The sequence below is a fragment of the Tauraco erythrolophus genome, chromosome 3 (genome assembly GCF_009769465.1).
Source record: "Tauraco erythrolophus isolate bTauEry1 chromosome 3, bTauEry1.pri, whole genome shotgun sequence".
NCBI lineage: Eukaryota > Metazoa > Chordata > Aves > Musophagiformes > Musophagidae > Tauraco > Tauraco erythrolophus.
Genome location: NC_141467.1, coordinates 53,934,885 through 54,079,063, shown reverse-complemented (window position 1 = coordinate 54,079,063; position 144,179 = coordinate 53,934,885). Strand labels below are relative to the sequence as shown.

At 43.8% G+C, this 144,179-nt stretch overlaps 1 protein-coding gene across 1 annotated transcript; it reads left to right on the top strand.

The window, feature by feature from the left end:
* The first annotated feature begins 52,324 nt into the window (after positions 1-52,324).
* On the top strand, positions 52,325-123,343 carry KCTD1 (potassium channel tetramerization domain containing 1). The gene is made up of 5 exons (XM_086609240.1): positions 52,325-54,196; positions 87,509-87,687; positions 116,209-116,353; positions 118,809-119,114; positions 123,185-123,343. The coding sequence occupies exons 1-5, from the start codon at positions 52,325-52,327 to the stop codon at positions 123,341-123,343; spliced, it is 2,661 nt and encodes an 886-aa protein (XP_086465366.1).
* Positions 123,344-144,179: the final 20,836 nt, after the last annotated feature.

Below are 144,179 nucleotides of genomic sequence, written 5' to 3'. Positions count from 1 at the left end.
TACCTTCTTCCCCAGGTTGTCTTCCTCACTGGAGCAACAGAGCAGCTTCATGAAGTACCTTAACATCTTTAAAATACTTTGGGATCCTTAAACAGATGCACGAGAGAGAAGAGATAATTGTAATAAAAATTCCACGAGTAGCTGGGTGTGCCAACATCCTCTAGTCACCCTCAGAAAAAATGCCGTGGGAGAAACCATGCAAATCTCATTAAGTTCCACAAGGCCAAATGCAAGGTCCTGCACATGGGTCAGGGTAACTCCAAGCACAAGTACAGGCTGGGTGGAGAATGGATTGAGAGCAGCCCTGGGGAGAAGCACTTCGGAGTGCTGGTTGATGAGAAGCTCAACATGAGCCGGCGATGTGTGCTGGCAGCCCAGAAAGCCAACTGTATCCTGAGCTGTATCCAAAGAAACATGGCCAGCAGGTTGAAGAAGGTGATTCTGCTCCTCTACTCTGCTCTCGTGAGACCCCACATGGAATACTGCGTTCAGCTCTGGAGTCGCAACACAAGAAGCACATGAACCTGTTAGAGTGGGTCCAGAGGACAGCCACGAAGATGATCCAAGGGCTGGAGCACCTCTCCTAGGAAGACAGGCTGAAAGAATTGGGGCTGTTCAGCTTGGAGAAGAGAAGGCTCTGGGGACACATTCTAACAGCCTTCTAGTACCTAAAGAGGGTCTATAGGAAAGATGGAGAGGGATTCTTTGCAAGGGCATGTAGTGATAGGACAAGGGGCAATGGCTTTAACTGAAAGAGGGTTAAATCTACCGTCTTAGATTAGCTGTAAGGAAGAAATTCTTCACTCTGAGAGTGGTGAGGCACTGGAACAGGTTGCCCAGAGACATTGTGGATGCCCCATCCGTGGAATTGTTCAAGGTCAGGCTGGATGATGCTTTGAGCAACCTGATGTAGCGGAAGGTGTCCCTGCCTATGGCAGGGGGCCTGGAACTAGATGATCTTTAAGGTCCCTTCCAACTCAAATCATTCTCTGATTCTGTGATTCTATGGTTCTGAGAAAAGCAGCACCTCTCTGGCCAGCTTTCTCCAGCCCCTCTAGCATGCACACACACACACATACGCACAACTGGGAACTCCAAACCACAGCTGGACAAGCTATTTGTTGCGGGGGAGAAAACATAGTCTGTTGGCTCTTCAGCTAAAATTGGCAAGCAGGGAAATCTGCAGTTCAGCAGCCTAAAAACCAGCCTCTACACATGGTGGCACCTCTGGGAAAACCCCAGTGCTCAAGTGGGAGGTGAGATTCTCCAGACACTCCCAGCCTGGCTTGATATTCACATGGAGCAGGAATCTGAAGGTGAAATACTCCATGCTCTCTTTCTTCTTCCTCTGTCCCTCTCAAACAGGCGTATTTTGGCAGGCTGAGAGACAATCTGAGCTATCTAAGATGATGAATGATTAGTATCTATCCCTCTTTCAAGGATCTATGCTCTGTTTTATTGGGGCGAAGGGGGAAGAGATGTGTGGCTGGGACCTTTACAAGTGCCCTTTGCAGACTCCAGGGTGATTTCAAGGGCAGCTTATGGCATAGGATATTGACAACAGCAGAGCCCAGCTTGAACACCCACCCTTAACTCACTCTAATTTATATGCAGACCAAGCAGCGACATTATTGTTCAGCTGGGGGCATATTTAATTGCTGAATGTTCTGCAGATGTCTTGCAGGCTATATAGATAAAGGCATTTAAGTTGCTGACTTATAACAGCACATCTTTCTTCTTTTAACATAAAAATTCCTACCTTCTTTGATGGATGTGGAATTTTTAGGACTGAAATCCTGCGCTAGTCCTTTAGAATATTTTAGCGAATGTTAAACTCCCCAGCACTGCAAGGGAGCAGCTAAACCCTGATGCCTTTTCATCGGGGAAAAAAAATGAGCTTCATTACTGTAAAAGCAGTGCTTTCCCATGGTATGAAATCTAGGAAGGTCCATTATTGTTTCTTTAAACCCAGCAGCATGACTTGTCAGGCTCTAGCCAGACACCGAAGCGATTGCAGTTTATTTAAGTGCAAGCAGTCTGCTCTGTGCTGAATAAGATGTACAAGGAGTCGGGAGCCTTGCCCCAAGGAGACTGCAACCCAAGGGCAGTCGTGCAAGGCGTTGCTGGTGCCAAGGTCCGATACAGCTCTTCTTCACAGCAACGCTGGGAGGTGGCAAGCAATACAGGATCAGGCCCATGAACTTAAAGCTCTTGTCCATTGCTAGTTCATATCTTATACTTAAGGACTGAATAATACATATTGTCTCTCTTTTCATATTGGTTTTTTTTTTTTAATCCCTCCCAACTTTCAAGAATAATCAGATCTACAAATGAATGTCCTGTATATTTTTTTTAATGACACCTACAATGTCCTTTCTGGCTTGCACCACACCAGGACATCTCCGTTCTAGTGACATAGGTGTCTGACAATTTATCAGGGAGATAGCCATAAGTTAGGCAGAAAACTGGACTCCATTAAAAAAACATAAAAGCTGGGAGGAGGCAACTTGATGTGGCATGGCTCCTGGCAATGAGGAAGCATGAGTGCATACTGAAGCTTAGAAATAGAAAGTGATGTCCTCATAAAAATATGGCTTTAGGCTGGTGTGCCACTAGAAATTCTTCTGTCAGTTTAGAATATTTAGCTCTAAGGGATCTCTACTTTCAAATGGATCTTTTGATGCAAAATAGGCTGCACAGACGGAGATAGTGTTGAAGCAGGGAGATTCGCATTCGCTCTCAATTATGCTCGGTAAACTGGAGATTTCTAGAACCTTTTTGATCCCAAAGTATTGAGTGGGCAGGTGGGTTACCTTACCCATGCATTAGGTCTCCAGGCCCTTCTGACTGAAAACCGTTACCGATGCCTGGGCAGCTAAATAATACCGAAAGCTTCAACACTGCTGGTTATCAGGGGAACCTCTTTAGCCTAATTTGAAAGCTCAAAGCTTCAGGCAACTGAATTTTTTCGTTACAGGCTCTTTTGTGTGATGTTCCAATGCAGTATATCCAATCAATGATGCGATATCACGCACGGTACCATCCTGTGGATGTTTATTCCCCCCGTGTTTTGTATTTGACTTGTTAAACTGCAAGAAGAGTTTGGGGAACAAACGAAAAAAAAAAATAGAAACCAAACTCCTCAGCTCCCCTGCTGCAGAAATTTAAAACTAGCGAATGCACAAGCCCCAGTGCTCCAAGAGAAATGAAAAAGAGCGGAAAGTGAAAATATATACATATGTATACACATGAACAAAACATGAGCCACAGTCATGGCAATCTGGGCTCCAATGTGCCAAACAAAAGGGGTTATTCCTCCAAGCAATCTTTGTGCCGTAAAATTTAGGACACAACAAGGCTGGTTTATGATCATACTGTAGATTCCACTATAAACCTATACAGTCACAGTACAGTAAATTCCACTGGGCGATCAGGGCAGGCTGGTTTGGGGGATTTTTAATACTGTGTCTTCTAAAAGTAATATTAGAGATAGCCTGGATAGGGTGAGGGGGACAAGACTAACTATCAAGATACTCATTCTTCTTTTCTTCTGTAATTCCTCTCACACACACCCTTCGTAATTTAAGTTCATTTGGGGAAATTATAAGCATTGTGAGGATTCTTTCCACATTGTTTTTTTTAACACAAATAATAATGGGCCAGATCTTCAGATGAAAAATCAGCCCAGACCATTTCATTTACAGTATGTCTGTAAATAAAATTAAATCGATTTTATTTATTAGGATGCCAAAAATAAAAAGTAAGAGCAAGCTGCACGATGAATGATTCGTTTACAGAAGGTGCCAGATGCCTCCTGAGGTTTTGGCCCGGAAAAGCAGGAGCAGCTTATGGAAATTCCATTGTTTTATAACACTTGATTTAATTTGTTGTGAGCTACTTCATCCAGTCGAGTCCTAAAAAAGTAAAAGATGATTCGGGACTAAGAATTCAAGCAGAACTAGATTTAAGAAGATTTCAACTCAACTCAAACCAATGCTTATATAAACTACATTTTTCTGTGTTTATCAAATTTTATTTCCAGGCTGGTTTCTCTTGCCACTCTGTTCAGAAGCGAGCCATAAACCTGCATTTCTGCTGCTGTAGTCACTGGTCAGTGCAATAACTGTGACACTGGGAGCTTCTCCTTGTCATTTCACATAGTCAGTCTTAAATGAGAACCATTTTGAACCTTAAATCTGCAACGATGAGGCAAATGGGCAATCAAAAGTGGCAGGCATCTGGCAGGGGCAACCTGCCACAATGTACACTGAGCTGGTTTTTTACACCAGGAGAAGAATCCCTTCTTTTTCGGTTTGATCATACCAGTGCCGAGTGATAGCTGATGGTGCTGATAACCTTGTGCTGTCATTGACATGAGCCAGGCGTGAGGCTGTTCCATCCTGCAGGACTGTATCCTGCACTTGCCTTTACCCTTGAGCAATTACCAGGTAGCTAGATCTTACTTTTATTTCTTGCATCCTGAAAAATAAAATCATCGTACCTTTATTTATACATTTCCATGGAAGCGAAGTGTCTGTGGATGTACACTGGCCTGGAGTTCAGCTAATGCTGCTGTCCCTTTCACTGCATTAGCTCTCTGCCGTGGGAATCTTCACAGTGAGTTCACGATGATTTCGTTGATTCCTGGAAGACGTTGTCAGTGCAGCTCTGACAGGGAGGGAGTGAGAAATGAAGCGATGCTTACACATTCACACTGGGTGTTTTAATCTCATTTACAAGGGAAACATCCAAAATTAAAACTATCATTGACTTAGTAAACAAATTGCCGCTGAAGGCAGCTGGGCGTAATCAGATGAGACCACTTCTCTCTCTTAAAGACTTTGGCATTACAGTAACAAGCCTGGAGAAAAGAAGACTCCAAAGACATTTTCTAGCAGCCTTCCAGAGCTTAAAGGGGGTCTACAAGAAAGCTGGAGAGGAACTTTTTACAAGGACATGTAGTGATAGGACAAGGGGCAATGGTTTTAAACTGAAGGAGGGGAGATTTAGATTAGATATAAGGAAGAAATTTTTCACTCTGAGGGAGTTGAGGCACTGGAACAGGTTGCCCAGAGAAGTTGTGGATACCCTATCCCGGGAAGTGTTCAAGGTCAGGTTGGATGAGGCTTTGAGCAACCTGGTGTAGTGGAAGATGTCCCTGCACACGGCAGGGGGGTTGGAACTAGGTGGTAGGTGGTCTTTAAGGTCCTTCCAACTCAAACGATTCTATGATTCTATGAACAAATCGAAAGGCATAACTTTCAAGAGGTATTGATCAAATTCATCCAAGACAAGCAAGATTTTCTTTCTTTTCTGTCTTACTCTATATCCACAAGGTTCAGATCTGTTTGTCCACCTTTTGACTGTTTTCAGCTCATGTCATAAACAAGTGGAAGGTAAGCATAAAGAGGAAATGACTGCTGCTCAGGCTACTCAGTTAAATAATGAAAAAACAGCACTCTCTTGATAGGAAGCACAGCAGAAAAGCAAAAAAATTACATGATTCAGAAACAAGATGAGCCAGCTAACCTCCCATCCCAGGGAGGTGGAAATGATCAAAATGCCTGCCCAGTCTGCAGGGGATCTGAGGGCCTCCGAGTCCTGGAAATTGTGCCAACATCTGCCAAAATATGCCTAGGGCGGCACAGCCTTGCCTACCTTTAGGATTCCTCTCAAATCTGAAATGAAGCTCAGCAGAACCAAAACTAAATAAAACTGGAGGCTTTAGGCATTTGCCCTGCAAATGCACAGGGTATAACCAGGCACTAAGAAACTGGAAAAAAACAAAACAAAACAACAAAAAAAAAACAACAGGTAGGGACTGTGTTTATTTAAACATCGTAGCTAAGAGATCTATGAATCTATGTGTGTTACAAACCCCGTGCTCAAATGATGTAGCAAGTGACATTAGGAGGAATGTTTTCTATACAGTCAAAGGTAACTTGGTACAGAATTACCTACAAAATTCAATACAGCAGTGACAGCAACTATTTTACCTAGTCGCAGCTTATTTTGCCCGTTCATACATGACTGGTCGGGAGACACATTTTTCCAAAACCTTGTGATCCAGACATCCTGGAAAGACCAGCATGCCCACAAGCAAGAGTTTTTCATTTTGCTGCAGTTTATTTTCGCTTTGTGCTGGGGGAAAGTAACATGCATTTCTGTCAAGTCATATGGTTGCAAGTATGCTCAAATGAATGCTCATTCTAACAATAATGCCAGAAATAACATTTTTCCAAACAGCAAATTTTAATTGCTATCTTAATCTAGTGTAACAACAATATGGAGGCTTTAGGCCTCAGTTCATCAAAGCTTTTAAACATGTGTTTAAGTATCATTGCAATTAATGAGACTTAAGTCTCTGCCTAAGCATTTAAGTAGTTCAGTGACTTGATACAGGAAGGAACTGAGGAGTATATGTTCACTGATTAAGTCAGACCACTGATAATATTATTTCAGAAAATAGTGTCTGGATAAAAAATTCTGAGTGTAAAGTTTAAGAGTCCAAGGGAATTAGCAGGCTGAAGGGCAAAATAAAACTCTTAAAATAGAGGAATGAACTTGTCGCTATTATGAGCAGTCTCTGAAAGGCAGAGCTGATTGGCGTACTCCCATACAAAACAGAAACGTACTCCCATACAAAACAGAAACAGTAAAGAGTAATCAAATATCATCACACAGCAGGATCCAGCAAGTCGAACTAAGAAAACACTCTTTGAGAAGATGAGATCTTCTCCAAACTGTAGTCAGGAAACAGGTCACACCCTGTCACTAGAGACCCCATTGCATACAAGGATGGCTGCTGTCTGCAGTCACTCAGAAACACCTGATGGCTGAGCAGGGGGACGGGCACCTGCCCCTCACGAGAGCCTGTGGGTAGTCTGTGATCCAACCCAGTCATTTCAGAGTATGGCATTTAGATATCTTCCTGCAATTCCCTCCACAGTCTGCACAGCAGTCTTTGCTCTTTTCCTGTTTTTCTCTAAAAAATAAATTATTTTAGGACACTCAGTAGGAGAAAGCCACTCTGAATAGAGCACTGATTGTGTAGTTCCTCATTTAAAAATTAGGGAATGCAAAAGTAGGGGGTTCGTGCATAGCTTTGACTCTCTCTGTTGCTCACGGATAGATAGGGGTATGTATGAGTATATACACACATACAGATGTATGCAGAAGAATATTCAGTACTACTGCTCCTGTAAAGGAGTTCCCATAAAACCAGTCAATGTTTAAAACCTGAAAAGAATGTAACAAAACATATTTGTTACCGGTACTAAAAGTAATTTGAAATTGCAGTCTGTTTGTTTCCACAAGCTTACATTTTGGATCTGTGATATGATAGCCACAATAAAATTAATTTAGAGATCAAATAGAATAGAATAGAAATGTGAAGTACAAACCTGGGGTATTTAAATCTATAGAAACTTTGCTATTGACTTCAGTTTGACAAGGAGCACAGTTGGCATAAAAATTATTTTTTTCTTGGGACATACAAATCACTGAAGCGCACCAAGTAACTCTGAAAAATACGGAAAGATGCTGTGTGGTACACGTCTATTTACAAGTTCCTTGTTCCCTGAAGCGCTATGATTAAAAAAGCCAAGCATTCATTACAAGGAAGTTTGCAACTTAAATCTTCCAGTTAGCAAAGTTTTGCAACTAAATTAGTTAAGAATAGAAGATTTAAAACACATATGTAAAAAAAATCCTGCAGCTGAATAGTTAAGGCCATAGAGGGAAGTTGCTATATCAACTTTACTTGAGAAAGAGATTGTGCCTTTGTGATCTTACAACATCATTTGTCACTGAAAGCTGGCAAGCGTGCAAGTTCCTTTCACAAATGTAAGTCATCTGCACCAATATAGGATAGTTAAGATGATTTATTTGGATTTCCTTCAAGCTTTTGACAAGATTCCTTACTACAAAAATCCTGTAAAAGCTGTACAGTAGAAAAGTAGTGTTGTTCTCTGTTGTAAAAAGCGGACTAAGAGACAGGAACTCCTGAGTTCTCATTGTATTTCCTTTGATCTATATGCCCTGCGCATATTAAGTCTGACACTTATTCCTTCTGTGGCTTTGGGCAAGTCATATAATCTCTCTGCCTCGTTTTCCTATCTTGGAGGCTATTGCATGGATTAGTTAGTCAATGTTTGTAAAGCAGCTGAAAGAGTATTGACCCGATTCTCCCAGGGAAGCAGGGACACTCAGCTTCTTGGGAAGTTGTGACTGATAAATTCTGAGGCATGCTACAGAAAATAAATACCAGAAGAAAACTGAACCCAGCCTTGACACAGACTACACCCAGTTTAGTTCAGCTTGTTCCTGAAAAAGGCTGCACACACCAAGTTCCCTCCTACAGCTGTCAAAGGAGCCCAGGATCTCCCTAGGGGTGTTGGACATCCTTCAGGTTTGGGGCTGTAGCTGCTGGTGAGAAAGGAGGGAGAGTGGAGCGCTCCTGAAGGGACACTGAAACCTCGCTCAACAAGTGTTTGCACTGGTGAGCTGGCAGTGGAAAACAAACAGTGAGTGAGTGAGTGAGTGAGTGACACTTGCTGATGGTACTCATTGTCCCATGCGGTTGAAAAGGATCGTGAGAAGCCTGAGATTAATTCAAAAGCATTGGTGTATCCTGAATTTGGAGATGATTGATGATCAAATAAAATTTATCATGGATGAGCATAAGGTAATAAACATTGGCAAGGTTCCTTCTGTGACATCATTGATTTTGCTTTGGTTTAAGTGTGGCTTGAATTTGCTTCACAATCACAACCAGTATGTTTCTGCATCTATCTATATGATCGCACAGCGAAATAACTGAGAAAGGATTTCTCCCGTGCTAGCCATTGGTGTGGGTGGTTTAGATGACCATTGAGTCAAAAAGGCAAATTGAGAACATCCTTCTGTAAAACTAAGTGAGAAATCAAGAGAGAAAATCATAGAATCATAGAATCATAGAATCATAGAATCATAGAATCATAGAATCATAGAATCATAGAATCACAGAATGGTTAGGGTTGGAAGGGACCTCAAAGATCATCTAGTTCCAACCCCCCTGCCATGGGCAGGGAAACTCTCCACTACACCAGGTTGCCCAAAGCCTCATCCAAACTGGCCTTGAACACTTCCAGGGATGGGGCATCCACAACTTCTCTGAGAAACCTGTTCCACTGCCTCACCACCCTCAGAGTGAAAAATTTCTTCCTTATATCTAATCTAAATCTGCCCTCTTTCAGTTTAAATCCATTGTCCCTTGTCCTATCACTACACGCCCTTGTAAAAAGTCCCTCTCCAGCTTTCCTGTAGGCCCCCTTTAAGTACTGAAAGGCTGCTAGAAGATCACCCCAGAGCCTCTCTTCTCCAGGCTGAACAGCCCCAACTCGCAGCCTGTCCTCATAGCAGAGGTGCTCCAGCCCTCGGACCATCTTTGTGTCCCTCCTCTGGACCCGCTCCAGCAGCTCCATGTCCTTCTTGTGCTGGGGGACTGCAGAGCTGAACACAGTATTCCAGGTGGGGTCTCACAAGAGCAGAGTAGAGGGGCAGAATCACCTCCCTCGACCTGCTGGCCACGGTCCTTTTGATGCAGCCCAGGATATGGTTGGCTTTCTGGGCTGCAAGTGTATATTGCCAGCTCATGTTGAGTTTCTCATCCACCAGCACTCCCAAGTCCTTTTCCTCAGGGCTGCTCTCAATATCATGAGATCAATACCAAAAATATCATGGCCAAGCCAATGAGAAGTGGTAGCAAATCCCCGGGCAAAAGAGAAGGAATATTTTTTCAGTATTCAAGACCTTTCCTGATCATTTTGGATACCACTTTTCACTGTTGGCTGATGTCAGGAGGAAAGAGAGAGTGGCTGCTGCTACATTATCAAAACTCTCTGTTTTCTGCTAGGGAAGAAAAATGCAGGACACAGAGGAGTAAGCAAGTTTTGCCAGTGTGAGTGCATCTGCAGCAGCCATTTTTCACTTTGGAGTAGCTATTTGTGTGCACAAGTAGTGTGGTCACAGAGAGTGGAGAAAACAGTCTATTGCCTTGACACAGAGTCCTATTCCTTTCTTTGCACCAGCAACTATGCCAGCTACATCAAGCCACTGACTCTTTGTCAGCACTGTTTGCTATTATATCTGTCAGCGGAGTGTTCCTACCGTAGATGGGGCCTTGGCAGCAATGCCTCTTTCACGCCACCTTCCTCGAACTGTCTTTGAATTTATATTTGGTAAACATCCTGTCCTTTCTTTTCTAGGGGCCCCCCTTCAACATGTCACTCCATGGTTCAGATGCTCACAAGAAGACTGGAAGAAATACAACAACAAAGCCCAACGCAGGCTAGCAGGAGGTTGGCTGACAAGGTAGGACTTCTCTCAACATCTGTCTTATGCTGGTCGCGATGGAGAAAGGTTGCCTGGAGGTATATATGGGAGTATTGCCTTTGCAGGAACTAGCACAGTAATTTTCAGTGGTTGTGGCATGAGAAGGGTGAGTTTTGCCAGATGGGCGTTTTTCCCTGGCAGACATTTTCAGCCTCTGCCTTAGGAGATGACTGTGTCTGTTTTCACAGGCAGACAACTAAAATCCGCTTTAAACTTGTAGGTCACTTCATGTACCCCTGGCAGCTATGACAGGACCAGCAGGGCATGGATTAAAATATTGATGAACTTCTGGCAAGCCCCTGGTTTTGACCAGCAAATGAAGAAATAAGGATTGTGATGAGGCCACAAGATTTATACCCCTAACTGCCATCACTGCCCAAAAAACCTACTGTTGGCTATCACTGCTCAGTGTCTACAAGTTTCTTGTATGAAACAAGGTACTGGGACTTTACTAAAACATGAAAATTACCCTTATAACTGCAGCTGCCATACATACACTACATATGGCATAAAGAATGAAGCACATAGAAGCTTAACATTTATGCACCTTTCCTCCTCTGCATAAAGTCATCCATTAAGTATGGCCGGAGTAGCCCAGCTCCTGTAGTTCCTTGCAAACCTCGAAAATGACAATGATATAAAATCTGTATGAGGTGAAAAACTGCTGCTTTTCAGGAAGTAGTCAGGAGAAAAAAGTTGATTTAAAGGCATATTTCTCCAAATTATTCCAAACAGAAAAGTACAGCTGTTTTCCACAGATTCCTGTTTCTACAAAGAGAGCAAGGAGATGCTAGCAAGGTTAGTTTTTCAAAGCTCATGCATAGTATTGAATGCACAGGGTAATTTCTATCACACAGAAATATAACACAAACTGCAATACACAAAAACTGGAGATCACTCATTATGATCAGTATTTGTAGATCTAAAACCTTGGAACAGATGGTTTCTGAAGGGTGGATGTATATAAGAGCCCTATTCAAATTCTACAGTCTGCCCCTTTCTTTATCCAGATCAGCTGCTTGAGAATCCCAGACCAAGATATGCACTCCCAGATTTTGGGCTATTCAATACACAAATACAAATCCAGATTTCACAGACTGAGTTTCTCTTGCAGCTGTGTTTTGTATCCCTCTGAAATATTTCCTCAGTTGAATAGGACTGTTTATTGGGTAGAAATTCATACCTCAAATAACTAGCTGGATGCATCACCATATTATGCTACTATCTCACACTTTCTGGAAGAGTGTGTTTAGAAATAGAACTATATTGAGAGAGAGTACTGTACCATCAATGTCAACTTTCTCTCTGCAAACTCATGGTACAGTCAAGTAACACTTCTCAAAACCATGGTTTTAATGCTAAAAATCCAGGAGGGAAGGTGGTTGGTGTGATTTGTTATTTAACATCACCAAATACCTCTGCTTATTGTCTCTATGTATATAGGTGTGTTCAGGGAACAATTTTTACAGGTAGGAAAGCTGAGAGATTCTGACACCCAAAGCATGCGCAAAGAGATACAGTAACATAAATTTCTATGGTGCCCTGAAGGTACTTCCATTGTATTATAGGGCTTCTTGTGAGCGGTTTTAGTTCAGGCAGTAGAACCGTGAAGCAAAGCCAAGTGGTTCTGAACTAGATGAATGGAGAATGAGGCAGATTATACTACCTCCAGAAATCATGGATTTTGTTATAGAGTACTGGAATATAAAATAGGAAAAACAAGTTAATCAAATGCTTATTTTCCTCCTTACCAATCCCCACCACCAACATACACATGCATACACATATATGCACACTTTAGTCTCTTTTCCTCAGTGTAGTCTTTAATTAGAATGAGTTGAGCAGTTAAATTGGAACGATCTTAGAGCAATTTGTACAATCTCATGAGATACATTATCTCTTATGCCCTGAATTCTGCACGCTTTATTTGAGCGGTTAGACTGACTGAAGTTTCTTCCATGTTCAACCCTGCTAGTATTTTACATGATCCAGCCCAGAAAAGCTTACAGTGACCATAAGGGTGCGTTAATCTTTTTCTAAAGCATTCTGATTAATCCAAACAAAACATCTGGCTTGCAATGAGAGGAGAGGTTTCAAATGTGCATAGGGGAAATCCAGTCAAAGCAGTAGGTATCAGGAGCAGAGGTGAACTCTGATCCGCTCTCCACCTTCACAGGTTGTACAGAATTGATCCTTTCCTACCTGTTTTGCAGCAGACAAGACAGACTTTTCTGTGCAACAAATGTCTGAAGGCAGGAAAAAAAGCCAGTGTGGTACTATCCTGTTGTGCACTGAGCAAGCAGAGGGGCTGCTTCACAGGGGAAGGAATAACTGAGGACAGAAGAAGAAAGCAGAGAACATCAGAGAAACACAGAGAATTTCCCAAAGTTCATTGTAAATGCATATACACACAGGAGACAAGGACACCAAGATTCATGATTTCATTCCCACGTTCTCAAAGACAGTCTTCTAAACTCTCCTTATTTTTACCTTCCCACAAGTGTCATGATTCACCGGAGGTCAGAGCATCTTCAGCTCCCATTGCTGGCAGAGAGACTTAGGGACACTGAAGGCTTGCAAAATACGCCCATGGAACAGCCTCGAAAACCTGAAAAGAGTCTTTCTGTGAAACTGCTCTGTGGTCCTTCAATTGCCCATACAGTCTGTAAGCTCATCCATATCTTCACAAAGGACTTAGAAATTCCCAGGAGATTTTGGTACACCAAAAATTGATGTTTCTGGAGAAGAACCGAGTTCAATATGGGAGTTTTCATACTACTAATATAATTACATAATTGACCTTTGTCTCCCACTTCAGTGACACTGCTCCTCCTTGAATCAGCTGCCCACAGACTCTAGTCTTATTCTCCGAAGCGAATAACTATGTGAGCTTGGAGTTCAAGAGATTTTGGCACTGTGATGTGGAGAGAGACATCACCTCCTCATACAGTGACTGGCAGGCAGACCTGTCACATCTTGGCCACTGAGGGCAGAGATAAGAGATCCACATGGAAATTCATCACTACTTCTGTTTCCATATGCATTTGCATTGCCTAACGCAGAGCTAACCTCACAACTGGGAACTGTAGTGGGATATGGAAATACTTTTATTCAGCTTCTGGTTTTTAACTAAGAGCAAAAGGGCATAAAGTGGCAGAAGTGCTTGTTGCTGCATTAATTCTGCCACCTTCCTATAGTAGACCCATGACTCGGTCCCCTTTTATTCTCACCGAAGCAGAAGGGATGCTATTGCTTAAGCTACTTCACTGTTTGGTACGGTTTGCACTGTCCAATCCATTTCACAGTTAAATAACAAAATCTATTTCTTTAAATACTACATCAAAATGCGAGTGGTAATAAAGAAAAAATGCGTTATTTTTAACACTCCTTGGGGAAAACAAATCTGGAGAAACTGTGCTCATAAATCTCCCCTTTCAAATGCAATGTAAAATCGTTTCTATTTCTCTAACACGGAGAAAGAGCCAGTGACAAAATATCCAATGCAGGCAACTGTTGCTAGCGTTTATTTCCACACTTAACTGCTCTTCTTAATATTTTTGAAACAAGATTGCAACACACAAAAAGTCTATGGAACTGCAGGAGGCAACTTTCAAAAGAAGGTCAAACTGACACCAGGGCCTTCAACAGCCCCCGTACTTGTTTCCAGACGGGATTACAGCTAAATCAGAAATAATGCCCTTTAGCAAGCGGACACATATGATCTGCAGCCGTTGGAAAACCTGCCTCTTCAAAAGCTGCAATTTTCCAAACTATTAACATTGACAATGATACGGCAAATCTACTATAGTTTTCCAGAGGCCAATTATGAACAGGTGATGATTTGAGGAAAAATTCAGAAATCAAATATTGAGCTCAGTTTGAGCTCATTAAAGGCTGGTATTCAGCATCGGTAAAATATTCATAATGCACAAACACAATGTAGTTTTATGTAAACCTGTTTAAAAAAAAGATAACTTGAAGTAAAACAGAACAAAATTTGGTTCAATGTGTTCTCCTTTGTATGCAAATCACCTCCGAGCAGTTAATAAAGGTAAACCTCGCTAACTTATTTAGATATATGTGACAGCCCTTATGGGTTATATCGATCTCTTGTGAACCCTCCCGATGTCAAAATACATCCCTAGATCAGAGTACAGCCACACCAGTAATAAATTCGAGCCTCAGTTAAGGATACTGAAAGCTGTGAGAAGGAGGGACAAGCAAAGCCAGGCTCTTTGCTCTCCTCTCCTGGGAAAGTCCTATGGAGATGTTTAATTTGCATGTAAAAAGAGGTGCGGGTGGTACCTCAGTGTAGCAGTTAACATCGACTTCTTTCAGAATATCTCCATTTATTTGTGCGCGTTTGTATTTTTGACCACCATGTAGAGGGAAGGACCAGGCTGCAGCCCCACCATGCTATCAGAGTAGAAAAAACAAGAGGCAACACTATCTACCCAAAATGGTTCGCAGCTACCCCAGTGGGCGTTTGCCCTACCCCACGAATGTGATGTGAGACTTAAGCCCAGGATTATCCGACTCAGAGATGAAAGTTTTACCAAATGAGCCTTCTTGAGGTAATAAATACATTTTCTTACTTCTTAACAAAATACACCTTTTCTTATCTAGTGCTGACATCATTTGATAAACTCTTCGCTGCAGGTAAAATAACAGCACAGAGATATTTTTCAGATTTTTAAAGGATGCCACATTGCTATTTTTCTTCACCTTTCTCCGTAAGAGTCACTTGCAAGCTTAAAATTAAAATTTGTTCCTTTACTGATTTTTTTTTCTCTGTATTATGCAGGTCGCTAATGAGTGCCAGGCTGCTGGCATTGCTTTATTTATTTATTAGAGAAGAGCAGTGAAGCATTTAAGACAGTCACATACCAAAGAGTCATAAAATTTTTTGCAGTGACGCACTGTAAGACAGAAATAAAGTTAAGTCAAGACACACATCTACTGAACTTTGTACACTGATCATTTCATCTGGATGGCAAGCTTCGAAAATTTTCTTTACTGTGTTTTAATTGACAAGCCATGAGAATCTTGACGTTATTACACCAGCTTTAAGTACTTAAAAATGACTGTTGCTAAAGCTGCATAACATTAGTAAGGGTTGCAACGACCTTGTTCCACACAAACCCACTTGGAGAGGGCATAAATGATTGAGGGGAGTTTTTCCTCTTGTGTTCTACTAGTTTTTGGAAGGATATTAAAAATAAAATTTGAAGATGTAGCCATGTTGAGTGTTTCTTGGTCATGTGAGTGTGTGGTTACCTAAAGTTTTTCCTTTTCATTTCTATTCGCCATTCTCGGTTAATTACCCTAACGTATTTGCGCTCATTATGTCGCAATGACAAAGCATTCGCAAATGGTGCGATTCCAACCTGAGAAGTCCTACCACGTCACTATGCTGATCATTTAAAGAGAAGAGGACGGACAATAAAGAATGTATTGAGTTGGATGTGTTTTTAAGCAAGAGAATTAGTCATTCCCTAGGCTGCAGTAACTGCCTTAGGAGAAAAAGGCGATTGTTGTATTTTGCATTGCTTTCTTTAAAATGCTGAAAACGTATAATAAAAAGCTAATTGTAGGTATTCGCTGGACACGTCTGGTTCTATTCAGGGGCTTTATTGGGCAGTTTTGGCCTCACAGCCTGGTCTTTTTCATAAGAAATGTCAGCGAAGTCTCTGAATTAATGGACTGTGAAGTGCTTAGAAACATACCGTTTCACGAAAGTATTCTGCGAGAATGTGACACTAATGGGAGGTGACCCATGGGTTTATGACAAAACAGCCCACTCTACTAGCGACAACAAAAAATTAAGACAGCTTTTATACACAGTAGCTTTGCACAAAGCGATACAGAACGGAGCGGGAGGTGAAGAACGGTAGAATAAGGGAACCCTGATCAAGAATCAGATTTGTAAATTATTCGGTCATCCCCGGTTTTGGTTTCTTCAGGAGAAGGGAAGCCGCAAACTCCCGGCTGAAGAAAAGGGAAAAGGCAAGGCTTCATTTCAATGGGATAACTGGAGAAGGAAAGTTAGTAGCGTTTGCGAGCGATGTCACATGAACCTAAGTGACAAATTCCTGGATTTGCTTACATGTCTTTGTTTTCTCTTAATTTTGCTGCTTAAAAAAAAAAAAAAAAAAAAAAAAATGCAGTGCAACTCCTTCAATCTTTTTGCAATTCTGCATGGTTGAACATTCGAAATGAGTTTGTGTATCACCCCCAGGCATTGATTCAGGCTTGATTGGGGCAAAGCAGACTCCATGTGCTTATTTTTATACACGTCATTTGGGAAGTTATATAGCCAAGGGAACAGAAAATGTGTTGCTCCACTGCCAAATTATCACATATCCCTCGATCAAAACGGGAGGTGATCCTAATCAACAAGTTGTGCGACCTTAGTGCAATGGCAATGTCAGGTCAACTCGGGAAAGTGGAGAGACAGATCTAAATGCAAATAAAAAGAAAGAGAGAGACAGAAAGAAAGAAAGAAACAACCAACAATCCTTATAATTATCATCATCTGCTGCTTTTCCCTCTTCTGGCAAAGAAACACTCCATCCATTTGCAGAAATCGCCCGCGGAAACGTTACATCAAAACTAATCACAACGATTAAAATCAGCTTTTCTGTGCAAGAGGAGAGTAAAAAGCAAGTTGGAGGCTGGAATGAGACTGTTTTTTTCCACCAAAAAAAAAATCCGAAAAAAAAAAATACACGCGATATATATATCTATCTATATGCACGTTTAGAAGGAGATCAATTTTATGCCCGTGTGATCAGTTAATTTAATTTAACTTTTATTTCGGAGATTGATTCCGACTGGAGGTAGAGACATGAGCTAATTGTATCCTGATCCTTGCCTTGAGGGGTTTCAAAGCCCTGGAGCAACTATTCTCTGTATTTTGCTCTGTCTACCTTAGCCAAGCTATTGCATTTCTCTCTGGTGTAGCGAGGAGAGCAGACCGCTGCCGGGAGAGAGAAATATCGGAAGTGTGAGTTGGGGGGGGGGGAAAGGGGAGAAAGAGGGGAAAAAAAAAAAAAAAAGAAAAAAAGAAAGGGGAAAAAAAAAAAAAAAAAAAAAAAGAGGGACACTTTGGCGGCTCCGATGTTCCAGGTAAGGGCTGCTCGGGATTGTTGTTTGCAGCGGAGGGTGCGGAGGGACTCGGGCGCCGCTCGCTTCCACGCATGTGCCGGGCGCTCGCACCCCGCGCGGGGACGCGGCGCGGCCGCCTCGCCCGCCGCGCTCCCCCGCGCAACCCGCGCCCCCGCGCAGCGCCCGCCGCGGGGAGGCGGGGAGGGAGGGAGAGAGGGAGGGAGGGAAGGAAGGAGGGAGAGAGGGAGGGAGGGGGCCGCGCGGCGGGCGGGGGGGGGGGGGGCTCCTCCTTTCCCCACCGCCTCTCCACGGGGGGACTCAGGGGGTGATGTGTGCGGGGGGGGGGGGGTGGGATGGAGGGGATTTATTTAATTTAAATTGTGTATTTTCGCGCGGGGGGTGCGCGGCTGGCATTGTTCTCCGCCGGGCTGCAGGAGGGGGCCGCCATTGTGTATGTGTGTGCGAGGGAGAGCGGGAGGCACCTTCCCCCCACCCCACGCCACGCCACGCCACGCCACCCCTTCCGCCCCCGCGCCGCCGTCCCTGCGCCGCGCGCCCCCGCCGGAGCCCCCCGCGGCGCCCTTTGTTGCCGGGGCGGCGACGGGAAGGGCGGCCCCGCGGCCCTTCCCCCACACGGCCGGCGGGGCGAGGCGGCGGGGCCGCGGGGCAGCGGCCGCTCTTCCTCCGCGCCGCCTGTCTGCCCGCTGCCCCCCTCGGCGGGGGCTGAGGCGGCGGGACGGCGGCTGGTCCCCCGGGGCCGCCCGCGCTGGCCCGTCCCCCGGTGTTCGACGCCGTCCCGGAAGAAAGGGATCCGCGGCCGCCGTCTCAAAAACCTTAAAAAAAAAAAAAAAAAAAGCCGTTCGCCGCCTGTTTCCAATCAGCGAGATACAAGTTTATTCGAGCATGTCCTGCGGGCGCCGAGCGTGCTCGGGTTGTTCGGGCAAATTAAAAATGGGCGAAACGCTTCTGCCTTCTCGGCGGCGGGGGCTGCCGAGGGACCTCCGGCCCTTCCCGCCGGCTGGCGAGGGAGGGAAGCGGCAGAACCGCCCGGTGCACCTCAAGCATCGCTCGGTGTGCGGGCGGGGAGGGGACCGGCACCGGGCGGGTGCGGGCGCTTTGGGGCTGGTGGCTTGAGTTACATTATTTTTGTTCTCTGTCACAAGCGCGGTGGAAAGGCTGCGCCTGAAAGGCGACTTTCCAGCTTAATCTTCCCCCGAGGGCGGCTTGGCGGAGGCGGCCGGTGCCGGGGGCCGCGGCCGGGAACTGCGAGCGGGTGCAGCGGGGAAACTCCGGGCTGATCCGAGGAAGTTGGTTCCTTGTGCACGCCGTAGCCGAAAAAAAAAAAAAAAAAACAAGAAAGAAAAAAAGTGGGAGTTTCGTGGGTGCCGGTTGGGTTCAGTAGCGCCCGTGCGAGGATGCTCGCCCCGCGGGTCGGAGGGGCACTCTGCGAAACTTCCCCCCTCGCCTATTCAAAATGACTGCGGTGATTTTGGTGTATTAATTACGCCTGAAGCACTACACAAAATGTTGTAGCACACACTAGAGGTCCCTCTCAGAGCTGTCAGACGTTAGGGTGTTTTTCAGGTCGGGTTGTTCCTTTTTATTTACTTTTTTTCCCTCCCCAGTTTCACCGTTTGAACAATATTGACTATTGCTGCAACTCTCAGCGCAGCGTACATTATTCAAGTAAGGGTGAAGGAGGATTTGCGACGTTTCCTTTTGTGCCCTTGTTGTTTGGGCATCAGTGGGTCAGCTAATACACGCGTTCCTCCGCGCTCTAAAAAAAAACGAATCTAAACGGGGTTAACTTCCTGCTGTGATTTAAGAGTTTTGTTTGAAATATCCTCGCAGTTTGTCGTCGTTGGGGCCAAGTTCCAAATTTCGTACTCGCTTTTCTCGTGTGAATCCTGCCGTGGAAGTAAACAGCTTAAAACTTGAATAAGATTCCAGGCTGTGGCTCATGTTTTTTAAAAGAGAAATATGTACGCAAGCAAAAAGCCGAGTATTAAGGTTATAAAGAGTCAATCAAGGTGATGGAGGCGACTGAAAATGATTGATCCCCAGGAATTTTCATATCCAGACCATATTAGGAAACTAACAGTCCCCCCAATCTTCGTGTATGACGAGCAGTATTATCACCATTTTACAGATGGAGAAACTGAGAAATAAAAAGAAGGTCACTGACTTGCCTAAAGCCATATAGCAAATAAAAGATAGATCTGGAATCAACTAGGACAGATTTAGATCCTTTGCTGATTTGCACTGCTGTAGCCATTGATTTCAGTGGAATTCTTCTGGATTTAAGTCTGATTCGGACCTTAGGTATTGCTCTGTCCCTTAGAAATCACTGCCTTCATCTAAATTCCATTTTGAGCATGGCTGAATTATATGCAAGATTTTGGAGGGAATATTTGGTGTACATCTAATTTTTAAAAGACAAATTACTGTGGAACTTTAGGACTATGTTGACTCTTGATTATTATTTGTTTGTTTGTTTTACCTCCCATTCCAATTTCATCTTTCACATCAGCACATTTCCCTAGTTGGTTTTGGTTTTTGTTTTTTTTTTTTAAATGAACAATTTCCTCATGTCTAGTGCAGCTTTTGTTACTGGTTTCCAAGAAGCGTTTCTTACTAGATGTCTCTGAATGAAGCCTTCGGTTTTAGGTCAGAATAACCTGAGAAAAAATCATTTTGCATGAGGAAGACTTCCATTCGTTGTGGGTCTCACTCAGGCAGAAATGAAAAATTGCACGACCATCATATACAAAAAAGCCAGCCTTTACGCCACGTAGGGGAAAGGCTGTGTGTAGAAAACTTGTGCACATAGGCTCTTTATTAGATTATGATAAGTTTACATACAGAGAAAATGCGATGTGAAAGGAAATATTCACTGATCATAACAAATGTGAATACATTATTCAAAGTGGGGTCTCTCACAATTAACAAAATATCAAATCTGCCAGTCATAGTCAGACAGCATTTCACATGAGCCCAGCTGGGAAGGAATGGTAATTTCTGCTTTCTGTGTTCCAACTACTTTAGAAACATTTTCAGGATACCATAAAACAGACGCAGATGCACAGATTGTGATTATGGTGCCTTACTGTTCATTTATTAATGTGTGCTGGTGTATACAAACTGCCACCACGAAAGCATAAAGTTCCTGCTTTCGTGTAACTACTCATCAGCTGGATTGGGTGAACTGCTGATACTTCAGGGAGCTGGTAGTCCCTTAGTGTTGCTAACAGCCCTGCAATGAGGGTCTGAGCTCACATACTAATGTGTAGGGAAGCAGACGTAGAGCATGGTGTAATTAAGAATATTCCACCCCCCCACCCCCCCCACCCCCCCCACCCCCAATTTGAGCTTCCATGTCTCTGAAATAGAAAGCATTTAGGAGGGAATTAGCCCCAGAGAGTGTATGTGGTTTGTTTAAGACCATGTACTGACTCAGGCTGAGCCAAGTTTTAAATGCCAGAGCTTTAGCCCCCTTTCTCATGTTCTGTGCAGAAAACTACTGTGCCTCACTTGCAATATGTGTTCAACTCTTCTCTGGTACCAGAGGAAAAATAATGGCGATCAGAAGCAAATTTTAGCGGAGATGCCTGCTGTTACTTATTTTGGATCCTTTTACACTGCTGCAGCTAAGCCAAGTTGGATCTCCTTCCAGGAAACAAATTTAGTTAGTTGTTGTTTTTTTTCTGACAGAAACATAATTCTTACTTTAAATGGAATCTCTTTTGTTGGTCTGCATTGCACTTAATGTTTTCTTTTTACAGCCTGGGTAAAATTCATCTCTGGTATAGTGCCATAGACTTCTGTGTTGTTTCACAAAGAATTACTTTGCCTTCCTGTGTTAAAATACAGATTTCTGTTGTCCTGCTTTCCACAGAATACAACTTCTATTTTTTTTCAGTTTGAAGGAGAAAAATATAAAATGCACATCTTCATTTTTATTTTGTCCAACTTCACTACTTGTGCGGGTACCTCTTTTTCCACTACTTCTCTGGTAAATTTAGTTGAACATACATCTACATATGGAGAATGTCTGTAGGTGGAAGGAGGGAGAAACTACTATCTTCCTAGCTGATAATACCTTAAAAAAAATTTTAATGTCTGTGAAAGCCACTAGCACATTCCATATTGATGATGTATGTTGTAGCTTTAATAATCCTGGGTTCTCTAATGTGTAATTTAATCATGCTTTTGATCCAGAAGTCAAATAAACAACATCCCATATCCACTCAAACCAAAGCTGATGCTGTTGCGTGCTCAGTTGTCGTAAGCCCATGGTTATGAAATGAATGGCTCACCTGATAACCTTTTCCTGATAGTTCCTCATCTGGCTGGCTAGCCCCACCGGCAAGGGAAGTTACCGGTTTGATGTGGTTGGCAGGTTAGTGCAAACGCGGCTTTGCAGGTGGTTTATACGTAGCCGAAGTCTACGGGTGAGGGATACAAACCTTAGAAGTGCTTGTTGGGGCAAAGGACAGCTCATCTTGACAAATTATTTGATGGCTTTTACTCAACTGGTTTTCCTGGCCCAACGCACTCGTGAATGAAGATCAGCCTTTAAAAAAAAAAAAAAAAAAGTAACAGTGCACAGCAGGGTTGCTGCAAGATGATAGGGAAATGAGTTCTGTCTAACCCAGGTTAATGGCTCTTTCTGCTTCTGATTCTCAAATGAGACCTTTACAGTGTGGTCATTCCCCCTCAGCCAGCATTTATGACTCAGTTCCGCCTCAAGCCTCAGGTTCAGTACAGGCATCTATGGAGTTTCCCTTATTTTCACTTGTGTAATTCAGGAGGATTTGCAGGATAGCTAACATGCGGGGCTGTAACTGACAGTACGTAGGCTCAGGAGTGTTTATCCCAGTCCCTACTCTGTGTTGGTGGTTGCCTCCATCAAACAGGCAGCTGGTGTGGGGACAAAACTGTCTCCCACTGCTGTAGTAGGTTTTGCCAGAGCCCACCTGTCATAGCTTTTAGTTCTCACAGAAGAACTGTGATGCCACATTATGATTTGGTCAGGCAGAAATGATGAGAGGTTGTCTCAGGGGAGATATTCCCAGTAGACACAAGGAAACATTAATACTTCTGTGTAAGTCCCAGAATAATAACAATTTATCTAGAGCACGATGTGCAGCTCTGAGCATCCATCTTTGAGAAAGGTGAACTTAAGCTGGAACCGCAGCTCGAAGGATAATTGGAGGGGAATGGCATGTCTGCCTTGTGAAAGGAGATTCAAAGAGGCTTGAATGTCCATGTTAGCAAAGTGTAGTGTGCACAAAGATGTGACTATTCTATATAAATACACATAGGTAGTAAATCCCAGAGAGAAGAGAAGTAACTGTTCAAGCTAAAGGACAATAAACATGTATATGAACTGGTCCCGTTCAGGCAATAGTTTCCAAGAACAGTCTCTGATACAGTATCTAGAAGATTCAGCATTGAACGTGAGACCTTGAATTTGGTAGCACTCTGCTTTGGGCATGTCTTTAAAACCTGGGCCGCTTGGAGAATATTTACAAAAAAAGCACTTCCAGCCCTTTAGCTCAGTGACCTTACCTGCACAGTTCCAATGGGATATGGTTGACTGTTTTTTTCATCAACATTTCTGTCAGTGGAGAAAGGGTTTATTTTTTTTAAAGAAAAAATAAATTTCAATATATATTTTAAAAATCTGTCAAAAAGCAATTTGAAATTCTTTTACGAAACTGAAACAAGACCTTTCTCATATCTGAAAACCACTATTTAGTTTGAATTTTCATTAGATAGAAATTTGAAAAAGACTGACAGAAAAATGAAAAAAGTAACCTGAATTTTTTATAGAAAAAAAATCCTTAATATTGTGTTTTATTATCAGTGAAAATTTTACGTTAAGTGTTTGTCAGTGGGAAGAACTTCTGATTTGCCTTTTAGGTAGGGTACATCATTTCTTCTCTGTTCCAGCTGCAAAACTATTTCTTTTTCTATAGTTCTTCATTTTTTGCAAGTTAAATCTTTAATGCTTACAGTTTTCTTCTGATTTATTTAATGGCATTCACTTTACTTTCATCATATTCTATAAGAAGGAGAGGAGAGATTTAATGAAGAAACATGAACAAAGAGCCCTTTTCCCTTTTTCTCACCTTCTTACAAACACTAACTTAAAAACATCCTCTTCACCATCCGATCACCTGGCAAAAGCACTAGTTTGCTTGTAGACCCAGCTTATAAATCCTGGTGGGGAAGGACCGACCATCCCTCCTGCTGCAGCAGAGCACTGTAGGTATTCAACAAGTAATTAATAATACCTCCTGCTATCAGTGTTGCCAGAGGAACACCAGGAAGAGAGGAGAGGACTGGCAGACGTTGAGAACATATAAATAATGGTTGGAAACCAAAGTATCCAGGGGCTGCTAAAATAGCTCAAAGTTAAGGCAAAGTGCTCTTATGAAATAAAAACAACTTTATGGAAGAGGTGCTGTGCATATCACGTCTTACAAAGGGAATACGGGCCTGTCAGCATGATCCCACAGCCATCAAGGGAGGGAGGCAGGAGTGCTGTGGTCGCCCAGACCCAGAGGAAGGAATGAAATGAGGGTCTCTAACTAAAATGCTCATTCCAGTCCCTCTGAGATGTGCTGCTTTCTAAATAACCCAAGACTCACCTAGAGGTTTAGTTAGGATGTCCTAAGAGAGACTGATGATCCGTCCATGGGATCATCATTATTCAGGGACTGGTGCTGAATAATTCAGAGGATCATTATCATTTCTGTGACCTGTATGTACCCATTGTACCAAACACTTTTCCAAACACTGAAGAGAGATAATCCATTCACTAAGGACCGCTCACACAAGATAAACAGACCTTCCTAGCTTGCTGGTACCAGGCAAATTTGACACCATTTATCTATAACAACCTGTTTCGCTGTAAGTGGTCTGGCAAAAGGGGAAAGGGGTTAGACGGGCTTACCATCTGTGTCAGAGGGGGCCTTGTGGGTGATGACAAGGCAGCTGTACCAGCTGGTGACTGTAGGTGAAGGCATGAAGAACATTATACCAGAAAATGAGAAAAAGGCAGACTAGATCGACAGAGGATGACTGACACCCTGATTATCAAAGGGAGCTTACAGATACAGGGAAGTTAGGGAGAGCCTTGAAGACTGGTAAAAATCGGCAGATGCAGCGCTAATGGAGGGATTCGTAGAGACTCAAGAGCGAGAGCTGGACAGTTACGGCTGCATTCTGTGTAGACAAATGCTCTTGTGAGACCCCACCTGGAATACTGCATTCAGCTCTGGAGTCCCCAACACAAGAAGGACATGGAGCTGCTGGAGCGAGTCCAGAGCAGGGCCACGAGGATGCTCCGAGGGCTGGAGCACCTCTCCTATGAAGACAGGCTGAGAGAGTTGGGGCTGTTCAGCCTGGAGAAGAGAAGGCTTTGGGGTGATCTTAAAGCAGCCTTCCAGTACCTGAAGGGGGCCTACAAGAAAGCTGGAGAGAGGCTTTTCACAGAGGCGTGTAGTGATAGGACAAGAAGTAATGGCTTTAAACTGAAAGAGGGCAGATTTAGATGAGATATAAGGAAGAAATTCTTCTCTCTGAGGACGGTGAGGCACTGGAACAGGTTGCCCAGAGAACTTGTGGATGCCCCATCCCTTGGACTGTTCAAGGCCAGGTTGGATGAGGCTCTGAGCAACCTGGTGTAGTGGAGGGTGTCCCTGCCCATGGCAGGGGGGTTGGAACTAGATGATCTTTGAGGTCCCTTCCAACCCAAACCATTCTATGATTCTATGATTCTATGATTTACACTAGACGTACAAGAGATGATCATTGAAATCCAGGTGGGATCTTACGTGGATCTGCAGTTTGGCTCTGGAGGAAAAGGAAAAGGGAGGGAAAGATGCAGTGGAGTTTGGAAGTGGCTACAAATGTGAGCTGAGGGTAAAAGAACGAGACGGTGCAACCTGTTGTATCCTCCAGCTTTTCCTTACAGTGGTCACTGTGGTACAAAGACAGCTTGGGATTCCTGGAGGCAAAATGAGGACGTAATTTTTGCTATTAGCAGAAAACTGGATTTCTAAGGCTGTTGATGCTGTTCTGTGGAAGAGGCTTCCTGTAAAACACGTAGGCAGGAGTGTTCCTGGTTTGGGAACAGGAAGGTAGCTGCAGTTTTTGCTGGGCCTTATGCACTCAGGCAGACGAGACTTAATCAGGAATAAAGAGTTAGCTCTTTCTCAGGGAAAGAGGTGGTTCTTTTACGGGAAGACTGTGGCTTTGAAGAAGTATTTTATTTAGCTCAAAAATCTGTATTTATTACTGTCTATATGCAATCTTTGCTTTTTTCCTTAATCATCTTGAACAATTTACTTCAATGTCCTGCAACTGAGAGTTCCACAGGTTGCTCAGAGATAAGCTGGAGAGTGATATCTTTATCTATTTATAAGCTAATGCCTTTTAAAATTCCATTAGGTGCCCTCTTGTTTCATGAAGGGCATCTGATTTCTCCTTCACATCATTCATTATTTTATATACCTCAATTCTATCATCTTTTACTGTTTTCCTTTCTAAATGAAATAGTTCTGGTCTTAATCTTTTTGTTTAGAAACACCCCCACATGTCTCTAATCATTTCTGTTGCCTCTGGCTATCTAGTGTAGCTATCTAGCACTCCCATCATTGCGTCTGACTGGATCTTTTAAAGCTAGTTCCAAAGTCATCAGCGTGAAGGAGACTGAAGGATGGTCTTGTGGTTAAAGTACATCACCAAGAGTCCAAAGTTCTCCTTCCCGATCTTCCCTGTGACCTTGGGCTTAATCACTCAGCTGCAGAGATACAGAGTTTTGCTTTTGGTCCCAGGAAATGGTATCGGGGAATTTCAAGCAAAATATGTTAAGTGTTCCTCCACGCCTGGATGGAAATTATTATGGAAAGCACAGCCATATTAAACGTAGTATTTTGATTGTTTTTCCACAAGATAGCTGCATGTGTGTTGAAATTTGTAACTTCTCCCTAACTGTTTGACTCTATGGTGCTTGACTGTTTTCTATTTGTTACACTCCTCTGATACTGGGTTCCAAACAAATTCAATTAAGTCATTTCTCTTTGTTATTTTATGGTGAACTTCATATGGAAAGTATGAGTTACAAACGATTTGGGCCAAACAGGCACGCGGCTTTCATGTGTCCTTGGGGACTTGGAAAGCCAGCGCAGTCCTGCTGAAAGTGAAAACAGGATCAAATTCCGACCTTTTACATGTAGCACGTGACCCGCTCCTGGGAGGCACTGGGTACCTCTGATGCCCACTCACACTTCGCACATGCGGGATCAAGACTAAGGTATTGCTACCTGATCTTCAGTCTAAATGAACCAGTTATCCACAACCTGTCAAGACTCTCACAAGGAACGTTAAGACTCACCAATCTGGTTCCTTCCTCTGATGTTTTCGGCTGGACTTAGCTGTTACATATTTCTAGCACCTCTATCGCTCTCTAGAAGCCAGCTTCAGGTCTGGGGCACCTCACTGCCTCACTGCCATATGGTGCCTCGTCGTTTCTGGCACACAGGAGCCTGCAACATTGCAGCCGGGTCTGCGCTGCTGTCAGGGCCCCACGCTCCAAGGGATCTCACAAGCAAATGCATTCCAAAATGTCATCTCTTGCTGCAAAATGGTCATGTCTCAAGCACTGGGATAGGAGATCTCTGAGGTGTCTGAACTATAAAACCTACTTTTTTAAAAACATCTTGTGCCACAAAAGGTGCTAAAAGAATACACTTCTTTGGTAGGCTGCTACTCCAGCAGGCTCTAAAAAGCAAGCTACTTAGATATTTGTAGCATGAAACTAAGGATAACTAAATTCTGGTTTAAACTGCGTTTTTTGTCTGCTTGTAATCCTCCTAGACCTGTACCTCCTTTTTTGCCTTGATGCCCTTCTTTCCTTTTGTAAGCAGATAGTCAGCTACTGCTCCTGTGAATATCCCAGACGGCACTGCCTGCTCCTTTCACTGGCTGGCTCAAGCCTCTGTGCACATTCCCGCAAAAGTCCCAGGAAGTTTGATGCTCTTCTGGTCTCTTTGAAAAATGGCCAATCCTACAAGACTGTCCTGATAATCCCAATCATGTCAATAGGCCTGTTTGTGTGTTTAAGGATAGTACATAAGGATACTCAGGGGTGTTGGAGCATCAAGAATCTTTGCAGCTTTGAAAGGAAAAGGGTGGGTTGGCCTTTGGAGGGGCTTGGAGGGTTTTGTTTCCCTTATGCCTTAGAGGTTGCATCTTGTCAGAGCCTTCTGCTCACTAGCATTCTCATGACAAGTGAACATGCTCAAAGAAAACTTTCCTGTGAGAAATCAGTGGGCTTCATTAAATTTTCAAAGTTTAGAGCTGTGATCCGCTTTGCCCCTCTCCACGGGCAGCTGGCCCTGACAGAGTCTGATTGCTTATGTGAACATTTGATAAATCTCACTGTGGACTGCATTTGCTCTTTCACCCAAGCAGTTATCACACACATTTCCCTAACACTTTAAAGTTATGCCTGCCAAACATTTTCTGATGTAAAGTTAAAAGTCATCTATTGCTGAAGTGATTTTTCAGCCCTCGTGGGCATGTTTTTCTTTCTTTTTTTTTTTTTCCCTTTCTGTAGTTCAGATAGTTTCAAGCTCTTTTAAACAGGCTGCCGAGGGTCAGTTTCAAAATATATATGTATTTTTTAAATTTTCTGTGCCCTAAAAATATGTTGGTGCTATTCTTCTCTTTTATTCATCTCCTTTTAAAGCCGAAGTCAGGTGGGCGTAATGTTACCTTACTGCCAAAGCCACAGAGAACTTGACACAAGACTGGAGGTTGCTTCTTTCTCTCCCATGCAGGTCTCAGTCCTGCTTTTACTTCAGGAAGGACGCTTTTCCCATTGACTTCAGTTAGCCACAGCCACATAGGCACTTCACCACAGTGCTGAAGTCACTGACACTCTGAAGTAACCTCCACTGTGTGCGGTGGCACTCGTGCTGGCTGTGCTCCTGAGATGTCCAAACCAGGGACTTGGTGCACAGCTCTCACCTGGCTGCTATGCCAGTTCACAGAGAAGGGAGGGGCTTCTTGCCCAGAGCAGAGCTGGGATGGGACTGAATCAGGCGTCCAGATCTGAAACACTCCCAGTTGGGACACTCTAAGTTGGGCCTGTGTGGATGTGGGTGCAGCTTTGCAGTCCAGTGATTCGGCGTTCTTTCTGGCCAGCTTCTATATGCAAACCATTTGTTTGTATTCCAAGCCTTGCCTGACCCTTTCCTCATTTTTCCTCCTTTTCACCTCCTGTATGGATCATACTCTTGCTTTCAGGGTGTGAGCAGGAGGCAAGATGTCACTTCTTTCCTCTCTGACCCTCTCGTTTCCCCTCTTCTCAGTGCTCCCGGCATTTTTCTTTAAATGCTTCTTTTCTTCAAATGCTTCTTTTCTTCCTCTAGGTTCCGGAGCGGTGCATGGTTTTTGAAACTGATTAAAGCAGTTTGTCCTACCATGGCAGCGAGATGCTAAAACAAAGCGTGTGTGTCTGTTGGTTTTAACCCAGGATTTTTCTTATTTTTTTCCCATTTTCTTGTTTAGCGAACACAGTGAAACAGGACCATGGTGTAAAAAAAGAAAAGTAACTCCTCCCTTCCTGGAGAGCACCAGCCTGATAACACATCCAGCTTTTTTCCAAAATCCTGCTAGTGCCCTTGAACTTACTGAAGCATGCTCCAGCATCATATGGTCTGACCAGTCTGAATATGTCATTTCCCTTCAAAGTGCCTTGGCAGGACCTTTATACGAAAATGCATTTGCTGCTTTTTTGTGTCACAACTACATTTCATGCAGTATCTAGGAGTGTAGAGACTTGGGTCTGGGCCAGTTTTAAATGAAAAAGAAGCTAATGCAAATACTCTCCACCCCGGTAAAACTCAAGAAACCCAAAATGTCATACAAAGGCTTCTAGGGTGGAGATAGAAATCTAATAGCTAGCTAACACTTAAACTGCACTGCAATTAGAATATAATCCCTTAAATTTCTTGGATTTGAAGGGAGGAGAGGGCTGGAAAGAGGTACAGAGAAGGAAACGAGTCAGAAGTGAAGACATTACAATCCTTAGCCTCAACATGGAACTACTTAAGCATACCATAATTGCATCACAGAAGGTATGCATACCCTGAAACCAAAAAGGAAGCAGGAAGGCAAGAAAAAACAAACACAGTATGATGAACCAAACAGGTAACCTTCAGGAAAAGGAAATCTAGCCCTGACGAACCCAAAATAAAGGAACATAAACTGGCAAGGAAAAATGAAAGATGGGGAACAGGAGGACTGAGAGGAAATTTCAAGCGCAAACAGACACATTTCTGCAAACAAATGAGAAATATAAATATCTGAAAGAGAATTAGTAGATTTGCTGGATCAAAGGAGCAATTGAAAAATTACAAGGGTATTGCAGAGACTACATTGTATCCTCCCATCATTTTTTACTGATTGGAAATACATTCACTCTCTACATATTTTATTTAATTACTAAATATGGGGGCCTGTCAAACATTGAGGTATCAGAAGAGAAACTGCAGGACTGACTTGCTAAAGTAACAAACATCCCAGAGCAGATGCCATCAATCAAGGCTGATAGCTGTTAACAAAATCATGCAAGTTTCCCTTAAAAATAGACTATTCTGCTATATCAAATCATTGGAATGTGGCGTGTATTTTATTTTAAAATCAAGATCATCTCAGCCATGTGAAAAAGAAAGGTTGAAATATAAGTTAGTGAGTTACAAAACCTGCACACAAGCTTAATGCTAAGCATGACTGATCCATAAACAGAAAAGCATACCTGCCTTAATTTCCTAAAAAGACCTTGAAGTATCTCAGTGAATCCATGGATTATGCAGAACCACTTAATATAAATTTTAGAAAGTCTTTCACAACTTTTCTCATGAGATGCTGTTGAGAAAACCTAGCAGTCATGAAGTGAGATGCAAAATTCTGCCCTAGCGTCTATTTTACAAAGGAAAGCAAGTGTCCCAGGAATTAAGGGTGAAAGGTTGGCAAGGGTGGCAGTAGAACACCCACAGATAGACCCAGGGGTGATTGTTAAAACTTTGATGAATTATCAGAACAATAAGCTGGGACATTTGGCGGTAACAACATGGTCAAAATTGTCCGGCCTTTTGGTCACCCAGGGCGAGACAAGACTCTGAAAAACTTAGGGACCCAAATATAGTTACGTGAAGAGGACGACGACGTTCATTTTTTACTTTGATAACACAGAAAGTGACGAACATGATAAGAAATATTTTGAGTTCTCTGCATACACCATCAAGTTAGGAAAGACATCTTAAAGCCTTATTTTATGTGTCACGTGAGAGCGGAGCAGTGGTGGAAGAGGCAGACTGTGGTGCTCGGTTGCTGAAGGCAGAGCTCCAGAGACCTCAGGCAGCGCCGGGACCCAGAAAGCTCTGGGAGTGGGCTCCCATAACACAGCCAGGCTCTTTGCCCTGTGTTGGGGGGCTGCCCAGGACCAGCGGGGTACAAAGCCTGGCCTGCAAGGAGAGAGCCTCTGAGCCGAGTGAGCAGGTCTGGTCACTCTATTGCACAAAAGTTAAACACAGAAGGGACCCAAGATGAACCTAAAATGAACTCAAGCACAGAGGCATGGAAAGTCACCACCTGGCTGTGTGAGTGCTGGTTTGTTTAGAGAGAAGACTGAGAATATGATAAAAATAGACCATATAACAAATACAGTTGAGAAAAGAAATCATGTGTTTCATTTTACTCCTTCAGATTAGGAAAAGCTTTGCGTGACAGTGTCAGTTTGTAACAAAGAAACTGGTGTTACTCCTGGAAGACTCTGCTTTTCTAAATTTCTGCCCAGAACTGGCTACAGCATCACTCCTGCCTATTTCCATGTGTGTTTCCCTGTCTTTGCAAACTGAAACAACCAGGGCAATGTTCTCACAAAGACCAGAAATACAATAAAACATAAAGCCAGCAAGTCTAAAGCTGATAAGAGAAATTATATTTTGGTACCAAATGGAAACTCCCTGATGCAGTACATAAGTGACAGCAAATACCGTTCAGCTCAGCATGGGCTGACACAGCAAGGTTCATCTGGGCTGGTCCTGGAAGACATACAGGAGAGAAAGCTGTGCAAAGACTGGACTTAGTGCCCTACAACAAAGCTGTGATCCATTTTTAAGGAGAATTGTACTGGACCCTTCATATTAAATTACTAAATTTTGTAATCCAAAGGTTCCTTTCACTGTCCTTGTGTATTTTCCTTCCTTTACTCCTGCAGTGGTCATGTTTTGCTGCAAAATTACTAGCAAAAAATGTTCAGTTTGGTATGGGTTATTGGAAATTTTGTCAGTCCTGGGATGGGCAAGAAAGAAACAGAGAGCTGCTTGAAGGAGAAATTCTAGTTCATGGAAATGAATAGAACACAATTAAAGCACAGAATAAGCTCCTTTCATCTCACTGCAAATACAGTATTTGTGGGATGTAAGGAGTATGAGTTTCTGGAATGACTAGAGTTAAAAATCTACTTGCAATTTCGCGGCTAGTGGCACTTCAGGGTCCAAGAGTCACCAGAGGAAATTACAGGGAGGGAAATAATTTAGAGAAGAAACTGAAAGTTTATTATGACACAAATCACAGTGGAGATAAACAAGATGAATTTTGTTCCCACATACAGTACATGCTTTAGTCTGCAAGCTAAGAAATAATAATACAAAAACTCTCTGCCTAACCTGATCTACAAATAAAGTCAGTTGAATTCCTCCACCTTTCTCTGGTAGTAAAGAGTGACAATACAGTTAAAATGTAGGTGACTTCAGGGTGATACTGCCATCACTGAATTTTGTTGTTATTTCACTAAAAGAAAAAAGGAAGGTCACATTTTGTCCTTTTTAATCAGCATCCCCCGTGGATGCTTCTGTTCTTGCTCTTACAGAGTCTTTCATAAGAAACTGCATTTGAAAGCCCAGTATTTGACTTCTGGTTTTTGTCTAACAGGACTGATAATCTTAGCAAAATCGCTAACCTGTGAGAATGCCGAGATGCCAGGCCTTACAGGGGCCACCAGTAAGTAGGAAGCATTCAATATGTGATGACCTTTCCACAAACTCTTCTAAAGAGACTCCCTAGGGTAACACCTAGTGCTATGTGTACGTGAGAAGGAGTGGAGAGGGAAGAGAGCAGCCAGATCATAGTTTTCTCTTCTGTTCTCAAGGGCAGATCATGCAATCTCCATAATGGGTGCACATCTTCAAATATATTCTGAGTAATAATGAATTTGGCACTTTTGTCTGCCGGTCACAAAATACCAAGCTGTGAGCTGCTCTGAGCATCGCTCGCTGTGCCAGGGTTTCCGTGGAGGTGGTCAGAACCTCACAGGATCAGACACACTGGACAAAAACTGCTACATTTAGCTGTGCGTTAGGACTTCCCCCGTTTCCTTGGTTATCCATTACATTTGCAAATAAATGTTCTGCTGAAGGCATTAGTAAGGGCTATCAATAACTTCTTCAGTCCTTAAACCGATCACAGAGCAGGGTAAAACTGATTTCTAGATAGAAAGGGCAACTATGTGCTGGTAGACGGGCAAACAGAACGGCAGGAGTCCCTGTCCCAAGGCAAAGAGCTGAATACCAGGGTCTGTCCAGGAGTTAAAACCGAGCAGGTGGAGCATTCCCTAGTCACATATGGAGGAGGAAAGTGTTGCTTGGTACACCATGCATTTATGAAAGGTTATGGATAAGCAGATAAACAGAGAAGTACTTTTGTTCTCTGAGAGAAATGAGAGAAATAAGTTACAAAAAGACACCGCTTTATCTGAAGAGGCAGCCGTGGAAGTTGTGGATGTGTTTCCGCCGTGCTCAGGAGAACCTCCCTTTTGCAATGAGCAGATGACACTGAAGGTTAGTTTAAAACAATGATTATTTGAATAGAATAACCACAAAGCAAGATAATGACAGTAATGATAATGTCTACCTCTTTCGCTGCATTTTTTATCAGCAGATTTCAAAGTTTATTACAAAAGAGTTGTTTAACTTTGAATGCCTTTTAGGGAGGTGGAAATTGCTGCACAGAAGATGAAGTGACCTATCCAAATTCAGCCAGGAGGCATTTGGCTGAGTCAGGAATAGAAACCAGAGTGCCAGCCCAATGGGAAAGGCTTCCTGAAACAACATGGAACCAAGGAGAAATGGGAATAAGGTCTCCGCGTTTCAGCAGTGAGAAGCACCAGCTGCCTTATTTACAGTTTCTTTAGAATATTAGTACACTTTAAAAAAAAAAAAAAAAAAAAAGTTGAGTATTTAATTAATTACTGAGCCGGCTTTGCAGTTCCTCTACAGGATGAAAACAAACACTTAAACAAGCCTCTCCTGCCAACCCCACCCAACACCTACTCAGTTACAACAGATGGATGAGTGCCACAGACCAGATGTCAAAATGATACCAAACTTGACACTGCACGAGAAACTGTAGCACACTGCAGAAAAGAACCGCTCCCACAGTAACTTTATTTAAATGCCAAATTGCACTGATCCCTGTTAGAAGTGACGTGCACAGAACCCAGACAGTAAAGCCTGTAGCTGCTGCCACAGCCTGCTGAAATATTTCCATCTCTTTTAATAGTCTGGCCTAAATTTTGTCGTCCTCCAAAGGTGGGAAGCTTTGGTGGAAAAGGATATAGAAATACCTGACTGCAGGCCAAGAGGGATGGGATGAGTGTCTCCTCTCCTTTGATTACACCTGCTTTTGTAGTGCCTAGTAAATAGGACCACTCAAGGTGCTCCTTGCAGCCCTTCGACACTGGCCTTGAAGGACAGATAATCTCTCTTTTGAGAGACTGTCTGTTCCTGAAAGATAAAGATATTCAGATGTAGCATGGGCAAAGAAATACATATATGAAGAAGATGTATATCTTTGACATATATGTAGGTGGTAGCTTTATTCAAATAGTTCCTAGAGTGTTGTACCGATTGACTACTTTAAATCTGAAGCAGGGTACCCTGCTGAGCAAATCTGAAGGTCTTGCAGGTTGGATAGATGGTCCAGGGTTACTGAGCTTTCCAAAGAATCTGGTCACCCTTGGTAGTGTGGGATGATGACCTGGGCCAGGTGAGATCCCTTGGAGATCTGGAGCACCTGTAGTTGATACCACAGAGTTCGGATGAAAGAGGTGCCTTTGCAAGCCTAGTTTGACTTTACCCAAAGCAACAGCCTTTGGAAACAGAAATTTGTACAGTGCGACTGGTCCACTCTTCTCAGTCTCAGCAGTCCAGACAGGAAATGTGTAAAAAACAGTCATCTGACAAGAAAAGTCCTGTCAAAACTGAAGCATTTTGCTGGAATGTATCAGTTTCGATGAAATCCTAACCAGGAAAGGTTTCTCAGTTAAACTGTGTGTACAAATGACCTAGAAATGCCAAAAGTCTGCTGACATGGGACAACCTAAACCCCTGGAAGCTGTATGAGAGGTGCCCCCTCAGACCTGTGAGTGGTTTTCTTTTTGTCCTAATGGGGATTTGAAACCTCAGTGTCTTATGGAAAGGAAATAAAATTTCCCAAAGACATAGTTGTAACTGTCACACTGTTCCCATGCTGGAAGAAGCATTTTGCATAAAGGAAAGGAAGTCCAGGGAGATCATGGCTCAAACTGTCTACTAATTTTAAGTTTGAGCTTCTGAGTGTCTTTTTTTGGGGACCTTTAGCATTTTTGTAGCATTCTGCTGCAGTTGCATGCAATGAGTGCTTAGCTCTTTCACAAATGAGATCTCAAGCGATTCGAGTCAGGTGCCTGCAGCATGAAAAAGAGGGTCTTGGTGCCTACTTTGGTTGGGTTTAAGTGACTAGTTCAGTATCGTAACATAGAAACTTTGTGGCAGAGCCAGGGAGAGAATCAAAGGATGTATCTTCAGCTCCAGGCAAATCTGCAGACAAACTGTCAGACTACAGATGCCTATTCAATGACTCCCATCTATCCTGGGCACTGAATGAGGCAAAGGCCCTGTAGAAAAAAAGAGGATGTGATTAGATCATTAAGTGCAAAAGAAAATGTGGCAGTAGAAGAAGAAGCATAGCCGTGCTGGCTTTAATGTAACTAGCAGGGAAGCAGTTTTATTGTAGATGTGGCTGTGTGGAGGACTCCAGTGTTGGGTGACTTGCATTAATGTCACACCCTGAGTTTGTTGAGCAAACTTACCATATTCTCTTTGCTGCCCACAAACTCTCAGCAACATAAGAGTCAGGATCCATCCTCCGATCAAAGCTTAATCACATTCCTGCTGCCTTATCACATTCTCTTTATCTGCAGCAGGCGCATGGGATCACACGAGTCAGGCATGACCTGAAATGCCAAGGCACTACATGTAAAATAATGGCTAGTCCTTGGCAGCAAGGGCAGGAATTGTACACATGTTTAATATTCTGTAAGATTTTTGCTTTTTACCACTGTGCAGCCTTAAAGAAGATCATCTGTTTCAAAATCCCTACAGTACATCTGTGTATCCCTGCATTTTAGAGAAAGCCTGATATTATGTCCATAAGGCACAGGAGTTAATCCGTGTTAATGATTAACTGACTCCAGAACAATGGTATGTGAATGCAAATTCTTTGTGGATATTGGACCTCATTACTGTGTTCCCGTTGGAGCAGTGACCTCACCATTTTGGCTTGTATTGTGTTAGCGCTGTCTAACACTGTGGAAATGGAGGTACCAGAGGTTTTTAAATATGATTATTGGATTCTGCATGCTTTAGTAGAGGTTTTTTATGTCACGCGATTTTGTAAGACAAAAGCTTGTCGCCTTTCACTCTAATTCCTAAGATAGAAGGCAGGCTCCATGATGTATCCAAGATCAAAGAAGTGATACCCATTTGTAGCTGCACAGCACTAGGGTGGTGGTGTTCCATCAGAAAGGTGGCTTGCATAGGTCATCTTCACAACTAATGGCCATGAGACTCTACAACTGTTGGTCAAAATAAAATAAAAACTCTTGCATTAATCAGTCAGATTAGTAAAACTGTCAGGGGTAGACAAGTCCTGAAATGGTACAGGAAGCCTAGTAACAGAGAATGGAAGGGACTTGAGAGGTCTTTTGGAGGTGTGTAGTTAGTAATTTTGTATTAGTTGATCACTGTAATTTCTTGTAGTAAATATTTTCTTTGTGACAGTTATGGTTGATGAAGTGTTAGAGAGAACAAGGGAAAATAAAGAAGTGCACTAGGCAACGCATATCACTTCTCCGGGTCATGGTGATAAAAGTTGAAAGGACGGGTAGAGAAGAAGGGATAGTCTGGAAATAAACAGGAGGAAGAAAAAACAGTGAAAGTATGAGGCAGAAGAGAACAAATCAGGGAGTTACTTGGCAGTCGAGGTAAGTGAGAAGTGCTAAATACCTGTCTCTAGAGTGCCCTGAGTTCCCATTTGAGCCCTCAAGAAAGGGTGCAAATCAAAGTTTCAAATGTTTTCCATTAATGCCATTTCCATCCCCTAGTCTGTCCCCAGAGCCAGTTATCTACCCTCAGTCATCTAACAGCCCTTCAGGAGTTCTGGTAGGTGGCAAGGGGAAGGAGCACCTGAGACCATGCTTTCTGTGGCTGAGAAGACTAATTTCCCTTCATTTAAGGATTTGTCTTTTCCACAGTTCTAAGGATGACTGCTCAAATGTTCTTAATCATGTGTGTGCTTGCCTGATGGCAAATGTGCAAGAGCATTTGGGGACTGTGGCTTCGGTACATGGCAAATGGCAATTAACAGAACAAAATCTGCCTCTGGCAAATTAACCTTGCACAGAATTCTAGAGGGTTTTTTTCATTGGTTTACTTTTTTGTTTTTGGAGTGACTTTATTTGCTGAAATGCAGGAAATTGAGGTTATAATTTCAAAACTTTTCTGGGGATGGAGTCCTTCTTCCCTGCCATGAGCACTTATTTTTCAGTCCTTCTTTCCCACTTCTATTTGCCTAGGCATTGGCCTTCATCCTTTCGTGTATATTGCCTCTGATGTCTGACTCATTATGGCAACAGAAGTGTTGATGCCAGGCCCAGAAGCAGTACTTAAAACCCTGCTATTCTCGCTCCTTCGAGCTCAAAGCTAACCCAGTTTGTGGAAAATGAAAGAAATGCAATCATTTGGCACATTGTCCGTGCATCAGTTTGGAAAGATAGGACCTTTCTCCTCCACTTTTCTGAGTCTTTTTCAATTTGACTAGGCTGCCATAAAGACCACTAACTCTAGGGTGTGGAGTTTAATGTTTTGGAAGGAAATGACATTGCATTCTTTCTTGGGTTGCCAAGCCTCTTCTCCCACCTCAGCTCCCAGTATATTTCCCAGTGTCTCATATCCAGGAATCAAGAGATTTTCAGATTTCAAAGGAAGAAACAATCATCCTTAGCCCTTATGTTTGTGATGGAGGGTGAATAGATAGGGCAGAGGGAGAAGAGGAAGGCAGAACAGGACTTGAAAGCAGAAGAAATACAATCCGAAAACTCAAAACCAGAAGTTAAGCAAATACCCTCAAATACATTGTTTAAAAAATAATCAAGGCTATTTCTCTTTCTTCATGCTTTGTTTGGGAAGATCTTGCAATCGTGAATACTTGAGGTTGGCAAAGTCTGGGCACTGTTGTAGCCAAACACTTGCAAGGACACGTGAGTGAAAGCATAGAGATTGCCCTACATATGGCGAGGGAGATCAGGAGCGGCAGAGTGCTGCAGCGCTTGGTGCCACCTGGAGTAGAGCATCATGTTGCTCACCAGCCTGGGCTGCGGCACCAAGGACGCTGTTGCATCTTCCGCAGCCAGGAGGAAATGGCCTGCCTCTTGTAGGCAGGATCGGTACCTTGAGTTGATTAGTAATTAGTTCATTATCTCAACTCAGTCCAGCTGGGTAATAATGACTGGTTGCCATAATTCCCCCTTTTTGTTTTACCATTTTTTGTTTTCATGAAGGCTTTATGGTGAGCAGAGACCCAGTCCATTCATCCAACTCCAGCACACTTCCCTCCCGCGAATACCGCATCAGGGCTTGTGGCTTTACCTTCTTCTCCGAAGGACTCTTGCTCAGGCTCCCGGCTCTTTTGGCTCGGGCTCTCGGCTCCGGCAAGGGAGTCGGGGCTTCCCAGGGTCTCATCGATGTATCACATCGGGGTCACCAGTTGTTGCTCACCAGCCTGGGCTGCGGCACCAAGGACGCTGTTGCATCTTCCACAGCCAGGAAGAAATGGCCTGCCTCTTGTAGGCAGGATCGGTACCTTGAGTTGATTAGTAATTAGTTCATTATCTCAACTCAGTCCAGCTGGGTAATAATGACTGGTTGCCATAAGCATCAGAGTTGTTTTCTGCCATGTGCCAAGGTGAGGAGTTGGAACCTCTTGAGGAGGCAGGCAGGGCTATACAAAAACAGAGGAACCTAGAGAAGGAAGGGAAGGATCATCCTGTCTTTTCCACAGATGTTCACACTGTCTGTTCAGCTGTTTCTGTGCCTCCACAGGAACAATGGAGCAGCCAGGGATTCTCCTGGAGAAGTGTGGGAAATCATCCACCTTGAGATACAATCACAGTTCAGACAGGAAGGGATTTTTCTCTTCTGCTGCTTTGAAGCTGACAGGAATGCAGCTTTTTCCTGCCAGTTTCCAGGGGATTGCAAAGGACAAGAGATAAAGCAGAAGGAGGTATTCAAGGTAGATTTGCATATCAGTTCTGTGTATTTTCCACCCCACCTTTCCCTGTCTTTCATCTTCCTCATCCCCACCAACAGAAATCTAGGAAACAGTTCAGGCAGCTGGGCACTTGCCTCTGCTCATTCTTGAAGGAAGAATAGGTGGTGGAGGAGACAGTATGGGAGAAAGAGCAAGGTGATTTGGAGAGAGTGGAGGACAGATGAGGAGAGGGAGCATTGTCTGAGCTGGGACTGATACGCAGCATTTCCATTACCTGGGTGTGATGAACAAGGGAGATGGGGAAAACTAGGGAGCTTCTCATAGAAGAACAACAGCAGAAAGAAGAGTGCCAGGCCCAGGACATTTATCAGCCATTTTACCAGCATGAAACTGGACTGCCAAGAGTGGCATCAAAGGAGAAAAAGCAGGAAAAAGGGTCTGAGATAAATTTCTCCACAGTTGCTTTGAATTAGAGCAAACAGTGAGAAACTAGTAGGTTTTGTACCCCTTCAGAGGGTGCAAGGAAGACAAATGCAAGAAGCCTTGGTGTGTCTTAAACCCAGACTTCTCGTTCACTTTCAGCCACCTTCAGGTCAAAGTGACCCTGTCAAGACTCCTTATCAGTGTCCCAGGAGAAATCTCCTCTTGCCTCTGCAGACACAGCGAATTTACTTGGGCTTTGGTCGTGACACCAGCAGTTTGACTGAAGACAAGGTTGCTGGAGATTTTGAGCAGAGCTGACCTGAAGGCAGCAGATTATCTTGAGGAACAAACCAGCTCTGGCCCCAATTCTACATCGTCTGTGCCAGAGCTCTAGAAAAAGACACTTGCTCCTGCTGCTGTCTTCACCAAGGGAGAGTCAGTGCTGGGAGGGAAAAGAGTCAGATCCTACCTCTTGTCAGCTGTGGGATGAAGGAAGCCTGGCTCTACAGCACCCTTTTTCTAACTCTGTCACATCTGCCCCCTCCCTTTTCTGTGTCAAATGTGCTCTGGCCCTGGACCCCATCCACCACTGCCCCTTCACTGGGACAGCAGAGTTCAAATTTAGATGTGCTACTGAGCAGCGTTCACCTCTTCTGGATATAGGGCTCATGAATATGCCTGTATGTGCCCAAGGCATATAGGAACACTCCTGCAGTGACTCTTCCTATCCGCTAGGACTGCTGATGGGAAGAAACTGCAGGCAGCCAGGCCACATCTTCTATTAAATGCTCCTCTCAACAAAGTATAGGATGAGTTGCACACAGTTTGACAACAGGATGGCTTTAGGGCTGTAAAGGTTCGGATAATTGCCAACAGACTTAGGGGGCACGCAGGGATCGTTGGAGGAAAGCGCAGCCTGAGTAGGAGCAATTTCAGAACTGCTTCATATTCTTTTGTAGTCCATCTCCAGCACACACCCCCCCTTTTTTTTTGTCATTCACTGTTGTTGCAGCTTATTTTCCTTCGTTAACCCCCACACATTGGTATCAGATCTTCTCTGATACAGCTGTGGGAGTGGTTCAAAAAGAGCAAGATGGGATGCTGACGGAGGAAAAAGCTATCTCTTTAGTCTGGATTTCTGGGGTGGTTTTTTGGTTTCTTTTTTCAAGGGGAATGTCCAGGGTGAAACTGTACTTCTATCTGTTATGAGTTCGCAAGTCATCATACATCAGACTGGTTGCAATGAGTCCAAGATGAACTCCCTCTGATATTGCTGGTTTTCAAAATGTGGTGGGAGATTTTCTAGAGTTCCTGCTCTCTCCTAGAAAATCTTCATGACTCTGAGCTCTATATTAACAGGGGAACATTAAGGCCTCACATATATCATCAGGGCACAGCAGCAGCCTTGGCATCCTTGCTATTAACTGATAATATCCTTTAAAAATGTAATAGTAAGTTGAATGACGGTTGACTACACAGAGCAAGGGGGCTTCTTATTTCTTCCATGAGGAAACGAAGCCAAATATGCGATGCAGATTATTCTACCGGAAAGTCTTTAGCTCTTGTGCCCAGATTGCTAACATTTTCCCCCAAGGTGTATACATTTTGCAGCAAACACAGACAGCGTGGTGTGGATCACCACAAGCTTTCAGATGACTGCAAACAGCTGAGACTCAATTCTCCTTTCCACAGTCTATTCGCTAAGCCATACACTGCTGGCAGATTCAACAGAATCAACCCAGACTGCGTCAGCCCAGAACACAAGGATACTCTTCATGGTAAGATGCAAAAGAAGAGGTGAAATCAGTGGTCTTAAATTTGGGGTTTTCCCTTTTCTTGTTTTTGGGGTGCTTCTTGAAGTGCTTTGCTTTGCAGTAGTAGGCAATAGGTGCTTTGCAGTAATAAGTAATTTCCACATGACAAATGTATCCTCTTCATCATCTAGCAGAGTGTCTTCAAATCAATTATGCCAAAACAATACAATTACTGCCCATTTCTACATTCTGTTTTGTTGACTCAGTGACATTTTAGATACACTTCAGGGGAAAGATCCTCTTTTAGCGCTGTGTAAAACTCTTGTGTCATCCAAGCCAGAGTTTTTATTACCTGGTTTTGGTTGTTTATTTGTTTACGTTAGCCTATATTCAGCTTAGGTGGTGGGGTTTTTTTGTTTTGGTTTGGGATTTTATTCTGTTTTAAAACATATCCAAAGTTGTAGATCATTCACAATATTTTTTTGGTTGTTCCATGTCCTTGTTGCAAAGTAGAAGAAATTGAGAGGAATGGCTCTCTCTCTGAGATTAAAATGAAAGGTAAGCCTTTCATATAGGCAAGTGCTAGCTTGCCTACTGCCTAAATAATCATTTATGCACCGGACTTTGAGAATCTACTGTAGTGCTCGTATTTACCACCTTTCATTAAAAAATGTATTATTACTTACGTACTATGTGGAGGAGACTTGGCTAATACAAATATCACAGTGCTTATATTCAAATTGTGATGAAAAATATTATTTGACTTTTCTGAAGCCAGAGGGTGAAAACTCTTCTTACTTTTTTATTTCAAAATTCTCCTATTGACCAGCAGATTAAAAAGTAAAAAAACTATGAGCTTGTAGGTGTTACTCCACTAACATATCCAGAAATACTGAAAAAGTATTGGGTTTATGTACATTTGTTGTTTTAACAACAATCACTCAGCTCTAGATAAAGCCTAAGAGATGGGACAGCCCTTCAGATAGCATGTGCAAAACCAGAATTCAACAGCCTGTCCTTCGGATGGTGGCATTTGTCCATGACATTAGGGAGAACCTTCATGAAAACTCAGAGTTTGTGGCCAGAAAGCATGAAGAAATGAAGACCTGACCTTCCCCAACATGATGGTTGTTGTGTAGCTTCTGTGTGTTACTGATGCTACTGCTGACAGCTGAAACGTCACCAGACTTCTCAAAATGGTACCAGGCTTCTTGGAGCTCACAGAGCTTAAGAGCTGGGCAGAGAGGTACCCCTGATAGAGGCGAACTCGTAGTTCTGTCGGGCAGCCAAAAAGCCTCTAGGCTTGTACCCTCTCTACAACAATATTTCAGCAACCCCAGTAGGTAAGAATGATTATAAAAATCGTAGGTAGGCAGGTTAGCTCATGAGCGACCCACCACGTGTTTCTGCCTTACTATAGCATCTGAATCATTTTCCCATAAGATTTTGGATGTGGCCAATGCCAGGAAGCGCAGCAGGCAGATTCAAGCAGATTTCCTGTCCATGAGTGCTAGTTAATGCTGCTGACCTCAGTGGGACATTAGGATTTTTATTCAGCCACGTGGGGGGTTCTCTCTACCTGGCCTTAATTAGCCCAGGCACTAGTGGCCAAGCCGGAATTCAGAAGACAAAATCCTGTCCCTCCCTGTTTGGGATCTGAGAAGCTCATTTGAAGTAATGGGTTAACAAATGGAATCTAGAGCTTCCTTTCGAATACAGTGCCTGTCCCAAAAACATTACAAATTAATCCAGATACTTCAATCCCTTTAGCTTTACAAACAAAGCTCCTGTAATTTTACCTCTCCACTTTACATATGACTGAGATTCCTGAGTACTTTAACACCAGTACTTTCTGATGGAATAAAATTAGTTCTTAGAAAATATTACTAAACATTATAGTGTAAGCAAAGCCCCCGCCACATAAACGCAACACAGCCCAATATATCTTGCTGAAGAGAAGAAAAACTTTAATATTTGGGAACTCCAGTGAAAACAGAAGAACTAAGCTGATTAAATGCTGTATCTAGAGTCGGGCAGAACAATTCAACTGTAACTGCTGAAAATGGAGTGAAATAGCGGGAGCTTTTGGCAGAAGTATCCTGAAAGTCACATCTAGATAGTCTTCAAGGAAAATAAAAATTGTGATACAGAATATGTAAAGGACAGAAAAGATGTATTTTCCTTCACTCTTCTACTAGTGTGCCAGAAAGACCAAAGGTCAGGTTTTCAGGAGAATACTGTGTTCACCAATTCTAATTTAATTATCTACTTAAGCAACACTGTTTGCAAACGGCTAAGCACCAAGCAGCTCCCATGGAAATCGTATCAGGTGCATGCCTCTTTAAAAGTACAGCTGGCTCAAATACCTATACAACAGTTTTTGAATGCAGAGACCTTCTACTAATCAGAACACAGTTAATGGTTCTGAGAACTCAAAGAAATCTGGATATTAATTTCTTGAAGCAGTTCCTTGCGATACTTTAAGTCTTCTAAACATGTTGCCAAAGAGGTGGCAAAAATGGCTTGCAAAGGGTTAGGATGGTGATTTTTTGATAAATAAATCTTGAGAGGAAAAGAAGTCAGTAGTTTAGAGAAACTGTGTCCAGAAAACCAAGTCAAGTTACCAGCTCAGTTCTCTTCGGCAAGTTTATCTGGGAGGTCCCAGGAGTGCCAACTACCAGTCTTCAGAATAAGAAGTCTATCTTAAAAATCACAGGGATTTCTTCTTCCTAAAATTACAAAACTGTAGTTCTCCACTTGAATTCCAAGTTTTTACAGAGCAGTCATTCAAGGTTTCAAACTTGTCTTCCAAAGACCAATTTTCAACCCCTCCATTCCAGCATATGGAGGAGGAAACTCCAAAACCACTAAATATCACGAGGCTGTGAGATTTGGCAACGCTGTTATCAAGATGTTACTGTCAAGGCCAAATCCGTAGGAATGACCTTGAGATAAAGGCCCCATTATCTCTCACCAGCTCTTCAAACCATCCATCCCCCAAGAAACATCACAATTGGAATAGGATGCCGGCTGTTTGGAAAGAGATTAAATTGTTCACAGCTGCCTGGGAATTAACAAACTTCCTCTCCTTTACGGTGGAATGCAGCATATTTCTGAGCCAGGTGGAGGATACCATGTGAGGTTCTTGCAGGACCTGGAGTTGGCACAAAGAACAACATTTTCAAGTCTGCACATATATCTGAGTTCCAGGGCTCAATAATAATTTTCTGGCAGATTAGTCCTGCCCTACAGCAGGTTTCTATGATCACTAAACCCAGAATGAAAGCAATGGGTCTGGATTTCACACTTTATATCCTTCCACACTGAAGCTTTGATTTTAAAAACTGCTTTTTTTTTCCTTTGACACTAACCAGCAAGAATGAGTCTGACAATACACAGGTAAACAGCAGAGTAAACTGCAGGAACAGGTCTGTAACAGGCCAAGTGACACACTCATAACTCAGAGGAAATTATTCAGAATAACTTGATAAACCTTTGCCAAGATTGCTAATGGAGAGATCGTGCACTGCAAATTGTAAATGTGACCTTGTTTTATTCAAGGCAAAAGAAGAGCTTACAATTTTTTTCTTGCTTATTTTAACAACGCTCCTTGATCCTATAAAACAGGGTCTTTACTAGCAAATAACTACCTGCCTATAATTAAATAATTCAGTCCACAAATGTGCAAAGTGTTGGCTCTGAGGGTTTTTTAAAATTATTTTTATTTATTTGATGACACCTTTACTTCTGTGAAAAGAAACTGAATTTTAGCCTTGATCTTTAAGTAAGGAAACTTTGAACCAGGCACAGCTTAATCTTTCATGGATAGAAAAAGGCAAGACTATTCAAAGCAAGGTGCAACTCAGAGATAGACAAAAAATGTTGTACTTCAGCATTCTCAACAGTTGCAGAAGTGATTTTTTTTTTTTTAATGTTAAATTCTAAGAAAATACTGATGCTCATCAACTGTGAGAAGGTATTTTTCATCTGGTTTAGTATTACCTGATACTGAAAATCTAAGAGGTACATCCAATGCATCCAGATTTTTTCACTAAGCTTCATAAGCTTTCTTTATCTTATCTCTGAATCAATTCAGGTTTTTTACTTTTTCAGGCTTTACCCTCTATAACTTAAAATATAGCACTTCATTGCAGTTTGCACCTTCAGGCCTCTTTTACTTCATGGCCTCTGGCTTTAAACCTCAAATGAAAGTCCTGACAATATCCTGAACATTTTCTTCCAGTTTTTCTCTGAAATTATGTTACATACACTAGCAACATTTAGTTTGTGAAAGTGCTTTTGCGTAAAGGATCAGTCAAGTCAAAATAAGCACACAAATCTTCTTTATCTATTAATATTCTGCCACATGTTCTACAACTTTTTTCTTGATATGAATCAAATCATGGTCTGATAAAGGACATGACAGGGACTGGAGGTGAACATGCTATGGTTTTTTATCCCTGTATTCTTCTTCCATATGATCTATGAATTTGTTCCCTTCTACTCAATTGCTGCTTTACTAGTTCATGTGATTTGTGGTGCAAACTTTATTTAGGCAGTTCCTGTATGTTTAGGTCTCACAGGATAACCAGCGACACTTCAGCATCTCACACATTGAGAAGGGAACATAGCATTCTATTATTAGCGCCAGAAAACATCGTGTCCGGATCACGGTTTAAAAGTAAGTAGATGCAAAATTTGCAAAGGTCAGATTTGCCAACATCTGGTCAAATAAAGCGGGGAAGAATGAAAGGGAGGCGTACAAAAATTAAAGCTGTGTTTAATTGTAAGTTACTGTTTCAGCAACAGCAAGGTGGGTCTGGGTGACAGCCTGAGTGGGGCTCTGACACTCTCTGTGGGCTTCATTTGAACTCGCTCAGTTTTAAAGTTGCTTAAACTGGGTTTATGTCAACCCAGCTGAGATAACTCAATTGAGAAAAGAAAATCCAAGTAGACAGGCCATTGGTGCTGGGGTTTTTGCTAGATAAATACCTGAAAAGGAATTTCCAAATTCACTATGACACAGACATAATACTGGTGGAAAAGGGGAATAATCAGTTTATTTCAGTCACTAAGTCAAAACAAAAGTATACTGACAGTGAATTCATGATATAAAGAGGCTTTAAAGCCACTAGCCGATGGTCAGAAGAAGATTTCCTTTTCCAGGCTGTGCTGAAGGCCAGCTGTTGCCCTGTCTCTTGAGGACCCCCAGCTCTGAGGAAAACCTGGTGTGAATAAGTTTTTTGGGGTGTAAAGCCCTACCTCTGGCCCTGCACGGGAATCAGCACTCAGCACGTTTCATGGTAACAAAGAAATTTTGGGTCATGCAATGGGGATAGGAAAAGTAAACAAGGTAGAATCCATACGGTACAAGGTGGAAAATGCATTTCTTCGGAGTCTCATTACATTATGGTTTTGTTTGTTATATTGTAAAGGCTCAGGTTTTTTCTCCCTTTTTTCTTAAAGGAATGTTGAAGAAGCCAGACCCTGTTGTCATATAACCTGTCATCCCTCTTTGCATTTCTAGACTTCAGCCAGCCCAGTGTGACTTCCAGCCCGAACTTTTAGTTCAAACTAAATTTTATTGGAAGATTATGAACAGAAAATAGGATTTCCGTATGCAGTACGGCATTAATTTATGCTTTATTACATAGTACTAACAGCACTGTATAAAGTGAAAACTTGTGCTTACACAGACCTACAACACCTATAAACAATGCTTTGTGGTTTCACAGGGATCGCTCTTTCGAGGTTTCTTTCTTGAGTTACTTGCTTAGTCCTTCTAAATTTCCCTCACCTCCACACAGAATTTATGGACTCAGTTGAGAAAGACTAAAAACTAACTCAAATTATCAGGATGGAAAGAGGTCTTTCTTTCCATGGAGGATAAACGTTACACCACTAACATGCCGGGTTGCTTGGTGTCAGTAGTTCATAGAAATGACCAGACAACTGCTAAAGCAACTATAACCAGCTATTGTCACTCCTCACAGACCGGCCAGTTTGCTTCAAGTGCCCTCATCACCACAGGAGCAAAGACAAACGTAAACCAAAATACAGCGAAATTAAACATTAATATATCTCCTGGCAATTTACCTCCAGCACATTTTACAAGACCCTTAAAACCTTTATGCAGTGCAATGCAATTTATTACCTGCCTCTCTACAAGCTGTCTGACAGCATAGCTCTTCTATATTTTTGGAAGCAAAAATGCTCCAGCTGCTTGTCACTGAAAATAACGATGATTCACGAAGTCTTGACTTTTAATTTGCCGAGCACTAAATGCGTGCTTTCTTACAAAGATGATGACTCAGGTTTTTGTCGGTTTGTTTGGAAAAAGGAGCAATCCGGAAACAAATCATGGCCTCAGCAACAAAAATATGGCTTTTGTAAAAGGAAAAAAAAAAAAAAAAGTCAAGAGAATAACGGCAAATACCTGCAGGAAAAAAAAAATATGCGCGTGCTTCGGAAATAAGCTTTCGATTGGCACCGTGGAACTTTGTGAGGGGGCTGGTCTGATGCTGCCTTCACGTTTCAAAACGTGTCGGTAGTAGCTGGTGCTTTGATACGCGCAACCACCACTAACATTTCATAATATGACAATCTAAGAGGTGAAATAGCTTTTGTATTTTAAAATTCATTAAGAACAGCTGCAAGTTAGTGCTGATGGATGCATCATTACTTTCCTAAATCAATGTCGCCTTTGCTGGGTTATATAAAGCTGTTTCATTGCCATGCAGACAGGAGACGCTAACCTAAAAAAGAAATATTTAAAAGAAAAGAGATTTTAAATTTATTATAGCACATTATATGTCGGCATCAGCTGTTCCTAGTATCGAGAAGTAAGGAAAAAACTAGAAATATCACATTTCTAAATGTAAAAGAGTAAAATAAAAATGGAATTAGCATTTTGAAGTGACAGTTCTGAAATGCTAAAAAAGCTTATCTCGAAACTGTGTGTTTCTGGGTGAGAGAAGGATTTCTAGGACATGCTTTTTCCCTAAGTGAATTTTCCTTTCCCTAAGTGTTATTTGCCTTCTAGTTCTGTAGTGTCAATATGGATTTCTCATACCAATTTCCATGTAGCCTGCCTCTACAGCGAAAATATCTTGTGTTTAGAAAACATACTAACACATTTTAAGAACGTGTTTATTACATTTAGACTAACAGCAAAATTGTACATGGAGAAAAAGCTGTTTTCTTAAAAAGATGCCATGCAGTCAGCCTTAGGATTAATCAACAAGCTTGTTTTAAGCGCTCTTTTTTTAAAAAGTCTTTTTTAGATGCCTAGACTGGATCCCAGGGAGCAAATAAGCCCAATGGATTTTCTTTGCTTCTTGGCTTTTGGGGGATATTCCGGTTTAGTTCCTAGTGAAACTTCATGATGAAACACCTACCAAGAAACAGGAAAGCAGGAAGGCTTAGGTGGCTATAAGTGAAATAACCACTTATGGCGGCTACAAGAGAATTGGCCTGTGTTAGTCTGAAGGAGAATAAGGCTGTGGAGAGCTTTAGCACAATAGTCGGATTGTCAAAGAGTGTGGCTCTAGCAAGCTCTGCGCTTGCCAGGAGCGAGACCAGAGGCCAGGGGGAAGAGTAGCTTGAAAAAGAAGTGAGGAAAGGCCTGAAACTATTTGGTTTCAACATGGTTACAAGCATTACCTTTATTGTAAACCAACTGGCTCCTTGAGAAGGTTTTTTTGGTTTCGGTTTTTAAGCTGGCATGCTAATTCTGTGGCATATGGACTGATCTTCAAGTCTACACAAGGAAGGATAATCCGATCTAGGGTTGCAACCTTAGTGGGGCAGGTGCATTACTGGTGTTCTGTGGATATTACATCTTCTTCACTGACAGCAGTAATACAATGTATTCTCCAAGCGTGGACCGGACCTATACAAGAATCAGCCTCAAACCTTGAGTCCTAAGGGAGAATGCGGTCTGTGCTTGTGTGGAGCTCTCGGCAGGATAAAACTCTGATTAGTGACGTGGAGGGTGGAGTGGATGTACGTTTAACATTATTATGCCAGCTTGCATTAGACAACCATGTGCAACTCGGGCAGTTTTGGAATGCAGTTTGATTGCCGTGTCTAACTTGAGAGCTTGAACAATAGGATTTAAAATTCTGGAATACAATTGACTAGGCTAAATCTTATATTTAGGAACATAGAGAGATAAGTTAACATATATATGTGATTAACTTACATATGTATATATACACACACACACATATATACATAAATGTTATTCAGGTACATATATACCTTATGCAGGTGTTTTCTCAACTATAGGCACCTGCAACACTCTGAACACCTCACTTGCTACTCTCTGAATTCCCCCTGGCTGCTGAGGTGCTTCCAATTGATGTGTGTAATATGGATGCTCCATATATATTTTTCCCCTCCAACCTCACTGCAAGTTCTTCATGTCCTTTATACTTACTATTAGTATACTGGGCTCCATATTCATCTCCAAGTCTGTCAACATAGTTCACCTCCTGTAATCAGGAAATGGTGATTAAATGAGCATCCAAGTACAGAAGCTGTCAACCTGGTGTTCATCTTAAATTTAAAAAATCCCAAATGTTCAATTACCTTTTGCACTCATGTGGCTCTGAAAAGCTCTTCTTAAAAAAGGAAGTGGTTTCATCTCTTCTACAATCTTAAGACAGAACTAAGTTTGAAGGTCAATGCCAATCATGTCATTTTTAGCATTTATGGGAACAATAAAGGAAAAAAAATCTCAGTAGAAAACACATATGCTGCAAGCCCTGCAGTTCTCTGTCTTCTAGAGCAGGTCGTTATAGCTCCTAAAAGGAGCTTGTCTGGGGCATTTAGATTTTAACCACAACAAGGTCTTGCTGCTTTTAGCTGTCTGTTTAAGCACCTGGTCCACCTCATTGGAAGGTCTTTGAGACTTCAGTTCAGGATTGGGTTGCAGACAGCATATGATGGGGGCAGGGGGGATATGTTATTTATACCCTCCTTATGTGCATAGGAAAAAATTCTCTAGAATATATATATACCATCGACCTGAGAGGGAACATAATCCGCTCTGAAACTACAGAGAGAGCGCACAACTTCTTTAGCGCACACAACAACTTTGACCTCCGTGTAATTAGTCCAGGCTTACAGCAATATAACAGCGCTGGGTTTCTATTCAATTATTTTCTAGGAGTGGCATGCTCTCTTCCTGGAGTGCTTATTTGTTTCGAATTGGCCTAATTTGCTCAACAATTTGCGCATCCGTTCTTTGGGATCCCACGTTTGCCTGGACGGCGAGGGCTGGGGCTGCCCTGTATGCCCCGTCCGTGGCCGCCAGTCTCCGGCCTCCGCCCCTGGGCTCGGCCCTGCCGCCTCCGGGCACCAAGCCCCCCCCTCCAGGTAACCACCACGGCTGGGGCCCAGCGCTGAGCAATTGCCTACGGATGAGTAAGCACCAAATGTGGTAACTCAGGCCAGCAGCTCTGCAATTAAGGCTATAATTTCAGGTGTAGCCAGTAGTCCTAATGAATATTTATTTCAACGTACCGAATAAAATAAATCGCCCTTCTAAGCGGCCCAGGAAGGTTTGTGGGGGGTGGTCTGGTTTGTGCAGTGCGGGTGTTACCGGTGGGGAGCTGGTGAGGCGCGGCCGCCCTGTCCCGTCCCGGGCGGGACTGGCTCTCGCGCCCACGGGTTTATACCCTCCTGCCCGAGCCCAGCCCGGCAAAGGGCCCTTCCCGAGGAAGGGAGGGTAAGGGGAGTGCAGTGAGGCTGGCTGAGTACGGCTGCCCTGGAGAACAGCCGGGTAGCGGGCAGGAGTTCCCCGCCAGCGCTCCCGGGGAGGGGGGGAGCGGAGTCGGCGGAGGGCAGGGCCGAAGCTCCGCTCCCCGCCCGCGCTGGGCTGCCCGGCGGCTCCCGTCTGCGAAAGCTCCCGCAGAGCAGACTCGCTGGGTCCGGTGGCTCCGTACCCCCGTGCTCTTTAGTGTGGGTTGCGGGAGTCCCCTTGGGTTTTGCTCCATCGCTGAAGCGGGCGGTTGAGGAAGGAGCCGGGCTCCCTAGGAGGCAGCGGTGGCACTTGGGGGGGGGGGGAAGGCTCCCCGGCTCCCCTAAAGCCTGCAGTCCCAGCGAGCTAGAGGGCGGCCCGAGGCGCCCGTCAGCCCCCGAGTCCTTAGTTTCTCCCTCTCCACAACCAACCTCGCCGGGGCTCCCGCAAGCCAAGTGAGCGCCGCGGCTACCAAGCGGCTCTTCCCGGGCGGACTCCGAGCTGCACGGATGCAAAGCCCTGAGCGCCTGTTTCCTCCCGAGCCCCTCGATCAAAATCCAAGCGCCCGGCTAAAGGTGCGAAGGCGGCGGCGGGCGACGCCGCGACGGTCTGGCAGCCGGGGACCAGGTCCGCGCGCTCCCCGGCAGCATCTTGTCGAGCGCAGAGCCGTTCTGCCGGGCAAGCACTGCCTGAATTTTTTGGGTGTTGGTTTTCGTTTTTTTTCTGTTATTCGTTGTTGGGTGGTGGGTTTTTTTTTTCTTATGGTTGTTTTTAAGTTACTGTGAAATGAGGAGGTGCGAGGCGCGCCGGCTGCTTGGTGGCGGTCCGTCGCTACAGAAAGAGCGCTCCACGCACGGAGTGGGTTTTTTTTAGGGGATGGGGAGGCGGGACAGGCACCGGAGGTGGGTGAGGGGGAACCGCCGGTCCGGGGCAGCCCCGGCCCGGCGGTTCCTCTCCACCCCCGGCGCCCCTCTCCGTTGCTCGACGGGACGGACCCGAGGTGAGCGGCGGGCGCGGTAAGTACCGCTCTCTTCCCCGCGGTACCCCCCCTTAGCGCGGCGCAGCCGCCTCCTCCCCATCCATCCCAACCCCTCCCGCCCCTTCCCCGCCGCCGCCACTTGGAGCGCGGCCCCTTTAAGAGCCCGGCTTTGCCTCCCGGTAGCTGAAGGTCATTAAAACACAAAAGCGCTCCAGCGCTGCGGTCCAATATAGCGCATGCGCCCTGCCCGAGGACTGGCAGGGAGACGGCAATATGGCGAGAATGCCTGGCAGCGGCGGCGGCGGAGACTGGAACGGCGGCGGCGGGGGAGGCGGAGGAGGAGGCGGCGGCGGCGGGAACAATGCGGGAGACCGGCCGCCCGGCCGCGGCCGCGGCGTCGCCCCCCGCCCGCACCGCTACTGCAGCGCCGGCGAGGAGGAGGAGGGCGAAGAGGAGGATGAGATCCAGGAGGTGCAGATAACGGGGGACGAGGAGGAGGAGGAGGACGGAGCCGATGGGGGGCTGCTGCTGGACGAGGAGGAGGAGGAGGAAGAGGAGATGGGTCTGGAGTGGGACGGCGAGGAGGAGACAGAGCCGCTGCCGCCCGCCCCGGGCCGTACGCCGGGCGGCAGCGGCGGTGGCGGCGGCAGCGGCGTCGGGGCTGCCCCGGGGGGCGCCGCGGCGGCTGCCCCGGGGGGCGGCGGCGGTGGCGGTCCCGGGGGGGCGGCGGCGGAGGACGCGGAGCTGGAGGCGGCCCTGCTGCTGCAGCGGCCGGAGCGGGCGCGGCTGAGCGAGAACACGCGGCTGGCCACCCGCTACGCCGTGCGCATCTTCCGCGAGTACCTGAGCGAGAAGGCGCAGAGCCCCGACTTCGAGACGATGGACAAGGGGGCGCTCTGCCGGGTCCTGCGCTCCTTCTACGCCGAGGCGCGCTCCAAGAGCGGGCAGCTCTACTCCAAGTCCTCCCTCATCAGCATCCGCAGCTCCCTCAACCGCTACCTCAACGAACCGCCCTACTGCCGCACCCTCGACCTCACCAAGGACCCCGAGCTCCGCGCCGCCAACCTCACCCTGGCCGCCGTCATCCGCAAGCTGGAGGAGCAGGGCGCCGGGCCGGTGGTGCAGAAGCAGGCCATCACCCGCGCCGACCTCCGCAAGCTCTACACCTGCAGCGTCTTCAGCACCCAGAGCCCCTTCGGGCTCCTCAACAAAGTCTGGTTCGAGACCTGCATGTACTTCTGCACCCGGGGCCGGGAGAACCAGCGGGAGCTGGAGGAGGACTCCTTTGGGCTGGCCGTGGACGAGGACGGACGCAAGTTCGTCTACTTCAAGGCGTTGGGGCCCTACCACAAGTCGCGCTCGTCTTCCTGGAGCAAGAAGCGGGCGGAGAGCAGCGACGAGGAGAACCTGCCCCGCATGTACGAGACTGGCACCGAGTTCTGCCCCTACGCCAGCTTCGTCAAGTACCTCTCCAAGCGTAATCCCCTCTGCAAGGCCTTCTTCCAGCGCCCGCGGGACCACTGCAGTGAGGGTGACATCACCTGGTACGAGAACAAGGCCATCGGCAAGAACCTCCTGGGCACCCGCATGCAGATGCTCTCTAAGGCGGCCAAGCTTTCCAAGACCTACACCAACCACTGCATCGGTGCTGTCTCCATTGCCACCCTCAACAGCATCGCCGGCATCGGCACCAAGCTGGGAGGCCCACAGCCGCCGCACCACCATCCCCCTCCCCACCACCACCACCACCTCCTCCACCACCACCCCGCCGGCGGGGGCTGCTACACCCCTGCTGCCCTCAACGGTGGGCCCCGGCCGCCTGCCGCCAACCCCTACGTGCTGCCCAAAGACGGTGACTCTGCGCCGGTGAAGGCAGAAGCGGCCGCGGTGGCCCCGGCCAAGCGGGCCCTCTACGAGGCGGTGTTCCCGGCGGGGGCTGCGGCCGGCGGCGACGCTTGTGGGCCCTCCGCCTCCCCCAAAAGACTCTGCCGCCGCCCCGCTGAGCCCCTGGACGCTGCCGCGCCTGCCGTGGTGGTGGTGTCAGTGAAACACGACCCCCTGCCTCACCTCCTTCCCGAAGCCAATGGGCACAGAAGCACCACCTCACCCACAGTAGTTTCACCTGCTATTGTTTCCCCCACACAGGTAACCGGAGAAAGAGAGGGGAAAAAAAAAAAAAAGCAAGGAGGAGAAAAACAAAAAAAAAAGCAAGGTGGCGATCCTGCACCCCATCCCACATAGCCCCCACCGCACTCCTCCTTCCTTCCCCGTCTCCCCCAAGGCTGGGCGCTGGCGCACGCTGCTAGTCCCGGGGCGACTCGCACTGTTCAGGCACCCAACGAGCCCGGACGCCGTTATCCAACCTCCTCGCCCCCCAATTTCCTCACCCCGCCACCAGCAGGCCGGTGGCTGCTCGCTGCGTGCCCGCGGGTCGGAATCGAGCGGTGCCCGGGTGCCGCTGTGCTCTCCCTCGGCGGCGGCACCGACGGCTCAGCCCGGCGGGCTCCCCCTTTCCCTCCTTTTGCTTTCGTTTCCCACTTTTTTCTTTCTCTTTTTGTGGGAGGTGTGAGTTACGAAAGTCAGGCCAAAATAGTAGATAAGGGCGTCAGGTGTCATTAGTGTGTGTGGTGTTCTTGATGTGCTAATGAACTATTTGAATAACCTCAAATGCAGGAAATAGCCAGGAGAATACTCAATTACACACTAGTAATGAGGGTGTAATTTTAAACTTCAGAAGTTAACAAGAGGGTTAATACGGCAATTGCATTCATCTTGTATTTGTTTATTTAAAATAGCTCTGTTTCCTGGCAGTGATCCTTTTTTTTTTCTCTCTCTTTTTTTTTTTTTTTTTAATAAGGCAAATTGGCTCTAGTTGCACTGGTTGCCATAGTGGCAAAATATGCAGCTAAGAGCACAATTAAACGGGTTTAGGTGCAGCTTAACTGGGGAATAAGCCCGACTTCATGAGATGCGTTTTGGCTGAGGTGAAGCGGTCTTGTCAAAAACGCTCTCGAGCTGTGCCTTAGCGCATGCCGTGCGGCCCCCCTCTGCTGCGTGCCGGCACGTGCTGCTGCCTGCTCCCCCCCCCCCTTCCAAAAGTACTTTCCTTTCGGGTGTTTGGAGCGCGGGAGCTAAATTACTTCAACTGAAAACTCGCCGCACCTCCGCAATCGCCGCGAAGTTTTGGAAGTCGTTCGAACTAAATCTGTGAAGCGTGACGTGCGGTGACGTTGTGCCCCATGAAGTACCGTGTTTCAGGCGAGAACTTTACCGCCGGCGGTTACAAAACCCCTCTGACATTCCTGTGTCAGGCAGCAAGAGGGATGGCTGCCCGGGAGCGCGGCGCTGGCTGAGCGCAGGTACGGGACATGCCTGAGCTGTTTCCCAAGTGGAAATACCAGTTCTGGACAGACTGACCCTTTCAAAGAGTTTGCCAGCTAATCGACCAGCCCGAAGGCTGATTGGGAGGGGAAGGGGCGGGGGAAGAGAGGGGGGCTTCCAGTGAATGCCTGCATAAGCACCCATGTTCTTTTAAATACCTGTGACTTCTCCTTTTTAGCAAGGTTTGGGTTTTGGTGTGGGTTGGTTTTTTTTTGGGTTTTGTGGTTGGTTGTTTTTTTTTTTTTTTTTTTTACCACTTCAGTGGAGCGCTGTGGTTTGATCTGCTGCTGCCTGTATCTGGTGTCTCTGAATGGCTTAGAGGCTCGATTATGTGCAGATAATGTGGTGGGTTTATTTTTTTTGTTGTTGTTCTAGCTCATTATTTCAGGTATAAGCTGATGCTCTTTGCTGTATTTAACCCGAGACTCCTCTTTCCCTCGCTTTCCATGACCTTGAAAGCAATTTTGAAACTCCAGGCGTAGTTTAGCTTTTTTAGAGCCGCAGCGCACGTGAGTACGAGAAGAGGAAGAGGGAACCGGGCACAGCAGTTCTGATCTAGTTAGTTGTAACGGAGTATATGTGTCTTTAACCTGTTAAATGAGGTGTCTTGATACCTTCAGTCATCAGGTTGGAGAGTTTGATCTCTACCCCGGCCCACAAATCTTTCCACGCTTGCATAAAGCTTGGGCGAGGAGAAATCCAGCTGTTGTTGCAGAGCTGCGCTTCCGACGTGAAGCGTTCGGAGCTGTAATTCTCATTAGCGGCGGGCTGCGGGGAGAAAGGTAGAAATATCTAAAATAGATGATAGAATACACAGGCGTGTGCTGTTGTCTTAAGTGTATCAAGGAAAAAAAAAAGGCAATCAGCACGGATACTAGACAGTGTGGGGTTTTTTCCAGTAATTATATGGAAACGTTCATCTCCATTCACAATTTAATGAGCTAAACAAGCTGCTCAGCCACTTTTGTAGCTGCATCTTGCCTTTGCTACAAAACTCGTTAATTTAAGTCTTTAGGAGAAGGAAAAGTGTCTTTATTTTTTTTTTTCCTGTTTAATCGCCAGTTCTTCTCGTGTCAGTTTTAATTTACTCACTTCTTCTAGGATGTGACAAAATGAAAAAATACTGGCTGTGGAATAGGTTTCCTTGGGAGGATGTTAATGCTAAACTTTTTCTCCCTAGCTACCTTTTATAATAGTTAGGCTAATCGAGGTCCAGGGCATTTCCTGGGGAAATTAATGACCGGCTGGGGTTAATGGCCCCAGGCATTGCTTCAAGCCATCGACTCTCCCAGCCGGTCATTAATCCCCAGGAAATGCCCTGGCCCTCAATCGTTATTGCTTAATTATAAACAAAGACTTTCCAGGCCTTTTTACTGAATACATCTCATCAAGTAATGTGACACTAAATTCCACTGTTGACAAATATTACTGATTCCCTGAAAACATGAAGGTCATAAGTTTGTGGTTTATTGGTTGTCTTTGCAATTATTCTTCCAGGGGACAGATTCTGGTGCCGTCATGGACTTGTGCAATACTTCGGTGAAAAAAACAGTGACGTGAGGAGTGGATTTCTTAGCATCTTTGTATTATGTGCATGCGTGCTTTTTTTTTTTTTTAAATAGCGTTGATAGCATTAAGCAAGGTATGGTAAGGGTTAAACGAAGGCACTAAATGGGATGTCTTCAATTTGCACTGATTACAAACTTTCAGAGAAAGAAGCTGAGCAAGGATGTTAATTTTATGCTTTTCTGTCATGGTTGCTCCCATCTTTTGTTTTAGCCCCAAGATGTCTTTTTATCGCTGGGTTTGTAGGAGCCTCCTCTAGAGCTGGGGAAAGGTACATTAAGTGTTCGTCTTGATCCAACTATTGCTTTAGGTTGCAGCCTTGAGAGCAGCATTTATAGAGTGTATTTTAGGCATACAGCACTGTGCCATCGTGGCACAACTTTCTTTTCAATCCGTGTTTGCTCTGAAGTATAGCAATTTTCCTGCCACTGACAGCAGTACTTCAGTTCGAGTTGATGACAGAGGGGTGTAATTTGGCTGTTGTTCATCTCTTGTGTTACTGAAAGATGAACAATAGCTCAAGTTTAAGCTTTTGATGTTACAGTGTGGTGGTAGCTGTTGAGGTTTATAGATCTGGTACATGCTGAACTTACTACAGTAGTAAAACGCAAAAACAAGGCTAGGAAAATAGACTGGCTTCTGCCATGGGTGAGGAGAGTTGCTTGTCACTTGAAAATGTTTCTGTTACGTTGGTTTTCTATTTCATTTGGGTTTCTCTGGGCTGCTTGTGAAAAGTTCCATCAACTGCTAAGATATCTACTGAACACTCAATCATAAAGACATGACCCATGTGCATTTGTCTGGGCTGTTCTGGAGAATCCTTAAACATTTTTTTCTCCTGCCTTAAATCTAGAGCTGCCATTTTTGTTTTCTTTTGATCTGGCACATGTCTCTTTGTTGCCCTGTGCTCTCTTTGAAGGGCTTGCTTTGACCGGAACCAGAAGTCGAGTTCTGGCTGCAGATTTCACAAAAGGCGGCAAAACAGTACCACGTGATGACTATAAGTAGGCAACAGGCACAACTGGGAACAAGTCAAAGTAACTAAAAAGTTAGTCTATATAGCTCTTACTAGTCTTTGTTTCTGGAGGTGGATAAAAATCTTTCTGCTTGATTTTTTGGTCTGGGAGCATCCTGTCTTTCCATAAAATAGCCTCAAAAAAGGCTTCTGTTCTGTACAAGTATTTGTAGTCTTCTGACCAGAATCATCGCCAGGTGCTTGCGGAGTGCACGGGGTAGGAGAAAGATGCACAGCTTCAGGGAAGGATGCTTAGGATGGCGGTGTTAGGATGCTAGGCTTCATTTCTATACAGGTAATAGATGGGGCTATATCCCTATCTTAAAGGCTTAGAGTACAGCAGCTGTTAAGACTGATGACTGCTAAGTACCTTGTTAGTTCTTGTGGCGGTACTTTTGTTGATCTGGTTTCGGAGGTTAGCACTGGCTGCCCTACTGCCTAGTTAGTGCAGTCCTCTTTGATTAATGGGTGCAAGAAAATCTAGAGTTTGCTTGGTGTCTTTTTAAAAAGAAACACTGATGTTAAAATCTTAAAAGTGTGAGCATTAAAGGAACTGTGCCTACTTCAGAGGCTACTGTTTCTTGGTCGGTTGTGGTTTGTGGTTGGTTGTTGTTGTTTGTTTTTTTTTTAATGGGGAAGATTTTCATCTTCTAGTAAGTTACAGATGTGGGAAGTGGTTAACTGTAGAAGGGACCTGGTATACGTGATATTCATCAAAATTGCTCTGAAATATGCAGAAGATGGGGGATAAGGTAGCAGGGATGTCAAATATGGTCCCCAAAGACAGCTTTCTTCTCAATCTCCTTAACGAAACACATGAATCCTGGCTATTGCTGTCTTTGGTGGAAGTCAGTGTTGTTTGTAACTGGATGCTTCTGAAAATCGTTGAACAGAGATGAGGTTTTATTGAAGACAGTGGGATATCCCAGGCTATGTTCCTTATAATTAGCATGAGATTTGATAAGCGTGTGAATGCTTTTCTCGCACTCTTCTCGGGAAACAGAATAAGAATTTAGACTTGGGAATCTCATATATGATTTTTGGGGCTGTATATGCACTGAAAGGAATTAAGGGAACTGTTGGGTTGTGGTTTTTTTTTTCCCTAGACTGGAGTTGGTCGATTCTGGATCAGCTGCTGGGGAGAGAGTTGATTTAAGGTGACTCAGGAGAGTATTTCACAGAGGACCTGAGAATGGCGTTTCAATACATGCATCTGGAATTGTGGTTGTGGAGTTTAAAGTCTGATGCAGTTGCCACAGTGTCTTTGTAGATCCTCTTAGTTGCATTTGCACCACATACTGGAGATACTAAATTTTGTAGCTATTTCAGATACTGTTTTCTTCCACTAGCCCTTTAATTTTTGAAATATTACTTTTTAAAAATCAGAGTCCTTTTATTTAGTTGCATCATGTGAACTAGTCAGATAAGTTGCCTGGTCCAGCCTACAGTGATGGTAGGAAGGCAAGAGGTGATCCATTTTGTATAACTCAAATGAAGATGACCTTTTTAGTACAATTAGGAGGAAGACAGCATCACTGAAGTGCTGCTGTGTTTTGACACTTTTAAAAATTCTGTAGAATTGGTATTCGTCCTCTGTACACATCAAAGATAAAATGCACAAACTTAAAGGCAGCAGAGAGCTTTTTTTTTTAAGCTAAAAAAGAGTCTTCTGTGATTATCCTGTAAAAAGATTTCCCATTGGCCACTGCTCTCCTTCTAGAGAGCAAGAGATCAGAAGCTGTTCAGTCTAATTGGTGAGTCTGCATGACAGTGAGCTGCCTTATTTCGTGTGTGGTGTAGAAATAAATGAGTGCTTAAACCCTTTGAAACACACCACTACTGCTGAAGCCATAGGCTGTAATTAAATTGAATGTGGGGTTGTATTGTCTTGTGCCCTTGGCTATAAACTTGATAACAGACCATGGTACACCCACTATTGTGTTAGAAGCTGGAACCTAATTAGTGATGTTGTAGATTTTTAGTAACTTTCGAAGCCCTTCTGTTCATCTTTTTCCCTGTGTCCTTTCTTTCTTATTATTTTGCTTGTCTGTTTCTGAAGCAATAAATGCACCCTTCTTTTCAGAAGGAAATCATTAAGGGCATGTAGCCAAATGTGTACGTACAAGATAATTTTTTATCATATTTTGTATTCAAGGGACAAGTGGTGGTAACTGCATTTTATCTGATGTAGAAGAGATTTATTAGTGTTGTGATAGTAAAAAATATATAATCGTGTTTCCAGGGAATGCTTTCTAGGTCTCTTCCAGGCATTTGAGGGGGGAGTAAGGAAGGGATTGGAACTTCTCATAATACCTTGATCTAAAAGTGACATTGGAAGACGTACGATTGAATTCTGTTCTGGTTGTTTTTTGGGGATTATCCACAAGGAAAAATGGCTCTTCCGGGCTTTTAGAAATTCACGTGCTTTTGCACTCAGACAGTTTTAGTTAGTTGATCTGAAAACATTCAGACTTGCTAAGGACTTAATCCCTAATGAGAACAAGTGCCTTTGATGTGTTCTTAATGCCATATTTAGTTTGGGAAATTATAAAAGTTGTAGTGCACAGATGTAGTATACATGTTTCCAGTGAATACTTGGTTAATTGACATGCTCACTTGTTGTATGCTTCTGTATCTAGGACAGATAATTTTAATTACATTGAGATTGAGTGAAATTTTTAAGACCTATTCACTTTACCAATATATGAAAACGTTTTTTTTTCCACTGTATGGTTAGGACATATCTGTTCTGTATAACAAACACAGTCTTGTGCATAGATCCTTGAGCTAGCACCTCCTCGGGGCTGCTGGCTTACTTCTTGTGCTGGTCTGCATGGTGCACTGTGCTGATGTGACTTGCAGTGTTTCTGGTACCTAAGCTGGGTAGCGTAGCCTTGATGACATGTTATCATGTAGCTTTTGGCAAGGGGTAATCACTTCTCTTCAAACAGAGGCACCAGCAGTCTGAAACCGATGCTTCTCCTGTAACGCTCTCGTGGTTTTCCATTGGGGAACAACAGCAGTCCAGGAAGACCAGGCTGATTTGATCTGCAGGGAGGAATGGGCTATAGATCCCTTGGTGAAGCTTCCCCAAGGTGGGGATAGGAAGAGGTTGGAGTGTAGCTTTTTTGGTAGTGGGGGTAGCTCATGGGGTAGGTAGTTTTTTTGGTAGGTGCTGTTCAGGTAATACAGGCTGGAGCACTTGTGCTTGCAAAGGAAGAGGGTAGAAATCTCTTTATGAGAGATGAGTGTGAGGATGAATTTTGGCTTTCCTTCTGTTTTCTTATCCCAAAGATTTTGTGGAGGTGCTGGGGTAATTTCTGAGCTGGGCTTATCTCTAGCACAGTGCCTTATTTCGCCTTCTCCTCTTTAAAGTGCCCACAAACCAAGTCTGATGATGATGTCATTTGTTTTAGTTTGGTTTTCGATATGGGGAGAGGGAGGAAGAGAAAACTGTAGTTGTGACTCTTCTGCTTGGTGACTCTAATGACAGACCCACAATTCTCAGGCTTCTTCCCTGCAAACTGACACCTGTGTACACCGTTACTACTTTTACATCTATCTATCAGAAATGTAATGCATAAATGAATGACTTCCCTAAAACACCGCTGTATTTAAGCTTTTTTTTTTCCACATGTCCATTTATGTATGTTTAAAATTAAGGATTGCTGGAGAAATTTCAAGAGCAATTTCTCAATACCCTTCAGCTGAATCCTGAGCTTTTACTCACTGCAGCAATAAATATAGCTGCTGCTTTTGCTGCTGCTAATTTTTCTGTATATGTTTCCAGCAGGCTTCAAAAGTGGCAGGGAGAGATTGGCATGGAGTAAGGAGAGCACGCTGTCTGATGTGTTGACTTTGAGTTATTAAGGTCCAGTGTGGTCATCCTGAGCTCTTACTCTGATACATGGTTACCGGCTGCGAAGCCAATGCGAGCTCTGGTTTCACAGGTGAGGTGTCTGCAAGTGCATCCCAAGGAACAGCACCGAAACTCTCAGGCACAGTAGGAAATCATCGGTGGTTAATTACTGGGTCTCCTCTGGCTTAAAGCTCCCCTGGAGAAGAGACAGCGGAAGCATGTGGTGTGTCTGGTCGATGTAGGGGTGGGAACATGAGGTATGTGGGTTTAGCACGAAAGAGAAGGGGAAATACGCTCGCATTGCCCTCCTCACCTCATTCTGCTTGGGGTGGGTTGAGGCTGTTATTCCCTTGTGCCCGAAATGTGGGGAAGAAGAGGAGTGAGGAAGGCGAAGTGGGCTTAAATAGCTCCCTTCCTTCCTCCCCTCTTACAACAGCTAGCTATTACCTGTGACACACCTGAAAAATTCCTTCCCTCTTATTGAAATCTCCCCAATCAGAAGTACGCGAGTCATCTGAAGTGCTGTAATTAACCCATGTAGTTTTGATGCCAAATTAGGAGGTCCTCAGTGTAAGAGTTAGGTTGACAAGTAGGAAAGTATAAATGGAAGCACAGATGTTGTAACAGACAAGCCTACCGGCTGTAGTATGAACATTGTGTGAATGTCAGATAAAGAGGGAACCTGCTTGACTTGGTTACTTTTTTGAGGGTTTCCCAGCGTTTCTAATGATTTTATGACTAGCAGTGCTCATGTAAAGGATGCTTGTGTGTTCTTCCTCCTCACAGCGATACCAGCTGCGGTTGTTTATCACCGGAGTTAGCTAGAAAATTATCATGGACCGTGTTTGTGGTGATCGGGAGATGATGCTTTGTGTAGGCTTTTATCAAGTTTATCAGTATGAGTTTCCGTGTTGGGTTTAGAAAACATATTCTCTTTTTCCTGTCATCATAACACTAGTTTCTGAAAGCTCTCCCTAGACGATTGCAAGACCACATTCACCTTTCTACTTGATTCTTTAAAATGCTTTTTGGGGTCGGGGGGGTGGGGGCAAATAATGGAAAAATGCTCAAAGCATGTAGGTTTTGGCAAAGGTTTTAGCCTTTTAGTATATTTTAATTTCTCTTATCTTTGCAAGTATTTTGGTAATGCTAAAGTATGTATCTTGCTGATTATCTCTCTTTGAAAATACAGTTTCTCTGAAAAAAACCCCACTCTCTGAAAAAGCACATTAATTGGTGAGTACCCAGCTTGGCAGTGGAGAAGTAACTGTTCTTGGAGGCAAAAGGGAGTAATGTAAAGCTCTGTGGTCCGTAAAACCATGTGAGGAGAGCTAAGTTTTGTAGAACTGACTGATGTTGGTAGGAGTATGATTTTTTTTCCAGCCCACTTTTTCCACTTGAAAAATTTATATTCCTTAGCAGGGATGGCAATGCAAATCCCCCAGCCTTTGACTTTGGTTCTTGTGCCCAGCTATGGTTTGAAAATAAAACAGGCAGAGTGCGACTAACGTGGTTTCAGTGTCAGACTCAAAGTGCTTCAAAATTGGCTCTCTGCTGCTGCTGCCAATCCAAAGCAGTACGGGTAACACAGTTACGGTTTGATTTTTAAAAAGCAGAAACAACTTTAATGTCCTGTCAGAACTCTGTAGTTTTGCTTTCCTTTTGGGGTGTTTGACACACTTCCAAAGCAGCCTTATTTCTGGTTTTATCTCTTTAGAAGTCTTTGCAAGTTTTGTTTTGTTTTTTTTCAAGGTAAATGTGTTATTTTTGAAATGCACCTGCATTCGCCAGCTGGTTTCAAATAAAGCACTGCGAGGCTTTTTCATAGCTCTTAAGTAGGGACTGGATACAAGTGTTTACATTGAAAGAACTTTTACATATAAGCTGTTCCCTTCACTTTTACGCATTGAAAAGTATGAGAAGTAAGGAATGCCAAAAAAAAAGGCAAAGGAAAAGACAGGTTCACTATACCTAGCAAGTACAAATGAGTCACAATGGGTATTGAGTTTAAAATGTACAGTGACTCAAATAATACTGAATGCAGAAATAATTGAAATGCTAAAGCATTATGTATGTGTATAGAAGTAGCACTACACTACTATGTAAATGGCAAAAGTATCCCCATGGTACAGAGAAGGGTAATTCAACCCTCTCTTTTAAAGTTTACTATGATAATTCATTAGGAAAGGATTCCTCATGCCTGTGCTAAAGTGCAATTTTAACCAGTCAGTTTTCCTCACTAGGGTATATTCACTTCCAAATTGCTAGTAGATACATTCAGGACCATGAATATAATATTAGGCTAGATTTGCAGTACAGGATAATGAGATGGTAGTAATTGTTGCAGTCATGTAAAACATACAGCAGACACTTTCAGAAGCTTGTATGTGTTGTGTTAATTGTGGAGAGATACCAAAGCATTGGGTCAAATCTGTATCTTTCCAGGAAAAGATATAATAGCTCATAAATAATTTTATTTATTTATTTTTAGATTTCACAAGGCCCATGTACTACAAATTTTTGCTAAAAAAGCAAAACACCCTCACCCCCTCCCCTTCTGTGCTCGGTAACTTGGCCGAATATTCTAATTTATTATGGCATTTCCATTTCTGTAAAATGCTGGGCTGATTCCACTGGATACTTTTTTTTTTCTACAGGTTTGTAACCTTACTGAGGTTAGTTGGTGTACTATGCTCAGGTGTGATTTTTCTGGCATTCTTTGGTGAGGATTTCCAGTGACAGAGCTGCAATGATTGCCCAGCTACCCTACCCTCCACAGCAGTGGCTACTCACTGGGCGCATGGGGTGGCCGAGTCCTCCGTCCTGCCTGGGTTCGGGCTCCAGCACAAACGAACGCTGCTGTTTGAGTGGCGACCATGCAGCCCCACTGTAGGCATGCTGGGCACTGCTGCTGACAGCCAGTGGCTCTGGGCTTCTTGGCTCTTCTTGAGCTTTCCTCCAAAAAAACCCGAAAGCCAAATACTGTAAGGAAGAGCTAAAATTGTTATTCCCCCCTCTCTCCGAATTTTTTGTAAAACTGAATATCTCCAAAACAAGGCCCAATCTGAAAACCTTGTGTTCTCTTTAACATTAATGGCAATGGTCTGAAATAGCTGTTACATCCTTTACATGAAAGGACTAGATTTTTAGGAGGGGAGGAGAGCAGGGATGAGCTTACCGACCTATCTGGAGGTCAGAAAGCAGGGTAAAGTAACTGTGCTAGCAGGATTTTGAAGACAGAACATAAGAACTTTGTGAGAAGAAAAAGAAATAAGAAAGAAGGAGGAGAGGGAAAGCAGGGTGAGAAAATGCTACCAGCTGTCTTGTTGCAGCACATCAGTCTGGAAACTAGATTAATTTGTGTATACCAGTATGCTTCTGCTGGAGATTAGTTTAATGGATTCAAGGGGTGGGAAATAATGCTTCTGTTTGGAGTAGGACTAAAATTGGAGGAAGAAATTTTTTTTTAAAATCCTTCTCTGCTAATGCTAAATAACAAATGTAGTAGGTGCACTGAAGCAAGATTTAATCAAGGAAAAGATCAGACTGAGAGAGATGGGAAAAAGAATTGTGTGGTTTTTTGTCTTGAAAGTAGAAATGCAGGAGAAAAAATGTGGGAGAACAGTGTGTGTGGGGGAAAGCCTTGGTTTTGTTCAACTTTAAAGTTAGTTAAAAGAAATTAGTATGACTTAAGTACATTGTATTATTGCCTCGTATGGAAGCTAAATCTAAAGATTTTTTCCCTTAACCTTAAAAAAATGTAGCATTTAAACCAGTGATTTCCTGTAGAGTTTTGTGTCAGAATAAGCACTGGTTCTTGGGTATGTATCCCAAAAGAAATCCACTGTCAGCGCTGTGGTAAAACGGCCTATAAGCGTTGTGTTTGGTTTTATGCCTACTGGACAATAAACTAGTTTCCTCAAGCTACTTGAAATGCTGCTTGTAAACTGAAGTGTCCGGATCAATTTCTCATTCATATCTTATTAAAACTCAGTGAGGAAGTTGGGAAAACATGGTTTTGATCAAAGCATTGTATAAACTAGTCATCTACTCCATTAATCTTTAAGCTACTTCATAAAATTCCTGTGAAGAGCCCCGGTGGGTTCCTGCTTTCGAAGACAGCTTCATCCCACCTGGATGCCAAACAGGGGGAGAGCAGCTCCGCCGTGGGATGGGAGAGCACGCAGGAGGCTCACGGGGTCTAGAGGACAGGAGACAGTTGGAGAGTCTCGTTTTTTCCCATGTGTATCTGACTTGCAGTTTCCTAGTGAAATACTAGAATTGTTGAATTATTTCCAGGAATAGCTGTCTGCATCCAAAATGACTTGTGTATGCTAGTCTATTCTGTTTGTTAATGCCTGTATTTTTGTTGTGTAGTCAGTTCATTTTATATCTTACAACCTTAAATGCCTCAGTGGTGTTCTTAATGAAACCCCCTTTTTTTTTTTTTTTCCCTGAGAAAACAAATGTAAGGTCATAGCTCTGAGAAGTCAGGAATTTCTCGTTGGTTCTGGTGGTAGATGACTGGATGCTAGCTTTTAGCAACCTGTTCCTGAGAAGAAGTTAAGCTGCTATCATACAGTACTCTACTTTTTCATAAAATTATTTTAAACTTCTATAAAGGCATTTTTTCAGTTCTCTCTTCTATCAAATTTCTGCCTATGCGCCATAATGAGTAGAAGACCTCAGATCAGTATTTACAGCTTTATGCTTTATAGATGCAGCTATATCAGGATATATGATTATGCACTTTATAGGAAACATTCAAGGAGAGGTGTCCATCTGATCAGCAATGTCTGCTTGTTGGCAATGGTAGGGGGATGCTTTGAGCACTCTTGCAAAAGCAGTAGTACTGTGTTTTGGAGACACCGTCAACTATGCTGGTTGTGTTGTGACTTGAAAATTAAAGCTTTGTGTTTTATTGTGGGGGAAAAAAGTACATGAGAAGTGGCCATCACAATATAAAGCCTTCCTGGAGTAAGAAGTGCGTTGCCTGCATGCCAGCAGGATGATACCATGGGAGCAAGAAGTTGTGCTTCAAGAGATAGGAGATGGCAGTGTTGTGTATGGTGTACCAGCTGATTAAAGGCTATAAGGAGGAGACAGGCTACGGGGGTGAGAAAGCTGGTAAGAGATGTTCGTCTGGTTGTACCAGCAATCTAGCCCAAAAGGAGGTAGGGAGGAAAGTCCTCATCTGTCATAACGGAAAGTCATTAGCTGTTCTTAAAGCACGTTGTTTTTTTTTTTTGTGACTTGTGTGAAAATCAGTGATCTCAGTCTGGATCCCAGTGGACAAGTATCCTTGCGATGGAGGCCACCAGAACTGACACTGATTGTCACTCCTTTTGGCAGCCTGAGTGGCGAGGGAGGGGAAGAGCTGCCCTCTCCCCAGAGGTGAGGTCTGGACCGTCAGGAAGCTTGGCCGTGTGAGGAAGCTTGCCCTGCTGGTGCCGCGCTTGCTGCCGGGATGATCTGCTGGGCTGTGAATGTGATGTTAGCTAAAAGTAGCCGGCTCCTGTACCAATTTAAGTGGAAAAGCAAGAATAATGGCCAATTCTGACCCTTCGTGTTTTTCACTAATTGTGAAAAATAGCAGTTTGCCCTGGCATCCTCCTGGCTTTACCATCCTCTTCATATAACTGCACTGACTTTTACTGATGACTTCTTGTGTCTAATCATTTCTTAATGAAGCAGATAAGTATATTTTATTTTATCTTGCATGGGCTTCTTTTCGTCACTCATTCTTGTTTCCCTCCGCTCTGTTTCCACTCCAGGCAAAAATTATTTCCAGCCGAGAGGGGCTGGATGCGTGTCATTCCAGAGCAATTGTAAATGACCCTACAGATTTGCTTGCCAAAAGCAGAACATATTTCCCCTTGGTGTGCACCCCCTTTTCTCCTCTAGAACACATGCAGGAAAGGTCATATGGGGCCAGACCTGAGGGGTGTCTGCCCCCATCCCTACGTCAGAGGCCAGGAGCAGACATCTGCAGAAGAGAATAGGAATGGACGAGTAGGTGATGCTTCTCATGTGGGTGTTACAAAGACATTTGCCAGGTCCCCCTCTGAGGTGTCAGTGACACAGCAGGAGAACATTAATCATTAAAAAGCAGGTATTAACACAATCCCATTGGGTCTGTGGGATGAACAGACCTCTTTGCATTTTCCTCTCAAACTGTTTTGATGGGAATGTTGATTACAGACAAGGTAAACTTGTTTGTACTTCATTCATTAATAACAAACTATAAACTGCCCTGCCTCCCCTCCCCACAGGCAAGGCACTTGAGGAGATGCCAGGCAATTAAAGTACTTAAGACAGTAATTACAGTCAAATATACAACAAAAATAAAATCACTGCACATGATTTTTTTTATGCTTGGTTTTGTTCTCTGTGTTTATTAAACCACAATTCTTGCCTCACGGTTGAACAGGAATCTCTCAACTGGTAATACCGAAATGTGTGACAAGTTTGCTTTGGTTCAGCTGGATATTTAATAACCTCTTTGACAGTCTTGCTATTGAATTCTTCCCAGCTCTGAAACTCCTGCTCGGAATATAAAGCCAGCACACCTCTGAGTCTTAGCACTGGTATCACCTCCCTACCGACCAGTGCTCTCTTGAAACTTTTCCTTTATTGCTTTTCTTGCTAGTTTTCTTATGGTACAAGGAGCAGCATCTCTCTGGTTACTGTGGTGCTTAGGAGGGGAAGACAGAATTATAATCATAGATCATAGAATGGTTTGGATTGGAAGGCACCTCAAAGATCATCTAGTTCCAATCCCCTGCCACAGGCAGGGACACCTTCCACTAGATTAGGTTGCTGGATTAGACTGAGGTGTTCAGTTAATAATCCATAGTTGGCTTCAAATATTTAAATTTAGCTGATGCGTTTTAAACTTCAGAAATAAGTCTCCACAAACTTCAGTTGTTATGAACCTATTTAATGAATTAGCGTCCTGCAGTATAAACTCGTGTGCATGCCGGCTCAATGTATTTTTAAGTGAAATTCTTAGTGACTTCTATATTCCAGATAAAGTACACTTTAAAAAGACAGAAACTGAGCTGTAATGAGATCCAGCTGGTGTGCATAAACCTTTCACATTACATTACATAATTAAGTTGGTAAGTAATGTATGGGGAAAAGTCCTTGTTGCTTATTCTTTTGTACTGGAGTTTTACAAGGCTATATAAATACTGTAAGTATTTAATGGGGTAATGCAGAATTAAAAGCAAACAGCAGATGATGTATGGTACAAAAATGTCATAAACCAAATGTTTAATAATACCCTTTCTGTATTTACTGTGAAATGACTGAAACTCGACAGTGTTCTGAATGTCACCTACGTAAATAGCTTTCATAAGAACTATTTACAATTGATTGGTTTGATGAACGTGACTAGTTTAGGGGTAGATCGTTTTATGCTGGATGATATCAGAGCATGGATTCCTTCTAAATAGTGTTTTGACCGGTCTTTTTATTCGGTAAAATCTACATTGCCGTGGTATTCAAAGCAAGGTACAGGCTGTCGGACTCCTTACCATAACTCGACAACTTGTTCTCCTTTTAACAAACTGTAATTACAGAAACATAAACTACATCCCCATTTATTTTGATGGTAGAGCATGGGAGGGGAATGTGGAAAGGCATTCTTTGTGCTGCCATCAACTTAGTTGCCTACTTTGCAGTTGTTTCATAAACATCCTAGAAAGCTCCTGAAAATACCGAATGTGGAATGTGCCAAAAATGGTTAAAATGCAAGACTTTGTCCTCTGAGAGACAAGCCCTGGCAAATCTTGGCTTGAAGTTACTGCCCTGGGCTGCCCTCCTCCTTTGCAGAAGGCTTTTTTCTCCCTTGCAGAGTCAGCAGAAGGTACCATGTGCCGGCACTTCAATGGCTACAGCAAACCTCGGTCAAGGGGTTGGTTATTTTTTGGGTGCCGTCGTCATCACTAGCAATTGTAGCTGCCGTTTTTAGTGTGTGAACTGGAACAGGGGAGGCATGGGCATACAGTCTGTTTTGCCAGCTCTGCTACGGGGGTGGTAGCCTGGGGGAGAGGAGCAGTTAAAAAAAAAGAGCAGTCCTAAATTGCACAGCTGTTTGCTGCACAGTGGTGAGTCGGAGCCCTCAGCTATCCTCATTTAGAAAGAATGGTCAGGCAGGTATCATAATGTGTTTAAAACTTAGGCTGTTCTTCTTGTGAAGAGTGTAATTTACAGTAATTGCACTTCTAATAATGAACTGATCTATTTGAGATGTCTCAATGCCCGCTAAACAGTTAAGATGACAGCTTAATTTCAAGATGCTGTTACCGATGTAGGTATATTGACCTCGAGCTGTTGAGGGGGATATCATGGGGTGATTTCCGTAGCGAAGGTATGGTGTATTATGCTTAAGACTCCCTTCTACAGAAGAGAAACTGAATTTTGAAATAGAAAGAAACTTTCATTTGCCTGAGATTTATTCAATGAGAGGTGAAAGGAACATTCAGAATATGTCAGTAACAAATATTTTGGTTTTGTGGGTTTGTAAGTTCCCATAAATCAGTCAGCAAGTTCCCAGTCATGACAACCACATATCCCATGCTCCGACATTGCAGCCACCGCAAAACTCAAGTGAAGGGTGCAATCAAGTCATAATAAGAGTGGCAAGCCAAATGAGTGGCATTAAAAAAACACGGTGCTGTCTTGCAGGTTTCTGACTTAATTTTTTACAGGCTGTCAGTACACCAACAGACTTTGTAAATCACCCTCCTTTTCCTCTGTGCGTTCCCGCCTTGCCCCTTGCTAATTGGTAAAGCAGCAAGCAAAAATTCATTATGGGACTTTGGAGGGGAAGAATGGGCTGAAGACCTCCAATGGTTCATTCATAAGGATTTGACATGGCTCAGTATTTTGTGATCCTTGTTTTTGAGGAAACATTTGTGTTAATGAGCATTTATTGTAAAATGTGGAAAAGAAACAGGTTAAAGGTCAAAGTAGTGATGATGAGTGATTCTCTGTTTTACTCTCTCTGCTCTGGTGGGGCCGAGGTCCCCACTGCTCCTGGTGAAGCCAGCATGAAGAGTGGGGCCGTGCCACTGGGCAACTGGCCTGTCTCAGGGTTTCCAGCAAAGGTGAGCTCCGGATACGCAGCCTGGTGCCACCCAAATGTCCCGGATTAAAAAACAAAGATGGAGGTGTTGCTGATCAGCAGCCTTGGATTGCTTGGCAGAGCTGCGCTTCTTGACAGCTTCTTGCTGTGTTCTGGACTTGTGAATAGCCAGCAGACCTGCCAAAGTGGTGGGAGCAGTGGCTGAAGGTGCTGATGGGGATGTCTGCGGATGCCCAACACCTCCTGTGCTCCAGCTGTGTGAAGCAGCCTCGCTGGGAGCGAGGTGCGAGTTCACTTCACCCTTGGAGTAGCTGATTCCGGTGCTCAGCCGGCCTCTATCCAAATGCTGGCCTGAACCGACCCTGCTTTTCTCGAGACCTGGTGGGATCACGGTGGAGTGGGAATAAGAGGCATTTTGTTCTCCATCATAGATACACTGCAATTAAACTCAATGGTCATGAGGATAGATTTACTGCTGCGCTCTCGCTGTTTAGCATTGCGCAACAGCACAAACACCCAGAGAGTGAGCGAATTTGATCCGTGTTTCCTAAGGATTGTGAAATTCTCCTTATGCATAAATTTTCTGGCTGAATTTTAAGTGTGATTTATAAAACGGGCCTTTCCTCTTGTAGTAAACATGATTTCCCTTTCTGTAGGGCTGCAAGACAAATAAATGTTCTTAGTCTATAAGGTAACTTTTTCAGCATGCTATCCTTAACGTGATTTTGGCTCATCCTCCTTGCTGCATGCTTACTAACTGAAGCTATTTAACTGAGATGCAAAAGAAAAATTCTCTTTCTTCAGCCTTTGACCTAGCACTGGCTTTCAAGAAACATAGAGCAAGGAGGGCATTTGTTTTGCGCTATTCAGAAGCTTTCTAAAATCCTCTGAAGTGTGCTGTGGTTCTTATTTTTGGTCCGTTTCCTTGGCCTGCTGTTGCAAGTAGACTTTCTCTTGCTAATCTGCTGCCTGAAATACTCTTTGTTCAGGAAAGCAAGTCTCTTTCTGTTGTAATCAGGGCTAGGAATTCAGCTGCAGGGTCACTCTTGGTGCTGTAGAGTTCACTGACCACGTTTTGCTTCTGGCAGTCCTAGCTTTGGCCCCTTTACACAGATCAATGCCAGGCTAACCCCATTTATTGCTTCTACTGAATCAAAACTCTGCTTCTCCTATTTAATTTAGCTCAAAATAGACGTAATGCAAACAAGCGTCAGCATGGCAAAAGAACTAGAAGAAGGGGAGGAAGAAAAAAAGGCACTTGGAGTCTTTTTTTGAATTAAAGATACCAAATGGTTCCAGGCTTCAGATGGGAGGAATTAGTCTGCACTGTATCGTTAGACCCTTTATAAAAATCAATTGTCATCATTGATTCTAATTTGCCTGTGAGTTCTAGAGTTTATCTGGGGTTTTTTTGGTTCCCTTTTTGTGTTTAAAACCATTTCTAATGTAACTGCTACTGGTTAAGCTCAGCCATGTGTTCGGATTTCTTCTGGGTTTTGAAGTCCCAGAGATGAAGCTCCTGGTTTGCTCTGTTTTGCCCCTACCAGGTGAACCTCTGTCCTTATTGCTAGATGCCTTCTACCTGTTTCCATGGCTTCAGCCTCCTAGAAATTTCCAGACTTGCTTGCGGTCAAGTGAAGTTGCTGTTGACAGGAGTGTATTATTCCCAGTGAAGCTACTCAGTGCTGAGCACTTCATAAGGCTTGTCTCTGTGAGATGGGTTAAGGAATTTTGCTATAGCAAATGTGTGGCAGGTAGACTCCTGTGGCTATCAAACCCCATGACTGCAATATATATATATTTATTTTTTTTTTTGTATCTATGGCACACCTCACTATGAGGAAGATGTCAGGATCCTCAGGACCTTACTTGAAGTTTAGATGACAGGACCTTTATGGCGTGGTTGGCATCCAGCCACTGTTCCTGGCCAGGGCTGGAGTTAAAAATTCCACTTGCCACACCTCATTCCACACTGCTTGTCAAATATGTGGAACAAGGCACACACATACCCTCACCAGTTGTTGTCTTCTGGACTGAAGCTCTGTCTGCTGTGCAAGGCAGTGTGGGTGGAAATCGTGAAGTTTAGTGTTTCTACTGAAAACAAAACAATTTTGTCACGTGTTCTGCCCCTCTGCTCTGGTGAAACCTCCAGCTGGAGTTCTGCGTTCAACTCTGGGGCCCCCAACATAAGAAGGACATCGACCTGTTGGAGTGGGTCCAGAGGAGGGCCGTGAAGATGATCCAAGGGCTGGAGCACCTCTACTATGAAGGCAGGCTGAGAGAGTTGAGGTTGGTTTAGCCTGGAGAAGAGAAGCTCTGGGGACACCTTCTAGCAGCCTTCCAGTACCTAAAGGGGATCTAAAAGAAAGCTGGAGAGGGACCTTTTACAAGGTTGTGTAGTGACAGGACAAGGAGTAATGGCTTTAAACTGAAAGAAGGTAGATTTAGATTAGATCTAAGGAAGAAATTCTTCACTCTGAGGGTGGTGAGGCACTGGAACAGGTAACCCAGAGAAGTTGTGGATGCCGCATCCCTTGAAGTGTTCAAGGCCAGGTTGGATGGGGCTTTGAGCAACCTGGTGTAGTGGAAGGTGTCCCTGCCCATGGCAGGGGGTTGAATCTAGATGATCTTTAAGGTCACATCCATTCTATGATCCTTCCACTCCACCCCTCTCCCCTGAGAAAAACCTCTCCCTAAACTAATCCCCTTTGTTTCTTGAACTCCAGGGTGGTTGTCAGTAGAAATTAAGTGCTCAGTCGAGTGTGTCTGTAATGGGACAGAAGATGGCTGCCATGAGACAAATTTTTAATTTAAGAATTGTTGCTGAAGTTAATTTCTGCTACCCTCTGCTAGATGATCACCACAAGAACCCTGAAACCTTTCCCGTTTGTTTCAAATGCTCTTTTATTTCTGACATTGATTCATCTGTTCCTGAAGGCGAGTTTTTCGAGTAATTGTTCTAGAGGGGAGACGAAAGCCTGATGACTTGATTTTTTTGGTTTTGTATTTTCATTTATTTCAACGCCCTTCTCCCCACTCTTAAAACAGCTCCTTCTTCTGCCTGCCGTTTTCTTTTCTGTGCAGGGCCCCACTCCCAACACACTCTTTGTGTCTCTGTTGCCTCCTTTCCTTGCCTCTTGCAGGAAGAGCTATGCTTTGGCCTCTCTGCTTTCCTCCTTTTCCATGCTGAGGAAGCAGCTGATGGTTTCCTGCACCGCTCCTCTGGGCAGGAGACAAGCTTCAAGAAACACACAAGCTGTAAGGCTTTCCTGATGTTTCCCTCAAGCTTACCTGATTCCAGATAAAATCCTTTGCAGATGTTATCTCCCAGACTTTATCTGGAATTGGTCTTTTAAAGACTCCGGATGTGTCCCTGCATATGATTGTCCCTTTATCTGCTCTTTTACCTGTCAGCTCCTCCTCCTGTGATGGTTTCTTCCACTTTTCAGGTCTCTATTGGAATGTAGTGAGATTTTTGCATGTGATTTTAAAAATTATTCTTTGTAGTTGGTGCTTGTCTCCACCTGACACCTTCTCATACTTTCGATACTCAAACTGCTCTTTAAGATTTTTTTTTTTTAAGATACTTCCAGATCTTGATCCTTCTTTAGAGTTTTTTTTCTCTATTGCAGAAGCCAAGTGTAGTCCAGAGTTGTCAGTTTGGACCTATAGAGGATGTTTCCTCTTATCAACATAGTCTTACTGGTTGTTACCACTCAAGATATTCAGTGGGTTTGTTTTCTCTAATTTTAGTTAGATTAACTCTTCGCACCCCTTCCCCAGCAACCCAAGAAAAGATTTCTTCAAATATTCTTTTGAATGAGGATAACTTCACATAAAGCTTCATAAAGGCTTACTGCCTCATCAGTAGTTAAATTAGCTGAGCCGAGCCTCTTGGCAAGGGTCAGCTTCTCCAAGAGCCCCATTACAGAACAGCCTTTCAAAAGAGAAATTTTATACTTACGTGCTTATTCCATGCTGGCTGGTCCAGCTATGGCAAGTGACAGTGTGTGTCCTGGGTTGTCTTGCTTAACTTCTGTATGTTTAAAAAATAAAATAACTGAGTATTTTGTTTAGCTTTCATTTTCTTAGTGAAGCTGCTGGTTGCCTTTTTAATTTTGAGCTGTCTCTCAGAATCATCTAATGATATGATTCTTCTCTGTTGTTGGTTTCTGTGTCATAACACAGCTATATGTACTGTCAGTTTATGTTAATGTGTCTTTCTTGCTTTTCAGTTTTATTGAAATGTGTTGTACATTAGAGGCAATAAAAGCCAATAGCTAGAGAAAGTGAGATAGGTATTTTTTGTTGATTGATAGGCATAGACTTTTCTGCTTCTTTAAGCATTTTTGGGTCCTTTTGTTGTCCGAGCACTGACACTTCATGTTAGTAATGACCAGAGAAGCGCAAATGCAGACTTAGAAGCAGGCCATGCCATCCAGAGAAATGTGTATTGTATAAGATTTTGTCCACTATTCTAAGGTTAAGGGCATGGTCTGTTGTGGTGTTGGGTCAAGTAAAAGCCCTTTAATGTAAAACAAAGAGTTTGCCAAGTTAGTTAGCAGAGATTGTTCTATCTACAACTAGATAGGGGATTGCTGCTTCTTGAGGTTGGTGGTGGCAATGATGGCTTCTTTTAGCATACAGAACATGGTTATATAGATTCAGGGTTAATCTACCCTTGTGGGCTAAAAATAGCTGCCAAGTGAATGCTTTTATCATACAAGCTACAATAACTACTTGAAGAAATCCCTACAGGTCCGAAAACAATAATAATCAAAATTGAATTTCTTAGCCTTGGATCCTAAATTAACTTTTACACATAATGGGATCAAATGAACCAACTCTAAAACATGCGTTGTTCATATGCCATATGGTTGTCATCTTTCCAAGCACTCTTCTTGCCTTCCACAGCAGACTCCTGTGTTCTCCTTTCCTCAAATCCCACCCTTCACACTAACCAAAAAATATTGCCACTTGACCTCCCTGCAGTCATATGCCTGCCATTCCTTTTCTTTCTTTGTCCGTAAATGTTTTGCCAGTATCTAAGAAAACCTCAAAAAACAGAGAAGAGGTAAAATGAACTAAAACCCTTCATGCATTACTACATTGAAGGAACCTTGTGAATTTAGCCATGGCTGTACTGGGCTTAATTCAGGACTTCAGCCCCTTCCCACTAGCTACCAAAAAGCATACCTACTCCTCCGAGGGATTTAAAATCCAAAGATGGACAGATTTTAGTATGGGGCAGGGTAGGAAAGTATCTGGGTTGATGATGGTTTTTCATTCAGGTCCCATGCACATGTGCAGGCCATTTTGGGAGTCCTGGGAAGGCCCCCGTTGTTGCGTGTTGCTTCATGTGTGTGTTTTTAGCATGAGGCTGTTTCCTGTCCCCGCACCAGGAGCACCTGTGTGCTGTTATGCTGCCTGTCCCGAGATGTTAAGTAACCCATGTGCATTTTGAAATAGCTAATGATAATACGATTTCTCTCGTGATAGCGTTCGGACTTTTTCGTTCTCCTACTTGTTATGAAATCTGTAGGCTGATAATTTTAATGAGAGTTACAAGAGGAAAGGAAAAAGTCCCAGCCAGCCCTGGAAATGCATGGGATCGTGGTAGAGCTGAGTAAACGCTCCCTCTTGCAGTCTGTCTTGACAAGGACTTCCAAAAAGCCTGTTGTTTCAGTAAGTTCAGCTTTTATCCTTTCCTCGCACTGTCCTCCCTCTTGATAGTCTCTGTCCCTCTGGTGAGGTTTCAGCAGATTATCATTTTTGAGAGACGGGGTCGTTGCTTTGCTAAGTTCAGCTTCAAGGGACCTGCTGGGAGGGGAGGTGGACAGGAGAGAGGAGGGCAACCCAGTAGTGACACAGGGCTCCTAAAAGTTGATCCTTTCTGCCCAGAACGTTGTGTTGCATCGATACTGGAGTGAGGGATGTATAATTTAATATTACAATTCCACACCGTATTTCTAATTCTCTACCAGCCTGAACTGTAACTGTCAAAATCGCAGTTCTGTTTACATCTTCATAATTACAAATGTATAGCTTTAAAGCCCTTTCATGTCTTTTTTCCTACAGTTAGGTTATAGATGAAGCTATCTATCTGTTTTATTGTCTAGTCTCATAATTATTAAGTGGATGCAATGTCTTCAAAATTATGATCCTGTCTGAGGATATTTTATTATTGGTTGCTGCAAGAAACATCTGGAGAGTGCTTAGAGCTCTTGTGTGTTACAGCATTTCAAAGACACGGTTTTATTGGATCTTTATAATTTGTCCCTCTCCTTTTTCCTCTTCACATGGGAGGAAGACCTTTCTTGTGTTTTGCTTAAGTCTGGTGAGGTGATTGCAGTTATAGAATTCTTCAGATAGTCCACCTATCTGAAGGTGAATTTCTTGCTGTTTACATGTTCAATCTGAAGTAGACAATGTTCTGTTGATACGTCCAAAACCTCATCTTCTCTAGGTGGGTCAGTATTATCTCTTTCTGCTCCTAGGCAAAATTAATAAACCGAATTTTAAAAGTGCAAAGGAAAGCAGGCGGCTGGCTGATTCAAAGGGAGAGGCTATGTTTTTCATCACCACCCTTTCAAAGCCTCTCTGAATCAAAAGAACCATTGGATTGCGAAGGCAAGACCTATGCCACACCAGAAGCTCCCAGTTCAGCAATTTTCCCAGGGTAAAATTATAACTCATGTTTCCTCAGCACAGGCTGTAACTGGCAGCGTTCCTTCTACTTCTAAGGGTGAAATTGCTGGGGGGGGAACAGACATCTAATGTGCCTCTGGAAGTTTTACAATGGGTGTTAGCCTCCCTTTGTGGAAAGGTAGATGTTCTTCTGGAACATACCCAAGGGCAGGTGCTATTCAAACTGGAGTGTAAATTAACTTCAAATAAGGCAGTCCAGGCTTATTTTTGTTCAGTTTGTGAGTGAAATCTAAAGAAGAAAAGCCCATTTCTTCAATTCTGACAGTTTATGACGATCTTCCAGTTATCTCACTGAAGTCTGCATTTTTATGGGTCTTTAAAATCTTCAGATATGACTGCAATTCAAAATGTTAATCTTTATTCATGTGCTACTGATAGGATCTTAACTCACAAACAAAACAGGCAGATTTTAGCAATGCTTGTTGTTCGGTGTTGCTTCTCACCAGAAAATTGTCGAACAAATTGCAAACTCGGTCCGAGAAGAATGTAACCAGTTGATTTCTTTCCCACTCAAATTTTGACACCGTCTTCAAGGATTTGTTTAACTTTGCATTCAAATGTACCAGCATGGCGCTGGCAAACAGAAGTCCTTTCCTTCTGAACTCAGGAGGGAGTGTTTTTTTTTTCCCTTGTCCTTTTCTTATGTAAAGACTCTTACAAAATATGCGCAGTGACTGCTAGAGGTGGATGAAAGGCAACAGCACTCGAGTGAGAAGTCTGAATAAAAATTACATTATTAATATATCTCAGCCTATGAGGTGTCCACCTGGGGACAGCGGGAAGATGGATTCCAGCATTCAGAGCTCCCCTGTTGCTTCCCATGTCCGTTCCTGGTCTGAACTCCCCCGTACATACATGGGGTAGCAGTGGCTGTGGCACACCTGCCTTCACTGGTGCAGGAGATGAGCTGGGAGATCCTCCATCCCTCACAGAGGCAGCAGGAGCTGTTGGCTGCTCTATGCTGGGCTGTTGCCAGGGACTGAGGAGAGCTGCCCAAGCAGCTGCCTCTTTTAGGGAGGAGATATAGACTCTGGATGGAGCCCCAGAGTACGTGGGTATTCTATCTGCAAAGGTGCTGGTGGGACAGGCCTCTTGGAGCAGGGATGAGGAGGTCCAAGGTATTTGGATCGATGCTGCTCGCTGGAATGAATGAAGCCTTGTATGGAGAACTGGTCTGTCATCTCCGTCCTTTGCCAAAAGGTGAAACTCCTTTTGTGTGCTTGCTTTCCTGTGAAGTGCAGGTAAATTCACATTGTCTCTGCTACCTGAGGTTTGATAGAGCTAAGAGAAGAAAAGCGACCTATTTTCCAGGTTTAAAGGAAAGTAAATGAAACTGTCCTCAGGGCAGCAGCAGCAAAGACTTTTATATCAGCTATACTGTTGTGGGCAGGGCTGCCAGGCTGCTAAAGGCTCTTCAGACCTGGCAGCCTCTTTCCCAGAGACTGCTCATCTTTTCAATAGCATTTCCTCTTTTTTTGCTTTCTTTTTTTATTTTTTTTTTAAAAAGCGTCCACAATGACTGCAGCCTTTCTCTGCTGAGACTGAGGAATCTCTTGGCACTTACTGACCTATAATAGTTTCTGCAGTATCTGGCAGGATCCTCCTTTTTCCTGTGAGAGTAAAGAAGACTGAGTGAAGGTCATGGAGCTGCTTTGTTACACACCTCATGAAATATTTTGAGCTGGGCATGTCCAGTTAGAGAAGGTTCAGGCTGGGAAGTTACGCTTCCTTTTGGTCACTCCTAAACCAATTTTATGGCTTGTTTGAGTAGAAGCCGGTGTGGAACAGACAAGCTCCTGGTGGAGCAAGTGGCCTGAAATGCCAGGTATCCTGTCCGCTCCTATCACAGGACACCACTGGAAGCAGCACAGCAGGTCCGTTGACCTTTAATCCGATGTCCTCCCGTGTCCAAACCCTGTGTCCTCCAGCATGGTTAGGGGATGTTTTTACCTGCTGCATCCTGGGGTAAACACCCTGTGATTATACAGTGTCAGGTGGGCAGTGGTGTGCTGTGCAGTCATTGAGAGCAGCTTTCAAATCCGGTTTTGCTTGTAAATTAAATGGCAGCTTTCACTAAGTGAGAATCGAACCGGCACCTCTGAAGACCATAGAAGTCATCTACTTTCATTATGAAAGCCAAAATGGCTAGTGGAAGTGTGTGTGTGTGTTTGGGGGTAGTGAATATGGGCTGGACCCCCAAGTTATATGTGGATTTTGTTTCAGTAGTGCAATGGGTTGGATATATGCCAAAGATCCTGCTTGCATTAAGTCAAGTCCTGTGTCAGCCACATTTCCCACTTGCTTGACCAACGCATAGAGAGTGTGCACAGCAAGAAATGGGTAGGCAGTGCGGAAGAACAGAGCTTTACTTGCAGGACTGAATGTAATAAATGAAAATGTTTGGGCTGGCCTCAGCATTGCTTACCCAAACAGGCAAGGGGCTGAATTAATCTTCCATAAAGAGGACAAATTTATAGCGTATCTTGAGGGAGGTATTAAACTTTTGTCTGCAGTTTCAAGGCTCAGGGGAATCTTCGGAGAAGTTTATAAGCACTTGAGAAGATACATCCTCTCTGTAAACTTGACCTTATTCAGGTTTTGGACTCACCTTTACTGCTGTGCTGGTATAAGCACAGATCCTCATTTGACTCCTGCCCTTATTTCTAAATCCTTTTTCTCCAGTTAATTAGAGATTTTTCTTGAAGTCTCAGTGGCCATTTTTTGATTAAGGTATAGTTAGAACTGTTCCACTGAAGTTAGTTGTGTGCTGCAGACTTAGCTACTGGGTGTTGAGATTCTCAAAGTGTCTTCAGGCTCTTGTCCAAGGACATTTTTAATTGTCCTCCATCTCCGGGTAGCTCTCTCCATCCAGCACAACTACCTCGCTTCGCTCAGTCCTTTACCTTGCACTTGGCTCTCTGCACTTGTGGCATTTATTCTAGGTCCTGATCAGCTCTGATGAAATCCAAGCAAGGCTCATTTTACTGAGGAAACGCAACCACAGTCTCTCCAGCGCTTGCAGCACTGAGCAGGTGTACATGCTCAGCAGTGCCAGCATCTCAAGGAGGAGGAGGTGACTGTGAACAGCCCATGTCCAGAATGTGGAGCAAGGGACCCCAGTTTCGAGGGGCTGGATCGGCGCTCCATTCTGGGGCCAGTGCCTCTGGGACAAGAAGGATGGATGTAGCAGTTAAAATTGTCCCATCAGGTAAGTGCTTCAGTCACCACTGCTATAGCCACTCTGGTGTGACAAGGGGTCCATTGTCACCTTTGTAGGCTTGATCTTTATTTGGGCTATTGCAGGATACAGAAAACAGCCTAACACGGTTCCTGGCACCTGCAGGAAAGGGTCTCAGCCACGGTTTTGTTTCATGATGGCCTATACCTTACAGCCTGGCTGTGATGGACGCCTCTGGGTATCTCTGTCCCCTCTCTCAAGCAGCCTTGTGGCATCTGTCTTTCCAAAATGCATTGCTGGCTGTATTTCTGCAAGTAGTATTAATACCAAGTGCTGCAAGCATGGCACTTGTGGTGGGGGAAGAGTGAGCAGCTGCTTGGTATAGTAGTAGATTTTCTGCTGTGCTTGGGTGCCTCAACGTCTCAAGAAAACCTTCCTACTTCTTAAGCTCTGTGTTGTATTTGGCTGTCTTGCGTAGGATAATCTAACCTTCTGTCACACATCGACAGACATTCAGCATTTAAAATCAGGCTTTTCCTCCAGAGGTCTAAAATGATAATTCTGGTACTACTGCTGAGTCTCAGGAGACCTGGTATCTCGGCTTACTGTGGCACTGAATTGCAGCTGATAGTGTTTTGGGACTGTCTCTCATGTGGCACTCAAGCACAATTGTTTTGGAGGTTTAGTTTTACTTTATAAATGTAATTTGTAATGTTCAGAGTCAGCAATCCTAAAGCTTGCAGCTGTGAGGGAAAGAACAGTCAGATATGTCAATGAAAGGCAAAACATGACAGTGCAATCAGCATATTTTCGCTGGGGAAAACGATGCACTGTTTCTTTGTCTTGCAGACCCAGTAGGCACCAGTACAGCCCAACCACATCCTCAGAGAGCTGCCGGCCATTGGTGTGAGGGTGAAGAAGCAGAAGAAAGGGTGTGGATGAGCTCACGTGTAAAGACTTTTTGCCAAAGATCTGGGCGACTTCTTTCTGCTTCTGTGCTCGTCAGAGCAAAGGTGAAGAAAAGGCACCACAGCAGCATGCGTGCGCCTTGAAAGACCGAAACGCCACTTGCACACTCCGTGCTGTGCACATGGTCATCTTTGACCGCCTTGCAGGGCTCGATCTGAGGGGCCAGCACAGCCTGGTGTCATCTCTGGATGCAGCATACCGTGGCCATACCCAGAGAATTTGATGTGAGGATATCACCAGCCCACCAAGATGCCCAGGGTGGGGCTTTCCTCTTCCAGCAGGACCAGCACCTGGACTTCCTGGACACGTAGCTCTGTATCTCTGCCTGCTGCCTACACCTTCCAGAAGTGCTGTCTGTACCGTATTGATATTGTTTACATTGAATAAATACTTTCTCCAGCCTCTTTGTTGTGGCGACTGTTTTTGCTGAATTGAAAAAAAAGTGGGGGGTACTTGTTTAAGCATTGTGGTGAGACATGATCGTGATTATTATTATTATTTAATCTTTAATGAAATGTTTGTTTTGTTTTGAAAAAGTATGTCCTCAAAATGGGGACACCTGTGCAGGAGCCAAATCTGAGAGTAGTGCTAATGTTCTTGGTTTGGATGAGGGACTTGAACTGGGCTTTTGCGCATCCCACAAGCACTCCTAAGCATCAGCCTGCTGTTAATTTCGGAGTTGAGCGCTTAGCTGTCCATGACACTTGAGTGATTTCTGCTTTGTACTGGAGGAGAAGGGATTTGTCTCCAACTTCTGAAGTTTGTTCACTGCTTGGATTCGTTCCCTGTCCAGTGGGATGTATGTGTTCAGAGGAGAATTTCTGCTGGAGGTGGCTGATGTGGGTGTGCTGACTGCTGTGGCGAGCTGTTCCTGGTCATCAAGCTTTTGCGAGGAGAAACATCTCATGTCTTATGGCTTTCTGTTTTGAAAAAAAGGTAACGCATACAGACAGATTTGATGCTTTAGAAGAAACTACTACATGGTTATCATTTCTGCTGTCTGGACTAGATGAGATAAGCTTGTCCTCACCTCCCTCAGAAAAATCCAAGACAGTTTGAAATATGTAACTTTGAGTTTCTCAGCAGTGATAATTGCTTGTGCTGTGACAAGGAGCATCTGATAATTTTAGAATTTGATACAAAGGCTAAAGCTACATTATATTGAGTAGCATATATACACTCCTGCTTGAGCTGGGCTGGCTCACAGGGAAGACATTGGCTGTAATAATCATAGCCAGCAATGCCTTGAACTGCAACCTAAAATGGTCCCCGTGGTCCAGTGAGTCAAGCAGATGTTTTGTACTTGAATGTTGGTCCTCCTGTGATTGAGCTCGGGTTGTCTTGTAGTGGCATGGCTTTTGCCAAGGTTTCTGACTTAAGAAGGGGGCTGGAATGACTTTACTTAAGACATACAGTGTAAGTAACACTTCTGAAACCACTGCTAATCATAGCAGTCTAACGTGAGTGGATGTTTTGAGGGGAGGAGGAAGCCTCCTGTCTCTTTGATATTTTTTTTTTTTGTACACTTAGCAGCACATTGTAATAACTTGTGTTCTTCAGATATCTCTTATTTCTTCTACTTGATACCAAAAGATTGACACGGTTTCTGTGGTGTTGTTCTTAGGTAGACCAGTGGCATGGGTGCGCATCTCAGCCCTACAGCTACTGTGTTACTTTCAACGCAGATGTAAAGGCTTATTCTTTAACAGTATTCTTGATTGGAGTTGGGGAGAAGGTGGTGTAGGAAAAAAAAGGCAGGAAGGAAAAGAGATCTGAAAGCTCTTCTCCATGATCCTCTGTCCCCTTTGGTAGGTAGACTTCTAAATCCTAAGGATTTTTGTAAATCCCAGGGAGGAGGAGTTCAGGCAGGGCTGCTTTTGCTTCTGTTGAGCTTACGGGAGGGCTTGCCTAGGGCAGAAAATGAGAAGCAGGTTCAGAAATGCTCAAAAGACCTGAGCCTATGAACTGCTTGTTGTTGAAATATTCCTTCAAATATCAGCAAGAGAGTGGAGGAGCCCTGAACTGCTCTAATGGAGGAATGTTTCTGTGTGCTGAACCAAAACTGAGAAGTTTCATATGACCGAAATGCCTTTAACTGGCCTTGCACGCAGATTTTAGCACTTTTGAATATGTAGTCTCAGTAACAAATTTATTCTGACTGGAAATCAGAACGTGCATTTATTTATTTTTTTTTTAATTGTTGGGGGGGGTGGAAAATCTTTGCGTACTAATAATGATAAATGCTTTACCGGGTATTTGAAGTATTTTGATCCACAGGAACTGTTGTGAAACCTGAGATTTCACCTTACTTAATTTTTTGTTGGATAAATATTAAAATGTTTGAGAAGAAAAGGTACCAATTGAAAAACAGATTGTCGACAGATCAGGAAGGTCGCTGCCCATCCAGCCCGCACAGGCACTGGCTGTGCTTTGTTATCCACTCGTGAATAAAGTTGATGCAGTTCCTGAGGCAGATGCCAACCTCTGCGTTCTCCTGTGTGGGAACAACCATGGCTGAGCTGTAAACCCTTCCTGGGTACAGGTCTCGTCTGCCTGACACTGAGCACACCAAGGAAGGCTTCTGAAAAGCTTTTTGAGCCTTTTGGTCATCAGCTGTTCTAGATAGCTTACTGGATCCCATTGAGTTTAGTTTCTATGACTCCTTTCTCTCCTCCTGTAATTGTTTCTAAGGAATTACATTTGTAATCACTTTAGGCAGAAGCAGCTTAATTTACTAGCAGTGCCTTGTTCTAACCACTTCTTACCTAAGCTTGTTCGCTTCCATGTTTGCAGTAATTCAACACAAGCTGTGTATTTCTTCAGAGAGACTATGTGCTCCTGTGCTATCTTTTCCAGTACAGTGATTTAATTAATGCAGTGATTTAACTCTGGTCTGTTAAATGTCGAAGTGGTCTTAATGCTGTACGCGTTGGATGGTGATCTTCTGTGCTGTGGCTGTGTTAGTGGGTTGCGCAACGTAAAATAAACTGGTTTTTTTAAGCGCCCAGTTCTCTGAATAATAGAATGATTTCTAGATTCTCATAGAATCCCATTTCTGCTTTAATTTCTCTGGGGCAACTGCAGTAGAAATACCATTGCCTAATTTCAAAGTGGTCTCCAAAACAGTAGTGAACTGGTTTTACCCAGGCAAATGTGCTTCTTGAGCTAAGGCCAGAGCAAGGTTAGCATTATCGTATTTAATATCTAAACGTTGGGCAGATGGGCCTTGTTTCTTGAGGCACAATAAATGCAGGTAACTTGAAGGGGAAATTTTGAAAAGGAAGAGGGTGAAACAAAATAGCAAAAGGTTTTGTTATAAAGTGTTTTTATTTCTTGGGAGTTTTAGTAGGTAAACTGTGTAAACAGCAGCTTGGTTACATCTCGGTTTTGGAAACTGGTTCCTTTTCCTTATGTTTTGGGGGTGTTTTTTGTGTTTTTTTAGGAGTGTTTTTTTTTTTTCCTTGTAAAATGCCCACAGTCCTTTGACCTATCTCCCATCCTGGCAGTGATGTTTATACTACACATTCTTCTACCGTTTCATGCAGCCGGTGCTATCGCAGCTATGCTGAATGAGGTCCCAGCCTAACTACAATATTAACCCTGCAAATCTGTTCATTTTCTCCTGAGCAGCCCCAGGCAGGGTATACAGGAGAATGTGTCCAATTGAAAAACTATTACAGGCTCGGTGGTGCTGCAGTGTGCTAAATTGCAACAGGGCTGTGTTTTTCTGCCAGAGAGGATCCTGTGAAAGGAGGTGGTGATGTCTGTCTCATACAAGTTACAGAATTTCTTTTTCATTTTAGTCTCAGCCTTTGTTGACGATTTTATTTTGATTTTTTTTTCCAAACTGTTTGTCTGCTTTTAAGTGCTGAAATGTGTTCCCTTCCCAACACACGCTGCTTTCCTCCTGCTAATCGTTCAATGCATGCTTTTTATCCCCCCAGTTTGTCTTGCTCCTTGTCTTCTATACTTGCACCTTTCCAGTTGTTTTTAATTTTTTCTTCATTATTTTACTAAATATCATTCTGCAGATCAGTAGCATCTTGGGTGGTGGTTGTACCACATCGCATTTATAGCAGACATTAGTTTTGCATAGCGTGTGTACCTTATTTTGTCTGGACTTGTCTTCATTGAGCTGCAGGCGCCTCCTCAAGCAATGGTAGTGATTAAGCGTGGTATTCCTGCAGATTTATATTAACTTCTGCTTATAAAAAAACAGAAGAAAACTCAACCCTCCCCCCCAACATCTAAACTAGATGGTTTTTTCTTCATCCCCTTCGTTTTTATCAGTATTTGACCTAAGCTTGCTTTTGCGTATGAAAGAAAATTAGTTAAGTACCTTGTGGTTTATAGATGCCTTTTGTTACACACTGCTTGGATTTATTGTGCAACGCTGGCCTGTAAATCATTTCAGTTAGACGTTTACCTGGCTCGCGTTGCCTTTATGGTTTGAGTCTTTTAACAGCCATGAAAAATGGAGAAATGACGTTTTCGGTGGCGGAGGGCTTTGCTCCTCCGAATACCCTGGAACTCTCTCTCACGTCCGTGCTCTGCTGGTGCGAGGTTTGCTGCCCGGCTCGGTGGAGATGTTTACAAGGAATCCATTACCTCTCACAGCCGAAAGATGTGTCGAAAGAACAAAGAGAGTTTTGTGATGAAGTGTATCTGACTTCTCGCTGCTTTGCTTACCTTTCAAATGTAAAACCTCGTCATTTGCAAGGGCTTTTAGTTCTCAGGGCACCCCTGTAAGATTCCGCCGCGTATGGAGCTTTCCTTCAGCCGAAAGCGGGGCTGTCTCAAAACCGCTCTCGAATGCATTTCTATTTTAATCCCCAACTTTGAACGCAGCCTGCCTTACTGGCTCCAGCGGATCGCCCTGCCCTGCCCTGCCCCACCCGCCGCGCGCGCAGGCTGCGTCGGCTCTTTGCTGGCATTACGTCTCTTCCTTTGTGACTAAAAGTTGGTTTCATCAGCAAAGCCTCGGCTCCTGCTCCGCTCGCGGAGCTCGCCTGCCTCGGGAAAGGCGCTCAGACCTGCAGCCTATGCGGGGCACGCTGCGGCACCTGTCGCCATACGTATAACTTTTAAATGGAAAATGTCTTTCTCAAAGGCTGTCGATGTCCAGTGGTCTGCAGTCCATGAGCAGTTGACTAGTCCAGGTGTTTCTGCTTCTGTTTCCGTGCTATGTGAATTGGGAATTCGAGAGAAGAGTGTGCAGGATGGAGGAGTTGAGGGTTTGTATTTCTGTTCTGACGGTGCGGCAGTGACGGAGGGCTTGGGAAGGAACAGAAGGTCTACCTGGGGTCGCCTTAAGGAAAATAGTAATTCTTCTTGTCCGTCTGTCTGCAGCTCTTTCTGTCAAAGCCTTTATCAGCTCTTAAATGCGAGAATGAGCTTTTTTTTGGGGTGTATGGGTTGTCTGTCACGAGCAGTATTCAGGAAGAACTTGTTTTATTGAACATGATTTCTACTTTGTGGGTTTTATCATGGCGTTTTGCCCCGCTTTACCTATTTAAAACATAGCCAGCTAAGGCTCTTGGAGTCATTTTTAAAAACTGCCAAATATTTGTCTGTGCTTTAATAAGAAAAAAGTCATAAGCTGACACTGTGAGACAGTGCTATCTACTCGAGACTGTGGGTTTCTGTGAGGTTTTTAAGGAGATCATTAACTCAGGTCTATCTCTTCACAGGACAGTCGGCCCAATATGTCAAGACCTCTGATCACTAGATCCCCTGCATCTCCATTGAACAATCAAGGCATCCCCACTCCAGCACAGCTCACAAAATCCAACGCACCAGTTCACATTGATGTGGGTGGGCACATGTATACCAGCAGCTTGGCCACGCTTACAAAATATCCCGATTCCAGGTAACTTTAAAAAGCTTGTTCTGCATGTCTTTGGCAACTCTTTTTCTTCCATTTCATGCTTGGACATCCTGAGGCTGTCTTAGAATGATAAATTTAGTTCCTTTTGTTTCAGAATTAAATTAGGTTTCTTTGTTCATCGAAGGTTAGAGACTGACTTTTCTTTCCCTGCTCCACTACGTTTCAGGCAAATGGCACTGCTGCAAATCCGTATGTGTATCTACTAAATTGAAGTCGACGGTAAAGAGCACTTACTTTCTACCTCCTAGAATTCTGGGTTTATGCCAGGGCACCCGGTCTGTGGTTTATTACATTCAAAAACGGTAGCGATACTGCATTTAGGTCCAAAGGTGGGAGTGTCGGGGTATTTGTTTTGTTTCTTTTGGAACAGTAACCGCTCTCCTGTAGTATCAATGTGTAATTTCGGATGTGTCACTTGAGGTAAAGGCAAGGTTGTATGTAACAAAATATAGGACAGCATTAACTGAATACTTTTTATAGAATCTCAGGACTTCTCAAATAATTAGACTCTTAACTCCCACGTGCCTTCTAAATGAAACATTTGTGACTCTGGTAGCTTACTGGTATTAAGCAGTTAGAAAACTTCTGCACGCGTGAGCAAGCGGTGTATGTAGAGCAGATGAAATAGCGCAGCTTTAAGAAAACAACAGTGCCTTCAACACAATGTGTGTGGATATTATGTGGCGGTGATGGCAGATAAACACTTTAGTGATATTGTAATTCTAAGAGTTGGTTATTAGTTAGCAGATGTTGATGGTGTCCACAGTGTTAGTCTATGCCTTGCCCTTCTCTGCCTGATCCTGCTCTAGGGGGAAGGTGGTGTTGCCTTCGTGGTCTTTCCAGCACTTGAGGGGGGAGTTTCTGAGTTTTTTCCATCCCGCAACTCTGACTTGCCTTTCCGAAGGATGCAAGGCACGCTTCATGGGATATGATTTTGTTCTAAGGATGGGTTTCACTGGGACTACTGCTTCTGTATTCGCACCTATGTAGTTTTAGGTGAGACTGGAGTAGCGCTCCTGACACTAGTTGCTGACAGTGCTAGATGAGGAGAACAGTAAGTAAAAGTATGTGAAAGAGAAACAGCTGGGCACATGGCCTTTCTTATGACAACCTCCTCAAGGAAAGCCAGGCAGAGGGAAGTTGCAGAAGCAATGCCACAGCTCAGGCCTGCCAGGAGAGATTGAAGCAATGTCTGGAAAAACTTGAACTGTTCTTCGAAAACTAAATCTCTTGTTTTGGGGACCATTTTTAGGACCTGCTTGTGTTCAGCTACCAGGAGTTGTGATTACTTAGTGTTTTTTCAGTAGTTGGAGTAGTGAGGATGTCTGCAACTGGTTTGTGTGCAGTACGAGAGGCTTTTGCTATTAATACATGCAGCTTCTGTTTCCATGTCAAATTCACGTGGGACAGCATATTACTTTTTTAAGTGAAGAAACACTAAAATGTCTTTCATAAGAGTGTATGGTGGCAGTGGAATTTAAGCTTAATGTATTCTGCGTTCAATTGAGCCATTGTAGCACTTGAAAGTGGAAGCTGTGCCTGTAGTATCAAAGTCGGTTTAATAAATTAAACATTTTAAAGCTCTTCAAACATAATTTAAAAACTCAAACTCTGGGTTATAGTCATTCTGTTTCAAGTTGTTTTGACATGCGTTTGTGTCTCAGTTCCGACAGTAAGTGTCTTTTGAACCCCTTGATGAGTGAATATTTCCAGCGTAGCTATTAGAACCTGGAATTCCCAGCCACTTCCAGAACTTGAGATATTGTTTTTTAACATTAGCACCTTCAAAAGAGCAATTACTAAACTCGTTTGGATGTCAAGATGATGACATGAAGCAGTAAGCTGGCAATCATGATATAGTAGTTTGGTTTTGGTCTGTGAGATTTTACCTTAAATGTTTTTTTCCAGTGGGGGGTGTGTGTGTATATATATGGTGAGTACTGAGCACAAAATATCCACTAATATTTGAAACTTAATACAAATTGTTCCTTGGAGCCCGACCCAGCCAGTCTATATCTACAGTCTAGCTTTGTTAGTGTTAGTTAATCCAAGGTTTTGGTCAACATTGCTTGAATGTTTTCTTTTTCTACCAATATCACGTGTGTGAATGAGATCAACACTAAGGCAGGGTCTCATAGATATCTTTGGGTGAGTTGAAGCCTCCTGAGGCTTACTGTCATATGAAGTATTGTCTGTGAAAAATAAGGTCTTGATTATCTTGCCTGAAAGAGCACTGCTTCAGGGTTGAGTCAAGGCATAGGTTGCAGGCTCCAGCATCTAGCAGGTTGAGACATGAAAGTCATTAGGCTTCTGACTCGTATTACATGTAGTCTAAGGGCCAGAAGCCTAAAATGAACCTTTCATCTGTGGGCCAGGTACCAGAGTCATCTTTCTTTGCAAGATTGAAAGGGTGATATCCAAACCAGCAGCTTTGACCTGCTGGTGTGAAGGAGATGTATCCTGATAGAGCAGTCTCTGCTTTGGAGCAAGTGTACTCTTCCTTCTCCTTTTGGGTTCAGTAGCATCTCATCTTGTGCCTCTCTACTTTCTCCTTCTTGGACAGTAGAGTAGGAATTGGAAAGAGTACTTTAGAAGAGGGTTCCTTAAATGATATCAGGTAGAGGCTTGTAGCTCACAGGGATCATTTTCCATTTTTTTTTTTTGTTAAATCCTCCAGACTGGTTTGTGACTTGATATGTAAAATGCCTACTGACAAGTATCCATTCATTCCTCCAAAGAAATCTAGGTGAGACTATAAAAGCATCTTGCTACTGATGCTGAATCCCTGCCCTTTGCTATGGGAAGGCCACAGAGGCCTTTCTCAGATGCTTTTGTGATTGAAGAACCCAAGGAATTGGAGTCTATCTGTGTTTTGGCCAAAGGCTGACATAGTGAAGCTATCCAACAGACAAGCAGCTTATCTAATAGATGGTGTGACTTGAGTAAACCTAGCATTTTAATTCTGAAGCTGAAATAATGCTAAAAAACCACCCCCAAAATTCATAAAAAAAACCCAACAACCTGGCAGTGTAGAATTCAAAGGACCCCAGTTATATTCCAGACCAAGGAGAACCTGCTGTTACCACAAGGAAGATCTCATCTGATAGTTACATCTTGTCAACAGACTTCAACTTCTCCTAAGACACCAGTGAGACCATGCCTCAGATTTGATCTCGTATAGATGAGTAATACAATTTGCCAGACTTAGACTTCAAGAAAAGATCATTTGAATCAGTATATCTACCAAGAAGACCTAATGTAAGGTCAATCGGCTGAAAGAAATGGTAATTTTCTTTAAATGCTTGAGGAGGGGGCAGATGTCCTTTTGTGCAGCTCTCTCCACCAAGACTGTCAATCTTGATGCATTCACCCATACACAAATGGTTCCTCTTGTTTCTCAGTCGTTGACCAATAGTTATTCATACATCCATGTGAATTGACTAAACAAATTGTTTTTATTCTGCAAGGAGTTTTGTGGATATGGAATTGTTCCATTTTGAAGTATATTATGCCTTCCTCTTCACAACAACCTTTGGTTTATTTTAAGTTACCAGACCTCCAGGATGATACCTGGCAACACAAAGTTATCTGTTAAAGATTTGAGTGCACTAATTCTTTTATTATTTTGTTTTTGCAAGCAAAGATTATTTTTTTTTGAAGTCTGCTTTTCACCACTGAGAAAAAGCCTCAGATTTTTTATTCCAGGGAAGATGCATACAAGATGAGGGCCTGCTATAGGAGTCATTCTCCCCTGAGAGCTGAGGAACATGCATGCTGTCCCATTGTTCCCTATGGTCACCAGAGAGTCTGTGGAAAATGGGTTGAGGTTTTAGGATTTATGATTATAAGCAGAGGAAGCACAGGCCTGTTAGTTTTGATATTTGAACCTGAGCAGCCTACTCTCCTTCTTTCTGTGCATCATCATCTTGCAGTAAGATTGAACCCTTTGGTTGGAGTCAGCATTCCTACATCTCTCAGCCTTCACGCTGTCTGTATGGTATCTACCAAAAGTTCTTGTGCACCAGGCTAAGAAAACCTCAGCTGACTATCAGAACTAAATGAAAAGATGTTTAACTTTGATCATGCGTGCATCTGTTGTCTGATATCTCTGATATCAGCAATAGCAGCAGTGTTATCTATCTCATAGGTTCAAAGCACCCAAACTTCTAATTAGTTCTGTCCGAGTCATCTGGTGCAAATATTTGCGTAACACCGTGGCACTGGGTTACCACATCCTGTATTCCCACCGTAGAATGGGAAGATTTCATTAAAACCCTTGTATATAGTTCTTGGTAGAACCTTTCATGGTATCTGTTTGCATTGCTGCATCTCCCATCTTGAGTTACTCCCTGCATATGAAGATGGATTCTTCTTATACAGTATTTCACAATACTTCCAAATTTCTGCCCAGGGCTGTTTCAGGTTTTCATATGAACCAATCCATTTGTGTCCCAGTTTTCTTACCCAATCTTCACTCTCAGCCCTCAGGGAAATTAAATTTCACACACTTGGATCCAGTTAGGACACTGGCATTTTTTTGGTTGCTAAGAGTTTCTTTTGCATCAAGAACACAGAATTACTTAGGAAGATGCCCAGACTGTCCTTGGCCTTTTTTGTCAGTTTGCAAGCAAGCCTCGATGGACCTCCAGGGACATGCTACGAATTAGGCTGGTTAGCACTGTTTACCTGTTTCAGAGCTTTGACAGTTTCTGTTGTCTGCAGACTGTGGTTAGTTCCAAAACAAGACACCAGTGGGGCCTTTAGTTCACACTTCTGCAGGTTGCAACACCATGCGGGAGACTTCTCGTTTGGTAGGAGGTCTGTTGTGGTGGGGGTGTTCTGTGCTTTGTGTGGGACTCGCTCTTTAATGTCTCCACAAGAGCAGCCCTGTCACACGTTTCCTACTCACTTTGGATAGTACCTCTCAAATTGCTGCCATGTAATGCTAACGGTTTAAAGAAATAAATTGGAAGTTTTCTAACTAATGAGCATTTGGTGGTTTTTTTTTTAAGCAAATACTAACAGAATGGGTGTTGTTACATCTTTATTTCTGCTCTCCTCATTTGAATTCATCTTTCTGAAAGGCACATCTCTATCTGTGGAGGTATTCAGTGATCATTCTAGAGTAGCAACATTAAAGCCTGATGAGGTGGTTGTTCTTAAATAACTGTGACACTACAGTAGCTAAAGACTACAGCAGGTTTGCACTTTTTGAGAACAAACATTGTGGTGCAAGTTGTAAAGAGCAAGCTTCCCTGAGAGTTTCCAGTATCGCTATACACTAGCTCAGCCAGCTGTGTTAGCTTGAGTGGTCCAAGTCACAGTTTTTTGATTTTTTGTAACATTCCTGCCAAGGGGCAATAGGCAGAAGTTGGCAGAGGCTCAGTTTTAATCTTTGTTACCTATCCTGGCTTGCTCATCTAGTTATTCACCTTTTCTATTTCATCATTTGGTTGCTGCATCGTCTTGTGGCTGCATCATCTTGTGGCAAGAGGAAGGGAGAGCTTGGGATAGGGAGATATGTTGACTGTCTCACTGACCCATTCTGTGACCCAAGATAACTGATTTAACTTTGAGCTTTGGTTGCTTCCTATCAAGGTTAACAAAAAAGCAATTTGCAAAGTGCTTTGAGATGATGACTGAAAGTGTAAAAGATTACTATCTCTAAGCATAAATATTTATAGATGCCAGTCACTGAGTTGATGATGTTGGTATCATGAGTAGCATGCATTAGTAAAAAAATTGAAAAGTTGCTTCATGAGAACCACGCTCGCGGTACAGTTACTCAGTACAGTTGTTCTGGTTGGTATAACCACATATACAAACTTGGGGGAAATAGAAAGAGAACTGTGAATGATAGCGTACTTTATGCGTATTTCAAGAAATTCAGAGAATTTGCACAACTGATATTGTAAAGAGAAATCTTTTGTAACACACATCCGTCAATAAAAAGCTCAGAGGGGTATTTTCTGGTCCTGGCTGAACCAAGAGTAATTGTATGTCTAGGTGTGTATATTGAACTCAGGGTATATATTGACCTAATTTTGCCTCAATTAATGATCACCACAGGTCAGTCATCACTGTCGCCTCAGTAGAAGTGAATATTTTCTGAATCTTACTCCTGTAGTGTGTCTAACTTGCAAGGTCAGCAAGTCGTTACTATTGCTTGTGGCTGGTGACTAGGTGAAAGAAATAGCATGATCAGATTAGCAGGTTCTCAGATCATGTGGTCAGTAGTAACTGGTGGTGAGTCATCACCAAAAGGGGCCATGGACTTGATGCCTTCCTGTTCAAAGTGTCAATAAAAGTGGTTTTGTGTATTACGTATGTGGAGGATAAAAAGCAGTGTTTTCTAGTTGTTCAATGCTTTTGCACTCAAATGTGTAAAATGACAGCAAAATCAAGATAGCGGATGGTTAAAGTACTCTTTGCACGTATGCAGACCCAGAGAAAGTAGATGTGCAGGCTTTATATTTCTGGGGTTCATGCCTTGCTCGACTGTGCCTGTGTGGCTATGACAGCGTGAATGGAAATATTCAGGGGATAAACAAACCTCTGCATTCAGGAGTGTTACAAAGCTAAAGGCTTCAGCTCCTTATTTCTGAGGCTAGTAGACCTCTGAAGTAACAAACATTTTTCTTGAGGGGAAAGAAGAAAATCCATATCTGTATTGTCAGTATGGCTCCTAGATCCTTTTCCCGGTAGGCTTGTATGAGGTTGTATGAGGTTGTATGGGTTGGATCAACCTGTAAGTCGGGGAGAGGGGAGGTTGTCAATAACTAGTCGAAGGGTCTGCGCTCTGAGAAATCCTTTCATTGCAAAGGCTGCTTGATATCAGCTCCGTGGATGGAAATTTGTTAGTGAGGAACAGTTTGTTGTTGTAGTGTTTGCACTTTTCTACCCAGTAGCATGACTTCATAAACCAGACTGAAGGCACCCAGGCAGTATTTCTTTTTCTAACTGACCAAGAAAATACTCGGGAAGGAAAAAAGGAGTGCTGAGCCTATGGGTCTTGCTGGTTTGATAAGGAAAACCCATTAGACACTGAGGCGGCACTGAAGTATTCTGCTGATTGGTCATTTCTGATAGGGTCCAGGTTTGAACCATAGTCGTGAAGTTCAGTGGTTTGTTTTGCCTTTTGCTGTACTCAGTCCTTCCACTCCGGAACCTCTGTATGTTAGCACCAGGTTCTCATCCTGCTCCCACATGAGCTGTTTCTACTTCATTGGTATTTCATAAACTGCAATGTAGTTGCTAAGCAAATTGGCATCTAGTATGTATGTAATTGCAGAAGTAAACATTTGACTTCCAGTTTTACCGTCAACACTCGGCCACCTCTTGGGTGTGTTTGGAGCTTTAGGATATAGATTCCAATTTGTGTCTTACTACTTTCTGGTAACGATCAACCTTCTGGCTGGGTTTCATGTATACAAGTCTGTTCACCATTTGGGGATGTATTTGCAAAGGTTGCAGAGGAAATGGTGAAAACTACTTAGGACCCAATGGTTATCTGCACTCGTTATAGTGCAAATAACATATAAATGCTGCATTGGCCAGGGGAACGTCGCCGGTTACTGTTGCATGGGCGTGTCCTCTAACTTAACTAGTTTGCCGTTTATTCAAATATGGTCACGTCATAACTAGACAACTGTCATCTGGCAAACTTTATTCCTCTTTTGTCATTTGTTCTCAGTCTTCCTTCCCCCTTAGCCTACAGCTCTCAGGATGTTGCTATCTCTGACTCCTGCTCTTCAATATATTTTTTCGGTCCCTGTTCTGCTCTGAACATCAACCCTGCTTCTATGATCTGAATTCCCTTATTGTTTTGTCTTAATTTCTTTTTCATCATGCTTTTCTATATCTGGAAGGAGTCGAAGCTCACAAAGGTCACAAGTGATCTTTTCCTTACCAGATCAAGGCAATTGCTTGCTTGTACCTTTCTCCCCACATATCCTTGATTTTTCTGGCTTCTGTTGATGGTGAGCTTTCTTTGAGCAGTTAAGCAGTCAGCATATTTTATAGATATCACAGATGATGCTTTCACACTTAGAGCATCTTTCCAGCTGATGTCACTGAGACTTGTTGATACTGATCACTTTCATTGAGTCTTTGAATCAGTAATAAAAAGAAACTATTTCCAACTGTCATGTGAATATTAGCTTGGATCTGTAGGACTCTTCCAGCACAGTTGTGTCTGCATCTTATTTGGACGATTTCTAGGCACTTTCCACCTGCTTCAGAGAACAGAGGGGCTCCTGCAACAGTTTGAAAGCATTTAAGCTGAGCTTGATAGCTCCTTCTTGTGGCATGCATTGTGGGGACACACCATTAGGAAAGTCGTGGGCTCACCATCCCACCCAGTCCTTCGACCGTGTAGTGCCATGTGCGTAGACACTTGGGCTAGCTCAGATGCTCAAAGCAATATAGTGCAATGCTCCACCTGGACTCGTTTATCCTGCTTCCAGCTAACTCAGCTGTGCCGCGTCTGGTACCCAAGCTAATTACCGAAGACCTATCTTTTATATTTCTACACACCGCTGCGTTTTGCAGAACAGGCACTCAGTGAAGGAGAGCAACACTGGCAATCCAATTTCCGTGAATTAGCTTTCTGTTTGTGAAGGATTAAAAAGGTGAAGGTAATGGAAAGATTACAGGGGTTTTGCTCATAAGATGAGGTGGTTGAGTGTAGCAGTATTAAATGCAATGGGGTATATTTCTGTAGTTCATCAATTTATAAAGATTAATTCTACCTCTTAAACCCCACTGGGGTTTTCGTGTTAAAATGTGAAATGCCTGTCAGTCAAATGGTAGACATTATTGTTCTTTAAGTGACCTATTAAAATACCATTCCTTTTAATTAAAAATTATATTTGTGTTCTCGTGCAGGCCATGTTTGAGCAGTAGAAACTCTTTTCACGTGAGGCGCGTGGCAGGTAGAGAGCTGTCACAAGCTGTGTGACACACGCGTGAACAAGGAGGAGCGATGGAAGTCCCAGTGCAGCAACCTGTGGCTTGCCTTCGGCTCCCACTGACACAGAGGGAGACGGAGGGATAAGCAGCATCTCCCAGGAATACACCCAAACCCTTTGCATTCCTTGCCTAAGAAATCGCTCGTAGTTTCTTACCATGGCGTAGAAAGTTATAATACGCAGTGTTTGCCGTAAGTGTGTCACTTCACAGCACATGATGGATTACGTCCTTCCACACCCCAAACATCTCCCTTGTGCTGTAATTAAAAAAAAATAAATGTTGCAATGTTGAATTGGAAATATTTTCTGCCATACAATGAATTTGTTTTGTTAGGTTGCCTGGATGTAATTGCAACAATGTCAGTGTATTAAACCCTTGTCACCAGGTGGTGGTTTCCTGCCGCTACGCCGGTGCCAAGGACTGCTTTGCTCTGCAGCTCTGTTGCTGTTTACCTCCATCAGCAGCAGTGATTATTTCACTTCTGTGAAACTTTTTTTCCCCTTATTTTGTTCCCTGTACACATACTATAAATTATAGTTCTGTGCGAATGCTAACCACAAATCCTAAACAGTAGGAAGCGCTGCCATGCCAGAGAGCGTCTCCGCTGGGAGCTGGTTTTAGGTTCGCCTGAACTTGTCAGAGATCCGAGGGGAAGGCGTTCCAAACTGGGAAGGTCTGCCGGGCCCCTTCTACCCATCTGAAAATTGATCCCTCTTAAACAGTTTAGAGGGCCCTCGGGGTCTTACAGCTTACATAAAAAATGAAAGCCCTTCCTGTCTTAGAGCAGTGCAAGCAGTCAATACAAAAGAGAAAAATGATCTTTTAAGTGTATCCCATTGAATCCATTATCTTGAGGGCCCGTGCATGATGCTTCATCAAAACATCATCGTCTTGGTGATACATGAGGGAGAGGGTGAGGTGGCATTCAGGGGATTTCAGAGAAAATGCTGCAGTGCTCGCAGTGCCACAGGACAGGCTAAATATGGTACGAGCCAGAAAATGAGCAAAGCAGAAAACACTGATGTGTTCCTTCTTATAACAAATTGATTTCATATTTTACACGTTTGAAACAAGCAAATCGTTCAGGAAAAGTTTTGAATGTTTCTTTCGTAGGTATGAAAGTCCTATTGGGCATCTTTTACAATAATTGCTTTGCTTTTGATACGAATACAAACTTTCTTTCATATTTTTTGCATTACAAGGATAAAGAAAATAAGGGAAGAAAGGAGAATCCGTGTTTCTATCAGAATCAGTGCATTCTAGCGTTGTTTTGGTTGCGGGAGGTTTGGACTGCTCTACCATAAGCTGAATTAGTGTTGAATTTCTGGTTCTTGTGAGAAAGCGTCAGAACTGTTAGTTTTTAAACAATGAAGCTTTTTAAATCTTTTGCATGCCTGTATTAGTGATTCATATGCTTTTCTTAGACTAGCATGGAAGGAAAATCTTTGATTTCTGTTGTTCTGTGTTTGCAGTATTTACTTAATGGCACAGTGGTGTTTTACCAGATTATGTGGTTAGGAGCTGATCTCTTGCAGTTGGTGTTTCCTCACTGCAAAGAATAAGGATGTTACTCTTTGGTAGATTATATTCAATAAAACAGAAGAAATCAGATTTGTTTCCAAAAACCAGTAGTATCAATAATTCAGAAGTGCTATTGAAAAAATGTATTTTTGGAAGGCAAATAAAAGAATGAAGAAGTGGTATTTTTGAATGCAAACTGAGCTGTCAAACTCGCGTGCTTTGGGGTGTCCTCCATTTCCTTTGGTGAAAGGCTTGCTTAAATAAACTGAGCAGTAGGCAGTGGGTGTGTACTTTTGCACAACATACACCCAAGTGCTTTGTTGGCCAGGGTGATCCTAAAGGCAGAGCGCTGTCAACATTCCTAATTGGTTATTACCCAACAACGCACACCCTCCAGTGTCTTGGGACTACAAAACACTTTTTACCTAGCCTTCCTACATGAATAATGAAGCACTTCAAATATTCATCCAATTATAGTCAGCCTCTCTCTTGACTAAGGGTTGCCAAATGCAATTGGACATACTTCTAACATAGAATTTCAGGCTATATCTGTCGGAAGGGTTTAGTCATAATTCTTGACTTCTGGGGAGAGATTAGATAACACCATGATGGTAATTTCTCCAGCCTCCCAAGCTATTGTTTATTCACTTTTGCTATTAAATTCTGGTTTATTAGCAGTGTAAATTCAGAGTTTTATAAAAATATAGTTTGTGTTTTATTTTATGCTTGAAGCTTGTCACATGAAACTGCTTATGTTCTGTTGGAAGTAATAAGATGATTTACTAGTTCTCCAAGTGCTGTGGGTACAGCTGCATGTGACTGAAGTCACCATCAAGCGTATGAAAAGCAGAAAGTTAGCATATCTACTTTTCAAACACATAGACTGTATTTATTTTCCTCTTCTGATTTTTCAAAACATTTTGCTGCCAATCATGGTTGGCTTTTAATATGCCAGTGTCTGACTTTTTAAATGGATTTTTCTTGTGATGTGCTAACGTTCTCAAAAACAACGTCGTCATCCTTTGCAGAATGTGGTTTCATTTCACTTTACTAGCTTCTCTTAAGGATAAGCTCCCCTGAATGTTAATCTTCCCTCTGGCCTTCAAAAATCTGAGGAAGGTGTTGTGCCATACCCCTGCTCATGCCAGTTTCCAGCCCCACTGCAGTAACGCTGTAGGGAGTCACATTGGCTCCAGCATCCTGCACGGAGGAAAACCCCGTGACAGCGTCCGTCTTTTCAGTGTGAAGGAGATGCACGAGTAGGGACGTGGTGATAAATACCGTTCTAGGAATGTGTAAGCTATGGGGAATGGTGGCAGGAAAGCTGCCTCCCTGCTCGTATTTCCTCCATGAGACCTAACGTGCAGGAAAGGAATAGGAGGAAAAACTGCTTTTCTGTAACTGAAGTGTGTTTGGAGGCTCCACTTTTTATCAGGCATTCTCGTTTTCCCAGCTTCTGATATTGTTGTCTCATAAAGCTAGGCCTTGGGCCATGCCTTTCATACCGGCCTGTTTTCGCTTAGTAGCTCACCCCGATAAACTCATCAGCAGAGCTACAATTGCGCTTTCCCGCTTCTGCTTCGAATTAATGGTGTAGCTCTCCAAAACTGAATGGATGCTGCTCTCTGGACCACAGAGGTCTGGTTCCAGGTGAGTGTTTAATTTCTTGCTTCGGAATTAGAAATAAAAGCCTTAATCAGGGATGTTTCATCCTTCTGTCTTCGGTAGGCTCAACAAAAGGAAGGGTGAAAAGGATGCTATTGGAAGTCGCTGCTTGTCTGGTGTTGTTACAAGGCACAAAGCTTTGGTTTGAAAATAGAAACAGCTGGTATGGCTGCAACTTTCAATTGCTTTTAGCCTCCATGTAGGTCACATTATTTCCTATTAAAATGCAAAGTAGCTAAATCAGAGGCGTGAGTCCTTCTCCCTACTCTTTATTAATGAAGTCCTGAAAACATGACAAACGTGAAGGGTCCTAGGAGTGATGAAGAACATATAATAGGCTTCTATACCATGCAAAAAGGGTAACACTGGTAGGGCTTTAAAGCTCTGCTAGGGCTTGCTGGACTGTTCCCGATTGGGACAGAGCTTGGTCACAGCTCCTCCGGGAGTGTTTCTTCCAAGGGCCCTTTCTGTTGCTGTGAAGGACTGCAGGAAGGACTCTGTCCCTTGGCCTTGCATGCCGAATTTTTTTCTTTGCAGCATGCTTCCGTGGGGAAAGGTGAGCATTGATGACAGTTTTATCAACTGGAAATTGCAGAGGCTGCAGACAGAACAAAATAAATAGGGTGAGGTCCCGGAAAAACAGGGCCAGTGAAATCTAGTCCCGATAAAGGTCAAGTTTGTTGTAGCACGTTGCTGACTAAATGTACATATGAAACAAGGACACATCCATCATAGCACAGAGAGTTTACTTTCCTCATTGCTGTGCTAATATTATTCTGCTGTAGTAACAAAGCTCTTGCAGCAGCACAGCAGGGCAGTGAGGGAGCGAGCTGGGAGGGTCGGAGAAGTCCTGTTAAGAGGTGACTCCACACAGTTCAGCTGGTGGAAATGTGCTTCTGTCAGCTTTCCCTGCTTCAGAGGCTGAGTTGAAACTCCTTTTTGACTTGTCTAAGTGTCTGGTGATAATAAATAATAAGCCAGTGATGTGCTCTCAAAATTAGATGTGGAATCTCATTTCACTTGTATTTATAGACTCTAAGGAGCAAACGTGTCTCGTCTGACTTTGATCCTGCAAAGAAACCTGAGCTAGCTGTGGTCACACAGTGGCTCTTTCTATACCCCTCAGTATTGTTTAGCAGAGGATTTTCCACAAAGATCAACCAGCCCTTGAAGTGTAGTGGAGAAATACCCCTTCCTTTTGACAGTCTGTTGTGAGGCTCAAGTCTTAGTCAACACTTCTCACTGATCCCTGCAAAGCCATCGCTAACCGCCTTTGCATTAACGGAGTAGATGTGGCAGACTCCTTCCTTCCTTCCAGCAGTGTAAATCCCTCGGGCACATCCCTGCCAGAGGTCTTTTAACATCAAAGCAGGTAGGTATCTGCTGGTGGCAACGAGAGGCGGCAGAGATCACTGGTGTGCTTGCGCTGCTGTTGCCTGCTGCGGCTGAAGCTCTGTGTGGGCTGCCAGATGCAAGGATGGGGCTTATGGGTGCTGTAGGGCTTGGGGCAAGGATCTGACAGGGGAAGCTGCAAGCAGATCTCGGTCCTATTGCTGCTGTTCTATTGACTGTATCGCTGCAATGTCAGAGGTAATGTCACAGACCCCAGTCTGACCTCAGGTGCCTTGTGCCTCCTGTTAAAACCTATCACGAAGCTGGTGCTCAGCAGCAGGTTCTGCCTTCTGCTTCACCACTGGGCACCTGGGTCCGTTTTGCCTCCTGTGATTTTTTTTTTTTTTTTTTTTTTTTTTTTTTTTTGGTAGGCATCTTGCAATCTTTCCTTCTGAGGGAAGAAAAGCTGTGCAAAAATGAATGGCTGAGGACTGCACCATAGGTTTTCCTCACAGGGGACTGCTTGGGTAATGCAAATAAATACAGGCTTTTGGACATGCAATGGTTAGCAAGAGAATATAGTTTGTTGGTCTGGCTCATAGTCAGAGTTGGTTGTTCTAAGGCATTATCTTTCCCCAGACTCCTTCCTTTTCATTGTGCTAATTAGCTTCTGCCTGCTTCTAAATGTTAAAAAAGCAGGTTTTTAGGAAGGTAATGGAAAGTAGTCAGATTCATCCCATAGCCCCAAACTGTTTATTGTATCACAGGTGGCTTCTGGGGAAATGGGGGGGGAGAGCTTTGAAACAGTGCAGCTCCTGATTACCTCAAACTATTTTCAGGCTTCTGCACCTTTTGATAATGTGGTTCTGTAGATCTCCTGTAAAGATAGTAGAAAACAATTACATCTGTGCCTTGTGGTGATGCAAGAGAAAAAAATCAGAAATCTACCAAAACACCTGAATTTCTGCTAAATTAAAATTTTATTACATTCAGATGTAGAGCAAAAAGTATTGATATTAAGTAGCTACACAAGCGAAGGGAGTAATGCAAGGTTGTTGTAACATGTTTTATTTTCAGCAAGCACAGAGAGGAACAGAACTTTTTGAAACAGTTTTCTGTCCTTGAAAACGCCTGTATGGGAACTTGCATTATTCTAAAAAACTGTAGTTTTGGAATTCAGGATTTTTCTCCCTGAATTATTAGCTTTTTTCTTGTTGCTAAGGGAGTCATATGTACCTGTCTCGGTTGTCGATCAGTTCGTTTGCAGTACCAGTCATTAGTTAGTGCAAGCTGCAACTTAATTGATTGATATGAGAGTCGTGCAGTGGTACCAATGCCAGGGGACAAGGGCAGGTGCAGTATAGAAAGACCCTTAGGCAATGGCTTTCCTCCCCCTTGCAAAATTTTTTAATGCAAGTGTAGTTAAACTTGGTTCTGTCTTTTTAAAGAAAAGCTTCAGAGTTAAGCGAATGCAATAATGAAAATGTACAGATTCAAGCAGTGGGCTGCTCCACAATCAACATCTTTTTGCTAGTTTAAAAGCAGTGCTCAGCTTGGTAGGCAACTTGGTGTTTATTAGCCACCTGGAATTGCCACAGGGAAATTTTGGGTTGTGCTGGTTTCTACCAGGAAGTTCTCAACAGATGTAACATATATATCCTCGTGATTGTAAATCCTTCAGACTGGTGGAGTTATGCTTAAATTTGTCTGTTTCTCCACAGATCATTTCCCGTGTTGTCTGTATTCAGAACTCATTAGTTGCTACATTAGAGTTGATGTGATTTTTTTTTTTTCAACCGTATGATCACCAGTGCAGCAGTACACGAGGCGTATGTGGAACGAGATCCAGTCCCACGTCGGTGGGCTGGGCTGTGTCCTGTCCGTTGCCTGTAGCTCCATTCTAGAGTCAGCTCACATCAACACCCTGCTAAAATACTCGAGGCTGACTGCCTGCATTTAGGAAACAGGGATCCTAAACACAACTTTGGATGGCACTCTTCTGTGTTTCCTTTGGTAAAGCTGCGTCTCAGGAAGAAGCTAAGAACAGTGGGCTCCTCTGTGTGAGGGTAACCTGAATTGCAGGGGAAAACAGCACTTAGATTAGAAACATTAGAAATTCCTACGCGTTTTAGGAGCACTGCAAACTGTTGCTCACAACTTCCTATCGTATAGATTTGTAATTTTTTGTTTAATAACACCTGGTTTTCTGTTGAAATGAGTATCTAGGAAGAATAGTGTTAGACTGTGTTTAATGTATAGATTTCAGTGCAGTTAGGTTCTGGTCATTTTGTGAGTGGGATATGCTTGCCTTAACATGGGCAGCTAGTGCCTGTGCATGGTCCCTGCCTGGCCTCCTGTAGCTGCTCCAGGAGGGTATGAGTCTGCAGTAGTGCCCCTGTGCCATCCCCCAGCCCTTTGGGAGTCCCAGAGATGCCCCAGAGCATCTCGAGTGGCACCAGACACCTGTGTTTAGGCAGCTGAATCACATCCTGGCTGTCCTGTATTAAAGGCATCATGATGTAACATTTAGTTTTGTCATGTGGTATTTTTGAGGATTTCACTGGCTGCAATTACAGTGTCTGTTTTCACATATGTGGAGTAATTATTCTTTATGCCACTATTCATGGGGCTATATTGCTGCTGTACTGTATCTCAGTTCTCTTCCTTTCTTTTCTCTTTACCTCCTCCACAGAAATACATCTGACACACTGTTGGGTTTGGTATGGCTGCAGGGATGATTACACCATGACAGCATCTAATTTAATAAACAATAAAGCCACTCATTTGTATATGTAAAGTTTGTCAATGGAAATAATGTTATCTGTGTGCTTTTTATCACCCCCACCACCAGCAGAATGTGCAGGCGTGGCTCTGGCATTTCTAACCTATACATTAAGCATTATTTATGGCTCAGAGACACTGTCTAAGCTGTTTTAGGTGGACTTTCCTGTCCTCTTAACTGATCAGTGCACAGGTTTTGTATTAACTGATTTGGTTAATGGTGTGATTTTCCTAGTTACTGAAATGCTTGAATCATTTCAGCCTCTCTTGCAAGCAGTTAAACATGCAAATGTGTAGGAATGAGTTATGCGGGTATGAACACGTCTCTCTATGTAGGCACATGTGTGTGTCCACACTAGGAATCACAGCAATGTAATTGTAACGTATATAAATTAGAGTTAATCAAAACAAGAGCAGTGTACGGCCCTGTGTTTCTCATACTGAATTCTGTGCTCGTAACACCCACATCTTCATTGCCTCTGTTGTGTATGCTCTCATGCTATCTGGATTCTCTTTCTCAAAGAATTTATAATCTGGGTTGTTAGCCTGGAAGTACTATTTTTGGTCTAGGTGGAGGAATCTGTGATCAGGTGAACTAAGCAGTAAAGCAAAACACAAATGTTTGAGAGAAGTATAATAAACGTGTTATTGGGTAGCTGGCCTTGCAGCTTCTCTCATTGCGATTAAAGTCAGCTTTATAGGAAAAGAACATTATTAGGGCAGCCAGGGTGACCTTAATTTGTTGTCTTCATGGTGTATGTGTAGTAATACCATCTCCAGTATGTGATTGCCTGCTGCTGTGCACAGAGAAATGTGGTGCTTAATTAATAAACAGGTCATCAGCATCTCCTGTTCCTCCTCAGTTTAGTATGTGTCCTTGGGCTGTATTTTCTGCGTATTATTTGAGTCCTGTTCTGAAGGTGTTGTTCTTGCATGCTTTCTTTGCAGCATTCTTTCTTTGCAGCATTGGGGCTGTTCAGCCTGGAGAAGAGGAGGCTCCGGGGTGACCTTATAGCGGTCTTCCAGTACCTCAAGGGGGCCTACAAGAAAGATGGGGAGAGGCTGTTCAGGAGGGCCAGTTGTGATAGGACAAGGGGTAATGGTTTTAAAATAGAGGGAGGTAGATTCAGGTTGGATATTAGGAAAAAATTTTTCACCATGAGAGTTGTAGAACACTGGAACAGGTTGCCCAGAGAGGTGGTGGATGCTCCATCCCTGGAGACGTTCAAGGCCAGGTTGGATGAGGCCCTGAGCAACCTGATTTAGTTGGAGATATCCCTGTTCCTTGCAGGGGGGTTGGACTAGATGACCTTTGAAGGTCCCTTCCAGCCCTAACGATTCTATGATTCTTCAGTCTAGTACCTTCTTGCTTCACTCAAAGGAGCTCAAAAAAAATAAGGCAGGCGTGCTTAGTGGTGGCATCACGCAGGAAATCTGACACGTGTGTGGACAAAGTTTGTTTCTCCAGGGCAGCCCCCTTCTGCCTTTACCTATGTTCCTTTCCTGCAACCCCTTCCTCATCCATTAGACCTTCTACTCCTCCAACAGATGAAGCAGGGGCCTCATGGGCAACAGTCTGCTACACTGTACAGCCCTGGCTTCTCCCCAGATGTCATGCTGCCTGGATTGAGGGTGCTGTGGGAAAACAGTAGGTCATTAAAGACCAAGTCTGAAGTGTAGAGGGAAGTTTGCAAGTGGGTGTTGCAAGAGCATCTCTAATTTTTGACATAACTTATGAACCTCATTTTGATTACGTTAATAACGTTCTTTATATGTGTATTTTTTTTCCTTTGTCTGTTCTTGTAGGGCTTTAAAAAAGCTGACTGAACTTCCTTTCCACCTGCCCTGGCAAATTTATCTTGTGACGGTCTGAGCCCAAGTTCAGCAGCAGGGCTGAAACCTGTTAATCTGTTTTATGGGCTTCTGCGGCACAAGCTAGCGCGAGCAAATCGCTGTCCTCTGGGTGAACTGCGCTTGAGGAGGACGTTACGAACTTTGCAAGTGACTTTCACGGGTGTTTATTGAGAGCAAAGGAGTGAGGATGTTTGGGAATACCTTATTCTTTTCTGGGCTGTGGAGGATGGTGTTTTCTGGAGATGCAGGCTCACCATAGTTAACAGCTAAATGTTTCAGAAGCATTTTCTCTCTCTGAGTTTTATTCATTAAGGGAGAGGCTTTTATTTAGGCTCCAGTGTATAAGTGACCTTTTTCCCTCTTGAGAAGCAGTCCCGGTGGGATCCCCCGTACAGCATGCAGAGGTTAGTTGTACAGACTCTTACCTTTATGGGCTGCAATGCAGGAGTTTGTGCAACACTTGTAAAGGGAAGGGCAAGTGCGGTCTTGTCCTGTCCATGGAAACATGTTGTCCTTTCTCTTTGAGGAGGCAGCAGGTAACAAAACAACAGAGGCAGGATTTCTGGCTAAGTAGCCAAAGTTGTGAAGATCTTGGAAAGCTTAATTCATTATGATTGCATTGCAATAATTGTTGTTTACAGGGACACAGGCTCGAGGCATATGAAGTGCGATGCCTGGTTCCCAAAGTAACCTTCTGGAAAGGGGCAGAGTTAGCGATATCGTAGCCCTTCTTACATAGCGTATACGTGCGTAACTGGTATATCAGTCGATTGGGTTTGGATCCAGACCTCATTTTGCTGATAGTTTTCTAAGGGATTTGATGGAGAATCTCAAAGTGTTTCCTAATTTCCAGTGATATGTACATGGAATTTTGATGCTGAGCTTTCTTAAGGATACAGAGGAGATTCTGAGAGCTCACAGTGGTTTGTTTGAATGAGGGGCAAACTTGATGTACGAAGGAATACATCACAGAATTTCTGCCATTCTGAGAAGGTTTTGTTGTTGGGTGTTCTGGGGGGTTTTTGGTGGCGTGTTTTGATTTTTTTTTTCCCCGATATCCAGATATTTTGAAAGGGAGATGGCTCTGGTGGCTTTTTGAAGTTGCTTTTTAACAGTATTCTCTCTCTGTGAATCTGCATTTACAGATTAATCAATAGGACTTTGAAGATGGGTTGTTAACATGTCTTTTTAAGAAAAATTGGCAGGTTTAAAGGAGAGTGGGTTGGAGCTAATATGTTTTTGCTTTTTACTTAAACATGATCCCAAGACACATTTTCTACTTTATTACGTTGCTGCCTGCGAAAGGGTTCAGTGTTCTGAATATATAGATTATCGTTGCCTGTAGGATGTTGTGCATTCACTGGTTTAGCTACTTTCTGGCTTTTGATATTGAACAGTAAACACTCTGGTTCTGCTCCTATCCTCCATTATCGGTACTCACAGCAAACCTGACCATCTTAAACATGATTAAAATATAATTCAAGTTATTAGCTAATTATGACGCAAAGTACTTAATTTGCCATTGCACCCTAATAACTTAAAGGTACTCCTGATAACTTGGTAATAACCGTATCATAAGCAAAAGGACACGGTTGCTACTAACTTAATAGGCAGCTTCCCTCAAGATAAAACATAAATAACGTACCTCAATGAAATCGGATTCAAGCTTAGTAAAATTATCTTGGCAAGCAAAGAGAATATTTGTTAATTTTCCTGTGAAATGTTATCATTGCCAAGAAAACTTGGTTACAAAAAACAGAGATGGAAAAAGTATTTGCATGAATAATTGATTTAACATTTCATTGGTTTAAATGATTTTAGGAAAAGTGGTTTTGATATGCACTGGAAAACTAAAAAGTTTTTAAGGACTTACTTGCAAGATATCAAACACTGTAGGAGGTGTGAGGCTTTAAGGCTTGCAGTCAGCTCTTCAGTAGATCCAGCGCGTGAGCAAGGCTGGAAAAAAGAGCAAGGAGAGATGGTGTGGTAAAGCATAAAATACTGGTGCTCAAGCTGTGGCTATGGCGCAGTGGCCGAGCCGGTGAGCTGGTGGATGTCACTGCTCTTTGCCTCATGTCCTGACAAACAGCTGAAGCAAAACACCTCTTCTGATGAGAGGGGGATGGCGACAGGTGTCTGCAGCCTCTGCCCTGGCTTCAGGTCCACTTGACTCGACATGTGGGGTGGGTCGATCAGAGCGCTGGCCGGTCGGAGAGGTGCCTTGGGGTCCTGGAGGAAGAGAGGGGCTGTGATACCACTCTGTAAATAGTGGTTTGACTGAAGGGACGGCCTGTTTTGGGATTATAAGACTTAAGTTTTCTGGAGATGGGTCTATATGGTAGCAAAAGGGCTTAAGGGAGTGATTGGTATCTGGAGACAAGCAAAGCTGTGAGGCTCAGGGATAGACGGGATGTCTTGGGGAGTGTCAGCAACTTCAGTGTCTGTCAGATAGAGGAACCTCACTTTGCCAGAAATGACGGGGATTGTGGAGGTGAGGATCCTGGTTTGGGTGGATGAACAGCTGGAGAGCAGAGGACAGACCCCTCTCCGCCACGTCTGAAGCCTGTAATGCAACCTAGAGGTTCAGGAGGTTTGGCTGCCATGAAATTGAAATTGCTTTTAAAATGCTTACCTGCCCAGCCTCATGTAAAAAGATGCAGATTTGGGTTGCAGCCTGTTTCTCTTATCTGTCTGTATCTCTCTGGTATACCAGAGCAAAGAGAGAAGGTATATGGTAAACAGAAACTCCCTGACCGTCTGCAGTCTGAGGATAGTGCTCTCCTGGCCTCACCCTTGCTGCCAACGTGCAATGTGAGAGATGGTTTCCATCTGCCCACAAATATAGTTTTCTAACCATGAGTCACCAGCTCTTGACATCCCATCTCAACTATTTATTCCTTTCTTTTCTAAAACATCAGCATTTCTACAAGTGCCGTTTGGGTCTGGGTGAATGATGGTCCTGAATTTGGGAACGAGCGTTGCAACATCCCAGGAGAAGGCTGTGACAGAGCCTGTGTTTTTTGGCCTGCTTCTGTTGGGCATTCGGGCACCCAGCACCCACTGTAAGGCTGTCAACCAGTATGTTGTGTACATCGCAGGAGTTCCTGTATTAGCTGTGTTTCATAGTGCAATTATTACTTTTGGTGTGAATCTCCTGGGTTGTTAGATAACCTGTTTGGCAGGTAAATACAGGTTTTAACTTTTCTTGGAAAAACTTCTTTTTCAGGCAAACAAAGATTAGGGTGTTGCGATTGACTTCTAGAGCTTTAGCCATTGAGTTTTTAGTTCACCTCAATGTCTCGAGACCCACATGTCCTCTTTTGTTCAGGTGTTATTTAGTTACACGTCTCATCATCTCCACGCTCATTCACGGCGTAGAAAGCCGTAGTTCGCTCTCGTGTAAGTAGCATTCCTGCAACATGACTTTACGGTGTTGTGCAATTTATTCTTTTCCAGTTAATGTGTCAGTTTGTCCATGTGGGTTAGATCCAATGACTATTTGTTCATTTTGTAATACGTCTGATTTGCTTTCATCTCTGCCCCTGGTGCTGCCTCTGATCAGGCAGGTTATAGCAAATCCCATGCGCTTTTTTTATTCTTTTCTCTGATGCATTCCCTGATGATACCACCTCACTCATTTCAGATCCTTCCCATCTGTTCCTCGCATGCTTTACTCTGCATTTAAGACTATTCACTGCTTCTTGTCTATCTCAATTTCTTCTAAATGTTTTATTAGCCCTCTGAGCTTGCCCTTACCTTTTCTTTCGCTTCCATGCTCGAATAACAATCTTAAGATTTTTGAAATGATCTCCATGTAAATGATTCAGTTCTTTAATCTTTAGCAAATATTTCCACAAAGGTTTGACATCATTCTACTCAGTATCTGGGATTTATCTGTTCTTTACAATGCTATGTAACATTTTCTTTTAAATCTCATAAGAACTGATGTTTTAATACCTGCCCTCGTACATCCTTTTGCTCTGTCGTTTTAGCTCCTATATGAATATCTTTTCTGTAGAAGGTTTAATGAGATTTTAGGTTTTAATATGTTTTTCCCTTGTTACCTTTGCTTTATAATCATTGTATTCATGCCTCTTCTGATAATGTAGGAACTGTCTGTGCCAAGGAATTCCTGAGACTCATGGACATGAAACCTTAAATTAAATGTAAGGAGGAAGAGATAAGAACAAATTATAATAGCACTGAGAGCAAGAGATTACAACAGGGTATTTGTTTAAAATGTGGTTTTCATAATATACGTTCCTGAAATTGCAAATGTATTCTGTTATATCATGTTTATGAGCCAACTTTTGTTATGCAGAGTTATAAAGATTGCTAGGTATTCAGTTGCTGTGGATCCAAATGATGTGAGGTATTCAAAAAAGAAGAGCAGGTTCTTACTGTTAAAATGTTCCTCTGAAAAAAAGAATAGAAACCTTGTCGTTCTCCACTTGGGTAGGATAGCATTTCTCCCTGGCGTGGATATCTCTTCAAATCTACTAGCTTCTAGGGGACAGTGCAAAATTATATAATTTAGACGTACGAGGAAGTAAAATTAAATAGCCATGAGATGAGCATACCATTAAGCAGATCTAATTTATAATGGGCTCTTATGCAAATTGCCTTTGAGCACTTAGTAAAAGAAAATGAAAAGAAATTAATAAGGACAACGTGGACTAAAAAGTCACAGGGAAAAAAAAAAAGTAAAAGCCTATTCCAGCTCGCTCTCCGCACACCTCAGAGTGTTAAATAAGCATTCCCATTAGCCACATAAATATAATGGTGTGATAGTAAAACTTGCATTCATTTGTCCTTTTAAAGGCCAAACCCCTACTCATTTTGCCACAGTGGCTCCAATGAGGTGAGTAAGATTTCAACTAATACACTTTTTCTTTGCCATGTAATTCATTATTGGAGAGAGAGAGATGTGTTTTCGTGAGTGCTTCACCCCTTGCTAGCCACTGACCTCGGTGGAGTCATGGGCCTTCACTTGCCCTCCCATTAGTGTGGGATCGTGGGTACCACAGTGTCACCGATGTTCCTCCTGATGCACAGTTCCCTCTGCCGGGTTATTAAACCCGGAGTTTAATCCTTATTAAAAGGAGTTTTTCTCCCTTTTTGTTGTTCTGCAAAAGACACAGACAGCAGGGAAAGCTGACAGCTTAAACTCTTGAAAACAGTTTACTAAAAAAAAAATTCCTGTTTTGAGTTTTTATCCTCTGATAACTATAATAATATGAGTAATAATATACGGAATGTATTCAATAATAAGAAATCTGTGTTTTCTCAGAGAAAAAAAAAGTTTGTTTCTACCTTAGGTTGAAAGTAATGCAATTACTGCCCCGTGTCAGGGGATTGAAACTAGATGATCTTTAAAGTTCCTTCCAACCCAAACCATTCTATGATTCTATGTTTATGCATGCTTGCGGACATCAAGACTTGCTGCTTTTTCATGTTCCTTGCATCCCTTTGATTACAAAAGGGAAGAATTTTAGCGCTGCCCACTAAGCCAATCTACAGAGCTGTGTCATTTTTCTTAGTGTTAAGTTGCGCAATAATTGACTTAATTGATATTGACCCTCTTGTTCCTAATTTTTGCTGCTTTACCACATTCTCAACTGAGGCAGAATATACTAAAGGGAAGTCTTTCTCTTTATGTGTATAATAATATATGTAAATATTTATACACTGAGAGAATAAGGTTATAAACATTTACAGTATGTATACACTTTTGCTGCAGACTGAGTATATTTTTATACTTGACGAACAGGACTTGTTTCTGAAGAATTTGAAAAATCCTGTAAGCAATGTCATCTTCCCATGCTAGCTTTTTGGTCTAGAAATGCTGCTGTGGGAGTGCTGGTCTGTGGGGAGAAGGATCCCACAGTATTTTATGGAAGTAAAATACTGATCTCTTCCATATCCAGTTGTTTTCTCCCCGCTAAAACCAAGCTTGCGGCTGTACCTGTTTTGCATCCTTAAAGTAAAGTCAAGCACTCTGATGGAAGCTGAGTTTTCCACTCGTTATATTTTCAACCCTTGAAGCATTCAATTTCTGACAGTGGAATATGATACTTAAAGCCATAGACATTAATTATTACCCATTGGAGGTCACACTTTCCACCCATGGGACATTCATTTTCCTGATATACAGAAAATTCCAGCCTGTTAGTTTTAATTAAATATTTCAGAAATACATCATCTTATAAATGGACTAGTTTCTTATCCTTTACCCTTGATATTTGGCTAATTCTGCATATAATTATCAGCTTATTTTGCAAGCCTCCTTCAAAGTACTTTCCTGTTTGGAAATCCATTCAGTTGTTACTTATTTGTCATTTAAAAAAAAAAAAGTTATCTTTACCAATCATTGGCCAGCACCATCAAGAAGGAGATGGGGAAAAACATGTTTCAGGTTTTCTTGGGAAGTGAAATTATAATAAACACGACTTAACAGTCCCTTCTCATGCCAGGGAATTGATGTCTCTTAAGCATTTATAAGTGTGAGACCGAGCAGGAATAACAGCAGAGCTGTGGGTGGCAGGGAGCAAGGAGGACGGTTACTCAAATCATATTGTATAGAAAAGTTGCCAAGCGAGGCACGGCAGAGAGCTTGCTGCTGTGCTTCCAGGAACCCAAGAGTACAGGGGGAGGCTGGAGGGTGAAGGTGTTGGTCATTCCCCAGATCCTGGCAGAGCCCAGTCCCCTCTCCAGATGGGTGTAGCAAATGCAGCTTAGGAGAAGGACCGTGCCACTAGATTTACGTCCCATATTATCTCAAATCTTTCCCTGGAGGCCATGTGAAGGAAGCTGGAATCTAGGTTTTTCCATCTGAAGAGGAAAAAAGCTTTAATTTTGTTTACAGAAGTCTCTCTGCTGAGGGTCTACCCTTCCAAAGCTGTTTTAACATGTGAAAGTGCAGTTGTGTATTGCAAAGTGAAGGGAATTGGGATTTTGCAATTCCTTGGTTTTTTTCTGCTGCTGCACAGCAGCAGTGCACTAAAGCAGTGCTTTCTGTTGCCTCTTCCAGCCCAGACCCAAAGCCTTTCAGGTCCCAGGTAGCACTCCTGATAGCTGTGTGCTCTTGTCAGCGTTATGGTTTTGTCAGAAGGCTCCATCCTCTGATACTGTCTTGTTCTTCTCCTAAACAATTAATAAAATGAAGACAAAAAGCCTAGAGGTTTAAAATATGTAATTATAGTAGTAATTTATAACTAGGAAAAATGCTGCAGAAACCAATTACGATTATACGTTTCGGTAATGACTGACTTGGCCAAATATCTGTTTTGTGTGTGAATTCCATGATAGATTCCAAGACGACATGCTTGAGTATAAGGGAATTAATTGTAAATGCTAAGTGCATCCATATTAGACATAAATGTTACTCATCCACCTAGTGAACAAGAACCCATATTATATGGCCTCTCACAGCTAAAATTTTGAGCAGCAGGGCAGGCAGAAATAAGCATCCAAGGAAGAAAGCTTGAATTGCTGTAATGGATGTCTTTGAGAAAAAAATATTTTGTACCTGATCATTCTGCAAAATATATTTAGTTCCTTATATGTTACAGATGTCATGTGACTTGAATTGATTCAGGCATTTCCTACAGAAAATGTAGGGAGGGATGAAGGGAGGCCCTTCATGAAGGGAGGCCCTTGAGAGGGATTTGAACAGACTGGATCGTTGGGCTGAGGCCAATGGCATGAGCTTTAATAAGGCCAAGTGCAGGGTCCTTCACTTGGGGTATAAAAACCCCAAGCATCGCTATAGGCTCGGGGAGGAGTGGCTGGAGAGCTGCCTGGCGGAGAAGGACCTGGGGGTGTTGGTTGACTACCGGCTTGATATGAGCCAGCAGTGTGCCCAGGTGGCCAAAAAGGCCAATGGGATACTGGCATGTATCAAGAATAGTGTGACCAGCAGGAGCAGGGAAGTGATCCTGCCCCTGTACTCGGCACTGGTGAGGCCGCACCTGGAATATTGTGTCCAGTTTTGGGCCCCTCGCTTTAAGAGAGATATTGAGCTCCTGGAGCGAGTCCAAAGAAGGGCGACCAAACTGGTCAAGGGGCTGGAAAATAAAACTTATGAGGAGCGGCTGAGGGAGTTGGGGCTGTTTAGCCTGGAGAAGAGGAGGCTGAGGGGAGACCTGATTACGGCCTATAAATACTTGAGAAAAGATGGTGGGGAGGTGGGGGAAGGGGGAAGGGCTCTTTACATTAGTGATGGGTGATAGAACAAGAGGAAATGGGCATAAGCTTAGTCAGGGGAGATTCAGGTTGGATGTTAGGAAGTATTTCTTCTCTGAAAGGGTTGTCAGCCACTGGAATAAGCTGCCCAGGGAGGTGGTTGAGTCCCCATCCCTGGATGTGTTTAAGAATAGGGTGGATGAGCTACTTGAGGATATGGTTTAATGGGGATTAGGGATGGTTGGACTCGATGATCTCTAAGGTCTTTTCCAACCTAGAAATCTATGAATCTATGAATTGTGAACAGCCAGTTGAGGTTAATGTGGTTTTATTTCTTTCCTGGGCTTCATCTGTCCCAGCTGGTGAGAAAGAACAGATGAGACTTGTACTCTGTTCACAGCTTACTACTGGGTGTACTACCGAGCTCCCTGCTGCGGACACAGATATCACTTCTATCTCTATTTGAGTTGGCTGTGTCGTTTCGAAAGAGAAGGTGTATGGCTGTGGGTGCAAAGTGGTGTGTAGTCACCCAGAGCCCCATCCCTTTGCAATTCCCTGAGACTCCACTGCAAGCCCTGCTGTCTCCCCCTCTTCAGGAACCACTTCTATGTTTTACCTCTTGAACCTTTCCTGGAGATGCCTTTCTGCTGGCTGATGGATGGGACGTCTCAGCCTGGGACGCTTCATGCAGCCAGGAAGGTTGTTCATCTCTGAGTTTTCAGTGGCTTTTTTTCCTGCTGGTGGTAGGGAATGGTTGTTTCTTCCCCACATTTATAACAAAAAATAGTATGCCGTGACTGTTCATTGTCTTCTTACGAAAAGGATAGAGTGGGCACAGACTTGTACCTTATCTATGCCACAATCTGAGCGTGATCAGGGAACAAAAGTGCCTGTCAGTCCCCTAGCTCCATGCTGACATACAGTGATATGTATGCTCTTTAGTAACCTGCAGAGGTTTTACTGTGCTGGTTCCCAAAACAGATTGGTTATATTGGGACAAAAACTGCATAGGAATGAGCCTTTTCATTAAAGTTTCATTAAAATAATGAAAATGCAGTATCTGCAGAATATTTCCAGTCATGACGAGGCTCTGAAATCTTGTCCCAAGCCATCAGTAGTATTTCACATGGAGTATCCGAGTGATGTATCGCAAGCGAACTATTTCGAGTCTGTTTTGTTTACAGTTCTGGTGTTGGAAAGAATCAAAAAGCACTTCCATGTCGCACATGCGGATGTATAAACAGGCTCACAAAATCAAACCTGCCCTGGTCGCTCCTGGTGATTTCTTTGGGAAACCGCCGGTGACTCAGGAGCGTTTTGCAAACACCCTGGTGCAGAAACACGCCGTGTGTTTCGTGTTACTCCGGCGGGGGTTTTGTTCGGAGTTTTCAACCCTTCCTGCTGCTCTAATGAAAGCAGGTTTGTGGGGCACGCATCCAGAAAACCTGTGCACGTCCAGCGGTTGATGTTGCAAGAGCTGCTGGCAAGCGGAGCCTCTCTAGGTGGCTGCGTGGTTCTGCTGGGTGGAGTCTAAAACCAGAAATTTTTTCCTGATTATTTTAGAGTGTGCTAATTGATACCTGCTGCAAACTGAATTTTTTCTGTTTGAAACGTTATAAAACTTTGTATCCCCAGCTTCTTATTCCCACCATGTGCTGCCCCCTCAGCTGTGCCTGTCCAAGTGCTGGTTTCAGTAAATGGCATCCAAAAAATGAATGGGTTTTAAACCAAACAAAACCCAAGCAAACAACCAAAAAAAAAAAAATTTTCCCAAGCGCAATTTCCAAACTAAGTCAGGTTCACCATGCAGTCCCCTGGAAAGCAGAATGAAGTCAATCAGGGGGGTTGGTGCACCTGGAGGGATGGGATCGGCTGATGGGGGCTTTTGAGATGTCCAAAATCATCTAAGGGGCATCATATCAGGAGACATGGATTTGGGCAGGGAGGCTGGTGCGAGAGGCTCCTGCCCTGGCTGCTTCCCCCTCCGCCTTCCCAGCGATGCTGTGCTACTTAACAGTTTCTGAGGCCACGCTGGAAAACACCTAGCTGAAATTGTGGTTTGAAACCACCCCCTTTCTTACAAAGAGCTGCTTTGACAAAGTTGGCATGAGGGGGTTTTGCGGCGTTGGGTGGCTGGAGTGGTTGCTGAGCCAAGCTTGGTCTGACCCTATTGTTCGTTTCTTGTTTCCTCTCCAGAATCGGACGGCTTTTTGATGGCACGGAGCCCATTGTCCTCGACAGTCTCAAGCAGCATTATTTCATCGACAGAGATGGGCAGATGTTCAGATATATCTTGAATTTTTTAAGGACATCGAAACTCCTCATTCCTGATGATTTCAAGGTGAGATTTCCAGGGACTTGGGTGTTTTGCATGAGGGTGGTGAAACATTGGAACAGGTTGCCCAGAGGAGTTGTGGATGCTCCATCCCTGGAGGGGTTCAAGGCCAGGTCGGATGAGGCTTTGAGCAACGTGATGTAGTGGAAGGTGTCTCTGCCTGTGGCAGGAGGGTTGGAACTAGATGATCGTTAAGGTCCCTTCCAACCCAAACCATTCTAGGATTCTGTACCTTGGTAAAGCAATTATCTGTGTAGTCAAAACAGAGCCCTAGACGGGGGGGGGCTTGCAGAGTCATTCTGTGCTTCATTTCAGGTATGTGGCAAAGGGAAGCGTGGGGTTGCTAAAGTGGCATCTGTCAGCCTTTCCTAGAGTGGCATCAGTATTGAATTTTCCCCTCCTGGCTATAGCGTAATGGAGCAACCTTGCCACGTTTGACCTAGGGAAATTAAATATCGTAGGATGCTGATGGAGACAGAAGGGATGTTACAATCTGGAACCGACTGCTCATGAGCTTTGCTGATTACTTGTCCTCTCAACTGCTTTTATGCTTTCCCTCTGATTGCAGCAGCTCCAGCTTCCACTCCCACGCTGAAATTCAGAGAATGGTGTGGGAATCACAGTATTGACAAAATAAACTGCACACATGGTAATATTTGAGCATTAAGTCATAGAATATTTTCTCCCCCAGACTCTTGAATGCATACTGCAAGTTTAATTTGGGAGTGCTAGAGATGTCAGGGCTGAATAGTTCCATATGTGTTATATATACTTTCTTAAAGAGCTTGTGTTTTTTTTTTTCTTTTTAATAACAAACTAAATTTGTGGTAGTTCACCATACTAGATGTTAGCTTGCAGAGGCAGAGCTTCAGGCTCCGTGTGCTGTTCTGTGTTTATCCGCTTGTAGGTGTGTGGGTGTATATGTAGTGTCAGCGAAGTGAGCGCTGGAGACTGCAGTTGCAATCAGAACAGATTTTTATCATTACTTAATGAATGCCTATCAACGTAGCTGACTGTGCCATTAGTTCACCATAGGAAATACAGCGATTCAGATGGGACAGGAGAGGTGATAGGGAAGGGTTAGAGCAGTTTATACTGGCATGCAGTCTTTTATCCCTCATATCTGAGGCAGATTTTCAGGTGTTTGGGGCATAATAGGTATGAGGTTGAGTATTGCAGCAACCTTTGAATTATCTGCTGTAGACAAATACTTACTTCTTCCATGTGTCACAAGGGTAAACTTACCTGAATAACGTGGGAGTTTGGAACTAGCCGACAAGCATCATATCTCTCTTTTGAAGCCTTAGTGTGGTTTTGTGCAGCTCTCAGCGTTTGTCCTGAAGTTAATCAGAAATACAGAAAAAAGGAAAAGCTGCCTTCTATGCAATATTAAGAAATTATATATGCAGAGCATTTTAAACACATCAATATACTGTAGCTGTGCCCAACTAACATGATGATCAAAGGACTGTCCCCAGTTAAGGCTTTAAGTTGTCCAAAAGATTAGTGCTTAAAATGAACAATGGTCCTTGTTTCTTAAAAATATATAGATTAGATGACTTTTTTGATATACAGTAAAGGTAAGCAGTATTTTGAGCATGATTTAGGCGTCCTATTCTCATAAAGCATTCTGTCCGTAGCTCAAATTCAGGGCCATATTGACTGTTAGCAGTCTTCCTTTGTTGTCATTCTGTTCCCTAATTTTCATGTAATGCTCTTCTCTGTATAAATATTTTCCAAATGGTCTTACACTCTTAAACCTAGAAAAACAAGATTATTTTTTTTAATTTAAAAAATGGCAGCAGACAGACTCCAGATCATCAGTTCTAAATTATTTCTGTACTGGCTGCGCTTAGAAATGCGTTCTCTCCGCTCTGGCGTTTGAGACGATGTAGGAAACAATACTGTTGGCAAAATGGGGAGGTATTAAAAAATACTTAATTTTTAAAATGTAGTAATATGTGCAATTCATTATGCAAATATCTGAATCATTTTACACTTAGAACCATCGCAGGCTCCCTCATTTACATTCTTATACCTGTTACAATGCCTGCTAGTGTTGCTGTAAGACGCGATGGATCCTAGTGATGAATTTTCTGAATCCTGATTGAATTTTGTTCCATCTGTTCAATGAGGTCATTATTCTATGACATCACTATGGGGATAAAATACAGGAAAAAAATAGGATTTTTGCCTGGATTGTTCCGCAGCAGGAGGGAGCTGAGCAAGCACAGCCTCCCCCCAACTCCCGAACGCTGCTCTACTCGGTCTGTTTCAAGTGGCCGATGGTTATTTTTTGCTTGCGCCGTTATTTTATTGCACTTTCCTGCACAGTAATTGCAAACTATGTCTGAAGGGTTCCAGATCTAGAGCAGCGTTAGCCCGAATAACCATATATATTAAGTGGTACCTTAGCAATGCCCCTTTCTTAATTGTGCACAGTAATACATGTGTCTTTCAGGACTACAGTTTGTTATATGAAGAAGCAAAGTATTTCCAGCTTCAGCCCATGCTAGGAGAGATGGAGAGGTGGAAACAGGACCGGGAGAGTGGCCGCTTCTCAAAGTCTTGTGAGTGCCTGGTGGTGCGAGTTGCCCCAGATCTTGGAGAGAGGATTACGCTGAGCGGCGATAAGTCATTGATAGAAGAAGTGTTTCCAGAAATCGGTGACGTGATGTGTAATTCTGTCAATGCCGGCTGGAATCATGACTCAACGCACGTCATCCGATTTCCACTGAACGGATACTGTCACCTCAACTCAGTTCAGGTAGGAGGTCACATATGCATTTTTTGCAAGGGGGCCTGCTGGCCAGGTATCAGTGGGTTGACCCTCCTTCCTGTCACTGGAGAATTTCAAGGAAGAAAATCAGCTGGAGGCTTTGGGCTAGTTATTTACTTCTATGAGACAGGGCTGCTTTTTCAACTTATTTCACACATACCATCACCAAATCTCTTTGCAAAACAAACTCTAGTAGTGTTAAAAACCTGCTTTAGGAGGTACATGTTTGCCTCAATATAAAGACATTGTATATTTGGAGAAACATTTTTTTGACACTTGAGGCAACCATTCAAGCCTTCCTCCAGTCCCTTGCCCTGCTTGTTATAAATTGTTTTCTGGATTGATGAGAGGGCACAGGGACATCTCAAGCCAGAGAGGGAACATGCCACATCCCCACAGAGCTGCTGTGAGGGCACTGGGCTCTGTCCCTTCACCTGAGAAAGGCAGTGGAGATGCTCTGATTTACCAGAGTCCCCAGGAGCTCTGAAACTAAATAGGAATGATAGAGGAGCAAAACTGTGAAGCCCTGGTCTCTTATCCTGGGGAAGTGATGGGAAAAGGGAATTAATGTGAGAAAGAGATGACTGGACAGTAACATTGGCCAGCTGCTGAAAGGAAGGCCACTCTTCCACAGGGGGAGAACACAGCCAGCCTCTTCCTCCTTCCTGCTGAAACAGGACCTGGTATTTTTGGAGAACGAGAGCAGCCTGCAGCCACAGGAGAAGGCATCTGTTGAGTCTTACCCTCGTAGAGGGTACTTTGCCTCAGCCCTTTCTGCTGTCCCTTGAACTGGGGCATCATAGGAAGGCCTTGACCCTTCAACAAGACTATCAGGCAAGGCTTGTAATGTGGAGAGTACAGTAGGGGGAAGTTATCACAGATGTGGTTAAAAACTAGTGTGCCATTTTTCCAGTGTTACCCAGGTGGTCTTGCATTTGATAAAGAGATCCCTTCTTGAATAAATCACCATATACATTTTACTTCGGGTGAAGACAACATGTTCAGTCTTCCTCCCTGCTGAGATAGCGAAAGAAAAAGGCACGTCTACTTATTGCAAATAGGGACCCATCTGTTTCTGTGGTCTCAGGGAAGACCCTCCTCTTTCAGCAGTTTTTCCTAATTTATTATGGCATAGTAGAGGACGTAGCGATATCTAAAATCAGTAGCTGTTATGAAATGGATAAGAAAAAAATCTGGGAGTCAAATGCAGGTGATTTCTGGAAGAATTATAATGAACTTATAAGTTAGTGTCATCTGCTTTTATCCTTTGTTGGTTAAAAACAAACAGCCTCACACACCTGTCTCCCACCTAGTTAGCACATCCTGCACAGCCAGCACTTTGGAGTGAGAGCACTTCTTCACATCTGGAATTGTCACTAGCGCTATTGGTGCTGTTCAGTTTAGATACACCGCCTAAACTCTGCAGGCTTATGAGGAAGTTCTTACACTGAAGAGGCTTGAAAGCTGAGCTTGGCATCTTTTCATCTGCCAGGTCCTGCTTTCCAGGTAGAGAAGATCTGCTCTGCTCCACTCCCTCCCTGAGGAGGCGAGCCGAGTGCTGTTGTATGCACAGAGGACTCACCAGGCGTTGCAGATGTGGCAGCACTTAACACAGGAGTCTAGATAGGCCTATCTAGACCTGTCAAGATGTGGTTAGCCCATGTTATGCTTAGACAGTTGTGTCTCTTATTGGCTTTTACTGTCATGCTGAAACATCAAAGTTGTTTTGTAGTAGTGGCTAATGCAAATTTAGAACAGCCCTGCATGTAAGATTACAACTGAAAAGGGACAGGACCTTCAAGGAGGGTTATTTAGCCACATGTCATATGATAGTTGTCAAAGCAATTATATCCTTCAGTAGTTTATCTCTTATCCTGATGTTTACGTTTTTGTCACACAAATAAGAATTGATGTGAAAAACCTGAGTCAGAGTGGCAAAATATGCACAGGCTTCAAGAGAAACAATGATCCCACATTGATAATGATGCATCTTCCGTTTTCGAGAGACATAAGCATCTCCCAGTCCTAATAACAACATAGGGTGGGACAGGGACTACCAATAGTCTGGACCCCCCAACATAAGAAGGACATGGAGCTGTTGGAGCAGGTCCAGAGGAGGGCCACAAAGGTGATGCAAGGGCTGGAGCACCTCTCCTGTGAAGCAAGGCTTGAGAGAGTTGGGGCTGTTCAGCCTGGAGAAGAGAAGGCTCCAGGGTGATCTTATAGCAGCCTTCCAGTACCTAAAAGGGGCCTACAAAAAAGCTGGAGAGGGACTTTCTACAAGGACATGGCGTGATAGGACAAGGGTAATGGCTTTAAACTGAAAGAGGGGAGATTTCAATGAGATCTAAGGAAGAAATTCTTCATTCTGAGGGTGGTGAGGCGCTGGAACAGGTTACCCAGAGAAGTTGTGGATGTCCCATCCCTGAAAGTGTTCAAAGCCAGGTTGGATGAAGCTTTGAGCAACCTGGTGTAGTGGAGGGTTTCCCTGCCCATGGCAGGGGGGTTGGAACTAGATGATCTTTAAGGTCCCTTCTAACCCTACATTCTACGAGTAGACCTGGAGAGTGAAGTGCAGACTAAGTGATTTGCCCAGGGCTAGGTTGGTTTCCTGACCAATTGCAACCATTGCATTTTTTCTCCAGCTCTATTTTTCAGTGGCTTGCACTGAGACATAGTGGGATATTTTGGTTTATGTTGTCAAAAGCTAAAGGTCAGGATAAACAAAAATTGCACAGACGTTTTGATGGTTGCTTCCGAGCCTCTTATCCCACCTTCTCCTTTTTGAGTTTGTCTGCTGTGTAATTAGCCATGCTCAGGTATTTTGGAAAGACATTTGCTGACCTGAAGCAATACATGTAAAGACATGGCATGTCTTGTTTTAAGCGTTTTTAAAACACAGCTCGCTTCTCCCCTCACCTCAGTCCTCTGCAGCCTTCTGCCGCGCTGCTTGCCCTTGCTGTCCCAGCACATGTGCAACCCAATTTGCTAATTGGTGAAATAGCTGGGAAAGACTTGGTAGGCATCTGCTCCCAGCACAACTCCAGGGAGGCCTGGTCATGCTGGACAGAGGGTCCCACATCCTGTGGCGTGCGGGAGCATCCACCCCTCCTTGGGGCTGGTGGCCATCACTGCCAACCCTGGTGAAGCCCTGGAAGGCTCTCCTTCACAGGTGAGGCGAAGGCCAGGCAGCAGAACAGATAAAGAAGATAAAAGCAGTGAAAAGTATAAGCACAAGAAAGAACACCTCAGCCCAGCAGTTACAGAAAAACAGCATGAACATGGGTATTTAAAAAAAAAAAGGTGAAACAGTGGTGTGGAAGGAGGCCATGCTTGTAGCAGCCTGAAGCCAGTGCTGAGGTCTTTGCAGCATCGCTTGTTGGGTGAGCTGCGTGGGTGCATCCCCTTGCCACTACAGAAATCCTGCCTGACCTTTTTATTTTCCTTTTATTTTTTTCTTTTTGTCATTGCATTTCCCACTGGAAGCAAGACTCGCGTTGTGAAAAGGGAGGAAAGAAGGTGAATAGGCAGAACTCATTAGTCCCATAATTAAAGTTAAAAGGTAAACCTGTGGTTTTACCACAGGTAACTGTAACCACAGATCTTTGCAATCACGGTTGGTTTTTAAGTGTCTAGAAAATATGATGGTAACTTTTCTGAAATTATGACCACAATATCTGTGTGGTCACCATTTAGTTGAAGTGTTTGCTCAGCATCCTCCGGTGTCTGCTTTAGAATCTGCCCTTTTGTAGTGTAAATTTTGTGAAGCAGAGAATGCATTTTTACAGGCATGTTTCTGTGGCTAGAAGTATACCAGATTTGTTGGCAGTATTAGAAAACCAAAATATCTTTTTCTTCATTTTTCTTCCTACTGCTCAGTGGCCAAAGTCAGTAGAAATCAGTCCAACATAGTGAAGCTGGGGGAGCCGGTTAGTGGGTCTGTGTAACCACTTTTGTTTCCTAGCTAGATCCATTTAAAAACAGTGGTTATTGTCCTCGGACAGCAAATAATCTATTTATTTACTTATACATTGGTGTTTGTTTCCTCTTTTTTGCAGGTACTTGAGAGGTTACAGCAAAGAGGTTTTGAGATTGTTGGCTCATGCGGAGGTGGGGTGGACTCTTCCCAATTCAGTGAATATGTACTGAGACGAGAACTCAGAAGGACATCTCGTGCACCCTCCGTCATTCGAATAAAGCAAGAACCTCTGGACTAAAATGGACATGTTTCTTTATGCAAAAAAAAAAAAAAAAAGGCAAAGAGAGAGGGAGAACAAAAAAAAGGGGGAGACATTTCTTGTGCAGTTTGGACTTCAAACAAGTCCTGGAACTAAAATTGAATAAAAGACACATTTATATCAAATATAGAGACCACACCTGAATTCGTATGGGAACATTTGGAATAGTAGTAAGAATAATAACCTCAAGGTGTAAAAGAAAACACACACACACACATATATAAAAAATATGTATGTATATGTATGTTTGTACATATATATATGTATGTATACGTCAAAGGGTAGGAAATGCAACAACAAAAAAGTGGTAGATGAGGTTGGTGCTGTGACGGCCGTTAAGTGTCCTAGGCCTTGCTGGGGCCCACTTAATGGTGTACAAGCCATTACCATTGGGGGATGCGTAGACTACTCTTCACCCATTTTCCATCGCCAAACAGCCATTCACTTTTTATCGTGTGCACACCTTGGCTCAACTTGATTTGCGTATGGAGGTTTGTGTCTGTCTCTTTCAGAGGTGGATGGGCAGGTGCTCAGGAGATGACCATCCATTGCATCGGAAAGCTAGTCAACTGAAATTTTAAATGTAGTTTGTACAGAAGTCACACACTTGTTGTCTGCCTCACAGATGTGAAAGGTTAACTTTTCTTTTGAATGAGGTTTTTTTTTGTTGGTTTGGTTTTGTTTTGTTTTCAAGGGGGGCCAGAATAACTAATATTTGGTAGAGATGCTCTGGTTTGAATCTGCTGCTTTCCTACAATTTTTTCAAATTTTATAATGTATTAAATACAATAAACTCTGTTTAAAATACCGAGAGTCTGGTTTAAGCCGACAGAAGCAGAGAGGTGGGATTTAGCTCATTGCACTCCAGCGCATGGAGCGGAGGCCACTCCAGCAGACAGCGGGCGGGAGTGAGTTAAAGGCAGCAGATGTCGTTGCGGGATCTGTCTGGTGCGCCGCACGTTGCTGGTCTTCCTTCAGCGCTGTCTTTTTGAGCTTTGTCCTGGTTTGAAGAGTGGCTGTTGGTCAGGCTTAAAAATAGCACCAGCTCAGCCCAGGGAAACCTGTTGAAAAATGACACCTGGTTCTGTAACCTTCCATGTAACAGTGAATAGTTGCATCCTTCATCCTTCCCTCTTGACTACGGAGCTGGCAGCTGCGGCTCTCCAAGCCCTTGCCCTGCTGAGTGTTAGTCAGCCTGTTTGTTTTTAATGTTGTTCATTTCACTTATTTAAAGCTAGTGTTCTTCAGCCTAGAGAGTGAGATGGTCAGCCCCTCGTGTTACGCCACTGGCTGCGTTGCTCTTGATAGCAGGCGGTAAGTTGATGTCCTGCGAGTCGTTCTCTTGCAGAGTCTCACCACGGCCACCTCTGCAGCCACCTGGTTCGGGCCAGTAAGATTTTGCAAAGGTACCACATCACGATAACCACTGCACAGGACCGTTCATGGGTTGACACTTTCACCACCTAAGATGCACCAGCAACCACCACCTTTCCTCCGAAGTATCTTTTTATGCAATATTCCAGAATATGACTGTATATTCATCCTAGTATGGAAGTTTCTATCGACGCAATGATGCTGGCGTTCCATTCATTTTAGAGACACTTTGCTATTTATTTAAGAAAAGAAAAGAAAAAAAGAAATTGTTGAATACATGTAACAAGGTTTTTAATATAGTCTGATAACTCAAAAAATAAGCTACCATTTTTCTGGTTTTTATTAAAATATATCAGAAGGTGCACTTAAATAACTCTCTGGCAGCACATATCAATGGTTTTGAAATTATTGAAATATGGAAAGGGGGGAGGCAGGGGGGCTTGAAAAATTAAGGTTCATTAACAGGTTATTAGATCTTCAATGTGATGCTGATTTGTCTATTCACAGTACTGAAACAGCTGCCTCATTGAAAATGCTTGTTTTCAATTAGCAGCAAGTAGTCCTCTTACAAAATAAACAACTGCTTGCTCTGACTGCCCACAATTTGGTTGTTTGCATAGAAGTCAGAAAGCTAAAACCCTGGGAAATAAATATTTTTAACAGATTTTTCAAACCGTTGGCAGTGGTATGAAATTGGCGATGTTGAAAAAGATGCCAGCCCACATGGGTGGGGAGTACCTGGGTACCTGTGCAAGGCGACGTGATGTTTCAGAGACTGTTTGCTGCAGAAACCCTCCTTGTGCTTCCAAGTGGAGCCTCACTTTCTGGGCCCTTCACAGTGTACCCAGGGATATGTTTACCCTGTCTGTTAAACCCAAAGGTACTCTCACATCCAGACCTGCCCTACTAGCTGCTCTGTTTACATACAGGCACATGCTCCAGTGCAAGCTGCAGCCCCCCCCCCAGCTCCAGCCCGTTTCCCTGCTCCCTGGCAAGCAGGTACCCTGAGCCTCCCTGGCCAGGAGCATCAGCAGCCCCAAAATTGGCCCTGTAGCACCTGCGCCAGCTCTAGCAGTGCCCACGCTGCCCACAGCCTTTGCACAGGCTGGGTGTGGAGGGCGAGGAGTTTTGCCAGGGATGCTTTTCATTGTGTTGCTCCCAAAGCCAGCAGGATGTGTTCAGCCAGTTGTTTTGCTTGCTCAGTGTGTACTGTCTAACTTGACAACAGCGAGGATGCCTTTGTGCTCCTATCAAATCCCCAACTGGCCAGTCACCTTCCTAGTGAGCCTGCTTTCGTTGTTGACGGAGTCAAAAATCACTCTGAGACCCTGAATGTAAATGTCTTCTGCAGTTACGATGTGGTTGTGGAGTAAGAGGTCGTGAATAAACAAAGTGATGGCTGATGAAAAATGTATGCAGGAATAAGCTAGATGTAGATTTTTAGAGAGCAAATGAGATTAGTCCTGTTTGCAATTGAGGCTTGTAACCATGTGTTTTTAAAATGTTCTTTAGAAAAGCTGATCAACAGACAAATGAGCAATATATCCAGGAAGGCGGGAGTGGGGGGAACCAAGAAGGACCAGATTACAGTCAGCTCATTTCTGGAGGTTAGTCATTTTGTTGACATGTACAATAGTTTAAATTGATCTAATTTTTTATTAAAAAGTGTGATTCCATTTTATGCTATCAGTGGTGCTTGTATTTAATAACAAGAGGAAGAGCTGCTGTGGACATGCAGAGATTGCAGATGCCACCTAACACCCGTTCCCACGATGAGACACAGGCAGAGGAACTGAGTCTTCATCTTTTCTTTTGGTAACATGAATGCTGGATTTCTGCAGTAACCATCGATCCAGGGTTTAGTTCTTCCCCTATTGCTTCCTTAATGTACCAGACAGCTATATAATGTAATTAAGGTTCCTGGCACGCTTGGATGAACCATTAAGCTGTGAGTGTCCCGTTGAAGACTGAGTTAATTTACCCTGCACCAGAGAAAGTGAAGTCCCGTTTAGTCACTAGGTTTATCTCTCTCTCCAGGAGCCCTACTTGTAAATAGATGCTGCTAATTTGTTCTATCTTCTGGTACTTATTGGCCAGGTAGTCTGGCCAGGCAAACGTGTTTCCATTGCTATGTGTCTAGAAGAAAGCTGATCATTTCAGTGCTTGGCTGGCACAAGCAGGTATAGTTGAGGCATTGTTTTTTGATGCCCAATAGAATGTATAATGAAATCCAATGGGGAAAACCTACTACTCTCTGAAAACATGAAAGCTGAACCACTCAATTATTTTTCTTTACACTAAACAGGCACTGATTTCAATTTGAAGAGAAACGTCTTGTTCATGAGCGTAATTTTTTGCAGCAACCTTTAAAAATTGATTGCTATACTAATTACAGGGTTTTACTGTCATCCAAATTGTCAAGTGCATTTTTCTTTAATGTTCAAATTTTTGGGGACTTGAGGGAGGTAAGGGTTTGATTTTAGGGAGTGAGAGAAGAATTTTTATTGACCAATGGCCAGTTTTTCAGAGAAATAAAAACATTTATTTCCATCTGTCATTTCTTGACTGTGGAATTCTATATTATGAATTATTTCTAGGGACAACTGGTATTTATATGTTGGCATTCATGCTGCCTGAGGTTTATTTACAGTGGAAATGAAACCAAGACATCCTTAGGGCCTGTAGACCAGTTGCTTTTTCTCAGACTTCAGTTTGACTGGTTTATTATTTCTTGAGGGTCTGGAGGGATCGCCACAACCAAAAATCAATACGTTGCATCAGATCCCTGTGTTGGCTTTGGCTGCTACCTCATTGCTCTGGTTATTTAGGACCCCAAAACTGGCTTAGCATTTGAGATCCTTTATTTGAGATGAAGGCTACTGAAATCGTATCCCTACGCCTCTTTGAAAAAAAAAGATGCAGACACATAGTACAAAATTTCATCTCCTTTGTAAGCTGAGCTAGCTCTGCTAGCTGGTAACCAGGGTGCTAATGTCGATGCTGGGGGAAAACCTAGTGCCAACCTGCTGAAGCATCTTCTGTTTGTGCAAGGACAAGCTCCAGAAATTGAGGTGTCCTCTGACAGATGGGGAAAAGTTCACTTTTCCTTGAATCTGTGATTTTTTTTTTCACATTTGTTGCCTATGGGCTTAATATGTTATTGAGTCCTGTGCCCCTAAAACAATGAAGAGTGTATTATTTTTCAGCTGATGTCAGATATTATGGGCCAGATCCCATCTTCTGCCCTCCATACTCATGGTGAACTTGCCCCACACCCAAGTTATGAACTAAATTAGAGATTAGTGTAATTTAGGGATTATGAGAAGAGGCATGGCGCGGTGATCGGCTGTCGGTATTGTTGCATCTACAGAAATAGTACGTCATCTCTGTTGTACGGTGCTCTTAAAAAATACAGTATCTTCCACTGCAGATCAGACTCTTATCTCTCAGCCCTGTTGAAACTGTGTGTCTATGAGCTCTTCTCTCTGGAGAGCCTGTTACTGGTGTGAACAGGATGGGTTTGTGTCCCTCAGGGAGAGTGGGGTGTTGGTGCCCTTACCCAGTCCAGGAAGCCCCATCCCCTGGTCCCTGGGGCACAGCTCTGGCTTGCTGGTCCAGGCAGAGATGGAGGGAGGGAGATTGGTCTCTGTACTCTGGAGTTTGGACTGATAAATGATCTCATTTATAACCCCAAATGGTCTTCTAGCTTCTGTTCTATTACGTAGCTTGTCAGTGTTGTTATTCATTTTCCTGAGGAAAGCGCGTAGCGTGGGATGGCTGGCCGTGCTTGCTCACTGTTTGGATGTGGTCTAAAGGGTGGCAACCTGTCAAGCACACACCTTGCTTTGGGCATTGACTTAAACCAAAACCTACGTATGCTGAAGTCCCCAAAACTCATTCTGACTTTGGTTGAAACCAGGGGGCTTAGCAGGGATCACCAACAGGTGGTTGATACTTCATTTGATTAACTTTCAAGCAATTATTACACTAAATGCAAAAACAAAAGACAAAACAACTAGAGTGTGAACACCAGCTCTGAAGATCTGTAGCCGTGATTTTACTAATCTCTGCTATTTCTGAATAAATACTTACTACAGCTCTGGGTGGCTCACATTAAAAACATTTATTACCAGATAAATAACGTTTCTTTCCCTCGCTTTCTCCAGTTCAGGAGGCTTGTTTTTCTTCTGCTTGGGGCTGTGCCGGGGCAGCTCAAGAGTAATAGTTTTGGCCTTAACACAGTGCTTAGTCTCTTCAAAGCATCATACAAACCTTCAGTTGAGCATCTCTCTACCTGTAAGGGAAGAAGGTAGCAATAAGCTCATCTTGCAGCTGAGGAGGCTGAAGAGGCTTGGCTTCCAACCAGCCAGGTGGCAAGCTGTCTTTCAAGAGTCATGCTCAGCTGCCACCCTCTTTCACAACCCCTCTTGCAGTAGAGAAAGAGGCTGGAATCGGTGAGGTGCTACAACGCAGGGTTTTTAAAGCTGAGAGTCGCAGCTATTCAAGCAAATACTTCAGACCCTGAGATGTCTGAATAAACTTAAAAAGTAACGCAACAACCACGTTAGGCTTGGTGTACCTTTGGGATATTTTTCCTAATTCCTTCCCAAGTGAGAGAAAAATAAATGAAAAGACATTCGCTTCACCCTTCACGTTTTAAGTAGGCTCTGCTGATGTCTTCATCTCCTTCCTCTGGCTCAGTATAATTCAGTATTGTATAATTTTCTGTTTATGATGTTTCTATTCCTTACCATAGAACTCAGGCATTACGGGGGGGGGGGAAATACAGCAACAAAAAGCCCCAGTATAATTTGCGAAAGAGCTTTGGTCGTTTATACAGTGGTCACAACAAAATCCTGACACACACCAGGGTGGTCAATGGCAGGAACATTTTTCAGCTGTGGTTGCTGAGATGGGGCAAGGCACGGCTGGCTGCCAGCTTCAAATACTCCAAAATAAAAATGACAACAGTGGGAAACTAGGGCTCAAACCCTCACGGATTATCTTCCTTCTTAAGCATCTGCTCCTCTTTCTTGCAGTTGTAGCCTTTAGATGAGTAGTTTAAAAGCTGTGCTGTCGTCTCAGCCATAGCGAGTGCAGCTATTCCAGGAGAAAACTGCTTGGCTCAGGGACAGCTGTTCCACAGAAAAATTCTCTTCTGATGCATTATTGATAAATGTAAGTTAAAGCCATAAAGCTCGCAGCTTTATCAGGCAATATCTACTAAATCCTGGAAGCATGTAAGATAACCTAAATGTAATCTACTGCATACCAGCTCCTTCAGTGATGGATAGCACAACAAAAGCAGGACTAATGAAAAATTAATGAAAACAGTTACTTCCATAAGAAAAATGATCTGTTTTCTCCCACCTTTGTATTGATTTTAACTGGCCCTGTAATTGGAAGTGTATAATTTTTTCCTAAGGTAAAGAGGATTGAGGGCGAGGGAGAGCGAGCGTATAATTCTATTCATGTTTGTGACATACTTTCAGGCTACAAAAACAAAGCATTTTCCTTAGGATGTTGAAGCTGCCTGTGAATGCAGACTTCAAGCATATTTTCTCAGCTCAGGCAAACTGCCACGCTATTTGCCTGAAACCAGATATTGCATGAGCAGAGTACTTGGAGTACTTTGAAGGCTAGCAAGGAAGTACAAAGAAACAATGTTTAAGAAAAATCAAATATAGTGCATGTAACTTGGTGGTTTACCATGTTTCGTGCATTCAAGTTCACTCCTGATTGATCTGCCACTTTCTGGAAGGGAAAAATCTTCCAGTCGCTCTTGGAGAGTGCATGAATGTCAGGCTCAGAGGAAGGACCTTCTCTGTGAGACCAAACCAACTGCACCATGTTGCACTGGCTCAGCAGTGAATTTGCTGCCACGCATAGTCTCACCACACCTTCTCACTAACGCATTTAAACATAACTATCTTTTTCCTTAAATTTAATAGAGTATTTCTGTTTGTTTTTCACCATACAACCGCAGAAATCTGTCTGATCTGCAACTCTGCTGTAAGCTCTATTTTAAGTTATTCTTAAGTCTTTACCTGCCTAATGTTAATATATCCACTGAGCCCAAAGGGCACTGCTGAGATAATAAATCAATCAGAGCAGGATATAGTTTATTTTGGTAGGGGAAAAAAATGCATTTCTCAAAGTGTTTAGGAAATGCCACTTTCCTGTTCTCTGTTGTGTATGGTATGGGTCTTTTTCTGATCTCTTCTGAGAGAGCTATCAAAGACATGATATGAGGCTGTATCGTGATAAGGAGCTGAGAAGCAAGATGTTTCTGCATGTATTGGTAGGAAATGATACTCTTTATCTCAGTCTTTTTCTAGCATCTTTTAGCAAGTATGCCTTCATTTAAAACAGGCATCAATTTTTTAACTTTAGAGATTTAGCCACATCCTTGGTTGTTGCTTTGTCTTTCTCGTTGGCCTGATAACAGCTGCAACACAAGATGAACCTCCTCTTTCGATGCATGTCATTAAAAATTAGGGCATTTACTTGTCCTCAATATTTCACTTGGTTTTATTTTTGTTGCAGCGGCCTCAGCTGGTCCAGCCTCAGCTGGTGCTCCACACAACAGATGTGGTGGCTGTTTGGCATGGGTGACCAAGGGCCCCCTTGTAATTCTGCCCTCCTTAGCTTACTGGGCCTTGCTGTATGAGCCAGTGCAGCACCAGTGGGGAGAAACCACCCAAAAGTCACCGTGGCTGTAACCATCCACCAGCGAGGGAGGGCCAAGAGCTGGGGCAGCTCCTGTACCCGTTGTTGGGGACTGCCCAGGACACAAGGGTGGGAGGGGTGCTGCAGGCAACAGGGTCTCCTGGGTGTCCAGCTCCCTGCTCAATCCTCAGGCAAATCCTCCAGGTACAGATCCTCCAGGTCCCTTAGAGATAATCAGAAGCTATCTGGACATGGTCCTCGGCAACCAGCCTGAGGTGGCCCTGCTTGAACAGGGGGGATGGACCAGATGACCCTCAGAGGTCCCTTCCAACCTCAGCCACTCTGTGTTTCTGTCATTCCCAGGACGACTGGACTGACCAAGACGTAAAAGGTTTGTCAGGGAGAGAAATGTGGCACTACCTCCTACTTGTTGCTGTCAAGGTCCTCTTCTTTCTGCAGTGCAATGCACCCGTAATGCAAAAAAATTCCAGAGAGGTGATAGTGTTGGCTACAGAAGTGTGTGGCCAGGCGAGGAAAAGTGCTATCTGTGTGAGACAGCGTTACTGTAAGCCTGGTGCTGCCAGCAACTTGAATAAACCAGCAAGACTTGCTTTAAAAAATTACACCGAGGGATGGGCCAGCTGTGTCCCTGAGTGCCAATTAGTGCATTCTTGAGTAGTTAGCTGGATGGAGGGCTCAGCATCCCGGGTCCCGGTCCTGCTGCTCTGCAGTGCAAACTCAGCTCTGCACAGGTGGAAGTAGCATACGGAAGGAAGAATGCTCTGTAAACAAGAAAGGGTCTTAATGTGGGAAAACGAAGCTGTAAGTCATCAAAAATGGTTAACGGCAATGTCACAGGTGAAGCATTTAGGGTTACTGGCAACTCTGGTATGAGGTCTGTATGTTGTATGCCACTTGTTAATTCAGCTTAGTGATGGCAAAACGTGGGAATGATAAATGATGAGGGCGAGTAAAACATGCATGCGAGGAAGTGAGTAGCAGATACTTTTTTCCTTACTACGCCAGAGTGAGAGGGACAGTAACAGGAGTGAAAGTGCGTGGAGGAGAAAGTGATCTTGATTGCTTTCATTCTTTAAAGAAGAAGAACTAAACAGTTACATCTGATACTGAAAAAAAAAAAAAAAAAGGCAGGCCAGCCACCTTATGCTGGGCCAAAAAGAAGAGACATCCTGAAAAAGCCTGTTTTGTTACAGATTATGTTCTTATTACTTTCTCCTTCCACCATCTGTACATTAATTACAAAGTCAATCTTCTGCCAGGCCATCGCTTCGTTCTGCCTTGCTTGACACGTGCTATGGACTGTGAGAAAGTTCGTCAAAAGAAATAGACACAATATATAGGTTTTTTTTCAGAAACAATCATTATTTACATGACTGTTTTTCTTACTAATGAATATGCACTCTGTCTCTGTCCATTCCTCCACCTTGGCAGGTAATCGTGTTTTGAGAGAACCTGGGCAGAGCAGAGCCTGAGTAAAGGTTTGCTTTGGGAAGCGCAGGAAACAAGAACTTCTCCACTCCATGCAGTGGGATTAAGTTTATGCTCACTTGCAGGAAGAGCTCTTCTCCCATGTGACAACTGGGGACTCTCGTTAAATAGGTATAAATAGAAACAGAGCCTTTTGAGCAGCATTGGAAACAGAATAGTCTGCATGTGTTGCCTCAAAAATAAAAAACAGCAGGGAAAGGGCTTTCATGCTTCCTTGCACTTCTCAGGCCACAAATGCATTTCTTCATCCAAGTGTCACTCCTAAGAGTGTCACTCCTAAGTAGCACTGTTTATTTCTGGAGAAACATAATTGTCCTGCATCTTCTTAAAAGTAAGACATCACTTTGTTCAGCTTTCCTCCCTTTGTCATATTATCTGGGATTTTAATTCTGTCCCCTTGGTTTTTTTTAATCAAGAGAGATCTTTTCACAACATTTTTTGCAGCAGGGAACTGAACAGGGATTTAGTCCTAATGGGGTTGAAAGCCATCAGGTGCGCTGAGCTTGATGTACTAAACTATATTTAAAGTATTACTCATAGAAATTTTGTGACCAGTGAAGCTGCAGCTTCATAATTACCTGACTTTGCTGAGGAATGAACAAACCAACAGCAGAGCTTTGAGAAAGGCAGACCCAGTGCCCCTCACAGCTCCGTTGTGGGGCCCTGACTTGAGAAGGCATTTTGGGGTGTCTTTAGCCATCAGTAGGGTAGAATTTTAGTCTTCATTTCAATGGGACACTCACAGGAGTGAAGTTGTGCATATATTTCCATACCTCACCAAGCAGACACGGAAGGAAAGAGGGGAGCGAAGGCACCGGAGAAAGCTTTCCCAAAGTTCGTTCTTCCTGATTTTTTTTGTTTGTTTTACTGATAGTAGGGCTAAATATTGATTTTTCAGCTCTGAAAAAACTAAAGACATAGCATCTTCTTCTGCCATATTCTCAATATGCTTAAAAAGAAAAATCACTCTATGACCACGTTTTTCCCCTATAAAAATGTGAGCAATTAACACAGCAGGTTCTCAGTTCAATATGTATAATTTATTGTAAAATGTATATAATTGGTTTGGCAGACAGCAAATGCACCAACACAAGCATAAACCTTTTTATGAATCCATATGTAATACTGGATGTTGATGGATTATTACTATATCAAGATGTCATGTTAAATAACTGATGCAGATGTACAGTAGCAAATTACTGGTTTTGCCATTTTCATTAAAAGAGGAAACAAACAAACAAACAAAAAACCCCTATTCACATCTCCATTATTTATTGAAGAACTTTTTTAATACACTCACTGCTGGAGCATCTGGGTGTATTAAACAGCTGAATTCAGTATCACATTAAGCTAAATTGCCCACAATAGGCAGCTGCCTCATTTCACTGTTCTTAAAAGTCCAAAACATGTTTTCTGAACCTGAGGCATTGGTCTCCTTGCTGAAATGGTGAGCTGGTAAGTATTTTGCCGAAGGGAGGGGGCAGCGGGGCAGGGGAACCGTGTTGCTCTGCTGCTGAGACCCTGGCCAAGCTGTGCCCAAAAATTTCCAAGCGCAGGAGAGAGGGCAGGAACAGGAGGAGGGGTCAAAACCGCGCTCCCAAGTTCATATTCATGGGCCTGGCCTAAAACCTGGTGGCCAAGGATCACTGAGCTTCTCGGCAGTGACCGGGCTGTGGGGAGAGATGCCCTTCAGGGCTGGCTCAGCAGCCTCTCCAGCCTCCTGTCTATGTGCTACGTAGGGGTGTAGCAGTGGCACACCACAGCAGCGGTGTGTGTGTTGGGGCCGGGGAGACACGGTGGAGGAGCGACTTGGGTCTGCCCTGCCCGTCGTGCTGCACACCCCTGCCCTGTGCTCCTCCAACCTGCAGGAAGCCCCACAGGAAAAATCATGGGCTCCTGCGGCACCTGCCCGAGCTCAGTCCCTGGGGCACACCCAGCATGGTAGGCAGGACAAGGGGACCCCCCCCTTCCCTGCCCATTACCTCCATGTCTTTTTCCCTAGAGACCACAAAAAATTCAGATTCCAGCCTCTCTGGAGGTGTCGGTGCTCCTCAGGGGCGTCTCTTTGCATCACCGATGGGGCTCAAACTCTGATGCCAAAGCCCCTGTGTTCGTCCCTGTGCCCAGCACCTCCTGTGTTTCACGCCAACATTCCTCCACTTGTCACCTGCTTTCACATCTTCTTTGGCCTCTCCCTTATCCCAGAGTAGATTTTCGCACCTTTTATATCTTCCTCGTCCCTTAACCCATTTTTTATCATCTCTTTCCAGTCGTCTGTTTTCTTTCTTCTCCTATAATGCTGTACATTTGGATAGTTTTCATTTGGAATGTTTAACATAACCACTAGATTTGTGTTTTAGCCTCGTTCCGCAGGTTAAAGGCTCCTTTTTCTATCTTATGTTCTGCATTTTCTCCCTGTTAATATAGGCCAGGGTTGACAGACTTGAGATCCAGCCCAACTTCAGTGGGAAGCTTCACCAGTGATTTCCATAGGAGCAAGGGGAAAACATTTAAAATGTTCCAATGTGAGAGGTTCAAGCTGAATATATGATATATTGATATGAGCCAGCAGTGTGCCCAGGTGGCCAAAAAGGCCAATGGGATACTGGCGTGTATCAAGAATAGTGTGACCAGCAGGAGCAGGGAAGTGATCCTGCCCCTGTACTCGGCACTGGTGAGGCCGCACCTGGAATATTGTGTCCAGTTTTGGGCCCCTCGCTTTAAGAGAGATATTGAGCTCCTGGAGCGAGTCCAAAGAAGGGCAACTAAACTGGTCAAGGGGCTGGAAAATAAAACTTATGAGGAGCGGCTGAGGGAGTTGGGGCTGTTTAGCCTGGAGAAGAGGAGGCTGAGGGGAGACCTGATTACGGCCTATAAATACTTGAGAAAAGATGGTGGGGAGGTAGGGGAAGGGCTCTTTACATTAGTGATGGGTGATAGAACAAGAGGAAATGGGCATAAGCTTAGTCAGGGGAGATTCAGGTTGGATGTTAGAAAGTATTTCTTCTCTGAAAGGGTTGTCAGCCACTGGAATAAGCTGCCCAGGGAGGTGGTTGAGTCCCCATCCCTGGATGTGTTTAAGAATAGGGTGGATGAGCTACTTGAGGATATGGTTTAATGGGGATTAGGGATGGTTGGACTCGATGATCTCTAAGGTCTTTTCCAACCTAGAAATCTATGAATCTATGAATCTATGAATGTCTGCGTTTGTTTATGGCCAGATTTCTCAAGCTACTCCATGCTTCCAGCATCCCCAGCTCCAGAGGGACCTGTAGGTAGAAAGAACATTTCTGAAAAGCAGGATACATTTCCTTAGGTTACAGATGATGGAGGCAGCATGCTACCTGGTTTGACCCAACGTGTCAGAGCAAGGACCTTATCTCCAGTGAGTCTCTGCTAGGCATCATGTCCAGTCCTTCTGCTACATTTATGTTTATCCTCAGTAGTACATTTGAAAGAAAGGAAAAAATCTTTTTTGCCTTCCAGCTTCTTTTCAGGGGCAGCTCGTAGAAGTTCACATCTTTCAGGCAAGCCAGAAATGTCTGTCCCATCACCCAGCTTGCACACCCAAACGTTGCCTGGCTGTGAAGCTGACCCATGGTAGTTTGCTGAGCATGTGTATCCTGTAGACATGCTGTGGCCATCCCAAACCACCTGCTACGATGGGTGAAGCCGCTCATCCACATAACTAATCTAACAAAAACCCATCATGTACATTCAGTGATACACCAGAAAATATGCTTTTAGGGGCAGGATTTATTCCATGACCCTGCTCTCCTCAGCAAACAAAGCAGGGACTGATGCGAGGGATGCTTGCAGAGGAGGATGCTCAACCTCTGCATAACCTGGGATGGCTGCGCTGGCAAAGCACTGCTAATGCAGCCCTGGGACTAGGCAACCCCGGTTGTTTCCAGCCTTGGTTTGTAGAATGACAGACTCCCATATTGTGCTCCCATTGCGTTCAGATGGTTTTTATTCTTCATTTGCAAAAACACCGCAGAAAAATAATCCAAACCGATCTCAGGAGTGAAAGAAAAATGGAGCGGCAGCTGTTTTTAGCGAGGCTCCTTTATCAAATGGTGTCTGTTCAAACCCCTTCTGTTCAGTAGGAAACCTCCCACTAGAAAAAGTCCCCCATTTCCAGGTTATCTTTTCTGCAGCTGTCATTGTGCTGCTCATTGTTCGTGAAGTTACACCGGCACCTGTGTCTCCCTACGATGACGATCTAGAGGCTCCCACTATTTATTTCAATGTAAATATTTTTTTGTTGAGAAACAAAAGGGCTGGAAAAAGGGAGGTTATGGGAATATTCAGGATGAGATAAGGAATCTGAGGCAGAAAAGAACACACCAATTACCTCAGCTCACACGCTCATCTGCCAGATGAAACCAGTTTTACCGGCTGTTGCCCAAAGGCAAAACACCATAGGGCTTCTGATGTCATGTTGGCCTTTAGTTATGAGCCCGGGTAAATGGGTACCTGGCAGAGAGAGAAAGAGGGCCGTGCTGCTTAACGCCACCTTCATCTATTTCTGTTCATCTAGCATCAATTAAAAATACCTCGGACTCATTTCTGCCTGCCTGCCTGCCTGCTAGTGTGGTATTCGTTTTCTTTCCCTAACTCTGTAGATCGCCTTGCCTTACAGTTTACAGCAGCAAGAGTTGGCATTTGCCTCTGGCAGGGCGGAGGAGGAGAAACCATTTCGCTTTCATACTACTTCTCTGCTCTCTCTCCGCACAGAGCGGCGAAGGTGTCTGACGTGCCGGCTGTCGTGGAGGGGTGATGGACAAGGCCCGGGCTGCTGTTAATTTGCAGTGCTTCGATAGCATTAGCTTCTTCCTTAGGATTTAAATTGAATTGGTGGCATTGCTGGGACAATAGAGTGCTGTAGATCTGAACTGTGTTCAGTGTACCCATCCGTCTTTTTTATTCTTTAGCAGATTAACCTTCTTTTTCTTCCTTTTTTTTCCCCCCCCTTTTTTATATCAGCAAGACCCAGTGAAGCAGACTTTATGTTGCAATAATTCTGCATGTTTTGGTTATAAACGTCCCGAAGCAAAGTTAAGGTTTTTTTCATATAACTATCAAAGCAAGTGTCTGCTTCAGCAGAGAGCAAAAGGGACGTTTTACACATAAAAGCTCATCAGTGGGTGGTAAACAGCTTTCATCCTAATACGTATTGCAAATACTCTGCTGCGGCACAGACTGACGGCTTCGGCGAAATTGGTAGCATCTGACTGAGGCGCAAGAGTTCCCCGTGCTAGTTGCTATTGTGGGAGCCTGACCAGGGTCTGAGCACTCCAGAAATCCCAGGAAAATCAAGTCTTTTGTCTGTTGCACTACAAAAGACGTCTCTCATGTTTTAAATTTCCAGTTGTCTCCTTGAGAGCAAACAATGCTGCAGAGTAATTTAAAACCAGAGGAGGTAAAAATCAGTTAACTTCAGCAATAGCAGCGTAGACAGTTTCCTCCATCGCAATCTCCCATCTAGATTTTCTGAGCAGACTCGTGATTTCAGCAGCTGCCTTGGCAGGTGCCCAGCATGATGCACCTGAAAGCAGCCAGGCTGTCTGAGAGCGGATGCGCAATGGTTTCGGAAAATCAGAGTTCTTCAAGAGTTCTCAAGTCGAACATCAAAAACTACTGAATATTTCACTTTTTTTTTTCTTCCTCAGTGTTGCACACCCTGAGAATGGCAAACATTTCGTGATCTGAAGTCAACACAACAGCACGGGTGTATGACTGGCTTGCAACAACATCTATTTGAAAGGATGTTTTAAAGCAGTCTGCAGTGCTGGAAGGCGGCTTTTCTGTACTGCTTCTAGCAAGGATGTGCTGATCTGAGCGCTCGGCAGCATGACTTATTTATTAGAACTTCATACCTTTTTTTTTTTCCTCCCCATTGACACGGGATTAAAATTAAACATCCTTAACCGCGCGAGATGAAAGTATAGCTCGGCTCATTCAGGTATGTCTGTATTAGATACGTGTGTGAGCGATCACTCTTCACTGGCTTGATCTTGCATTCATGTATGGGCAAAACTCCCCCTGAGACAGCTCGCCTGAGTCGGATGTTCAGATGCACCGTGACTATCCCTGGAGGTGGCAGGAATCAGACCAGGCCAGGGCAAACCTTTGCAGCCTCAGATCCTCCGAAGACCACGTCAATAGTTGTCATTAATACTAAGGGGGGCTGTCATCAAGGCTCTCCAGAATGCATCGGGTGCGTGGCCCTGTCATTTCACCTGCTGAGCACAGTGCTGCGCCAACAAGCATTAAAACTCGATAACTCACCTCTTCACCAGCTGGTGAAGGGGAGATGCGTCCTCGGGTCATGCACCTGCCTGGTCGCCAAGCTCTCTCCATGGTGGTGCCGGGAGGACCCGTGGACACCAGTGCTGGAGGAGCCTGACCAGGCAAGAGGCACCTCCACGACTGACTGCGGCACGGTGGGGATTTTGAAATTGTAGGAGCACTGTAGTAAAACTCGATGCATTGGCAGTGAGTGGGGTTTGCATTCAACGACCTATTTGAGGCATGCTGAGCAGGGGATGGTGCTCCAGCGTGAGTAGATTTTGCACAGCCCACCCAGAAAGCAAGGGAGCACCAGGGAAGGCTGTGCTGAAGGCACAAGGCAATGGACATTTGGGCTGACTCTACTTCACATTAAGACTGCTCATAGCAGTTATCAAGTCTCAGGCTAAGGGAAAGGATGGTACTTAACAGTGGTCTCATCCCTTGGTGCTGCCTCTCCCGAAGACAGTCCAGGCAGAAGGAAAAAGTCTGGCTGAGTGTCCTGCAGCCAGTGCACGCCAACATCTCACAGGGTGGTATCATGGGGAGCCGAAATGCTGAGACCAGCCCTGGAGACATATAGGACCCAGGAGAGGGAAGGGAAAGTATCCCGCACCAAAGATCCACTGTCAGGGAGGCTACGGTGGCTGCTGTGGGTGCTGGGAAAGGAGCAGACGTGTGCAGAAACCTGGCTGGCAGAGAAGGTGGCAGATGCAGAGTGAAGGGTCAGCATCTGGCTACTGCCATGGGCACACAAGTGACCCAGCCCTGAAAAACACTGCTGGGCCAGACCGTGCTGCTGCAAGCAGGTTGCATTCTGCCATTCCATTGTGAAAGTTTCTCCTTCTCCATCAAGAACACTTACCCCAGTGACTGGGCTGACAGGTATGAGTTTGAGTTTGGGGTTCAAACAGGACATATGACAGAAAAGGGCTCCAGAAGATACCACTGGCTTTTCAGGGGGGTGGTTTGCCTGCACCTCTGCTCCCGTTGAGGTCTCCACTGCCCTCATAGCTGGGGCAAGAGTGGTGGGAGGTGGTCACTCATCCTGGCCATGAGTCAAGGGGCCTGCTGGTCTTTTGCCGATGGACACACTACGGAGAAGTCAGAGTCAGGCAAGCCAGCGTGGTGGTTTGTGGCATACTAGGAGCATGCATGGTGCAGACTTGCTTGGACTGAGTAGAGTCTGAAAGGGCCTTGCTGGGGATGCAAAGGGATTTTTGGTGGAAAAGTGTTGCCTACAAGGGCCCCCAACCTTTGCAAAGTGTGGAGGCGAGCACAGTGCTCTGAAAGGAGCAGGAGGGGCTGTGGTGGGTAGTGGGCTCTGCTCGCTCTGCCAGGGGGTCAGTATCCAGCAGATCAGTGCAGATGTGGGCTTCAGGTGAAAGCAGCCCCTGTAGCATTACCTAGAAGCCGAATGTTTCCCTGGCGAGGATCACGAAGGAGAGATGAAATACACTTCTTGCTGGATATATCACTGAATGAACAACGAACAACTTGTTGTGTTTTACACCAGCTACTTTGAAACACAACCTCATCCTGCATGCAACCAGCTACAAAAGCAAGGCCTTCTTTATCCTTCAGACTGCTCAGTTTTCCTCCTTTTGCAATAGCTAACAAGTGTATTACTTTGTCCATTGCTCTCTGTACATACATTAAGCGATGACACATGAGGTAGTGATGACACTGAAACCAGCTGCCCTGTGCTCAAGATCCCCTAATGTTTGGCAAGGTGGCCTGGAAGGAAAGTTATCATTGCAAAGATCTTCACACATGGGTTGGTTGGTGGGTGATTACAGGGCATGAAGGGATGAGCTGGGAGAGCTTGGGCAGTTTTATTGAAAGCACTGTGGTCAAGGTTATGCTGTAGGTGTTGGGGTGTCCTCATTCATGACGATTAAATCACAGCTGGTGGGAGAAGCAGCCATGTTACCAATGCTTGCAGAAACGTAATGTATATGAAAGTACTTCCAGGGCTTCCATCTCCCCAGAAGTAAACAGAAATTAAAATGTGCTCTGAGTTTGCACACACAGAATCATTAACTTTGTATAGTTAGGGACTAGAGGGAGGGAGGGAAGGGGGATTTTTGGTAGTTTTTTTTCTTTTTCTTTTTTTTTTGCCCTGGGCAAAATTTTCAACATTAACTAATTAATGTTTATAAAGCACTTTGCATATATAGTGCCTTTCATCAGGGGATCTCCGAGTATTAGATTATATTATCTTGAAGGCCTCAGGCCTGTGCATACTAGCCCTATAAAGTATTAGCCTTATAAACTTTAGTAATTCACTTTGGGTGTTTTTCTGGGCTTTTTTTTTTTTTGTTGGGTTTTTAATCTTCCCTCTTCTGAAAACGTGCCGAGCGTTTTGGCTGTGTACGTGAAAAGGTGGTAAAAAGGGTGGTGCTGGTCAGAATGACCAGACGAAAAATCAGGGCCCCATAATGCACTTCTCAATTGCTGGAGCTGGGGAGTAGCAACTGTGTCAAACTTAAAACGAACTATAAATCCCACATGTCGACTAGGGGCCAGGAGGAGGCATCATCACCGGTGGAGGAAGCAGCTCTGATGTTTGCTCTTCATTACCTGGTAAAGACAGTGCGGATAGGGAAAGAAAGGGAGACCTCTGATTTCTAGCAGCATCAGGAGGAAAACACAAACTCCAGCATGGGGGCGAGCTGATGGTTCTTCTGTATCACATCAAGATTCTCTTACTGGTGGCTGAGAGCTTGGAACCCAAGAACAGGCATGAAAACGGCCACGTTTAGCCCATCTGGACCGTCTTCATTGCTGTCACCCTCCCAGGCAGAGGCAGAGTACCCCAAAGCCACGCCAACAGCAGTGAATCTCCCATGTGTTAAATCTGAAAAGCCTGCTTGGGCATGGGCTCATTGGATGACTCAAACAATTACTTAACAATAGCTCGTTGCGTGAGCTGGCAGGGATGTAGCCAGGTTCACAATGGAAAAAATGTGTGGGCATCTTGGCTTTAGCAAAACACATGGGGAGCAGACTTGCTGATGCATGCAGGAACTACCGACAGAGAAAGCAAGGCCTTGGGGAGCAGAAACTTGACAGGGACAAAGCAGAGGATGTCTTTGCCCTTACTTGCACACTTACAGGTGGAATTCCCCCAGCTGAATTTAGCTGGGTAAAGGCTGCTGCTCTGAGGGCAAAGACCGAGCAGCACATCCAATCTTTCAAAGACTCAGCGGTATTCAGAAATCAAGAATGAAGCCATCCCCTCTGAGGTCATCTTGCCCAGACCAAAGTAGCCTTGCAAGCAGTAAGAGCTCACAGTGAAGGGTGGGAAATCCCTCCCCTTCAAAGGAGGAGAGTTCAGCAGGCCGATGGCACATGTAGCTAAAACCAGACAGGTATTTCTTCATAAAAACAACCTGAGAGCTCTTCCAGAGTCTGTACACATTGAAGAACTTGATGGGGAGCTTGAAATGAATGAAAGTGCTCAGTTGCTGCTTGTGGGCTGATGCTCCAAATCCCAAAATAGCCACTGTGTATGACTCCCAGGGGAGAGGCAGTTTGGAGAAGTGTGCAAGGAGGCTGCAGGGAACTGCTCACCAGCCACAGTGCTGGCAGCATCTGGACATGGAAAGTCTTATCAGGAAACTGAGCAAGTAGGATTCACTCACTAGGCTTGCAATGTGGACAAGAGGCTTGGGAGGCTAAGCCTTGCACCCCGCGCTGTGCACTCCTGGTCCTGAGGAAGAGTGGGAGCCCCATACAGATCTGGAGGGTGCTCACTGTGTTGACCTACAGCAGCATTTGGATGGAGACGCAGCTGTAGCACAGCTCTTGCTGGTAGGGAGCAACCAGAGGTAGCTTTGCCCTGAAGCTCCACGTCCTCTATCTCTGGAGACAGCGCTGTGAGAGATCAGGAGGCCTATGTGTTGTGCTGGCAGATCTCCTAGGAAGCATGGCCCACATGGGCTGCTCTGTTGTTGCAAGCAAGAGTGGGTAATGAGTGCCAGCTGAGGACTGAGAGTGAAGAGAGAGCTAACTTTCCTCCTCTGGAGACACTATAGCGCAGAAAGTCAACCTGGGAGCAGCCAAAGGTCTCATCAACTTGCTCCAACCAACAGTACAGGCTGAGGTACCGTATGTGACCCTAGTGAAAAATGAGAAGGAGTTCTGGTCTTCTCTCTCCCTCTCAGGTAGCTGTGGTTGAAGAGAGACTGGGAGAAGAGGAATTAAAGCAAGAACTCCACGGGGGTATGGCCAGGTCCGTCCTCCTGTGCTCTGATGGTGCTCTTTTCCTGGGATCTCCACATCTGCTGGGCTCATTTTGTTCTTTCACCTTCTCCTGGGCTACGCGCACCGTGTTTTGTCTTCCACTAGCAAGTGCATATTTATATTGGCAAATGAGACCATCTACCAGATAAAGGGCCTCTAACGAGGCAAGCAGGCACGTTTACGAGGTGCCGCTGCCGCTGGCTGTGCGTGTACGCGCTATTCTCACCTCTTCTTTGATGTAGGCACTTCACTTATGGGTCAGGCTAATACGCCCGGTCCTTCAGGCCAGGATACTCCCACACTTGCTTATGCAGCAGGAGGGAGTGCTTGGTGCTATTGGTGTAACTCCAACCCAGGGCAAGAGCGGATTAATTCACACTCATCAATAGGGAGCGAGGCAGCTTCTCCCTTTCACTGAACTCAGGAAGCAGACGTTGCCGCACCAGGCCCCAGGGAGCCTGGAGCTGGGCATGACGGCTCACAGGTAACCATAAGCTGGCTGTGAGTCATTCCTGCCCTGGAAGCCGACCAGCTCCTGCTTGTGAGCTACCGTTGCAAGAGCTACTGCTCCTGTTAGACATGAGCGGTTTCACTGCCCGCTGGTTGCTGTCCCTGCCCGTCGGCTTGGAAGTCACCTGCATTCCTCTTCCATGGGTGGGTGGTATGAGCGCTTTGGAGCAAAATATGACGCTCGGCTTTGAAGGGGAAAGGCTGTGAGGTT

What these genes read in the sequence shown, in the direction of transcription:
- KCTD1 (XM_086609240.1), top strand. Translation starts at nt 52,325, where the DNA reads ATGGCGAGAATGCCTGGCAGCGGCGGCGGCGGAGACTGGAACGGCGGC. An exon ending in ACAAAATATCCCGATTCCAG is followed by an intron (nt 87,688 to 116,208) that starts GTAACTTTAAAA and finishes TTTCCTCTCCAG; the next exon opens with AATCGGACGGCTTTTTGATG. An exon ending in TCATTCCTGATGATTTCAAG is followed by an intron (nt 116,354 to 118,808) that starts GTGAGATTTCCA and finishes TGTGTCTTTCAG; the next exon opens with GACTACAGTTTGTTATATGA.